General features: G+C 47.4%; 1 long non-coding RNA gene across 1 annotated transcript; it reads left to right on the forward strand.

Moving 5' to 3' along the window:
• Positions 1-15,583: 15,583 nt before the first annotated feature.
• LOC146871118 (uncharacterized) lies at positions 15,584-68,312 on the forward strand. The gene is made up of 3 exons (XR_014980456.1): positions 15,584-15,718; positions 59,533-59,595; positions 68,228-68,312. It is a non-coding gene; the product is annotated as an uncharacterized LOC146871118 (long non-coding RNA).
• Positions 68,313-144,179: the final 75,867 nt, after the last annotated feature.

Here is a 144,179-nt window from a genome sequence, read left to right on the forward strand (position 1 = left end):
CAATCAATTTACCAGCCTTATCACCCACATCATACAGTCTCCCCTGTTGCTCTCTACTGAGGCCCCTGGCCGCCTCCGTGACGAGGGCCTTATAGGCCGCTTGCTTGAGTCGGAGAACATGTAATTTGTCATCCGTCACCCCACATTCTAGATCATCCTCCAACTCGGTTATCTCAGTTTCAATACGGGTCACCTCCTCTCGCTCGCGCCACCGGGAATGGGAAATAAGGGACAGGGCCTCCCCCCGGAGTACCGTCTTGAACGCCTCCCACAGAGAGACCGCCGATGACACAGACCCCACATTATCGTCAAAGAATCGCTTAAGGGATTTAACCAACTCTGCGCGAATGGTGGGGTCACGCAGGTACCAAGGATTAATCGGGACCACCCTACCCTCTCCCCTCGGGAGAATATCAAAGTGCAACAAGAGTGGGGAGTGGTCTGAAATACCCCGCGCCAAATGGCGCACCTCCCCTATCCTCCCCGCATGCGCCGCCGGCACCAGGACATAATCTAGCCTTGAGAGACTACCATGGGCCCCAGAATGAAAGGTGTACTGTAGCTGCGTGGGATGTTTCAAACGCCAACAATCCACCAGCCCCAAGGTATCCAAGAGGCCGGACAACCACGCTTGGGCACGGGGGAGATCCCTAGGGGGGTGACGATCCTCCATTCCGGAAACCACAGCGTTAAAATCCCCCCCAACCACTAGAATCCCCTCCGGAAGGCCAAGGAGGAGGCGCCCCAAATCCGCAAAGGTGGTCGTCTGCAACCCTGGCGGGACATAGACAGACACAAAAACGACCACTCTGCCCTCCATTCTACCCACCAGAACCGTGTAACGTCCCCTGTCATCATGGAGCACCTCATCAATTTCCAACGGGAGCGAGTTCTTGGCCATGATGCCCACACCCCTTGAACCAGACGTGAAGCCCGAATGGGCCACAAGGCGGTAGCCCCGTCGATTCATAGCACAAAAGGAGTTACCAATGAGGTGTGTCTCCTGCAGAAAAACTATATCGGGTGAAATTCGTTTCAGGAACTGCAGGACCACACCTCGTTTTATCCTGTCCCCCAGTCCATTAACATTCCAGGACAAAAGACTCAGTCCCCTACCCCCCATCATAAACGAAAGCAATCACTCGTCCCCCAGAGAGCACTTTAGAAATAGCACACCGATACTTTTGCCTTGTGGTGTAAACGAACAACACCCCACCCCAACCCAACCGCCCCAACAAAACTCCCCCCTCCCTGCACCCCTGCATGAGCCCAGACAGCCCCCCCAACTTGCAGTGTGCCTGTCGCCCCTATATAATGAAACTAGCTAGACCCCCTAGAGGAGGAAAGAGTACCCCTTCTAGACCCCGCACCACCTCCAGAGGAGGGAAAAACGAATACAGAAGCACGAAAAACCCTAAGCTTGGCCGAGAGTGGCATCATATCCGTCCAGAGTGAGGCCCAGTATCAACACCTCAGTCCCGGTCCAGTGGGCCGTCTCCTCCCGCCGCCCCCCCTCCGCCATCCCGATCACGACCCCCAGACAGGGTGTCCAGCCAGTCCCCGGCCACTTCAGGACGATCAAAAAAGTGTGTGCGACCATCCACCTCTATCCGCAGCCTGGCCGGGAAGAGCATGGCGTATTTTAAGTTCATGTCCCGAAGCCGCCGCTTGACGCCCAGGAAACTCAGTCTCTGCTTCTGGACCGCTTGGGTGAAGTCAGGAAAAAAGTTCACCTCCATGTTCTCCAGCTTAAGCGGCCCTTGCAGTCTGGAGGCTTGCAGAATCGCGTCTCTGTCCCGAAAGTTAAAAATACGGGCAATGAGAGGCTGCGGAGGGGCTCCGACCTTCGGCTTTCCCCCGGGAACTCTATGAGCCCTCTCCACGGCAAAGAATTTACTCAGTCCCGGAGGCTGGAGATGGGTAGTGATCAGGTCCTCCACAAAGAGATCCGCCGCCGCCTCCTCCCGTCCCTCGGGTACTCCGATGATGCGGATGTTATTCCTCCGGGCCCGACTCTCGGAGTCCTCCAGGCGCCGATCCATGAGCGCACTCGCCTGACGAAGTCGGTGCACCTCCGTTTGGAGGGCCGCCACCTCAGTCGTGAGGCCCGACGCGGTGTGGGCCAAAGAATCGACCCGGTCGTTGGTCTTGGAGAGATCAGCCCTCACCGGGTTGACGTCAACTAGGACCGCGTCGATTTTATGGGCCAAGGTGTCAAACCGCTGGCCCACCGAGGCCTTCATCTCAGCAATGGCGCCCATGACGTCTTGCAGAGTCAGCTCTGTGGGCAAATCCGGGGCATCCGGGGGGCACTCAGAGGACTTGTGCGGTCCACCGGGAGATCCTTTCGGGAGGGTGTAGTGGTCCATGATGTTGGCCTGATGTGCGGCGCCACGCCGGGTCGACTTGGCCTTCAACCGGTCGCCATCTTGTTGCGTTGCCATCGTCGCGGGTCTCACACCCTCACCAGCCACGCAGTAAAAGGCCAGCAATCAAGGCCACGGGCTCCGGGGGGTCACCCCAGGACGGCGGAGCGGGCCACAGCAGGCAGGTAGGCTGGGTCACCCAGCGAGGCCACCCCAACACAAAGAGCGCCGCGATCCCACCTGCAAAGACGGCAAGGGGGCGCGAAAGTGAAAGTGCGGGGTACGCGACTCGCCAGGCCCAGCCCGCCGTTGTTGTTCACTTTGCCACCGGGTCGCCCCCAAACGCGAGTCCGGGGTCAGGAGCGAAGCAGGCCGCAAACTTCAATCGGTGCTCACTCCGGCACCCGAGGTCCGATTCGAAAACGGGAAACGGGTACCACCTCGGCTCAGGCTCACCGACACAGTCCCCTCAACCGATACAGGATGAAGACAGGATAAACGTAGGAGGTCGCGGAGGTCCTCGGGAGCCTCGCACCTACGCGGCCATCTTGGTTGCGCACTAGGCTCCTCCACCGATCCAGATTTAAATCCTCTATGCAGTCAAAATCTCCCCCTACTCCCCTCCACTAGAGGACTACAGGCCCGTATATTCTACGTAAGCAATTTAATATACATAGCCATGAGTGGCAGCCCAGGAAGAAAGAGAGCAGCCCAGAGAACCCACCGGTAGAAGAATCTCATGGAACCAGGCGGGCCCCACTGTACCAAACACACATCACCACAGCCCCATATGTACTACTGTCAGTAGACTAACCAACTCATAACAGAGCATGAAACACCACCTCAGCAGTAGCCCCACCCCCCCAAAGGACTGAGACACACAACCATCTTGTCCAAACAACCCCCCCACACAGGCCCCAAGTAGGAACAAACAAAAGGCCGGAAGGCCATCTAGATCCATAACAGAAGAGTATATGGAAGGAGGGAGCCGTCAGCAGTATGTGGAAAACCAACACTTAAAGAAGACAAAATGGCATTAGAGCACAACCCATAAGCCCCCCCCCCCTCAGTCCTCCCCGGCATCCTGGGTCAGAAGTAAAGAAAATGAACATTAATAAGCAGCCAGTAACCCATCCCGCCTCAAACACACTGTATATAAACAAGGCAGCACACCCATAATAAGCCCCCAATGCACCTCAAGCCAAGTAGTCCACAGACCTAGGAGTAACTATGCAAAATGTTTTCACGACCAGGAATAGTAGAGCCCTCAGAATCCGAAGCGGAGGAGTGGCTTGCTGGAGATGTGGGTCGCACAGGAACCCCTCCAGATCCCACAGAGGCTGTAGTCCTCACTGCCCTCGACTGTTCCAGCACCACCTGCGACCTGGAAGGGTCCTTCGCCCCTTGCCGTCGAGAGCGTTGGCACTTTGGGTGCAAGGAGTGGCTAGGTCCTGTCATCTCAGGTCACACCGTGCCCTTGTCATAAAGTTCAATCGAGTCCCAGGCTACAGACGGATCTGTGAAAAAATGCACACTATCCTCAGCTGGACCTGCAGTCGAGCAGGGAAGTGTAACCAGTACAGCAGCCTCAGTTTGCACAGCTTCTTCTTTACCGCCAGAAAAGATGCCCTCTGCGTTTGTAATTGAAAAATAATGTCAGAGTACAACGACACCTTAGTGTTGCCCACCACAAATGGGCTGTGTGCACAGGCCTGCTGCAGAAGATCATCCCGGTCCCGGAAATGTAGAAGTCGGACCACCACTGGACACGGTGGATCTCCAGGATGGGGGTCCCACGTTAGCACCCTGTGCGGACATCCCAGGGCAGAGAAGTTGTAGAGACCTTCGGAGGCCACAACCTCCTGGATCCAGGTCTCAAGAAAAGCCAGCTGGGAATCCCCCTAAGCATGCTCAGGCAGCTCCACAGGGCAGAGATTATTATGCCTAGCCTGACTCTCCTGGCCATTCAAGTGAGCGGGCAAGTGCTGAGTGTGCACCTCCAGAGCTGTGATGCGATGATCTACTGGTTAAACAGCTGGCATCAGTGTCTGCACTGTGGTTTCCAAGGCATAGTCCCTTTCTGAAACTTTCAGTGAATCCTCAAGGATAAGATCCAGTTCCACGTAAAACGAGTCAATTTTGCACTCCAATCGCTCCCCAGAAGCGTCAATGGCCGCCAGAAGCTTTTCAAACGTGTCGTCCAAATATGATGTGTCTCCGCCGCCAGTGCCCTGCTTGATTCCTTACAGGGAGGCACTTGCAGTCGTATCGTCCTTGGAGCGTTGAGTGTGCCCCATATTGGCACTGAGACAGAGCAGAGGACTCCAGAGGGTGCCTCAAGAAGAGCCGCAGGAAGGGTCACCAACTCCCTTGGTGACACAAAAAGGGACGGAACCACAGAAGCCCTGGACTCCGAAAGGGAGGGTATGAGATCCTAATCCAGCCAGGACACAAGGCCAATTGGTATTGGCTAAGGTGGGAACACACCAAGAGGTAACACACTGCCCCCCCTCTCCCAGTCAGACCAGATATAATAGTGAGTAGGGGTCTCCAGTCACCCAGGAGGTGTCATTTAACAGTCACAGTAGCGTATACCAACCCTGCTACAGAGTGGCAGTACAGGGCCTTGTTGTCCTCACTATAGCATGCACCATAGGTCTGGAGGGAGGAGGCAGCAAGACTACACAGGAGTTCACGTGTTCTGAAGATGGTGGAGCAAGGACACTGACCAGTCCACAACCCCCCTGTAGGAGTCTGGCTTAGTATGTGGTGCACAATTATTTAAGTGAAGCACCTTGCACTAATCCAGACAACACTTATGGTGATTTTACTTGTCTTAGACAACAATAGAATGCTCTCTAAGTGGTAGCTATGGAGAGCAGCCTTCAGGCTTAATCAAGAAGGAGTGTTAAGCAGCTTGTTTTACCAGACCTAATCATATAGTGTAGGTTAAACGAAAAAGAACCACACTGTGTAATTATCAAAATAAGTATATTTATTATACACACTCACTAACACATTGGTATATCTCCTACCCGGAGATATCAACTCAATACACACAATATTTCAAATGTAAACAGATAAGTAAGCACAAATACACAGTGGCCTCCAGGGGGAGACCAAACCTTATACTAAAGAAGTGGAATTCGAACTGCGACCGAAGTCGGAATTGGACCAGAAGACTCGGACCCATGGAACCACCTGAGGTAAGCACCCAAGAACCCCATGGAAGCTGTGTGCAGAGTGCAAACACAGCCGCATACTCAATGCAAGACATAAGGAAAGTTGCAGTTGCAAGAAGAAGGACCCTTCCCAGTGGACCCTGAAGAAACCCTGTGGAAGATAGAAGGATGGAGAGTCACCCCACCCGTAGATACCCCAGGAACCATGATACCTACACCAGGGAAGCTAGGTGCCTAGGTGCGAAGTGACGTGGGAAACCGCCATAGACCACAATGGAGGACTTCAAGAAAGATGCCGCTGGCAAAGAAGGTGAAAGAGTCCGGTGGAATTCAAGGATGGATTCTTGAAGAGAAGAACCTGCAAGCAGAGGGGATAGAGTTTATGCCACTCAGAGGTGACCAGGAGGCACGGAAACGCACTGACCACCATGACGGAAGATGCAGGAATCAAGACGGGGACATTGTCGCTGCAGCTGTGAGGACCAGGCAACGCTGTGGAAGACCAGGAGCCTTTCACGAGCTGTCCCACATCGGAAGTCAAGAACAAGGGGTTCGGTGTCCGGCGGGAGCACCAACAAGCCTTGGGATCAGCAACAGACGTGGTAAATGAAAAAGGAGCAATGTTGGGACCAGCAAGGTCCAATGGACTTACCAATTGCAGGAGAGTCAGAAAAGGCCCAAGCAAGCAGGGATGCCCACTGAAGCCAAAGAAGACCCTCAAGAGGACCCACAGGCTGAAGGCACTGAAATCGCAAGAGGACCTCGAGCAGCTCACTTAAGATGAGGGCCAACGGTGCAGAGGATGCGGTGAGGACGAAGTTCTTGGCAGGAAGAGATGCTGGATGCTGGAGCTTTTTGTAGCCTGAAGATCTCTGGAAGACAGATCCAACAAGTCTTGGCAATGGCAAGTCGATGCGATGCACAGTGGTCTCGTTCCAACGGTTCCTTTGAGGGAAACTAGCCTCAAACCTGCTGAGAGGACAGGTCAGGCCTCGAGGGAGTTGCATCTGTGTTGCTGAGCCTTTCGGAGCCCTTGGCATGTCAGGAACAGCAGACCGGTCAGCTTCGTTGTGGTGCCTGCAGATGCAGGGGAGTGACATTCCTTTGGGTGTCTCTGATGCCCACAGGCCTGGAGAGGAACCTGGATGAAGCACAGGCACAGGCGATGAAGAAGACTTACAGAACGGTGAGACCAGGAGCAGCAGGAGTCTTCCTTGGTGCAGTCTTGGTTCCAGGCAAAGTCCAAATTTTCAGTCGGTCAAAGAGTGACATGGTTTCAGGTTTGATTCTTGTCCCATGAGGAATCTGAGGACCCATCCAAAGGTAATTGCTTTTATACCCTTAGAAAGGGGTTAGGACAACTCAGCGATCCCTCCCAGAGAAGGGGCTGGACAGAAGGGAGGATACCCCCATGTCGTATGTCCAGTTTCCATCAGGAGCCAAAGGGCTCCCTGAACTGGCTCAAACCGAAGTATGCAATGAGGGCACCAAATGTGCCCTTCAAAGCAGTCTGGTGACGCTGGCAAGCCTCCACCTCACCCCAGCCTGCTACACTAAGTCCTGTCTGGGAGGGTCCCTGTGATACTTATTGTTCTACCTTCCCCTGCTTGAGCTCAGCTCAGCAGCATCAAGGCAGAATCATATTTGGGGTTGGCAGCAGCACTAGCTTGCTGGCAGACCCTCGAAGGCTGTTACTGGGAGCAATGGGTGCTTCCTGGAGGAGCCCCTGGTGCATGGAATCATACCTCCAACACCGGTAACATGCCCAGGTTTGGTACAGCCAATATATAATTAGCCATCGGGTAGTGACGCATGGCCACTATATGTATCAAAATGGCTGACCGCAATTACAAAGCCTGGAGAATTTACTCTGTGGTTTGTAGTGGGTGTCCTAAACTCACACTTATAATCTAGCACCCTGCCTTCAGGATTGAAAGTCCTACCTTAGGGGTGACTTAGGTTTTAAGTGCAGTAACCTTAGATATAAGAAATCTGTCGTAAGTGGTGCTAGCACCAGCTTGCACAGGCTGCAATACTTGAGTGGTCTCTCATGGGTGGCATAATACATGCTGCAGCCCACGGGAGACCCCTGCTGTACCTATGCCGTGTGTACCTTAGTACCATATACTAGAGACTTACACGGGTACAACATTAGCCAATTGGGATGGTACCAAAGTACTTACCACTGTCAAATTTAGGGGAGAAAGCACAGTGACTGGGGTACTGATTAGCAGGATCCCAGTCAGACTAGTCACAAAATAGACTAACACCAGTAAAAAGTGTCGGTAATCATGAAAGCAGATACTACTCCCCCCCCCCACCCCCCCCAGCAGTATTAAGAGAAGGGGACACCATCCCCTCAAAACTCACCACCATAGGTTGTCCGAGGACAGTTTCAGCGTTCGGTTCGGGCCAGAAGTCCATGCTCCGGCTGCCGCTATCTGCGTATCAGGTCGCGAGGGGGTCCCTGGTGTGCAGGCCCCCCCCAAATGTCCTCTTGAGAGGGGGGAATTTCCCTGCTGCAGCCGCAGGTACAATCAGGGAGGCCTCTGCGATCAAAGTGGGGCACTGGAGCTGGGAGAATGCGGTGGCCCTTCACCTCAGTCGCGTGCTCCCAGAGGACTCTGAGCACACCACCTGGATGTGGAATTCGTTGGCAAGCCTACCCCGTGGAAGCAGGGAGTCCGTGGCTGCCGGGCGATTTCAGGGAGATTGTGGGCGGTGAGGAGCTCCATCACCTGCGCCCTTAGAACATGGTGGCTGGCTCTGCCCCCCATGTGATGATCACATTTATTCTATATTGACTTCTACTGGTCCAAGTTTTTACTGTTCCCGTAACGGACAGTAGGCCCATCCACCTAAGCGGGGCACTGTTATTGGGAACACTGTCTGGTATGACGTTTGTCAATTCCCACATTTTGCAGAACTTAATCTCACAGAAGTGTGAGAAATATCTGTGATTTTAGTCAAAGTTTGAGATTTGCAGGGCATATTGGATAAGTAGTGGAATCCATGGAAGGCACACCACCCTGAAGCGCCCGACCCCCGAACCTGGTGTGTAGTTTCCAGAAATATTTGGGTTGGTAATTTTTCCTGGGTGCTGGAGGAACACAAATATTGCAGCTACCCACATCTCCAGAGAGATTGGAATACCAAGGAAAAATCTCAGTATCTGCATGTTGCATTTTGGGTCTTTTCCTGTCGCAGGTGATAGGCCCAACCGGTAGAGTGATACTTGTTTAGGGAGAAGTGTGAGAACGCTGGGTGGTAGGGCTTTTATCGATCCACGCATACTTCTTAGGAATGTGAAGAAAATCTGTCATTTTAAACAAAGCTGATGTTTGCAGGGCACTCATTGTAAGTAAAAATAATATAATCTAAACAAGCCACACCACCCTGGATTTCCCAGGTGTCTAGTCTTCAGAAATGTCTGGTGTTGACTAAACTACAACTCTGTAGTAGTTTAACCCCTTGTGTGCCCATGACGAGCTGGACTCGTCATGCGCCGCGGTTGCGCTGTGCCCATGACGAGTCCAGCTCGTCATAAACCCCGCCCGCTAATGTAACGGCCGGCACAGGGCGGGGAAAGGGCGTGGCACACAAGGGGTTAAGAAGGTTTGATTTCCCACCCATGGGTGACACAGTTGAACTTGGTTCAGTGCACTTGCACTGAATGGGATTGATAGGTTATAGTAACCCAACAGATCCCCACCCAATACATTGTTGAAGTAGAATTGTTGCTTCTGTGATACTAACAATCCCTAAACCAGGATCTGGGGCACCATTGTATCGGCAACACACCTATTTTGCTCTTTACTATGTCACATACACAAATGGTACCAAGAAGAATAGACACTTTTAACTAAAAGTATTTATTGCAGCAGGGTAAACCTGTTTTGTGGCATATCTAAAGTAACCACACAGAATATCATAAAAGCAGCAAATAGACATGTTGTGAACAGAGAAAATAAAATGAATATTTCTAACATGGTTAAAATGTAATTAAAAACCTACATCTATGCCCAACACTAGGAGGGCATGGAAAGTAGAACCTGCAATCTAGTCTTTCTTAGGGAGAAGCAACGCACTGCATACCTCGTTAACAGCAAAAGCAGTATCTGTGGGGCATGAAGACAGTGCTCGCTGGGAAAAGAAAATATGCCGTGGAGGCGTCCTTTTGTCCTGGACTTACCTTGTTATCTGTATCAAGTATGATGCAGCATCTTCTTGGTGTGCTGGCAGCAGTAAAGTCCGTCTCCGGCAGTATCTTGTCCGATAATCTGGGCGAAGGACCTTTCCTGACAAGTGGTCAAGGGGAAGTCCTTATATATGAAGTCTTATCAGATATTAGAATACGAAAACATAATTTAATTTAAATATGCACAATATACAATACGAGCAGTGGGTGATCTCTATTTTAGTGATGTGTCTGAGTGGTATGAAGAGGCCTGTGTCAGGATTTAGAATTTGGGAAAGCTCCTGCTCTTTCTACCTGTCCGTGCTATAACAGGTTGTAAGCGGGTCGCACAGAGGACACGAACACGGGAGGATGGGGTGAGGCGTTTTATTGAAGGTTCACAATAAAGTCCGCGATGGGTTTTCCCTCGGTGGTAGGATGTCAGGGTCGGGGCGCTGTTCTTGGTCTTCGTGGGCTAGCGTCCCTCTTCTTTCTTCTCCCGGTTTCCCGTAAGGAGGGCTCTCGCCGTGCCAATGGAAAGAAAGAAGGAGAGGTGGCTGTTAGGAACGAGTGTTCTGTTTATCACGCTGTATAAGGGAGGGGAGTGAGGGTAATAGACTCGTGATAAGGTGCTCTCCAACGAACGGTCGTGAAGGGGGTGAGTGAAAGGGAGGACGTGCAGTACTAGGTACGGCGGTAAGCGGCGGCGTTCAGTGGCGCTCTCTCCTCTCCCGCCTCCCGACCCAACCCGTGAAGCGATCCCGTACCTGGGATAGCCACGCACCTCCTCCTGGGGCGTGGCTCGGCGGAGCGTGAATGCCGCGGTCTCCTGCCTCCGGCCTCGGTTCCTCCTCGCGTCCTCTGCTCCTCTTCGGTCCTTCGCTTCGCTCTGTCCCGTCTTCTTCCTCCGGTTCACCGTCGTGCTCTGTCTCCTTCCGTCCTCCGGTGTCGTCACACGCCACTGTCTTCTTCTCGCGGGTTCTTATTGGCGACTGGCCGTCTACGGTGGAGTAGAGGGCGGGGCTATCCTGGAAGACGTCCCAATTAAAGGCACAGTGTTCCGTGCTAGTGCCGTCTGACGTCTCTGCTGGCCACGGGTCGTCCTGAGGGACACAAAACAAGTCACTGGTCAGTTCAGGAGGGGACCACCATTCTCCTCCTTCCAGTACGGAGTCCGGGTGGTCCCCGTGACACAGGTCCTTGTTGCTGCCTCCCCTTTCTGTTTCTTTCCTCCCTGATCCCGGGGTGTTGGCCGACCATGGTATTTGCTTACGCTGTTTTTCTGATACTGGTGTTCCCTTTTGACCAAGCAATGGGATGGGGGAGTCGGGATTTTTTTTTTCTTGTTACTTTGATGATTTAGCATAAACTCTTGTTTGAAGTAGTATTGCTAAAGCACGGACACTGCACAGATCTTTTTCTCACCTGCCTGGGGTGCATGATGTCATGGTACGGTAATATTATAGCTGCTCTACATGTTGCAGTGCTTCTTGTACTGTGCGAGTGGATATCTAGTATGTTGATGTATCACTATTTCTTCATTGCCAATGACAATGTCAATTGTGTGTGTCTGTTACAATGCAACAGACAGCGAGGTGTACAGAGCCAGCAACTGTAGCAGAGCAGAACATTGCAGAATAGTAGCTACAGACGTGTCACACATGCACGCACATACACACAGAACAGTTGCAGTATCAACCCAATGCCACTGCACTGTGTCCTATTAGACACTTACATGTGAGTCATCACAAATGTCACTGTAATGTAGAAAGCTGAGCTTGAAGCAGCACGGTACATATCTACTGTGTGTCGATACAAAGCTGGGCTTTTACCAACCCATTGCTCTACCATGTTCTGTCAGAGAGCTGACCTTGAATCAGTCCACTGCAACTTGCATGCCATGTTAGCAGCAGCTAGTGTTTTACATGCCGCTACACTGTGTGTCACCAGAATGCTGAGACAATGTGTCCCAGCATACATGAGTAGTAAGAGGGTATTGCTTCCATCAAACTGTCCTGGCCGCAAAAGTGACAGGTCTGGTCGCAAACGCTGGCTGCAAAAGTGACAGGTCTGGTCGCAAACGCTGGTCTTAAATTTGACAGGTCTAGTCTTAAATTTGACAGGTCTAGTCTGAAACTTCTGGCCTTAAATTTGACAGGCCTGACAGCAAAAATGGACATGGCTGGCAGCAAACTCCTGGCCTTAAATTTGACAGGGCTGGCCGCAAACGCTGGTCTTAAATTTGACAGGTCTAGTCTTAAATTTGACAGGTCTAGTCTTAAACTTCTGGCCTTAAATTTGACAGGCCTGACAGCAAAAATGGACATGGCAGGGGGTTTGCAGACAGCTGCAGGGGGAACAGCTGCGGGGCAGTCCTGAGTCTCCCCAGCCCAGGGCCTGGGAGGAAGGCTATGGCATGTAGGTGTCAAAGTGGTAAAGGGTCCTCACAATCCTTCCTCTGGCAGTTCTCCCAAAATATGCTAATACAAGCCCATTATAAAATATAAACCCCAGCCACCAAGGAGCTTTGAGATGCGAAAAAGACAGGTGTCCTGTAGAGCCAAAGCTTCCCATGAGAACCTGAAACAGGGTGTCAGCTGCTAGGATGTAATTCACACAAACCCACAGCCCCTGGTCCCAATTTTGACAGGCTAGTCCCAAGTTGACAAGGCTGGTTGGAAATTTGACAGCTCTGGCAGGAAAAAACTCTGGCCTTAAAAATAAAAGACAGGTGGTGGGTTTAGGATTGGAGCTAGACCCTGTTCCCGGGCTCCCTACTTCCCAGGAGGAGGTTTCACGCAGGTGTGAAGAGTTTTGGGGATGGCCACCCAAGCCCCCAAAGTAATAAATGCTGTACTGGTTATACTGTACAAGGATAGAAAAAAAGGTTCCCATCCAATGACCTACAGGACATTGTTCTAAACACTCCTCAAGTCATAAAGGGTGTGTGGGGGGCTTCTATTAGCCTGCTAGGACCAGTATAAAAGGGCCCCTTAAGGAACACTGTCAAACACCCATTCAAAAAACCCTTGAGGAGCGACTGGCGTGGATTGCTCTGCTGCACCTTGTGGATTTCTGCACCAACAACCCTTCAAAAACCTTTGGGAGTGACTGGCCTGGATTGCTTTGCTACACCTTGTGGATTTTTTGCCCCAGCACCTATTCAAAACCCTTGGGAGTGACTGGCCTGGATTATCTTGGAGGTACAGAGCCAACCCTTGAAACTTAAGGCAAGAATGGAGCTGAGCAACTTCTCCCAGATTGAAGCCGCCTGTCAACATGTAAATGAGGTAAATAAAGGATGACGCAAATTATGTATTAGGGTGTATATGCAGGTTTTAAAAAAAAAGGTGTACTTTAAAAAAAAATGCTAAATAGTACTATGTAGGTTGGATTGTAAACTGTTAATCTTTAAGTCTATGTGTTATGTTTAATGGTGACACTGAAGTTTTTTACAAGACGTGAAATGCAATGTAAATGTGTTTAAAGTGAATAAAGGTTTTGTTGAGGTGCTTAGTTTAAAGCTGTGTGTTTGTAGGTATTTAATGTTAATGGGGCTGGGTGTAGGGTAGAGTTTACAGGGTTTGTATTTAAGGGGCATAAGGTTGTAGGCCTTAGGAGGGTACCTGCAGAGGGGTAATGTGTATTTTACAGAGCCTAGAAACATTTAAACAAGCTGTTATACATTTAATGGCAATAAAATGTTAGAGGCTACTGCTGCTTTAAGTGTGGTTGGGCACAAACATGTAATGTACAGTTCATACAGGTCAAAATCAATAAAGCCTTTTTTTTGTACTCACCAAGCCGCTGTTTTGAGGGGTAGAAGTAGGGGTCTGTAGCCGTGCGGGAGACCCTGTAGGGGGTTGAGTTGGAGGGGTCCATGGTTCCTGGGTGGCTCAGGGTCCTTGAGTGCCTCGTTTTAAAAAAACACCCCAAAGAGACCTAACGTTGTTGGAGTTGCTGGCTCTGATCATGGGCAGGGCGCGGCGGGTCCTGGTGGGCTCAGTGCCCCAGCATGCGGTGTGTACCGCTTTTTGTTTAACCCCTTCCATGCTCATGACGGAACGATTCCGTCATGAGCATCGGTTGAGCTGTGCTCATGACGGAACCGTTCCGTCATGGCCCCGCCCGCGCTCGAACCCTTCAGCACCGCGGGGGAATCCGCGCAGCGCTGAAGGGGTTAAAAAAATTAACCCTGAGCCCGCTTCTGCAGGGCGCTGCTCGGGGATGAGGGGTCCTGGCGTGAATGCGGTCTTTGCAGCTTTTTTTTTTTTAAAAAAAAAAGTCACCCCGAGCCCGCTTCTCCAGGGCGCTGCTTGGGGTGTGTGGGCAGGGCTCGGCGGCTCCTGGTGGGCTCCGTGCCCCAGCATGCGGTGTTTGCCGCTTTTTGTTTAAAAAAAATTAACCCAGAGCCCGCTTCTCCAGGGCGCTGCTCGGGGATGAGGGGGCCTGGCGCTGGTGTCCGTGTGGGGCTCCGGGCCCCGAATGCTGTCTTTGCCGCTTTTTTAAAAAAAAAAGTCGCCCGAGCCCGCTTCTCCAGGGCGCTGCTCGGGGTGTGTGGGCAGGGCGCGGCGGGTCCTGGTGGGCTCCGTGCCCCAGCATGCGGTGTTTGCCGCTTTTTGTTTAAAAAAAATTAACCCCGAGCCCGCTTCTCCAGGGCGCTGCTCGGGTAAGAGGGGGCCTGTCGCTGGTGTCCGTGTGGGGCTCCGAGCCCCGAATGCTGTCTTTGCCGCTTTTTAAAAAAAAAAATCGCCCCGAGCCCGCTTCTCCAGGGCGCTGCTCGGGGTGTGTGGGCAGGGCTCGGCGGGTCCTGGTGGGCTCCGTGCCCCAGCATGCGGTGTTTGCCGCTTTTTGTTTAAAAAAAAATAACCCGAGCTCGCTTGAGGAAAGCGCTGCTCGGGCATGAGGGGGCCTGGCGATGGTGTCCTTGGGGGCTGGGCTGGGTCCTGGGGTATTTTCAAACAGCCCCCACGTGGATCCCCATGAGCTGCGACAGCATGGCTGCTGGCCGCTTCTCCGGGACTGCTGGGGCATGGACCGCCCCCTTCAGTGATGTCACCAATGCATCACTGAAGGGGCGGCCCTTGCCCCAGCAGCCCCTGTGTATGTTTTTTTTCTTTATTGATACCCCCAGAGCCCTCTTGAGGAAGGCGCTGCTCTGGGGTGAGGGGGCCTGGCTCTGCTGTCCGTTGGGGCTCCGGGCCCCGAATGTTGAGTTTTGTTTGTTTTTAAACGTCCTTTTAAAACTGCAAGTACTACAAAGAATATGATATGTGTGTGTGTGTGTGTGTGTGTGTGTTTGCACACCTCTTAACAGTTTTTAAAATGCCTACAAGAATTGTTTGAAATTGTAATGCTTTGTTTATGAAAGGTGTTTTAAAACCGGTGCTTTTATTTAATGTTTAATACAGATGCAAGACCCTGCAAATGCAGCAGTTACATGTGTACCCCTGGCGCTGGACACCGCTGTAATAACTAGCAACCCAGTACAGTTGACAACACCGCAGCCAGGTATATATATTAGGAGTTGTGTAGTTCTACGTAGTTTTGTAAACCAATAACGCATAAGTTCTCTTTTTTCTAATATGGTTCTCATGTATGTATGATTTTACAGCTTATGATCCCGACCTACAACAAGTTTTTGAAGAGCTATTGGTGTACATCGAGGCTCAAGGAGCTATGAACACTGCGCAAAACACTACAGTTCCTACAAGTAATTAAAAAGACCGCTGTTATTTAAACTGTCTAAGGCGCTAGGGAGCTGTCGGGGTAGGCCAGAGTTCTGACCCTGAGGGTGTATAGGAGGACTCTGCCGAAAGATGCCTAATTTGGGGTATTATGTTTTTTTACAGGGGCCCCTACGTTATGCCAGGACGGCAACACGTGCCAAGAGGCGGCGCAGCGTTCAAAAGAAAGCCCTTTGAAGAGGAAAGCTTCAACTTCTAAAGTGGGACCCTTGTCAAAGAAAGGAGCTGCAAAAAGACCTCTACCAGGTGTGTTTGTTACAAAAGGGTGTGAAAAGTACTAGCGGTGTTACAGACTCTCAAGCAGAACGGCTTGTAGCAATGCCTATATAAAAAGGTGGCTGTGTAGAACTCAGGATGGTGTTCTACTTGTGCAAGCAGTAGAAAATCGAGTGATGCCTTTGCCTGTTATACGTTCCAACTTTTATAATATTGATGGAGTGATCTATTGTAGGCATTTTATCTCTGCCTTTGTCATGTTTACATTTTGTGGTCCATGTTTCATTTATTTATTTATATGGATCCTTGGTATGGGCATTCACAAAATTATCGGTTTTCTTCATAACTGTTTATACGGCACGTAGTGTCCCAATACTTTGACCCAATGAATTTTACATATTTTATGTATTTTAATACCTCTATGGCCCATTCCTCCCTCTCTTACTTTTTTGCTGTTTCACATGATTATGTATTTTACATCCATTAGATGGCAAAGTAAGAAAATAAGAAAGAGAGTGAAACAATGTTTATAATTGTTTGCGTAATTTGAACATGTGTATTTTACATGATGATTTATTCTGTCTTCTATGTTCATTGTGATGACGTCATGATCAATTTTTGAACTTGCACTTTAAAAGCTCAGGCTTCCCAAGACAGCGTCATGTGATCAAGGCCTCTGGTAGTCCGAAACGCGTCATGGCGGCTATTTGGGTTTTGGAGTAAATAAAAACCAACAGCACTTATCTCTGGGTCCGTGTTCGTCTCTTGCGCATACAGGTTGTGCTATTGTCTATTGTCGAGGCGATTCCTTGTGGCATATATATATATATATATATATATATATATATATATATATATATAATTATATTATATCTACCTTTCACAACGAAGCGCATAATATGTCTTCCATGTGCGCACGGTGCGCGAAGCGCATCGTGCGTACATGGCCCATCCAGCGTAACGTGGGCACGCGGTGCGCGTAGCGCACCGCTTGCCCACCATGCGTGCACGGCACTAACTGCGTAAAGTGGGCGCGCGGTGCGCGAAGCGCACCGCGTGCTCACTGTGCGCGCACGCCACGAATGGCGTAAAGTAACTTAGCATTTAAAAAAACGTACAAATTCACTGAAAAAACCATAGGTTTCACACACGTTATAGTCAGGAATTAGCATTTAAAAAACCTTGCAAATTCACTGAAAAAACCATAGGTTTCACACATGTTATAGTTAGCTGGACATTTTACTGATAAAAAACCAATGAAATTCCCCCGTTATAGTTAGTGCAGGCAACTATAACCCACGCGACCGCAATCCTCTGCTGATGACATATGTGTCTTTATGAAAAAAAAATATTTGTAATATATGTATAGCTAAAATTTAATGGAAGAAGATATGGGCAAATAAGTGTCTAAATACAGTATTAGCATGAGCAGAGGATTGCGGTCGCGTGAGTTATAGTTGCCTGCACTAACTATAACGGGGGAATTTCATTGGTTTTTTATCAGTAAAATGTCCAGCTAACTATAACATGTGTGAAACCTATGGTTTTTTCAGTGAATATATATATATATATATATATATATATATATATATATATATATATATATATATATATCTGTTTATATTTTAGAAGCGTCTCAGAAACATGCGACTGATGGGGGGTCGGCGCAGCCCTTAAGGGACATAACAACAGTCGTCCAGAACAACAGAAGCGGCGCAAAAGGCGTGAGTAGGAGTGTACGCCAGGAGAAACTCTCTACGTACTACACCCCAAACAACAGGTTGAACATTCTGCACAGGGGCAGGGTCAACACTGGCGGAGTGCTTACAAGCACCGATAACAAAGGGGCGGGTCTGTGTAAAACAGCTACAAAGGGTCTGAGCCCTCTCAGGGTATTAAAAGGGAAAGGTGTCTCAATCACAGACCTCATTAAGAAGGAACATAGACACTCTGAGAACCGACCCAACCCTTTAAAACGTGTGAAGTCCATCAAGGTATTCACAGAGCCCCAATCCGAGCCCTTAAACCTCAAGAAGACAGTACAGGTGCTCCCAGAGGTCCAAGCCACGCTGTTAAGCCCTGAGAAGAAGAACCCGAGGACCCCTGAGCCCCAAGATAGCCCCTTAGACTTATCTGTAAAAAAGGATGCTAAGCCCCTGATGAGGTCTATACACCCAAGAGACCCATGGCAGCGATAGATGTACCGGCGGGTGTAGAAGAGGTGGCGCCGCCGCAACCCCCTAAAACAACGCGCCTCTCAAGAAAATATCTGAAGCTGAAACCGGGGGTCCCTAAGTTGCAGATAGCCGCGGTCCTCAGCAACCCTGAGGCTGCGTGGTGCCACCCTGCGTCCTGAAACCCCAGACATTGGCAAATCAAATAACTGTGCCTGTAGAGGTGCACGCCCCTGAGCAGACGCCAAAGCCGTTTGTAAGTGTTCAGGCTCAGCCAAGGATCTCAACAGTGGATAATACGCATCCCCTAGAAGGTCCTTCTAGCACGGATACCTACGCACTCAGGCTGATGAGGGGGTTGGTAGACAGCATAGGTAGAACCCCAGAAGAGGCGTACCAAGGGTCTTTGAGCACAGAGGGTTTACAGAACACCGGTAACCAGGCACAACACCCTAACACAGACATTTCAGCGAGGCCCCAGGATTACAACGACAACTCCTCACAATCCCCAGACCCTTTGTCCCCTGGTACCCCACCGGGAGCATACGACCCTACCAGCCCCACGGCCATCCCCTTGTACAGTCCTGTGTCCAGCCCCGTGGCCTTCCCCGTTGTACAGGCATGTGTCCAGCCCCGCTGCCATACCCGTGTACAGCCCTGTTTCCAGCCCCGCGCCCGCTATTGGCAGTATAGATGGTGCTGCGGAGTTGCCGCCATTTATAAGACCGCGCAAGCCGTGCCCCCCTAAGCAGGGACAAGATGTGTCTGTAAACGCAGAAGATGTATTCAAGGCTCATGTAAAAGAGATGCAGATGGCTGTTCGAAAATTAAGGCGTCAGGGGAGCCGCGCAATCATAAGAATGGATATGGGGTTTTCCAAGCTCTGTAACAAGAGGGAGGCCCAACATCTGATCGCGGCAAGGACTGGGCTGTGTAAAAATGGGGTCATACAGATGTGTCAGACAACTGTGGCCGACATACATGGTATACAATGGTGACTAAGACAAGACCAGCCCCTAAAGACCCCCACAACGACTGGTGCTCATAAGCGGCCTCTAAAATATAGCCGTCAGGTCCAGAGGTTAGTGACAAAGTCTGTACGCTTCTTAAAACTGCTCAAGCAGCGCCCATCTGCTGCCCCACACCCCCTCAGACAAGACCCCACTGTTTCCCCACATCCCCTCAGACAAGACCCCGCTGTTTCCCTAAACCCCTTCAAACAAGGTACCGCAGCTTCAACAGCAACGCCTGAAACACTTAAACCAACACTTCACCACCGACAATACATAGGGTCAGGGTCTAACATACCGAGGGTCGGCCATTTGAAGGGGGTAGGGGGGCTGGCTTTAAAACTCCAAACACCACAGCATTCAGAAGGACCTAGGGGTGGAACTGTAGCGGCGGCCTACATGAACAAGGCGACCAATGATACCGGCCTACCTGTTCAGATAGGCGGGGGTTTTGTATCTAGAAAAGCCTGGGCCCGTAAAAAAAACCAAAAGTGGCTTAATAGTACAAAGCAACGACAGCTTTTAATACATAAGATGAAGAAGCGCTACCCGCAGGTTTACAAGGACCCCTGAGACAGATCCCACCCCGACCCCCCAAAATGACACATCAGAGAACACCTCCACAAATCACACTCCCACTGATGAGGGACCTGAGCCCTTGTTTTTAGAGAGTGTTAGAAGTTACACTCGCGAAGTAGAGAGGTTTAGGGCCGTAGAACACTATGAGGAGTTTAGATTTGTTAACCTACACCAAATAACATCAACCACTCATGGTGTTCTAGCTATACATCAGGCTGTGCAGGCGCTCATAGAAAGGTTGTTACACGATGTGGGGCCTAATGACTCCGCTTCCAGGGGCAGGGTTTTGACACTCCTTTGTTCACCAGGCGGAAGACCCGAGATGTTTTTGACGCTGTGCAATTTTTAGAAAACCTCTCAAGGCTTTTACAGAGTAAGGCTGAACTAGTCGCCTATGGCACTTTTAGAGTCATAGCCCTTATTGTACGGGGGCGTGAGGGGGGAGGTGTTTCCAGACCCTTAAAGAGCATACTATACAGTAAACTAATTGGTAAGAAACAGAGGTGGCTGCTCAACTTTAGCAACGCCTCGGCCAATACATGTCTGGCGGCCAGCATCGTGGGGCTGCTGATGGATCGCAAGACCCCTGACGCTGTCATCATGTCTAGAGCTGCTGAAGCCCATGAGGTTCTTGAAATACCTCCTGACCGAATGGTCGGCTTTGGCGATATAGGTCTTTTTGAGAACTATTTCGCCGTGACGGTGAAAGTTCTTTATCACAACGGTTCCTGGAAGTACTTTACAACCGGGGGACCTGTGAGAAACAAGACCGTATATGTCCTCCACGTTGAAAATCATTTTTACGGCATCTTGAACCTTAAAGGTTTTCTGGGAGCCAAGTATGTGTGCACCCACTGCGACCATATATACACCAATAAAGCATGTCACAAGTGTGAAATGCATTGTAAGATGTGTCAGAGGGCCGGTTGTATAGAAGACGCCGCCCTGAAGGTGAGGTGTGGCACATGTAGGATGTTTTGTCGCTCGCAAAACTGCTTGAGCATACACGAGAAATCTTACAACTGCGTCCCTAAAAAGGACTGCACCGAGTGTGGGCGATATGTACCAGTGGATCACAAGTGCAAAGGTATGATATGTCCCCGCTGCCACGTGTCTTACAAGGCCGGCACCAACCACCAGTGTTATATGGTTAAAGGTCCACCGCAGACCAAGACCGAAGACTATATAGTATTTGATATAGAGTGCACACAAGAGACGGGGGTACACCAGCCTAACTACATTTACGCACACCATCTAACCTCCGACGACAGTTGGGAGTTTGAGGGCCGAACGTGTGTTGGTGATTTCCTAAGCACTTTCATTCAAGCCAAATTCCAAGGATATACCATGCTCGCCCACAACTCGAAAGCCTATGACTCCTTCTTTATTCTACGCGACATGATTCGTGAAAAGATACAGGTGGAACTCATAACCCAGGGTTCTAAACTGATGCTGATGACGTATGCCCTTTAAAAATACGGTTCATAGACACCCTGAATTTCCTCCCCATGAAATTGAGCATGCTGCCAAAGGCCTTTGGGTTCCCAGGCTGTAAAGGTTATTTTCCACACTTTTTTAACACCTGGGCTAACCAGAATTATGTGGGATCTATGCCTCCTCCTGACAGCTACGGGGTTGAATACATGATGCCTGATGAGAAAGTGCGCTTTCTACAGTGGTACTCTGAAAACCGTGAAAAGGAGTTTCACTTTCAAACAGAGTTGAAAGCTTATTGTCAGGCTGATGTAATGATCCTCCGGCAAGCTTGTAACCTCTTCAGAGATGTTGTGGTGTCTATGACTAAAGAAGTCACGGTCTTGAAACCTAAGACAATGCCTAAGAAAGTCAAGGCCTTGACATCCAAAACCCCTAAAATACAACAAGCGTTCGAATACATAGACCCATTTCAAAACGTCACTCTGGCATCCATGTGTATGTCCATCTACAAACACATGTTTTTAGTGCCGGAAACTATAGCTCTAGTACCGCCAGACCTCTATAACGGTAAACAGAAACGTTATTCAACCCCCTCTATCCAGTGGCTCATGCACATCTCTGAGAAGGAAGACATCCAGATTCAACATGCCTTACAGGGTGGTGAATACCGCTTGGGACCCTATTACCTGGACGGGTACTCTGTAATTAAGGGTGTGCCGACAGCCTTTGAATTCAACGGTTGTTTTTACCACGGCTGCCCCAAGTGTTAAAAACCCCACGAGTATAACAAAATGCTGGGTGCCAAATTTGAACACTTATACAGACGTACTCTGACAAAGGCCCAGTATGTTGAAAATCAGGGCTTTGCTATGAGAGTTCTTTGGGAGCACGAGTGGTTAGACATGTTAAAAACTGACACAGACCTCTGCTCGTTTCTTAAGACTCATGATTTACCCACACCTTTGGAGCCCCGAGATGCCTTATTTGGGGGGCGTACAAATGCCATACAACTGTACAAGGCCGTTGGTGAGGGTGAGAAAATACACTACTATGACTTCACCAGTCTGTACCCTTTTGTGAACAAAATGAAGTTGTACCCACTGGGTCATCCCACCATCATCTATAGAGATTTTAAGCCCCTATCCGAATACTTTGGGCTTATCAAATGTGAAATCTATCCGCCTAAGCAGCTTTACTTCCCTGTGTTACCATGTAGAGTCGATGGTAAGCTGATGTTCTCCCTCTGTCGAACATGTGCGATGTTTAAAGAGGTTGCGGGGTGCAGACACACCGATGAACAAAGGATGCTCACAGGGACCTGGTGTAGCAACGAGGTACAAGCTGCCTTAGAGAAAGGGTACAGGTTAGGTAGAGTACACAAAGTGTGGCATTTTAAGAGCACTACAACACAACTCATTGCCCCCTACATTAATTTGTTTCTCAGAGACAAACAGGAGGCCTCAGGGTATCCTGAATGGTGTTCTAGTCAGGGTGCAAAACAGAAATACATCGCAGACTACTATGCTCATGAGGGTATCCGTTTACGCCCCCACCTAATAGAGGTCAATCCTGCACGCCGACAGTTAGCCAAACTCTGTCTCAATTCCTTATGGGGAAAATTTGCACAGTGCACAAACCTTTCAAATACTGCCTTAATATCAGATCCTGATGAACTGTTCAAGTACCTGTTTGCCCCCTGCTACGATGTGTCTAGCTGCGATTTTATCGATGACGATACCGCGGCTTTGTGTTGGAAATATGCCCAAGAGTACCCCACATCGAGTAACAACATAAACATTTTCATAGCCTGCTTCACGACAGCCCACGCTCGTCTAAAGCTTTATGGGGTTATGGATAAGCTCCAGGATCGCTGCTTGTATCACGATACAGATTCAGTGATTTTTCTGAGCAAGCCTGGGGATGAAGACCCTCCTCTAGGAGATTATCTGGGTAATCTAACCAGTGAGCTAGATAAGGATGAATATATAAAAGAATATACTTCCTCAGGGCCTAAAACATACAGTTACCGTACCAACAAGAACAAGGTGTGTATGAAGGTCAAAGGGATAACATTAAATGTCAGCAACACCCTAAAAATCAATTTTGATAGTCTGAAGAATCTGGTGCATGAATACGCTACAGCAGACGATTCTGAGAATGCTAAAACCATAGTTGTGAACCAGCCCTGCATAGTCAGATCCAAAAAGAAGTGGGAAATCACAACCCAGCCTCTACATAAAACATTGCGAGTTGTTTTTGATAAAAGGGTCCTGACCAGCGACTATAAAACACTGCCTTATGGTTATTAGACCCATTAGAGAGACAACCGCCACAGCATGGACACCAGGTTACAGCATCCGTTCTCCTGCGTTTTAGCAGGCCCCTCAAACTGCGGTAAAAGCTACTTTATAAAAAAGCTCTTAGAAAATGCCGACTCTGCTTTATCACAAACCCCTAACAATATTGTATGGCTTTATTCATGCTGGCAGCCTCTTTATACAGACTTGGGCCGTCGGTCCCCCCATATCAAATTTATAGAGGGTATACCGGATAACCTAAACGATGATGAGCTACTGCCCCCAACCCTTGTAAATATGATAATTGTTGATGATCTGATGCGTGAAGGGGTGATCATCCCTAGTTAGAGAGAGCTTTTACTCAATATTCACATCATCGCAATCTAAGCATCTGCTACATTGTGCAGAACTTGTTTTACAAGGGCAAGAACAGTCGGTCTATAGCTCTCAACGCTTTATACCTTGTTTTATTTAAAAACCCCCGTGACAAACAACAAATATCCGTCATAGCTAAACAGATGTACCCCGGAAACATACACTTCTTCATGGAGGCCTTTAGCGACGCTACATCAAAACCCCACGGGTACCTGCTGGTAGACTTAAAAAATGAAACTCTAGAAGACTATAGACTAAGGGCTGATATTTTTCCCCCAGAGCTCCCTGTAGTTTACACCCCAAATCCCAAGACTAGGCCCTATAAAAAGCAACGCTGATGTCTTTTAGAGCCATTTACAGTTCAGCCATTATAACGCTCAGTGGTGACCATCTCTGCCCGCCTACGTCGCAATCTAGCGCTCCTGAAAATGCTTGCTACAGCCAGCCCCCAACACCGAAAGGCCATCCTGGGCGCCGCTTCTGACAATTTAGTGTCTGCCATTTCAGAAATATCCCTAAACACCCTAAAAGGCAACGTTCCTTTATCAAAGCGTCAGTTACAGGTGTTGAAGAAGAAGAGGGGTCTTATCAGGAAGCTCAGTAATAAAAGGGCCTCGCTCATCACAAAGAAGAAACTGGTGAAACAGTCTGGGGGTTTTATAGGTAACTTGTTGGGCATTGCTATACCTATAATTGCAAGCCTCATCACGGGCCGGTGATGGAACATGCCACAAAAATGTATCTGGTGCCTAGGCAGCAAATGGAGCATCTGGGGTCTTCCTCGGACAACGCCTGGGATATACGTAGAAATGAGACTCTACGCCTGGATACTGAAATTCAAGACATTTTGAGCAGGACCGATCTAAATCCGTACGACAAGGCTAACCTTTACACCGCCACTCTCAAAAAATTCTTAAATTCATACACCATGTGGAATACCGAGAAAAACAAGCTGACTCTATATACCCCAGACTCTGAACAACCACCAGCTCCAGCCAACGCCCCGCAACCCATGCAGCCGCCTCCCGATCTTGCAACATCCTCAGATACCTTTGTTGGCGATCTCTTAAAAAATATAAGCCAGAGGCACAGAGGGGCTGCGCAGATGATAATGAGTAAACTCGCAGCTTCTAAAGACCTAACCTCCTGGAATGAGCGAGGTGAATTTCTCTACAAGGGACACCCGGTTGCAGGGTCGCACATGTACGATCTAGTCAAAGGTCTCACGCATCCCAAAATCCTAACGCCTCAAAATGCGCCTCGTGGTTGGGAGCAGTTTCTGCAAGCCGCTGCTGAACTCAATATACCCTCCACGCTCGTTGGGAATAATGAACACCGGCGCCTGCTATAAAATTTGAAGGACCCCCTACTACCATCGCCTACAAGTTCTGAAGTTCGAAGGCTATCCCCGACATGGTCGACCCCTGCACCAGCGGTGCCACCCCGCAAAAAGACTATGCCCAAACCCCTCACGTGGATTACGCCTTGATGGTTCCACAGACTTTTTTAATAATTGTGTGTATTATATGTATAAACGTTCCTGGCTTTTTCTACTTCATTTGTTTCTTCAATAAAGTTTGTGAAACTAACGACCCAACTACCAACCTGTTTGTAATAAACACGTTATAACTTTTCAATCCGTCTCAGTCGTCTTTTAAAACATTTAAGGTGTATGTATATTGAAATACGGAGTCTGAATACATGTTTTTTTAAAATATAATGTCTTTATTTTACATGTTCAACATTAAGCATACGACTGTTATAAACCCTTACAGTTTTGACAAGCTGCATATTCGGTTTTCACAGGTCTGACCGACGACCTTGTGTTTTCTTTTACATATTTCACAACTATACTGTCATTGTTAACAAGAATCCTTGATGCCCCACACAGACGGTCGCTCCCCTCGCACTGCTGCTGCCTGTCGCCTACCTGCTGGTGCCGATCCCGCTCACGCCGCTCCCTCCTCACCAGCGCTGACCTCTGCTTCTCGCCGCTCTCCTCCTGCTGCTGCTGGCCACTCTCCTCGCCTCCTCTCCGCCGCCGCTGCCCCGGTCACTCGCCTTCCTGGTTTCCCGCCGCTGACCCCGCAGTCCCGCCTCTCCTCCCTGCCCATTGGCCACCCAGCCTCCCGCCTCCCAGCGGACCCTCCCTCCCGGCTCCTTACTTAAGGTGACCGCGGCGGGCTGGTCAGTGTGACCCCTGTGCCCCACACAGACGGTCGCTCCCCTCGCACTGCTGCTGCCTGTCGCCTACCTGCTGGTGCCGATCCCGCTCACGCCGCTCTCTCCTCACCAGCGCTGACCTCTGCTTCTCGCCGCTCTCCTCCTGCTGCTGCTGGCCACTCTCCTCGCCTCCTCTCCGCCGCCGCTGCCCCGGTCACTCGCCTTCCTGGTTTCCCGCCGCTGACCCCGCAGTCCCGCCTCTCCTCCCTGCCCATTGGCCACCCAGCCTCCCGCCTCCCAGCGGACCCTCCCTCCCGGCTCCTTACTTAAGGTGACCGCGGCGGGCTGGTCAGTGTGACCCCTGTGCCCCACACAGACGGTCGCTCCCCTCGCACTGCTGCTGCCTGTCGCCTACCTGCTGGTGCCGATCCCGCTCACGCCGCTCCCTCCTCACCAGCGCTGACCTCTGCTTCTCGCCGCTCCCCTCCTGCTGCTGCTGGCCACTCTCCTCGCCTCCTCTCCACCGCCGCTGCCCCGGTCACTTGCCTTCCTGGTTTCCCGCCGCTGACCCCGCAGTCCCGCCTCTCCTCCCTGCCCATTGGCCACCCAGCCTCCCGCCTCCCAGCGGACCCTCCCTCCCGGCTCCTTACTTATGACGCCCCCCCAGCGACCGCGCAGCAGACGCGCGCAGCGGGAGCGCCGACTGAGCGCCGAAGGTGCGCCAAAGGTAAGCCCGTCTGCGCCCGTCCGCGCCTGGACCGCGCCCAGCGCCAGACCCCCTGGCCCCCGCGCCCGCCAGCCCCCCCGCAGGACCTACGACTTCGCTACGCTCATCGCACTCAAAACCGCCTGAGCCCCCGGATGCTACCGAGCGTCCCCGCGACGCACCCATGGACCCTTCGTCTGCCGATCCTGCAACTTCTCCTGCCTCCGAACAAGCACCACGCCCACCAAGACGGACAACAACAGCCACCTCAAGTGCATCCTGATCAACACCCGCTCCATCCACAGACACGCCGTGGAACTCTGGAACCTCCTCGACACCGCATCTCCAGACGTCGCCTTCCTCACGGAAACCTGGATGAACGACTCCTCAGCCCCCGACATCGCCATAGCCATCCCGGACGGCTACAAGATCATCAGGAGGGATCGCAACAACCAGACCGGAGGGGGCATCGCCATCGCTCACAAAAGCACCATTCGCATCTCGACTGACTCCACCGACGCATTCAACACCGCCGAATACCTGCACTTCCAGATCCACACCGACCCCAAGACTACCCTCAGAGGCACCCTCATCTACAGACCCCCGGGACCACGCGCACAGTTCTGCGAAGACATCACGGACTTCATCAGCCCTCACGCCCTCCCCTCCACCGACTACATCCTCCTTGGGGACCTCAACTTCCACCTGGAGAACAACAACGACCGCAACATGACCACCCAGCTGGACAACCTCGCCAACCTCAGACTCCAGCAACTGGTCAACACCCCCACCCACTACGCCGGCCACACGCTCGACCCCCTCTTCTCATCCAGCAAGCACGTCACCTTCAGCCACTGCACCGGACTCCACTGGACTGACCACAGCTGCGTCCACTTCAGCTTCAAGAAGAACACGGACCACCACCACCCGAAGCAGGTTCCCCACAGAAACTGGAGCAAGATCACCGTCGACCAGCTCACCACCTCCCTCAGCCAGAACCCACCGGTCAGGACAACGGACCCTAACACAGCAGCCCTCGACCTCACGCAATGGCTGACCTCCTGTGCCAACGACCTTGCCCCACTGAAGAACCCACTCACCAGGCCCAGAAGCAAGAAGGCCCCCTGGTTCACCGACGAACTCAAGGACTCCAAGAAGGCCTGCCGCACCCTCGAGAAGGCCTGGCTCCTCGACAAGACCACCGACAACATGACCGCCCTCAAACTCGCCACCCGCAGACATCACCAGCTCATCCGCACCACCAAGAAGAAATCTTTGAAGGAACGACTGGACAAGAACGCCCATGACAGCAAGGAGCTCTTCAACATCGTCAAGGAGTTCTCCAACCCCAGCACCGGCAACAACGACATCACTCCCTCGCAGGACCTCTGCGACTCCCTCGCCTCGTACTTCCACCGCAAGATCGCTGACATCCACAACAGTTTCGGCGCTCCACCCCCGCACCCTTCGACCGAACCTATGCACCCCGCCGCTATCCTCCAGACATGGACCAAAGTGACCCCCGAAGACACGACACGCATGATGAACACCATCCATTCCGGATCTCCGACCGACCCATGCCCCCACCATGTCTTCAACAAGGCCGCCTCTACCATCGCACCCCACCTCCGAGACATCATCAACGCCTCCTTCGACACAGCCACCTTCCCGGAGAGCTGGAAGCATGCCGAGCTCAGCGCACTACTGAAGAAACCAACAGCGGACCCGACCGACCTCAAGAACTTCCGCCCTATCTCGCTCCTTCCATTCCCTGCCAAAGTCATCGAGAAGGTCGTCAACAAGCAGCTGGCCGCCTTCCTCGAGAAGAACGGATCCCTCGACCCATCGCAATCCGGATTCAAAGCCAACCACAGCACCGAGACCGCCCTCATCGCAGCCACCGACGACATCCGAGCCCTGCTCGACAAAAGTGAAACAGCGGCACTCATCCTCCTTGACCTCTCCGCAGCATTTGACACTGTCTGCCACCGCACCCTAGTCCAACGCCTCAACGACACTGGCATCCAGGGGATTGCTCTGGAATGGATCATCTCATACCTCTCCGGCAGAACACAGAGAGTACGCCTCCCTCCGTTCCGCTCTGAGGCCACCGAAGTCATCTGCGGCATCCCGCAAGGATCATCGCTCAGCCCCACTCTCTTCAACATCTACATGAAACCCCTCGCTGCCATCGCACGCCAAAACAAACTCAACATAATTTCCTACGCCGATGACACCCAGCTGATTCTCTCCCTCACCAGAGACCCCGACACCGCCAAAGCCGACCTACACGAAGGGATGAAAGATGTCGCCGAATGGATGAACATCAGCCGCCTGAAGTTGAACACGGACAAGACAGAAGTCCTCATCCTGGGACCGTCGCCCTCCGCATGGGACGACTCCTGGTGGCCCCCGGCCCTGGGCACCGCACCCAAGCCAACGGACCACGCACGCAACTTGGGCGTCATCCTGGACTCCTCCCTATCGATGACCAGACAAGTCAACGCCGTCTCCTCATCTTGCTTCCACAACCTCCGCATGCTCCGCAAGATCTTCAGATGGATCCCGACCGAGACCAGGAAGACTGTCACCCAGGCCCTCGTCACCAGCAGACTAGACTACGGAAACACCCTCTACGCCGGTACAACAGCCAAGCTTCAGAAAATACTTCAGCGTATCCAGAACGCCTCCGCCCGTCTCATCCTGGACGCCCCCCGACGCAGCCACATCTCGAGCCACCTGAGAGACCTGCACTGGCTCCCTGTCAACAAGAGGATCACGTTCAGACTCCTCACCCACGCACACAAATCCCTCCACGACCTGGGCCCAAGGTACCTCAACGACCGCCTGACCTTCTACACGCCCACCCGACAGCTAAGATCCGCAAACCTCGCCCTCGCCGTCGTCCCTCGCATCCAGAGAGCCACCGCCGGAGGAAGATCCTTCTCCTACCTGGCGGCTAAGACATGGAACTCCCTTCCCCTTTACCTGCGGCTGACCCAGGACCACCTCGCCTTCAGGAAACAGCTAAAGACCTGGCTGTTCGAGCAGTAGCAGACCCCCTCCCCCAAGCGCCTTGAGACCCTGCCGGGTGAGTAGTGCGCGATATAAATTCCATGATTGATTGATTGATTGATTGAATATAGATTTAAGAAATTTCTAAACGAAACACCCTCTGACATTTTACTGATAAAATAAATACAGTGTTCCCCGCATGTGATGGCCATGGAATCCTGCACCCTCAGCTTGTTATACTCCACCACCGCTGCAGCTTTTTTCACAAACTTGAATATGGGACGTGTATAGATACTGTGTTCAGGGAACTCTGCTGTACTGTCAAACACTGTAACCTTGTCCCTAGCTATAAACAAGGCGGCCCAGTGTGTCCCACCCTTGTCATGAGGGTCGGTGTTAAAGACTAGGGTGCTCGGTCTTTCTGGCCCTATTTCGGTTGGTAACCCATCGCTAGGGAAAACCCCTAAAAAGTATTTCCTAGCGTATTTATGCCTGTTTAAGAAGTCCCGTATCTGCACAGTGTCCATTTCACAAATGTTTTAAAGATAGTCGAACAAAATCTGTCTGGCGTGGTTGATCTGTATGATGCTGTCGAATACCGAGAATACGACCATGTTCACATTCGCCCTCAGCGGTTCGGCGAAACGTATTTCAGCTTTTAGATTCCCGTTTTTTACCAGGTTGTAGTGATCACCATCTTCCATGTCTGGTGTCAGGTCGAATGCGAACAGCGTGTATCCGCTCCCATAACCTTCTCGTGACATGGCCACACCACAGTCCCTTTGATGCTTCCCGGTTATCGAAACCAACTCTTGATATTCCCTGACGTAGTTGGCGGTTGTAAAACTGGTTGTGTAGGGTTTTGCAGGAATCACGTTGCCCTCGTGGACCAGCGCCGCGTAGTTGATGTTGTAGTGTTTAAAATTGAAGGGGTTTGAGGCATAGGTGCCACTAAAAGCTGTATTGTCCACAAAGCCTATGATGATGAGTTTGGGTAGCTGTCCCAGAAATAAATTCTGCTGCTGTGTTAAGCGGGTTCCTGTAGGTATACTGAATACCTTCAGAGATACTCTTTCCACAGCGTACTTGGCGTTGGATATTTGTAAAGCTTCGGCGTGCGCTAACCTGACGCTCGGTGACACTTTCACTCGCTTTACAAACAGGCTCGCGGCCAGGATGCTCAGCTTGTAGTGTTCCGCATCCCCGCTGATGAGGCAGAATGAATCCTTGTTGCGAGTGAGCTTGAGCTTAAGATCAATTTCATTGATGAGCAGTTTATCTTGGAAGAAGAGGTCTGAATGTATGCGACCTAGGAGGTCAAAGGTACGACTACTTGTCGCCTGCCCTGCTCTTTTTATAAAACCCTTATTGGCTCCATCCAGAGCTGTGATTTCAAACTGTCCGTATGTATCCCTGTGAAACAGACCTGCTGAAAGTTGCGTGTCAAGGGCATCGCTACTGTAATTTAGAATGCTCTCGATGTAGGCTCTGTAGGCGTACATGTTATCGTTCTGGGTGATGAGTCGATCACCCAAGGTGATGTCCACTTGGTTAAACAGGGTAGCTAGAGGGTAAGCGATCGTTGCCACTTTAGCATCGTCTTCAATGTGGGTCCTATCGGCTTTGACGATTTTACACATAAGATGTAGCAACGTGTTGTTGAGATCCAAATACATATCCGTGGACCCTGACACAAAAAACTCTATGGGGGCCAGTGGCGTCAACACTGCTAAAGGTGATACCTCCCTGAAGAAGCTGTTTTCGATGCTTGTTTGCGTGGGTTTTAGAGTAAACAAGTCTAACTCTGATTTGGCGCACTCTCCTGATCCACAATGTACGAAGGCCATAGTGCGGTTTACGAGGCTTTAAAAAATATTTACTTTAGAGCCGTTTCGCTTCTTGGCAGCTCTCTTCCTTCTTGGGGCTCTTCTTTTCTGAGTGCGTTTTGAAGAGCTCCTCCTTTTTTTATAGGGGGCCGGCGGGCCCCTGCGTCTGGAAACCCCACGTTTCCTTTTGACACTCGCGCGTGGCTTATACAGCAGCCCCGCTCCTTCTTGCGGCTGTTTGTTCATGCGCTCTGCAACCGCCGATGTAACAGACCCCACCATATCCTGGGCAATGCTCGTGGCGGCCGTCTTAACATGAGGTTTTGCAATTTCATAGCCTCTTCTCAGGAAAGGCATAGCTCTTCTAAACAGACTCCTAAAGAATCCCCCTAAGCCAGCCCCGTACATAACTGGTGAACCTTGAAAGTACGGGTGTCCCCCATAACCGGCTTGACTTCTGTAATAGTCCCTGTACATGGACGGGTCCCCGTATGTTTTCATAACCACCATTCCTGCTGCTTAATATCCCCTGTCGTGTCTAGGCCTTAAATGAAGTTTGACAATAACTTTCCCGTATTTAAAGGCCACCGGCTCAGACTGTTCATCGTAGATCATAATTGAAATAGTGTCAAAATGGTTTTTAGAAACTGCGACGTAGTCAGGTTTGTTAAATTGGATGTTGACCATGGTATTATTATCACCCTGTACATGAACACATCTTAACAGCGGCGAGTAACTATCCCCGATCCTCTGAGCCTCTACAATATCACCATATACATAGAGCGTGTAGAACCCCCCGTTAATATCGGGGCACGTGTGATCTTGTTCCACCGGACTTTTCACATGTTGTACTGTCCCTAAAACCCTTTTTAATTTACCGGAGCAGTTAAACAGGGTATTGCGATTTATGGATTTGAGAAACACCTTCCTTCTAACGTTATCTAGCACCAGATGAATATTTGGCAGCGGTTCTATGGCAGCTATGGATTTGTTGATGGCTTCGACAACGCTTGAAACGCTTGGGTAGTAGCCGTGAGGGAAGGATACGTTTATGACTTTGGGGTCCTGTTCACGCTTGAATTGGAACTTGGTTTCGGCCGCTGTAAAGGTATTCCATGTTCTAGGGTACTGGATTTCTGTTAGGGCAACCTCCCAGTCCCCTTTCAGGTCCACAGGCTTAGCCAATTTGACGGTGTAATTAGAAATCTGATTGTTGGGGAACATGCCCTTAGAGGCGTTGGATGGTAAGGTTATATAAAAGGGTTTTGTCTCCATCGTAACAGCTGTTTTGAGCTCACACACCCGTCAGGGAACTGGCCAACACCCAACTGTTAAATTTCTCAGGCCATCCCCGCCATTTGACATATGCCTGGCTCTTAGCCCCGATACCTTTCCTTTTCAGAACCTTTTCAACCCTGTACACCCTGTTCGGATCATCTGGCACTTTTTGTAACTCTTCCTTGTAAAAAAACCCAGACACCGTTTCCCCATCGTAGTCCTTTAACCTGTAAATATACAGCCCTTCCTTAAGCTCCACACTTTCCACTATAAATATTTAATCGATAAAAGTCTGCTGGTAACCCTTCGTGAAGACTCCTTTCAATTTTGAAATCCTTACGTGATCACCTTTTTTAAAAACAGGCTTCTTCACCTTTGTATCAAAATTACGACCATACACATTTCTCCAAACAGTTAACGAATTACTAGGTGTCACATCTTCGGGGGCCCTTTTGATGGTCCTATGATAACTGGCATTATATACAGCTAAGAAAGCCTGCAGGACATCCATGTATCTGTAGGTGTTGTGGGCCGTAAAATACCTCCACATCTTAGACTTTAAGGTTCTGTTAAACCGTTCTACAACAGCTGCTTTTACCTCCGTGTGTGTTACAAAATGTTGAACATTGTGTTGCTTTAATAATTTCTGAAATGCCTTGTTTAAGAATTCTTTTCCGGCGTCTGTTTGTAGTTTTTGAGGAATACGCCCCTTATCGAAGATGGCTTTAAAAGCGGCTGTGACGCTAGCCCCACTTTTATCACGCAGACCCAGCTAAGAAGCGCTAAGGCAAAGTTCTTAGAAGATACCTTGGAGAAGGCCACCAATAAATCGCAGACCCTATTCAAGTTGGTTAACAACGTATCTAATCCGTCCTGTACAGTCTCAGCCATTCCGGCTTCTCAAGATCTGTGTGACTCTTTGGCCCATGCGTTTGAGGAGAAAATTAGGACCATTTTGAATGGACTTTCAATGCCCGGACAGCCGGTGTTGTCTCTTCCTCTCTCCGTGGAATCCCCTTGCAGTTTGGCGCCTGTATGGGATAACGACAAGGTAGACTCCCCTCAGTTGCCTTGTTTCCCTATTTTTTCGTTAGAGGAATTCTGTGTTTTGGCCAATGGAGTATCCTCAGGTTCACCTCTGGACCCAATGCCTCATAAGATCTGGAAGGCATTTCAAGATGAGTTGTTTCCTCCACTTCACTCCATCTGCTGTCAGTCACTGATGACAGCGACAGTTCCTGATAGTTGGAAGTTGGCAGTAGTAACTCCATTACTAAAAAAGGCTTCTCTAGATCCTTTATGCTCGGCCAACTATAGACCCATCTCACTTTTACCTTTTGTGATAAAAATTCTTGAGAGATGGGTCACGAGAGCCTTGTCTAACTTCCTGGAAACAAACTCCTGTCTGGATGCAGCCCAATTTGGTTTTAGACTGGCCCACGGTACTGAGACTGCATTGGTCACCGTGCTGGATGATCTACGAACGCGTGTCGACAGGGATAGGTCAGCTTTTTTAGTGCTGCTTGACATGTCGGCCGCGTTCGACACGGTGGACCATGAGGTTCTCCTAGATCGTCTTCAAAGCGTGGGAGTAAACGGTCTGGCTCTAAGCTGGTTATCATCTTATCTCTGTAACAGACAGCAAGCTGTGGCATTACCGCCATTTCGGTCAGCCACACGACAGGTGAATTATGGTGTCCCTCAAGGGTCGGCTATTAGTCCGATCCTGTTTAATCTATATCTCCGTCCTCTGATAGACCTAATTAAGTCATTCGGCATATCAGTCATCAATTATGCCGATGACACTCAATTGATATTCTCATTTGAGGGCACTGAGGCGGTCTCGAAGGACACCTTTCACCGTTGTATGTCAGCCTCAGCAGAATGGTTACGAGCTAACTCACTTCAATTCAATGGGTCGAAAACAGAGGTTCTCCATTGTTCGCCTGATCGTCTTCCTCGCGCGCTACCTGATGACTTCTGGCCAACTTCTATCCCGGGCTCTGTGGAAGCCGCTGAATCGGCTCGCAATTTAGGAGTCTTGTTTGAACCGGGTTTACAGTTGGATGTCTCAGTAAATAAGACTGCAGCGATCTGCATGGGCCTGCTTCGTGCCCTGCGCAAAATTCTACCAATACTCCCTCGAAGTGCTAGAGCAGAGGTAGTGCGTAGTTCCATTCTCAGTAGGTTAGACTACTGCAACGCACTACTTCTGGGAGCTCCTAAAATCTTGATCCTAAAGTTGCAGAGGATCCAGAACATGGCCGCGAAACTGGCTCTGTCGCGACAACGCTCTGCCTCCTCTTCTGCAGCATTAGTTGATCTACATTGGCTCCCGGTGCAGCAGAGGATCGCTTTCAAGGCGTCATGCCTTGTTTTCAGAGCGCTGCATGGACTAGGACCAATTCCACTTCAGAATCTCTTCTCTTGGTATCAAGCTGCCCGACCTCTGAGATCTTCGTCGGCGTTCCTGGTGAGGATTCCCAGGATTACTAGAGTAAGGATAGGTGGCCGTGCTTTTAGTTACACGGCCGCCACATTATGGAATTCCCTACCTCTAGCACTAAGGAGTAGTCAAGATCTGCTCTCCTTTAAAAGGGATCTTAAGACCTACCTGTTCCCAAGAGCAATGTAATTACATCCTTCCTGATGGCTTGATAAGGTCTCAGGGCCAGGATACCTTTTCGGGTGACAGCTGCGCTTAATAAGAAATAAATACATACATACATACATCTGGCACTTTTTGTAACTCTTCCTTGTAAAAATACCCAGACACCATTTCCCCATCGTAGTCCTTTAACCTGTAAATATACAGCCCTTCCTTAAGCTCCACACTTTCCACTATAAATATTTCATCGATAAAAGTCTGCTGGTAACCCTTCGTGAAGACTCCTTTCAATTTTGAAATCCTTACGTGATCACCTTTTTTAAAAACAGGCTTCTTCACCTTTGTATCAAAATTACGACCATACACATTTCTCCAAACAGTTAACGAATTACTAGGTGTCACATCTTCGGGGGCCCTTTTGATGGTCCTATGATAACTGGCATTATATACAGCTAAGAAAGCCTGCAGGCCTGCAGCTAAGAAAGCCTGCAGGACATCCATGGATGAAACAGCGGCCCTCATCCTCCTAGACCTCTCCGCGGCATTCGACACGGTCTGCCACCGCACCCTAGTACGGCGCCTCAGCAACATCGGAATCAAGGACAAGGCGCTGGAATGGATCATCTCCTTCCTCGACGGAAGAACACAGAGAGTCCGCCTACCACCGTACAAATCAGAGGCCTCCGAAGTCATCTGCGGCGTCCCCCAAGGATCATCTCTGAGCCCCACCCTCTTCAACGTCTACATGAGCCCCCTCGCGGCCATCGTACGCAAACACAACCTCAGCATAATCTCCTACGCCGACGACACCCAGCTGATCCTCTCCCTGACCAACGACCCCGCCGCCGCCAGAGCCAACCTGCACGAAGGGATGAAAGAGGTAGCCGAGTGGATGACGACCAGCCGCCTGAAACTGAACTCGGACAAGACGGAGGTTCTCATCCTGGGCTCCTCACCCTCCGCCTGGGACGACTCCTGGTGGCCTCCCGCCCTGGGCACCGCACCCAAACCGACAGACCATGCACGCAACCTGGGCTTCATCCTGGACTCCTCCCTCTCCATGACCAGGCAGGTCAACAACGTCTCCTCGGCGTGCTTCAACATCCTACGCATACTTCGGAAGATCTTCTGGTGGATCCCCACATAGACCAGGAAGACCGTCACCCAGGCCCTCGTCACCAGCCGACTGGACTACGGTAACGCCCTCTACGCCGGTACCACCGCCAAGCTCCAGAAGAGACTCCAGCGGATCCAGAACGCCTCAGCCAGACTCATCCTCGACATCCCACGATCCAGCCACATCTCCGGACATCTGAGAGACCTTCACTGGCTCCCCGTCAACAAGAGAATCACCTTCCGCCTCCTCACCCACGCACACAAAGCCCTACACGGCCAAGGCCCGAGCTACCTCAACAGCCGAGTCAACTTCTACGCTCCCACGCGCCACCTCCGATCAGCCAACCACGCCCTCGCCGCCGTCCCCCGCATCCGAAGAGCGACTACAGGAGGAAGGTCCTTCTCCTACCTGGCCGCCAAGACCTGGAACTCCCTCCCGACCGACCTGCGCCTGACCCAAGACCACCTCTCCTTCAGGAAGAAGCTGAAGACCTGGCTATTCGAGCAGTAGCGGCACCCCCCCAGCGCCTTGAGACCCTACGGGTATGTAGCGCGCTTTATAAGTGTCACTGATTGATTGATTGATGTATCTGTAGGTGTTGTGGGCCATAAAATACCTCCACATCTTAGACTTTAAGGTTCTGTTAAACCGTTCTACAACAGCTGCTTTTACCTCCGTGTGTGTTACAAAATGTTGAACATTGTGTTGCTTTAATCATTTCTGAAATGCCTTGTTTAAGAATTCTTTTCCGGCGTCTGTTTGTAGTTTTTGAGGAATACGCCCCTTATCGAAGATGGCTTTAAAAGCGGCTGTGACGCTAGCCCCACTTTTATCACGCAGCGCCTCTGCGTAGGCGTACTTGGACAACACATCTATGACGGTTAATATATAACAAGATCCGTTGTTATGTTTTGCTATATCTTGTAGACTTATTATGTCCGCTTGCCATTGATAATCTATTTGTGCATTAACGATTGTTGGGCGTCTCTTAAAATGTCTTCTGGCCGGTTAATGGATTGAATACGCCTCCTCGCCTGATAACCAAGTCTTCACAGCTTCTCTGCTTACCGACTCCTTTTCATCCACAGCCCTTCTATATAGAGCTTCGGCGCTCCCCAAGCTACCAACTCCCCTAGTATCGTAATAAAGTTTTCTTAACACGCCCCCCTGCATGTTATCAGCCGTTACACAATGCAATGAATGACGCTTGTTTTGTGTAAGAACATTTTATTAAAAAATAAAGACTATTAGCAAAATCATAGACATTGGTTTCATATCTTTTCACATTCTGCATAGTACGACTTAACACAGCGTCACCCTTTTGGGTTTAACATTCTACTAGTTTGTTCTAAATACACGCTATCATGTAACGTTACATGAGAACCTGTTTAAAACAGTCTTCGGGGGGCCAAAGACCCGGCTTGTCTATTTGTTTTATACACATTACACATACGCCTTGCTATGAGTCTTTCTATCATCCTACTATTGAAAGCAGTGTCCATTCCCTGCATAACGGTTAGTTTTGAGCTTGGGTCTAAGGCGTATCGGATCTCATTGAGATCATCAACATATCGGGGTGGACATATTTCTTTTCATTGTACAAACCAAACACAACCCTTAGCAGTTTATATACCTTGTAAGGGTCTAGCAAAGTACAAATATAACATATTGTTCTTGTTCTGTATGATTCACACAAGCATTCGTGCGCCGCCTGTTGAGGATCTTTGATTTGATGACCTTGACAAAGGCTGTAATAGTCCCGTTTGACACAATTTAGTACCACCGACGCGGCGAAAGCCTTAACTGCCTGTCGGTCGCCATCGGTCAATCCTTGCTCTTCCTTTTCACACGCGTCAGAGCCGCATACACACTTATCGCAGCCCTCACGGTTTTGACATGTGGAACTTTCAGCTTGTTTTGAACACCACAGACAATTGAAAATTACATTGTTCACTTTTGCAGGTCGCCACCCTGACACATGCCTCCACTCTGTAGCAGACCTTTTTGGGGTTTCTCTCTAGGTTCAAAAAACGAGAGAATGACAATGCGTTAGTTGAAGAAATAAAATACATCATTTTTGTAACTATCTGCTCATAACATTTTCCTACTAACCTCTGCATTTTTACAGCCCTCTGCGGTGGCTCTGAAATCTTGCGAGTCGCTAATGTCCTGCGAGGTCCCATCATCTTCGACGCTTGTCCCAGGCTGTTGCAGACCTTCCTTCTCTGCCGCCGTATTCTCCTGAAGGTCCATGTATTCATAGACGGGTGTGTTAGGGGGTTCTACAGCCTCTTTACCATAGTGCATTATGAAGTATGTGCATCCAGCGGGTTTTGCTCTCTAGGGGTCAAAAGAAGACAGAATGACAATACGTTAGTTGAAGAAATAAAATACATCATTTTTGTAACTACCTGTTCATAACATTTTCCTACTAACATCTGCATTATCACAGCCCTCTGCTGCGGCTCTGAAATCTTGCGAGTCGCTAATGTCCTGCGAGGCCCCAACATCTTCGACGCTTGTCCCAGGCTGTTGCAGACCGTCCTTCTCAGCAGCCATATTCTCCTGAAGGTCCATGTCTTCACAGGCGGGTGTGTTAGGAGGTGCTACAACGTCTTCAACGTCCTCCATGTCCACTGAACTGAGGCCAGCAAGCACACTGTCACTACACGAGCCCTCACTTTCGCTGCTGTCGCACTTAACCGGGACCATCCGGCATTCGTAATCCTTGAGCCTAAGTTCTTCCATAGGCCTACACAGGCCAGTGCCAAAACCAGTAACGTCGCAGCCCATATCCCTAGGTGTTTCTTGTTGAGCATTCTCGTCCATTACCAGAGGTGTTAAGCTGCGGTAATATCTATTGATAAGGGTCTGGGAGCCATCCACCCTGGCGCTTTTCACGAACGGGTTGTATCTCTTCATTTTGGCTGTGGGTCCCTTTTCGTATTCAAACGTCTGCTTGCTGTACACGGCTCTTGCCACATGCTTATATGTATTCCAAGAAGTCACAACCCCTAAAAGAGGCGTACACCTCTACAACACAACACGGTCACGTGGCCTCAGGACTGCGCCGCAGCTGTTCACCCACCATCTGTCTGCAACCCCCCAGTTTTAAAACATGCCCAGACATTTCCTACATACACTCACTTTTCTGCGCAATTTTAAACATATACACAACTATCCATGTTTTGCAGCCAGACCTGCCACTTTTAGGACTACCCCTACATGTCACCCCCTTTTAAAACCAGAGTTATTAAGGACAACAGTTTGCGGCCAGCCCTGTCAAATTTAAGGCCAGGAGTTTGCTGCCAGCCATGTCCATTTTTGCTGTCAGGCCTGTCAAATTTAAGGCCAGAAGTTTAAGACTAGACCTGTCAAATTTAAGACTAGACCTGTCAAATTTAAGACCAGCGTTTGCGGCCAGCCCTGTCAAATTTAAGGCCAGGAGTTTGCTGCCAGCCATGTCCATTTTTGCTGTCAGGCCTGTCAACTTTAAGGCCAGAAGTTTCAGACTAGACCTGTCAAATTTAAGACTAGACCTGTCAAATTTAAGACCAGCGTTTGCGACCAGACCTGTCACTTTTGCGGCCAGCGTTTGCGACCAGACCTGTCACTTTTGCAGCCAGGATAGTTTGATGGAAGCAATACCCTCTTACTACTTACATGTATTGACAGTCAGAGACATTTGGACAGTGTCACCCAGAAGATGGCAATAACATCTATGTACTATCAATCATGTACTTCAGTGAGAGTATGGATGTCACATGATTACAAATATAGATCAAATTTCAAGACATTTGACATTTTCAGTGCCTGGTCTGAATTGTTGTTGGCCTGCATTGTATATTTTGCAACAGTTGCTTATCCTTTCCTATACTGAGGTATGTTGAGATACAGTATGCAGCAGCATTTTACACTATAATCAAGTCTGAGTTGGTGGGTATTGTATAATATTGCAGCATTTATATAGCGATTACTACCCCAATGTGGGGGACTGAAGCACTTGCCTACATGGGTAGCACACTACACCATGTAGGGTGTGTGGCTAGAAGGATGTTGTCTTTGTTTTGATCTTATGTGGGAAGTGTTTCCATGTAGTGGGTGATGACAACCGAGGTGCGGTTATGAATTTATGGAACGCAGTGTGGAGCAGTGTAGTGGATGATGAAGTGTGATAGACGCGCAGATGTATGGTTTTCAGAATGCTGGTAGTTTTGTACAGCTCTGCAGGTCCCTTTATGTATTTCCTATGATAAAGTCTGCTTAGCTGAATGCTATACTTGGTTGTCCAATCTGAGATTTTGTGTATAGTTGTGGTGTTGAGCTGGCATGCTTGGACGGAGAGAGAAATGGAGAGATCTGTTTGGATGGGCATTTTTGTTATCATCCCATAACTGAGTGTCTTTGTGAGATGTAAAGAAGCGTTTGCATTGTATAAATATCTCTGACCTGCAGTGGTGGACTATATTAAAGTCCTCTGAATTGTCTAGAAATGCGTTACAAATCTCTTCAGTTATTCCATGCCTATAATTTGGTGATGTCTGTTTTATTTGGCTACTCAGTGTTGGTTATGGACAACCCTCATAGCAGATATGCCTTATATGAATTTAAGAGATATAAGTTGCAATTTGTTGCTGACCACTTTGTATCATGGTCTTCATATTGTTGTGTGCCAAAACTGTTATATATGCAAGTATATAACTATATATTGCCACTGCGATCCATAGATCAGCCCTTCTTAGCTTACCTGCCAATTGAAAGCAATTTGCTGGTTAAAGTATTTCAAATTCATGGATTGTAAGCAAAGGATTGCATTTGAGGATGCAAATGTTTTCTGGTCTCTTTTGACAGGATGTGGATGGTGCAGTTATCTAGGAAATAGCCATGCTTTCAACTGTCTTTGGAAGTGTATGCAAACACATGAGGGTGCCGTGAGCTTATTAGATACTGAGATCAAAACCTTCATGTAGTGATGAGTACTATGTAAGTTCAACTATAGATATAACTGCGATGCATGTAACTTCTTAGGCTCAATTGGAATGGGACAATGTTAGTTCTTAGACATTGATAAAGTTATTGGCCCTGTGATGGGGTGTGTTTTGAAGCTAAATGACCTATTTTTGTATCTGGACAATTGTTCGTAATGCTGTATTGCCTCATGTCACATCTGCCTTTTGAAAGGTCTTAAAATATATTCAATAAACATTTATAATTAAAAAAAAATGCATTTTACACTCAGTTATATCTATTGTGTATTCACATTGCCAAGACAGTAAGAACATTTGAACCAATTTCCTATGCTATAGATTATGGTGGTGCAACTACCCAGCTTTAATATTGATACTATTTTAATCCTCCTCCGAGGCCTTGAATCCAAAGACATCTTGTATATACTTGATCGCTGAAGAATGACAGGCCTACCAGTCCTCCTCCATAGCATTTATACCTTTTCATATATATGATAAAACAATCCCAAACCTTTTTGATTTTAGACATGTGGTCGTGTATCAGAGCTGTAAGTTTTTCTCTTGAATTAACTGATCTTATCTTTGTCCAACAGAGATGTAGAGAGGGTCAGTTCATGTTTTCAAAATTGGGCCAAAGCACGATGGGCTACCAATAAGTGGGTGCGGATTTTGCCTGTGGAGTTGTGGATGGGTAATATGATGTTTTCCCCAAGGGTTCCCAGCAACAGGCCTGTAGAATCTAGCGGTGTTGGTTCTTGTTATATTTTCATGCTTGTAGTAATCTCCCTCCTATAGTCTTAGATCTTTGGGCAAGTCCACCACATGTGGAGCATGTTCCCTCTCTCTCCGCTGCCTTTGCAATATTGTTCTGAACTGCCATACATTGCTTTCCTGGTGGGATGGTGTAAAGTACCAGTGGGTTAGGATTTTGTATACATTTTCTTTATGTTGTACACAAATGGATGCTTGGGCAGCCTTGCCCATATCTTCTCCCAGATCTTCTCTGGGATAACTCGTCCCAGATCTCTATTCCAAGCAGCTATGTAAGATGGGTGTTTGCTGGTGTATTAGTGATGTATTGCTGTGTATAGGAAGGATGTCTTCTTCCTCCTTGCCCTGTTATATAAAAAGAGGTGCAAGAGGGGTCTGCTCTCTGTTGGCTTTGAATTGCATCTGTCTATGTGGAGCACAATGTAACATTTAGCATATTTAAGCTCTCGTCAGGTTAAAGGTTAAATTGGGTCATGCATGTTTCTTTAGCTAGAACTGCTCCTTACCCATGGAACTCGCCTAGCTTCATTAGGGTCACATGGTTCCAATGTTGAAAGACTGTATCTGTAACCCAAGGAGGAAAATCGGGGTTGAAGCTGATGGGGGTCTTGGAAGAGGTCTGGGACTCTGGATGATTTGGTTTCCCAAACAAAAGCAAGGAGTCTTTTTTGTATTGATTACATGTTAACTTATGGAAAGAGGAGTGTCAAGGCTTGTGGACTTATACGTCTTAGAAGGAAGCTAATTTTGATGCTGGCTACTTGACCCAGCCATGATGTCTCCAGTTTCCCCATCCATATCGGTATTTATAGAGAACGTCCAGTAGAGGTGGGATATTAGTTTGAAATATATGTTGTGTATTTCTGGTCAAGAATATTCCTAAGTAGAGTATTGAGTGCTCAGCCCAGTGACAGTGTCTTCCATTGCTGAGGGCTTAGAGTAATTGACTTTGAATCCTGAAACTGGCTAGGTAACTATTCTAATGACTATTCTAATCAAGTGGAGAGTGCCATCGATCCTCCCCTATTGGTGTCTATGATCGACCCCTCCACGACCGCACTTCCTCAAGATCAGACCTACCCCAATTTCACCCTCAATGAGGTCATTCTGGGCTGAAAGGCGAGTAAAGGAGGCAAAGCACCGGGCCCAGATGGTATCCCGACCGATCTTTATAAATCTAACATCGACCTCTGGGGCCCCCTCCTGACACTCCTCTTCAGGGCCTGTTGGAGTGCTGGATTTTTGTTTTTTTTTGTTTTTTGTTTTTTACGGAGATTGGATTTTTAAATACTTGGTCAGAATCCCTTATAGTGACTATTTATAGGAAAAACAATCGTAGCAGCCCTGCGCAATATAGACCCATCTCCCTACTGGATTCTGTAGTTGATATGACTGGCCACATTCTCATGTGCAGATTACAGGATTAGGCTGACTCTAATAATATCATCTCAGATCTACAATGCGGATTCCGACCAGGAATAGGGTCAATTGAGCAGGCTATTAATCTGAACGTATTAATAGGGAAATACGTGCACATCAAATGAGGTAATTTGTTTTTAGTATTTGTTGACTTATCTTCTGCATTTGATTGCGTTGTACACGATAAACTATGGACCATTGTGCCCACTATAGGAGTGAACACTACAGTAGTCAACTACCTTAGACGCATATATTTGTCCAGCAGGGCTAGAGTACACTATGGCCTAAAAGGAGAATGCACACAGCCGTTTTGCATAGAGAGAGGGGTTTGCCAAGTGTGTGTACTTGCCCCCTTCTTGTTTAATTCGTATATCAATAGCTTGGGCAGTGCCCTAGCAAGTAAATGTATCGATCTTCCCCAAGTCGATTACTGCAATGCACTGTACGCCGGAATTGGAGAAAGACAGCTCTCAAAACTCCAGTCGTTGCAGAATGCTGCTGTAAGAGTACTGTTAGACCTTCCGAAACACCATCCCACATCATCGGGCATAAGGCTTCTTCACTGGCTCCCTGTACGTCGGAGGGTACAGTTCAAGGTTTTATGCCTAGTGCATAAAGCTGTAAATGGAGGATGTGCATATGATATGAAATCTCTTTTCCCTCGTTATGTACCGACACGTACATTAAGATCTGGTAGTCTAGGTCTGATTTGTCTACCTAAGATCAAGAGGGCCCGATGGGGTGGTAAGGCCTTTTCATTTCAAGCTGCAAAATTATGGAATTCCTTACCTACAGAGCTACGATTAGGAACACATCAGACTCTGATCAGAAAGGCCTTAAAAACCTGTCTATTCACCAAATCCTAGACAGGCTGTGTTAATCCCTACTCTCATACAGCGCCAAGACGCCCCGGCATAAGTGCGCTTAATAAATAATTCAGTCAGTCAGTCAGTCAGTCAAGTCGGGCATCGACCCATACTGGCCCTCCTCTATGCAGACGCCGCGGTGCTCATGGCCAGCATCCCGTTGGACTAACAGCGATTACTCACTGAATTCGTTCAGTATATGCAGAACCTGGGTCTGCAAATTAACATAAGTAAAACCTTTATAATGAAATCGGGGAAAAGAGTTACAAAATGCTGTGACGTCTTTATTGGGAGTACCAAAATAATACACACATCATCTTTCTCATATCTAGGGATTTCATTTGACCAAGAGGGGAACTGGAGAAATGCGGTGAACTCCAGAAGGCTTCAATTCGTTAATACCATTATGGGTTTGCTTAACTTATGTGAGAAACTGAGTAATAAGCATCCAAGAGAGATGATGACCATATATAAGGCCAAATGCCAGCCTACCGCTATGTATGGATCAGAGTTGTGGGGTTATGTTAATGTTGATTTACTGCAGTTGGTAGAAAATGCTTATTTAAGGAACCTCCTTGCCCTTCCAAAAAAGTTGTTCCACCTTTGTTTGCCACTCTGAACTGGGTGCTCCCTATTTAGCAGATCTGATTATGATTAAGCCTGTTCTGCTGTCGCATAAAATCTGGTCATCTGAGCATATGGAGCTCAATCAAGTTATTGTAAAGGTTTGCCTCAGATCCGTTTGTGCCCCAAATTCCTTGGCTCAAGTACATCAAACATTTCTTGTCTGATATTGGTCACCCTGAATATTTTGATCATCCAGAGTCTATGATCAGTATCCCTAGGAAAGCACTAAAGTCGGAGTGCTTAACACTGCTTGAGAAAGTGAGGCTGTCTACAGAGGTAACAGAACCGTCTGTACTTAAGAATTAATTGATCCCGACCAATTACGATATGCAGCCTTATTTAGCAAATGTATATAATACCCAACACAGATTTGTATAGGCACGCTTCAGGACGGATATTTTCCATCGCTTAACCAGTTTTCCCAGCATTGTTTTCATAACCTTTTTTGACTGTAAGAAGGAGTTAAAATATGTGGTCATGGTGGATGGAGCCAGTAGGTTCATATATAAGTTTTATAAAAAGAGTATACGTATAATCCATCCGTTCCTGATGTTTGTTGTTGTGTGATCTACAAGGATATTTCATCTGTCATGATCGAATCAACTATTTGGGAATAATCTAGTTCATTATGTCTAGGGAATGTTAATCTCACGGAATGTTAATCTCTCTAAATAGCGATCTTGCCTAGGTTCATTTAGATCTTGGGATGAGTATAACGCAGAGTAACAATTCTGAAAGATATCAAGTATTTCAGATGCGTCTGTAGGTAATAGTCCTTTGATGTTTCTGATTGACTAAATTATTTCTAGTTTGTATTTTGCGTAGTTTAAAGGCTAAATGTCTGTCTGCCCCATTACCCTTCTCACAATACTGCTAGTTGGTGTAGAGTATTTTTTAATGGCCTTCTTCATCAAAGGTTATTCTGATTCTCCTCTGGGTTTACTCAGGTCTTGAGAGACCCTCGGAGAGCCATTTGATTTATCCTAGAGATCGAGTTCACGGATGTAGCTCTTGAAGATATCTTTTGCCCTACCATTGGGGTAAAGCTGGTTTTGTGTGAAATGAATACTTCTCTAATGACCACGTTAGCTGCACCCGTATGGTATCCCACTCAACTTTCTCCATTATCATTTTCATTGAAGTAATTTTCTTTAATTTCACGTATGGGAGATCGCAGGGTTGGGATTCCAAAGGTGCTCTTGTTGGTCACCCATCAATGGTAGGCGAGTCTTTGGGGTCCACCCAAGTCAATATGAAGGGTTACTGTGTTTAGCACCCGGGAACACAGCCTATTGTCAATTAGGAAGTAGTCCAGTCTAGAGAATGTTCCATGAGCATTGGAGAAAAAAGTGCAATCTCATTGCCCTTCATGTTGTTTCCATCAATGCTAAGTCTGCTATTCCTTGTGCCAAAGCAAAGGAAGCATATCTTTTTTTTACTCAAATGACAGTTTATCACTGTGTGAGTTCAGCGCTACATTAGGATCTCCCCTATCACCAACAAGCCCTTATGAAAGAGGGCAGTCCTTGGAAGCAGGTCTTTGTAGAATTGGTGTTTGCAATCCTTTGGGGAATATATTTACCAATGCCATTTATGTAGTCCTAATGGTGCAATTGAGGCCTAGAAATCGCTCCCCTTTATTTTCTGTTCTCTGATGTAATTTAAAAGTAATACCTCTTCATATTAGGATTGCTAACCCTTTGGTTTTGGTTTTAGTGGTTGCATAGAATTCTGTAGGATAGTACTAAGAGTGTAATCAAGGCATCGCTTTTCACTAAGAGGTGAATCACTTGAAGGAAGAGAACATTTACCTACTTTCGAGTAATGCTTTTTGTTTCATGGGTGTGTTAAGCTGTTGTTCATTCACGTTTGTGCATGATAATGTGGTCTTGTGAGGTCCATCCAGCCTGTCTGTGGGCCTCTAGAGAAGGTGCTTCCGAATAATACCCAAAGTTTTGTGAGCCCTGATAAATGCCTGCATGATTAGGTAGTTGTGTAGTCAACGCAGATGGTCGATAGATAGAATGTGTCTTTATGACAACTCTAACTTATTATTTCTCTATGGGTTTTTGAACGGTTTGAAAATACATGAGCTACTAAACCAAAACCATTGGTAATGTAGTAAAACAAACATCAAATAACTGATTCATATGAAGTCATTGAAAGCCTAGGTTGACAAAGGGCCCATAAAAGTTTCGTACCATTAGAAGTGAACAAGGAAGACAGGGGGATAAAATACTGGTGGGACAGCTTCCGGGAGAGCTTGCGGGTTCTTGGAAGTCATATCGTCAACATTTTAGTCTCATCCTCTGTTATCTCAAATATATGTGGAACGATACCATACAAAGTAGAGAGAACCCACACTCTGGCCTCTCAGGATCTTGGCCATACAAATTTGAACTTGCCTACAAAATGCTCAATATCTTAAGGTAAAGTCGGTGCATACTATCGCCAGCGCTGATGAGGGTGTTTCTACTTTTGTTGAGTTAATCATCTTCTGAGGAAGTCAGATGGGTGAATCTTTCGGATCGTTGGCGAAGGCTACAATTCTTATGTTTTTCTTTGGCTTTGTACTGGGCTGACCAACTATTGTTTATTGTCTTTGGTAGAGCGGAAGCAGAAAGGCTATCCCCAGCGCTAATGAATTTCAACTTAATGTAAGTGTGTGGTAACATCTTTAGAATCATGCCACAAGGAAAAAGTTGCTTCAAGGCATCGTGGAATAGGAAAATCTAGTCCCCGATGAATCAAAGTGTCTTGTGAGTACAAGTTGTGGCAATGATGTATTTGTTCAACTTGAAGATATTAGCTCTTGTTAAGACATATGTAGGTAAAGTGTGTTTTAATTGAAAGGAGGAGAAAACTCTGTGGGTACGGTCTTTGGCCCTCCCTTTGTTTGGGGAAAGAAGGTGGTGAAATAAGTTCTGTACTTGACCTTCCAGTTCTTCATTTGTCAGCCCCTGCTAATTCCCCTTAAACAAATGTTAGAAATGGGATCTCTGGTTGGCTAAGGCTTGCGCCAAAGCCAGTCAGAGACCACCGCTCTAGTCAGGGCAAGGGAGTTACACGCCAAAGATAGCCCCTGCTCACCCCCTTGGTAGCTTGGCACGAGCAGTCAGGCTTATCCCGGTGGCGATGTGTAAAGCATTTGCACAACACACACAGCAACAACATACTAGGCACACCACAAAAGGAACTCCACACAAGGTTATATATAAAAATAGCCTTTGTATTATCATAAAACACATTAGATGGTAATCACACAATATACACTGTGCTAACTGGTACTGGGCAATATTTACAGGGGATTATATACACATGACAGGGCCACATGGGCCACTGTCAGAATCACCACTCAGTAAAGATAATAAATGTAGACATATAATCAACGTAGAACACAACCATTAATTACTGGCACACTATACTCCGCATCATCCTGCAACATAAATCATATCAGGCGAGAATTACATTCTACGCCAACCTCACCAGCATAAACACATTATGTATGTCTTTTCATTTATAGACTGCACTGTAACCCTACGGGCATCCTGGCGCTGAAGACACAGTGAAGAAACTTACCAACAGCTATCAGTGGACAAAAGCCCATGAAATTATGCTCTGGGAAAGAGCCAGGTCTTAATATGCTTACGAAACAGTGGCAAGTCCTGAACCTGTCTTAACTCTAAAGGGAGACTATTCCACAGACGGGCGGCTGCAACGCTGAAAGCTCGTCCCCCCATAGTAGATCTCTTTGTCTTTGGGATCCTAACTAGCCTGGCTGCCGCGGAGCGCAGGCTGCGCGTGGGGACATACCAGCTAAATCGACGTTGCAGCGGTCCAGGTCCAAGCCCATGAAGAGCTTTAAAGACTGTGCACAAAGACTTAAACAAGATTCTTTGTTGCACGGGGAGCCAATGTAATTCCGTTAATGCCTTAGTGGTTGATGCGTTGCGCGGTCTCATTAAGGCAAGCTTTGCAGCTGCTGCCTGGATACGCTGGAGTCGCAGAATCAAGTAGCCAGGAGACTCAAGCAACAGGGCATTACAGTAGTCCAGACGAGTAAGAATAGTACATCGGAACACTTTGCCTCTGACTTTAGTGGGAAGAAGTGGTAAAACCTTGCGTAGGCCTCTGATGATCATATGGCAGTTCGAGGCCACTTTATTAACATGTGACTCCAGACTCAGCTTCTCATTGAAGCTGACCCCCAAGTTACGCACTGTCTTCACAGGGACCAGAGGTGTGTCCAGGGGAAGAGACCAAAAATTAGAAGGCAGAGCCTGCGGCACTTTGCCCACTGCACAGTGCAGAATCTCAGTTTTAGCACTATTAAATTGAAAGCATTATTTTTCAGCCAAGACACCATTTCTGTCATACATTTGTGAAAAATAGTTAAGGAGTCCGCATGATCCCCCTCCAGGGAAACAATCAGTTGCGTGTCATCAGCATAGTTGACCGCCCTGATGTTATTAGTTTTAATAATTTCAACCAGTGGTCGCATATATACATTGAACAGGACCGGGCTGATTGAGGATCCCTGAGGGACACCATGTTTGTTAGGCAGAAAGACTGATTGATACGGAGGCAGAAATACTGCCTGCCGTCTGTCCGACAGATAGGAACGAAGCCACTTCAAAGCCAGATTTGTAACTCTCACCTCCTCAAGCCTTTGCAAGAGAATATCATGATTAACCGTATCGAATGCGGCGGATAGGTCTAGCAATATCAAAGTTGCAGAATGACCCTTATCCGCACGCATCCGAAGATCGTCTAAAACGGTAACCAATGCGGTCTCCGTCCCGTGCCCGGGGCGGAAGCCAAACTGATTTTCCTCCAGCTTGTTGTTGCCCTCCAGGAAACCAGAGAGCTCCTGACTGACCAGGCGCTCCACTATCTTAACCGGGAAAGGCAACAGGGTGATGGGTCTATAATTCCCATAGCAAGAAGGGTCCAAAGAAGGTTTCTTCAGAAGGGGGGAGACCAGCGCATCCTTCCAGCAGGACGGAACCACTCCACTACTGAGTGATTGAATAGCAATCTGGTAGAGATGCGGAAAAGTCTCAAAACCCAGTTCCTTCCAAAATCTCTGAGGAATAGGATCCAGCGGAGAACCAGAACACACTTTCTTGGCCAACCTGATGAACTCCTCCTCAGTGGGGCAGGCCCAGTGATCAAGAAAAGGCCCTGCCATAGACAGTTTTTCCCCAAGATCCGTCCAACCAGGTGGGTTAACTATCACTGGTTCCACCCCAACCCTAATACTTAAGGGGTCAGGTTGCAGACCCTCAATAATTCCTTTGATTTTATCGTGGAAGAAGGCTGCCAACCCTTCACATAACTCCTGTGAGGGAGTAATCTTGTTACAGATACACTCTGGGTTGGTAATGTCTCTCAAAATGTTAAAAACACATTTCACACTGTTAGGTGCCTTTAGAATAAGGTCCGCAAAATACGTTGCCTTAGTGGTCACTATAGCTTTTTTGTATCTGGCTAAAAGATCCCTCCAAATAATGTTATCATTGTCCGAGTAGTGACTGCGCCACTTCCCTCTGCGTGTTTACACTGGATCTTAAAACTCCTTAATTCCTCTGAAAACCATGGGGCAGAGGGGGACCCCCGTTTCCTAACCCGTTTCAGGGGAGCAAGCAGATTAATGGTGTCCACCAGATGCCTGCACAGCGCCCCATAGTTCTCATCAACTGACTTCCCCTGGTCAAAGGGGGGGACCAAACCAAAAAGTGGCGCTGATTTGGCTTTCCTCATTAAGGCCTTCCAGTCCCTACCCAGGACACACCTTTCCTCCCGGGCAGAGGGCCTACTTCTTAGGACCGGTAGCATTCGGAATTTGACCAAATGATGGTCGGACCAATCCACTGGTAAAATACTATCCATGGCCACCACGTTATCCCCAGCAAATATCAGGTCAAGCACATGGCCTGCAGTATGAGTAGCCTCTAACACCAGTTGCGGCTAATTTAAATTGGCACATGATTGAATAATATTGTTGTAGGCTGTTGACAACTTTACATTGGGCCAGAGGTTAAAATCTCCCAATATTAACAGTCTGTGGTGAGTAAGTGCCAGATTACTGATCACATCAAGTAATTGCTGTTGTGACACTTATGGCCCCTGGGGGTCGATAACAGACTATACCAGTCAGCAAATGGCCGGACCTGTCCTTTAACGAAAAGCCCAAAGTTTCCATATGCATAATCTCATCTGTATCCAGTGGTGAGAAATCCCACGTATCTTTATATATGATCCCGGTTCCACCCCCCCTACCACTGGATCTCGGCTTATGAAAGGCTTTAAATCCTGAGGGGCACACTGACCCCAATTCAAGATCCAGTCCTGGCTCTAGCCAAGTTTCAGTCATGAACAAGGCATCTAAACTGTGCTCCTCAATTAGCAATTGAATTTCAGTTGCATGTTTAGAGAGTGACCTAACATTGAGGAGGCCACAGTTCAAAGATTCCTCATGTGGTGGAGAAGCACCAGTCCTCGTCGGAGGCCTTAGCCCCGGCACCCCCGAGCAATGCTACACTTACCTAACTCTTACAGCTGTTCTAAAGTGTAGCAGTGGCGAGCAGTGTCCATATCCTTCCAAACTATAGAAACTGGGGCGGCATGATCTCTGGCGCAAGGCGCGACCGAGGCACAGACGGGCGCAGACGGGCTTGCCTTTGGCGCGCCCGCTGCACGGTCGCTCCAGCGCAACGTAATATAGCCGCCACAGACAGAAACACTAGAGTGCAAACCTCCTAAAACGCGGCGCAAGCTCAGCCGAGCAAGGTCGCCCAGGTAGGGGGAGCACTAAACCTAATGCCCCAGCACCCAGCAATCGTTTCGCCACAGAAACAGCACAGTCGTTTTTAATCGTTATGCAAAAATCTCACAAGTCTAAACACATTAGACCCTAACATAATCTCCCTAGCATAAACCATGATATGCAACAACAACCTCATAATCCTAAACCACATTCAGAGGTATAACACAGGGTGCGTAATCATACTACATACATCACATTTCCTAGCACCACATCACATTAGGACCTGGTGCCCTACAAATCTAACAATCCCCCTGGCCAACTGGCCATCTCAAAAGGGGCTCAAATGCCCTATGTCCCAAGAGTCAGGGCCGCTGCCTAGGCAGCGAAAGTCAAGGGTGCGCCACTGGGCAAACCTAAACGTGACAGCTGCCCACTACTTGCTGGGCAGCTGTGAATATCAAAAAGGAGGCCTAAATGGCGCAGCTGGCACTAATTGCTGCACAGATGTCAGATCACGATGTGGGAACTGGCACTCACTGTGCCCTTCAAACCCATGTGCCCACGAACGTTGCAGCTGCCCTCTCGCAAGCAGGGCAGCTGTGAAGCGTGGTCACACAACAGGGGAACAAGCCTGGGCCCTTCTGGGCCCATTTAAAATAAATGCGCCCATCGTTGGAGCCACGTAGGCTCTGAAACGAACATGCCACAACTGGGGCAACGACGGGGTTCTGAAGATAAGTAGTGCCCAAAAGCATTGGAGCCACCTAGACTCGTAGAATAATGATGCCAAACGTTGGAGTGGCCCGCTGCCAGATGGGGCTGCTCTGACTCTGTACGGCCATCAGGGTAAGGTACGGGTACCACTGGCCCTCGGGACCCCCACTGGGGCACTTTAAACAAATATGCTCCCGTTGGAGCGGCCCGCTGTCAGGTGGGGCCACTCAGAAGATAGGCACCGATCTCACCTCCCCTTAGCCATCCCACTCACCGGGCTCTCTCTCGACTGGGGGGGGGGGGGGGGAGGTCTCCTCTTCTTCTCGCTTGCTCCTCTTCACCCAGGCCCCTTCCTGGGACCCGGGATTTCTCCTCCCTTCTGCCGGCACCGCGGGGCTCTCCCTCAGGCATGGGAGCCCCGCGTTACCACTTCTCTGGTCGGCTGCACTTCTTTACCCGGGCCCTCTCCTGGGACCCGGGACTCCTCACAAGAGGCGGGGGCAGGCACCGGCAACGTGCCTCGGGCCTCCTCCGCAGTACTCCTCAACGGTGGCAGCACGCAGGGCTCTCCTTACACAGGGGAACCCCAGTATCTTCATTCCTGCCACTTCCTTCTCTTGGCAGTCCTGTGGGCGCAGGCTTGCCTCGGAAGGCGGAAGTCCCGCCCTACAACAGGCAGGACGCTGCCTGACTTCCGGTTTCCCCGACATTCTCCTTCTCGGTGCCGCGGCGGTGATTTTCTCCAGATAGAACGCGGGGTGGGCACTCGCAGTTAGATATAACAATCCATAAGGCGCAATGAGGGGTAGGCTCCCTCCGAATTGGAACACAAAGCAGGGTGGGCTCCTGCTATTAAAAATACACAACATAGGCGGCCATGCGGGGAGGGCTCCTGCCTCTCTCCCCTCCAGCAGGGGTAATCCCTACGTCGAAACTCCCTCGGGAAAGTTTGCATCGCGCTCCCAGGGCGCAAAAGGATGCAGTAGTCCTTCTCCAGGGGAGAACAGGTCCTGGAGGAACAAAGAAAACAAGCCCAAGGTCCCAACAATCCTTTAGGCATCCAGGGGCAAGGCAGGGCCCAGGGGCCAGCGCACAGGGTCCTCCAGGAGGGAGGCAACCCCCATGGCGGTCCCTCCTGGGCCCCACCAGCAGCAACCCCCCTCTGTCAGGATCCAAGAGCAGAACATTTTCATGGGGTCACAGCCCCTTCTTTTATACGGTACAAAAGGGGGTGGTGATGGACGGAGCATCAGAACCAATCAAACACTCACACCCAGTCCACAGATCTGGGTTTGATCCATCACCGTTCTTTAGCCCACTCTGCCACCCCAGTTCAGACAGGGCCATATGCAAATCAGTCTGACCCTGTGCCTCATGGGAACAGTCCAGCCCGAACTGCCAAGCCATGCCTTCCCTGGACCGGAAACAAGCTTCCTAGGACCGGTTTCTGGCATTTCAGCCGTCTTCAGCCAGGCTTGCTTGAATCCAGTGGCAAAGTGAGCAAGGGACTCACGTCTGAGCATACCCTGCCAACTTATGGCAAACAAAGCGGTACAAAAGGGGGTGGTGATGGACGGAGCATCAGAACCAATCAAACACTCACACCCAGTCCATCACCACCCCCTTTTGTACCGCTTTGTTCGCCATAAGTTGGCAGGGTATGCTCAGACGTGAGTCCCTTGCTCACTTTGCCACTGGATTCAAGCAAGCCTGGCTGAAGACGGCTGAAATGCCAGAAACCGGTCCTAGGAAGCTTGTTTCCGGTCCAGGGAAGGCATGGCTTGGCAGTTCGGGCTGGACTGTTCCCATGAGGCACAGGGTCAGACTGATTTGCATATGGCCCTGTCTGAACTGGGGTGGCAGAGTGGGCTAAAGAACGGTGATGGATCAAACCCAGATCTGTTGACTGGGTGTGAGTGTTTGATTGGTTCTGATGCTCCGTCCATCACCACCCCCTTTTGTACCGCCTTCTTTTATACAGCATTTTCCTTTGTCTCAAAGTGTAGGGCATGGGGAACCAGATACAACTGGTTCAAGGGAGCTGTTGAGCACTTTGTTTAGCTCAGCTCCTCTCTCACTTTCACAGGACAGGCCAGGGACATCAGACGCACCACAGGAGGTGGAGCCAGCATTGTGGAGGGAAGGCACAGCCCTATTCAGGTCCCAGGTGCAACTCCTCCCTCCCATCTACATGCAGATCTCCCTATTCACCACCGGGCAGACCCATCCTGGCTCCTGGAATTCCCTAGCACTCTCAGCTCCTGTCAATCACAAGCCAGACATGCAGTTCACATCAGGCAGGCAGACACACAGCACACAGAAATGCCAACTTCTAAAAGTGGCATTTCTCATATAGTCATTACGGATCTGCGCCTACCATTGCGCAGCATTCATTCTCACGATTTCTTACATACTAAACTCGACCCTGCACTCCCCTCATACCAAGAATTACCATGGACACACATATCCCCCATGCATTCCTATGGGAGGGCAGGCCAATCTCACCACACGCACTCAGAGTGCATGCACTTTACACTGGGCCACAGTGCTAAAGTGCCCAGAGGCCTAAAACCACTACCACCATGTCATAGTTTAAGGCAAAAAGTTCAGGGGTGAACCTGCCAAAAAGGGCCAAGTCCAACAAATGTTTTTTTCTTCTTTCTCTTTTTTCATAATTTGTCAACTATTTTTCCAATCTGGCTTGCCTCGCTGTTCAATTTTTAGATCCTGTTTGTTCTTTTTTGTGGGCCTGTTTGACCATAGTACTTTTAATGTGATCGATTCTAGTTTCAGGTTCTTTAAGAGATCAGTTGAGTTCTGAGATTGCTTATTGAAACTGTTTTCTGTGTGATGATTATCTTTCTTAAATTCAGATAGGAGCAGTTAGATATCTTCTTTATGTTGATGGGGCTTGCATGCTGGGTTGATCAGAACTTAAATCTTGATCACTTTGTGGTGAAAGTGCTGGGTCCTGGTTGAGGTTTTTATCTTTTTTGTTTATTGATGCAGTTTTTTGGGCCTTGTTTTTCTTGGCAGCCTTTGTTAGTAGGCAGTATTTTGCGTGGATTAGCTTATCTTCTCCTCTAGGATCAGAACACGTCCAACCCAATATCTGCCAATGACATTATGAATGTTAGACAATGAGGGAAATTTAAATTCAATTCTTTTCATCATTCAGCGCACCATGTTTTCTAGTCGTGGCAATGACAGTTTGTCTTTTAGTATGTACGAGTCACGGTGGGTAAGATTGTGACGAGGGGGCAACCAACATTTCAAAGATTGGGGTCCAGGTAAAGCCAGCAGATATTCTTCTCGTGGTAAATCTAGCTGAGGTACTCTCAGTGTATAAAGACTAAGCGATCTCTAGTTTGAAGATGTACAAAATCAGCTGTGGTAAACTAAAGCAAGAACCAGAGGACTGGTGTGTTATTGCAGCGATCATTCTGTGGATGAGCCTCTTAATCCATGTCAGTTTTTCTACTTGTAACTCTGGGTTATTTCCGCCCATTTGATTCTCTCTTGTTCCTGGTTTGTGTGGTAATAATCAGGTCCAGGAGTCCCCATGTGCACGACCTCCATTGAGGCGCAGCCTCTAAATCACCGCATACCATGCTGAGCTGCCTCTTACCTCAGTCGCCCAATGCCCTAAGTCCATTTCGGAGAGATATGGTGAGCCTTCGTACTCTGGTCCTGACTCTGCAAGGGAGGGGCACCGATTGCCTTGCGGTATCAGCGTCAAACTCAGGACTGATAGAGAAAGTCTTTGAAAAGTTCCCAGGCTTTGGGACTGCAGAAGGAGGAAGAGGGTCTCCTGTTGGTTGAGGTGGTCAGTCGCAGTCGCTCTCTTGCTGACTGTCCTATAGGAAAGTATAGGGATTCACCACATCAGTCCCCTGCATCTCTCCCATCATCTTGGATTTTATGTGGCACCACTGGTTCTACTTATAAGGTCAATTTCCTAGAGACATTCTAAGCTCAGATGGCATTCTCCGACTTTTGGGTGTTTCGGCTCCTTTCCGCTGCTATTTGAGGCTTTTGGCGATCAACTTATAGTGGCTCCTAGACTTCAGTTCGTGGAGCTTAACACAGGCATATGTTGTGGAAACTGTGCTGTGGCCATGCCTCCTTTCCACACTGATTTGGAAATGATCCAAAAGAACATGGAACTCATGATGTACTGGTGGCTTTGGAGAACACCTTGATGGATACCAAGGAAACCTTAGTGAAAAATACAGCGATGAGCAGCATTGAATGGTCCATTGAGGATATTGAGAACATGTTTGGTGGAATGGGAAATGTTGTTGAGCACATATCCGATTCCATTAAAAACTAGAGTAGGTGACATGAGTGGAAAGGTCAGGATTCCTGCAGAAGGCATGATTATCTTAGTTACCTCTAACTTGAGCATCAGTGCACAAAGTTCCAGATCATGCGGGGACATTGCCCTAGCACTGCATCACATTACTGATGTGTTGAAACTTTTCTGCCCAGGCACCTTCCTTTAGGTCTCAAGGGAGGAGTTCTCAAGGGAGGAGTCAGGCAACATTCTCTAGCCGACCCATTAACAACCACAGGGGTAAGCAGCAGTCCAGTAATGATAGGGAACAAATACCAAGGTGTAGTGTGTGTGGGAAATTATGCTACAAGCTTCTATAATCTATAAGACGGATCACCAGTCCCCCCTTCCCCCACCACAGCGCTTTGAGACCCTCACGGGTGAGTAGCTGCGCTCTATAAACCCCTGATTGATTGATTTAGATAGGTTTTCATGGTTAGATGTTGGCATTCCACATCATATTGTTGGTTCATATTTTATTTTGCAGAAGTGAATTCAAAGTAAATGTATTATTTACAAGCCTTACATTTGCTACAGTTGCTCTTTGCCATATTGCGATATTGTGAAATTAATTCTGAATTTGACAGTTGGCACATTTCATCTTATGTATGTTTGTGCAGCTTCATGTTTCCTGCATAACTTTAAAGATGTTGACCTAATTTATGAGGTTGAAGACAGTTATAGTTTGGGCACTGACTCGCAAATGAAGAAATCTGTCTGATCTTTTCAACTGCACTCTTCCATGTGACTCTTTCATTTTTGCGTCTCCATGCTTGTCAACATTACTCCTTATAGTGCTCGATTCTGTAAAGTGCAAATCCTGATTTCAAAATGTCAAAACATCATTTGCTAATAGTGCTTTCCTTTCTTTGCACATTGCGTTATGCTTACTTAAGATCAGTCGTAGGACACTGTAAGATGTCATCATCCATGATCTCAATGTACAACCATGGTCACCACCAACCAGTGACTTAAGAACATGTTAAATATTTTGCATGTGATTGCAAATCTCCTTATGTGCCTATGTGTGTCATACATTACTATCAATAAGCTTTGACCTTGCCAACCTCTTTCAAACCTTTGACTGATCATACTACTGATGCTGTGCACATTTGCTCTGGAATGAGCCTGAGGACAGCACACGTAATGCTGCAAGTTCTTTCATATGTGCTCAGATCGGATGTTGTCTACTTGTTGTCGGCTTATTGTTTGTTAGCAGGGGATGAGGGACGTTCCTGTGTGCCTTTTATAAGTCTGTCACCGTTGCTAATTGTTTCTCATAAACCTTTCATGCTATTTGCACATGTTAGACTTCGCATCTTTTGGCGTGTTTCCCCTGAGTTTTTGCTTTCTGACCTCCCGGTTTTGACTCTGTGGTTGCTGGCGTAGAGATTCTGCGCACTTTTCTCACTGCTGATCAGTGATAAAGTGCAAGTGCTCCTGTGGTAAATTGTGTTATGGATTGGTGTTTCCATGATTGGATATTTGATTTACTTGTTAGTCCCTAGTAAAGAGCACTGAGTGTGCCAGGGCCTGTGAATCAAATGCTACGAGTGTCCTGCACCACTGATTGTGCCACCCACGTGAGTAGCCCTGAAAAGGTAACTCAGACACGCCATAGCAGAGCCTGCGCACAGTTTGTAAGTGCCATGTCGACTTGGCCAGTACACACACTTGCCAGTCTCTCACCTTCCCTTTTCTTACATGTCAGCCACCCCTAAGGTAGGTCCAAGGTACCCCTGTGGGCCGGGCGCAGTGTATGTGAAAGGTAGGACATGCCCTGGTGTGTGTGGCATGTCCTGATAGTGAATTACGGCCAATTTCGTTTTTCGCTATTGCAAGGCACCTGTTCCCCATAGGACAGAATGGGGAGTTTTGTTTATAACATCTTATAAACGTAACTGGCCCGGGGAATTAGGTGGGAAAATAAAGTTTAGTATGCCTGATGTCAGAATTTAAAGATGCATCTTTTAGTGAAGGTGATTTTTACATTCTGTATTTGAAAATACCACTTTTAGAAAGTAGGTATTTTCTTGCTCAGTCATCCTCTGTGCCTCTGCTGGAATGTGGATTGCCTGTCTGGGTTTTGGATGACAGAAGACTGGGGAGCAGGAGTGTCTCCAGATAGTCTAGGTGGGTCAGGAAAGGGCTGAATAGACCTGGGCTGCAATTGGGGAAGGGGGAGGAAATTTCCTTGCAGTTTAGATCCAGAGAGGGGTACCGACGGAGAGGTAAGCAACGTGGCTACTGCTTCCTTATGTTAATTGTTAAAATCAGAATATTTTGGTTCTTCCTCGTGTCCTGTTGACACTGTAGGGAAGTTCTGATAAGTTCGACTTTTGAGGGTGATATGTCTTTATTAAATAAATGGGCTAAGACGCTAGTGCGCTTTTAAATAGTTAAGCACATTTTTCACTTTTACCAATGACGGCCATTGCCTGACCGTTTCTGTGATTCATAGTAACCACCCTTTTTATGCATCTAGACATTTTTGCCCGTCCCCCAAACAAACAGTTGCCTCCATATATTTGTCTTAGTATAGAAGGCATCTCTGCAGACATGAGTAAATCTGATGCTCAGTTGACTCTAGTTTCAGTCATGACCAGTATACATTAGAGTGTCTTTTTTCAGAGCTATTTCAAGATTGGTACAAGGACTCCTGTAGGTTGTTTACGCAAATGGTTTTTAACTGTGTGACTCAGATATAAATATAGTAGATAGTCACCATGATCAGATGAAGTTCATCCTAATTTTGGTTGTTTATATTTTTTCTACACTTTTTATATATAGAGCGGTGCCTCACGTCCTGAGCGGATGCCAGGTGAGGTGAGCTGCTCACCCGCATAAAGTCGGGTAAGTGCATTGACTAATGTTAAACATTTATTTTGAAATACAATAGGTGGTGTTTTGGTACATTTTTAGTATCACATTTTAATTATTCAATCCAATGTTGCAATGACTACAATGAATGTTTCTAGGACTATATACTAGGTCTTATGTGAGTCTTTTTTATTTTTATTAGGTATTTTCCCAGTACCACTGTCTGTACTCTTCCATTTTGGATTCACAGAAGTGCGCAGGTTGTATTGTCACCAACCTTTATCTTGTTTTGTTTTGTCTTTTTTGCACTGAAGCACTAAACTTTTTGCAGTAGCTATGAAATCAGAGGTCCTGACGAAAGCCGGGATTCTAATATCCATAGGCTGAAACATGTAGACCTATACATCTTACAGTTATTTGTTTAAACTGTATATGCACTGTACAAGTACAAGTACAAATGACTTTATTCGATTGTAAACCTTACAATCATAAAAGCGCAATTCATAAACATACAGTTAAAATCAAACCATCCATTTCATTTGTGAGACAAAAATTTACATAAACAATATAAAACAAGAGTAACAGGCAGAATAAACATGTTAAGAATATAAATAATTATAACAAGGTAAAAAAGTTAAAAATACCTAACGGCAATAGCAGCATAATTATCCCTCCATACTTTTCCTGAAAGTAATTGCTAATTTCAGAAAACTGCATACAAATAAGGTGCAGTCACATTTCAGGAGTTGAAGGTAGTAAAGTGCTGGTTTGATCTGTGCAAATGCACTGTTTTTATATTGACACCAAGACCGCGCCAAATAAAATTGTTTTGTGTCTTGATAGTCAATTTTATATCACTTCCTTTTACACATACTGTCACCAGCACTGCAACCATCACCCTGTAAATAGCTATTTTGCTCTCTTGTTGATGAGGAGCATTTGCTGCTGTTCATCAATTTTTGTTGAACCATAACTCTCAATTCCTTATGGGAGTTAGGTTTACTAAGAGTTCCCAGATGATGAAGCAAGCCACTTTGGTGGGTGATGGGATCTCATTTCTTTTTCTATAAGACTCCTCTTCGCATCTTGTTCAGTCGTTGTTTCTGGGTTATATATAATTGTAGACCTACAGTTTTTTCTTGTATTTTATGTTGTGGGCTTGCCCGCGGCTGATACACTTCTGGACAGCAGTGCACAAAATACTATGTGAAATAGCCCCGGTGGTGGGAGTACAGTATATTAGGATTAGGCCCTAAACGCAAGAAAAGAGGAACACAGAATAGATTCGCTAATTTGGCACTGATACTGGCCAAACAATCCATCACAATGAGGTGGAAAGCTGCCAAGGCACCGACAGTACAGGGATGGCATGACGAGATAGTTAGATGGGGTAGAGCTGAAAGTATGGAGATTAAACGAAAAGAAAATAGAGGATTGGGGAAGAATCCTATCTTGCTGGCCTGGAATGCAATGCTGGAGGGGTTTAATGCCATGGAACTCCCAGCACAGCAGGATGTGTAAATCAACACACTGAATAGCATATCTAGAGGTGTAGACTGGGATCGTCCCGGCTCCCGTGCTTTGTCATTGGATGGTGCTGAACCAACAAATCTTTCACAGGAGTTATTGTGCAACATAGACTAGGCATGCTAACTAACAATCCACAGTAAAAGATGGAATGAGTCTGAGGGAAGATGGGAGGGGAGTGGGACTCAGTTGTTTTGTTAATAGTTGACGGTGGGGGGGGGGGGAGGGGGATTGTTTTTTTTGTTTTTCCAATAAGGAAACTGAAGCACATTTAATATGCAGACATACTCATTGCTATTGTTAAAAATATACTGTAATTAATGTGCGCTTGATACTATGTATAAATTGTATTGATATAAGACAACATTTAAATGTATCCCATACTGGTAATGTACATGCCTTCGACAATGGCCTTTGTCGCACTATGGAAACCAATAAAATATGTTTTGAAAACAAAAACGGTGTTGGGGTATGATTCCAACATGTATGATAGCAAACATTCCCAGGTTCGGCACGGCCACTATTTAGTTTGCCATCGTGTAATGACGGATGGCCACTATATGTATCAAAATGGCCGACCGCACTTACAAAACCTGGAGAATTGACTGGTGTTTGTAGAGGTGCCCTGCTCATGCAGGGGCACCCACACACTTATAACCCAGCACCCTGCCTTCAGGATTAAAAGGCCTGCCTTAGGGTGACTTGTAGGTTTTAAGTGTAGTGACCTCAGATATAAGAAAATGTATATCTGTCGTAAGTGGTGCTAGCACCAGCTTACACAGGCTGCAATGGCAGGCCTGTAGTCACAGTTTGAGTGGTCTCTCATGGGTGGCATGATACATGTTACAGCCCATGGGAGACCCCTGGTGTACTTATGCCCTTTGTATCTTAGTTCCATATACTAGGGACTTATAGGGGTTACCAGAAGCCAATTGTGGAGGTATAAAAATACTTACCATGACAAATATAGGGAGGATGCACAGTGACTGGGCTCCTGATTAGCAGAAGAGTCAGACTAGTCAAAAAACATACTGACACCAGCAAAACGTGTGGGTAGCCATGCTAGAATGATCCTACCTTCCTACAAAGGGGCACTCACTCTCTTACCCTCCTAAACATTTATGTACCTAACCAATCACAAGATGCATACCTTGGGACCATACTGCGTGATCGGGTGGGACAGGAAGGGAGCAGTCTGGTAGTGGGGGGAGATTTCAACCTGGTGTGGGATCCTGACATGGACAGCAGCACTGCCTTTTTCCAGGGCACGGGGGGCGATGTCAGCTGCTTTAGAGAGGGACTTTTACAGACCTGGGCCTCAGGGATGCTTGGCGCTACAGGTTTCCTGACACACATGACTACTGTTTGTTCACCACTCCTATCCTCACGTCAATTACTTTTTTCCTCTGGCATTCAGTGCTGCGGGACGTAGAGCATGTCCACATTTCCGACATACCCCTCTCTGATCACACCAACATGAAATTGACACTACAGTGTTGGGCCCCTCATTTCGATCTGGCTCTGGGTTGCTGGTTCCTCCTCATCTGTTGCGAAACCCCTTCGTTGTGGCCGTGATCTGGAAAGAGATCTCAGCGTATTTTGAGTCAAACGCCCTTCCTGAAACCTCGCCCTTTATTTTTGGGGACGGCGTTAATGCGACAATTAGTGGTGTCATAACCTCTATCACTATTGCCCATACACGATAAACCAGTCATAGTCTGGCCTGACTAGGGGCATTAAAGTTTTAGAGCGACTGGACCATTCAGCCCCTTATAGACACCACAAACGACAACTGGCCCGTCTTTGGGGCCAACTGAGAGCTCACCAAACGAACAAGGTAGAAAGATCATTGCTCCCTTTGAAACTGAGATACTAAGAGGGGGGTGATAAGGTGGGCTCCGTGCTTGCGTGTCGACTTCGCCAACAGAGAGCACAGGCCCACATATCGAAAATCAAATTCACGGATGATACATGGGCAGTCTCTGAGCAAGATAAACAATGTGCGTTTACGCTTGCTACACTGCCCTTTATGAGAGACAAAGCTTTCCCGGGGATGACATTGATTTCCTTTCTGAAATCTTGCCCTTGGACACCCCTTGACTCCCAACATATGCAGCTCTTGGAGGCCCCTATCACTTTGGCCGAATTACAGCGTGCCCTCCGTAATCTCCCGGTGGGTAAAACCACACGGCTGGATGGCCTGCCGGTTTCCTTTTATTGTATGTTCCTTCCACAATTCCAAGACCATTTGTTATAGATTTTTAACTCGTTCACTGAAGTTACTAGCCTTACACCAGCTATGTCAGTTGCTGAAATAGTGCTTATCCCTAAGCCTGGCAAGGTCCTCTCACTATGCACTTCGTACCTTCCCATTGCCTTGCTAAACATGGATGCCAAGATCTATTCCAAGATCTTGGCAAATCGCCTGGACCCCTACCTCCCCGGCCTGATTGACCCAGACCAGGTCGGCTTTGTCCGCCATCGCCAGGGCGCAGACAATGTTCCCCGAATAGCCCACTTGGTTGAGATAGTTTGTTGCCGGAACATTCCAACCTGCCTTCTTTCCCTAGACGCGGAAAAGGACTTTGACCGCGTTAGCTGGGCCTTATTACGTGCAGTATTCCAGAACATTGGTCTAGGGCCGGGCATGACCTCTCAGATAATGGCATCTTATATCTCCCCCACAGTGCAGATTCAGATTAACGGCCTGCTCTCCCAATCAATCCATCTGTCAAGGTGTTCCAGACAGAGCTGCCCTCTTTCGCCCCTGCTCTTTGCCCTGGTGGTTGAACCATTTTTGGTAGCTATACGCCAAGTGGAAGATTTTGTAGGCATTCCTTTTGACGGCCAAGACCATAAGATTACTCTCTTCGCCGACTATCTTCTGCTTACCCTGGCCAGGCCTGAATCCTCTCTCCCTGCCCAAGTAAATATCCTCCAGTCTTTTAAAAGACTTTCGGGCTTTAAAATCAATATGGCCAAATCCCAAGCATTGAATTTAACATTCCCTCAACAAGACATTGCCGGTTTGCAATCACTCACCTCTTTCCAATTGGGCCTCGCACACTCCTCTATCTGGGCTTGTACCTAACTTCGTCTTTGACAACTTGGACCCATGCCAACTGGCCGGAATATAGAAGGTCCATCTTGGAGGACCTACAGAGCTGGAAACCACTCCAGACGTCTTGGCTTGGCTGGTTCAACGCAATTAAAATGTCCATATTGCCGATAATCTTGTATTTGTTTCAGACACTACCCACCCCTATCCCTCCAGGCGCTATCCCACGCCTCCTATGCAACATGCACACCTTTATCTGGGGTGGCAACGCCCAAGGTTTTCCAATAAGATCCTTATGCTTCCTAGAGACCATGGGGCCTGGCATGCCCTAATCTTTTGTACTATTGGGTGTCACACCTCTGTTAAGTCTCTGAGCGGTTCGCTCAAGAAAGTGAAAAGCACTGCTTCCACATGGACCGAGCGGTGGTGTGCCGGCCTCTTTGGGAACTGGCCTGGCGCACAAAGCATCTTAGACCCCGCAGTGCTTATATTTCCATCCCCATTGGGACAGTTCTCGAAATTTGGGACAAAATAGCGACTTTAAGGGGTCTCACCACCTTCCCTTCCCCTAATACTCCCCTGGCCCCTAACCCAGATTTCTCTCCTGCCTTATGACCGCATTAGTTTCCCGCTTGGAGGGAGGGCGAATGCCGTAGATCTAACACCTTTTCGAGTGGGGCACGTTTTAAACCTTCGACCATTGCAAAGGGGACTTTCATCTTTTGGACCCATCCCATTTGCAATATTATCAATTAAGACACAGGCTGCTTCAACCCTCCAACACCCAGGGGATAACACAGCAACTTACACCCTTTTAAACACTGGTGAGATCCCTTGATGGCACACCGGTCTTGATCTCCCGCACATACCAGGTGCTGCAACACTCTGCCCCTGTTCATCCACACACCTATCAAGCACAGTGGCATGCAGACTCCACTGAGGGCATCACTCCGAAACAATGGGAGAAACTTTGGAGTGATTTTCCTAGGATATACAGGAGCATAGCCCAGTGTGAAACCTTCTATAAATTAATGACTAGGTGATATTACACTCTGTCACGCTTACGGAGAATGTTTCCCACTTCCTCCCCCCACTGCTGGCGCTGCCGCTCGGCGACCAACGACTTCTTTCATATTTGGTGGTCTTGCCCCCCTACCATTCCTATACTGGAAGGAAGTCCGGAGTCACATTAAGGGTACCATAGGCTTCCCTCTCCTGAACTCATATAACACTATAATCCTAGGCATCCGGCCCTTAACACTTACTGCTATGACTCAGTCTGAATGGCACCTCATAGCTCAGATGGTAGGTACAGCTAAACTGTTACTTGCCCTACATTGGACGAAATGCACCTCACTGCCAATTGCCCTGTGGTTCACACGCCTTTGGTATGTCATGGCTTTGGAACTCTTATCATACAGGATAACACACACCAAGTCCAAATTTGCCCACATCTGGCAGCCTCTAATTGACTATTTCTCAAAAAAGGAATATTCTTGGTTTATTCCGCCCCGGCTCAGGGCCCTCCAACTTTATGAATACACCTCTCTGGACTCTGGAGCCGACACCCCACGTAGGGAGGACCGGTCTTCTACTGCAGTAACACTGGCCTCCTCCCCTTAATTCCCGGTGAAGTTTATTCTATGGCTGTCTTAGGACACCCTCTTACCTTTATCTATCCTTAGACTGCACACGTCCCAGACTGTTATGCCCTAGACCGAACCTTTTTCTTTCCCCTTCTTCCCTATCTTTCTCTATTTTTGGCATGTACCTTGCTATTTTCTGGTGGTTCTAATCGTTCACGGTTGGCTGTCCCAACGGCTGGAGGCCGCTCTTGGCTACAGTCCTCTTGTTGTCGAGCATATGGCTTATTTCAACTTGTGCTTCTGTTGCACAGTTTGGCTCGATGCTATGGTCTTTTGCAAAGATGTATTTCCATCGCATGCCTCTTATTGTATTGCATTTCCATGCCTTTTTGAATTTCTTTAATAAAATGATTTGAAATAAAAAGAGAAAACTTCACCTACTGGCGAGTCTTGGGTTCTTCATTAACGAGGAGTAATATCTCCTGACTCCATCTCAGTAAGCCACATTCCTTAGATTCAAAGGGGATTCTAACAAATCTATATTGAGCCTCCCACCTAGCCAAAAATAAGGCAGGTACTTTGAAAAACACTGTCGCATAAAAAGACCCCCCTTAAATAAGATCGCTTGACTGGTGGTCTGCTTTCATCAACAATACCAGTGATATTTCCGGGACCACTCTATTAAAGGCCCGACTAAAGTCTAAAATCCTTCCTGTGCAAAGGCTTGACTTACTCCAAGATAGTTCTGCTGATGGAGGACGCAAAGGAAGCAGTGAGGTGCTGGCTCACACACGGAAATGTGGAATGGGAAAGCAATATTCAGTTTCAACCCGGATATTATCAAATCGAATGCCAGCAAAAGAGGCTGGGGTGCCAGGTGTGAAAACTTTCCACAGGAGGAAAATGGTCAATGCAAAAGCAGTAACTCGACTGTCTGGACTGGCAGGCTCACTCGTGGTGCGGTGCTAACCAAGGAGACAGTAAAATGTTGTGTCCTGATGGTGATGGACAGCATCTCAGCATTGAGTTTCATCTACTGCCCAAGACGATCAATAGCCAAGACTGTCGGACCTTGAACTTTAGACACTTCTGGTTGGACAACAACATTTCTGTGATGCAAAGTATTTCACGGGCATGGCCAACAATGTGGCAGACTGACATTCAAGGCACTTACAGGGCATGTCCAGCTCCGAACTTTCTTGGGATTCTCCAAATTTTCTCATCCTGCGCCAGAAAATTCTTCTGAAATATTAGGGCACACACACCACCTTCTGATGGACAGGAAACTACATCTCATAGCTTGGAGGATTAAAGGGAATGATGAAACGTCCCTGGACTTTCAAATCAGTGGCAAATGCTCTTCTCAAAGGACTGGACAGATGAAACGGTTATGTGATGCAGGTCAGCCTGGAAGCGATGGATGGGTTGGTGCTTGCAGAGGGACGTGTATCCTGTGGGATGTTGTGCCCATATTAAACTGGTTGTGGTACACTACCTCAGAAGGAGTGGCTCACAAGTCGGTAAGCACCTTTAGATTGACCATACCAGCTGGTCCTACTCCGAATGATGGTTCCCTTTTGGGGTACACCCATTAGTCCGGTAACTAATGCTGGAAATGCATCAATACTTTCCTCTAGAACTCAGTTATTCTTCTCTTTGGGATGTGGATAGAGTCCTCAACTTCTTTCTCTCTTGGAGGAGTAATAAGTATTTGTCCAGGAAAGAGTTAGCTGACAAACTTGCCATTGTGCTATGCCTTGTCCACTGCAGGAGTCTCTGATATCAGAGCCTTGGATATTACTGTTAGTGTTTAGCCTGGATGGGGTTCCTTTTCATATTTCCAGGAGAGCAAAGTTTAATTCCAGGGACGTTTCGTACCCAGCCTATGATGCTACCCCAAAATTGTGTGCAGTCAGATGTATTAACGTTTACGAAAGCATGAATGAGCAAGATAAGTCCGTTCAACTATGCTGGATGTATAATAGATACCTCAATTTTCAGAACACACTGCATATTGAGCGATGGCTTTGAACCCTTTCATGCTTGGAGCATGGCTGGAAGACATACTAAATCCCGTAGACTGGTCTATGGATTCCGTCTTTAAAAGGTTTTACTTTATCCCAGTCGGTTATATGGCAATACCTGTGGTGGTTAGTAAGCTTTGAACAAGCATAATCATCACCTCTGGTCCTGACATAGAATAGAAAATGTCCTGGTTTTCTTAATGGAAAGTCTCAATTAAATTAAGGCTACAGAGGCGAGGATTATCTCGCCCGACAATCAAGGCTGTCTGTACTCCCACCCTTTAAGGGAATAATACACAATTGGTGGTCAGAGGATCTTACAGCGTATTGCGCAGGTATTTACTCATTTATTTTACTTATTGTCTAAGGATTTGCATATTAATTCTGTTCAATGGAACAGTAAATAAATAGTTGCAATTTAATGTCAGGTTATGATATGTTTTGAATAGTGATTATTTTTCTCATTGCAGGAACCGAAACTTACAAACAGAAATGAGCTGGAGATTTGGAACTGAAACTTTCACACGAAGAAAGTGGGGGCAAAAGTGCTGACAAGCGATTAGAAAGGACACTCTGGCTTATGACTCGATAAAGCATTTCTTCTCTCTTTCCCAAAAGCTGTTGGGAAAGATAGTTTGTTGATGTTGTGCTTAAGGCTGCTTTATAAATAAAAGTGAAGAAAGTTAACCATAATCGTTGCCTCTGTGTCCTTAATAGAAATTAAACTTTTGATTACCAAAGCTAGGAAATGTTATGTTCCTGTTTAGGACTCTTCTCCATGTCCTTGTACAATTTTTCAAGCAGGTTTCACTCAGCTGATGCACCTCATTATATAACTAGCCTCTATATTTGCCACCATATGTAATAGGTACATTTGTTTCTTTTTACTTCAGGTGTAGTTAAATAGTCAGTCACAGTTATGGCATACGAGGATTTGTTTTTTGCAAGCAGTTACATTTTCTGCTGGGTACTTCCTCTTTTGTGTCACATGTTGTGTTAGCTTAGTGTGCTCTTTAACTACAGTTCTGGTATCTACCCCAATTTAGGCCAAAGGAATATTTGAATGACTTGTGGTATTGATTATTGAAATGATTACCAAGCCTTTGCTCCTACTGTTATGTAACTCTGTTCGACTCTTGATGGTTTGTTTCAATCAGAATGACATTGTTTTTTTTTTTATTTAAAATTTTATTAATGAAACATTTGTCATGTACATATATCGTGATACACCGTCCATTATGTAAAGGAAAATAGCTCTGAATAAACAACCTTACAACCAGATATCAAGAATTACAGGAAACTCTGTCGTGTCATTTCGAGTTCCACAGTTGGTGAAGTACATATTTCTCCCCCAGAATTACATTGTTGATCACTTAAATAAAACATTTAAACCATTTCTATGTAGTTATAATTACTCTTGTTACTGTTTCCGGTGTCCTGAAAGGGTTATTCATGTCATGATAAAAAACATCTTGTAACAGAGAAGAGATGACATTCAAGTGAGTAAGCCACCTTATTGTATATCTAAAATCTCAGACCTCATCAGCTATCACAACCTTGACCCACTTATTTGAGTGGTAAGTTCAAACGCTTCCTTCAATCCCAGTCACTCTGCCATGATCTCACCAACTTTCTGTGACCAGCCAGCTGCTGGATACGGCATTGGGGTTGAAGCCTGACTTAGACTCTCCCGGATCTAATGCAAGTCCCACAACACAGTATGAGATGATTGATCATGTGGATCCTTCCATCCTAGAAGGTTTGATACATACATTTTGGCTCTTAAGAGCATCTTATAGGGAGAGCTGGTGGACATTTCGTGTCTTGGCATACTATTTGTTGTTCTCTGTGCAGCTAGCAGGTTTTGGACCCAAGACCCACCATTGTTTAAGACCCTCACTGTCAAGACTTGTTTTAACACAGTTATCTCTGAAGGAGTGCAAGACTTGGAGACTTATCCTACCTTATGCCTGCCAATGCCAGAGAGGTAAAAATTGGCCCTTAATTAGAATTAAATAGATGAACTTCACCATTGCTATTGAGCTTAGCAAGTCTTTTATGGTTGCACAAGCCATATCCTGACATTCAGGCTATACCCACATAGATTGGGTGCACAAAACTACTGCTACTACTATTTAAATCTGTCCACCAATTGTAGTAGACTTCAAGTAGTTCTCCAATAGAGCCAGCAGAGGTCTAATGATCATAGAGTGATTTATGGTTCGGCAAATGTCACATTGTAATGCATATGGTTTAGTTTGTTTTGGCATCAGTGGCCACCAATAAAGCTCCTATTGGATGTGTAATGTTACCGACACCCCAGCATGTGCAAAACCTATTCCTTCATGAGAGGCTATTATTAAATTCAGTCTGGCAGATTCATTTTAGTTTTCTCCTATTTTAGATATATGTACAGTTCAGAGCCACTTTTGTTACAGGAAGTAGTTGTTCTTCTCCAGTAAATAAGGGTGTGGTGTTTTTTGCTACGCTATGATTAAACTGCAGAGTGTATGTCTGGGTTGTTTCTGGTTTTCAACTGGGAAATTGCTGCTACTTAACAAACATGGACTTGTATGGGTGATTTCAAAGCTTGATCTGCATCAGTGTTGCATATTGACTGAACTCCCTCACTCTGGTGTGGCATCATCTGCTAGACCTCCACGAGTGGACGCTGTCATCAGAGGGCAGCTATTCGAGCTGAAAGCTGTTTTGCTTTTAGTGTCTTTCCCTGTGAATCTTTGTGATCATTGGTCTCCCAATGTTTCAAATCACCATTGTATCCCCGCACAGAAAATATTACGGTAGGAACTGATTTGTAATTTTATTGCCGCACAAAGAGTAGGCATTTAATTCTGCCATTTGTGTAGTCGAGTCACCTAACTTCACATGTTTATTTTCAATTTTAAATTCAGAACCCTTAAATCTTCCTTGCTGAACGAGCTGTGAGTAGCGCTGTGATATGCTTGTGGAAGGCTGTGTTGATCCATCAGTATAAAAAGCACATCTGGATCCTAATGCTTTTGTTTTGCAGATGGGCCTCAGGAATCACTGCTTGATATTGCAGGAACTATTCGGTACTTACTGTAGGGTCATAGTTAAATTGTACATCTGTACTGGCCTAACTCGCAGCCCACTGCACCCAGCTGACATACAGTGTGAGTGAATTTGGAATGCTTGCCTTAGTGGCAGCTCCCAAGTATGGCCTTGAAGTTACTTTAATGTGTTTCCTTGGGCTGGTGGTTGGTCTTTGAGAACTGCAGTCTTTACTGCAGTACGTATTTTCTCGCTAGGGGAAAATCACTCCTCCTCAGAATTGTATAAACATGCATTATATGCAGTAGATGTGGTTTGCCCTTCATTGTACAAAATATATGTATAACCTGATTGACTAGGTACTTCTCTAATCAGCACATTGTCTGTTATATCTCATTTTTAGGTCTCGACCTTGCTATCGCGTAAGCGATCGCAAAGCGAGACTATAGAAAGCGGGTTTGAAAAGTGCTCCCAAAAAGCGGATTGCATGGCTAGCACGCGCACAATCACGCGCATCGTGCCGCCATGCAATCCGCCTTTTGGGAGCACTTCAAAGGGTCCGCTCCCCCGCCCCCAAGCGCGCGTGCGCCACGCTCCACCGGGCTTGTCTTGTTTGGTACAGGCTGCATTGACCTAAGGATCAGCGTTTTTAAAAGGTTGATTAATGGATGCAGCTAGCAGGAGAGGTTGTTTACTTCAACAGCGCAGCGATGCAGGGCGCTTCAGAGACCGATGTAAAACAAAGACATGCGGACACACAAACTCTTCTTCCACTCACGCGCACTCGGACACTGAAACTCGCATCTCTTTCTGTCCCCACTCCCCAATACATGCACAACATAACTCACGGCACACATACGCGAAGGCCCAAACACTTCCACGCATACACAGATAGTCTGATTCAACTCAACCACACACACACTTTCTCACATGCGTACCAACTCACATGGCGCACACACACACCCACAATTCTTGACCACGCTACAGATTCTACCTTCAAACTTTCATGTGGAATTTACACAGAATTGCAATAAAAGGTTCTGCATTCTGCAATAATAAGTTGCACGAGAGGTTCTGGGATACGTGCTCTTGATTATGACAAATGTTTTTGAGGTAAACAAAGGAATCTGCTCGTTCCCGAATCGGACACCGCTCAACTCAGCGGCGCGCCACCCAGGACTAGCGGCTGGCGCACGAGCGCACGGAGCTCAACTCAAGGCTGCATACCCCTCTCAGGCCTTAGATATATAAATACATGAATCTAAAAGTAATTTCTGTGGCTCGTGCGACTTACAACACGCGAAGTAGCCTGACAATGAAGAATGAGGCAATATACTAAATTTAAATACTCGGCATAAAAGTACTTTGTCAGGACGGACAATAAACACGCCTCAGTACATGACTACTTCAGGTTTGTCTGTAAGCATTCCCAACGCACATTTGGATTGTAGTCTGAGTCAGCCAACGTGGCTAATTATTGGCCCAGTTTTTGCTTGGGGGCTACGGTTTGCTGGGACACCCCGTGATTGATGCTACTGCGCTGGCGCTAAGGCTGCTCTATCTTTCTTTCTCCCCGTCGCTCAAGCCGCACCTGACTGTGGATTTCTGTAACAGTGTTTTTTCCTCTCCGCGGGTTAAAATAGTTTAGCAACAGGCCTTCCCTGTTCAGCAATAGGCCAAGTGGGGGTTACAACAGGGGTGCCTGCCCTTCGTAACGGGACAGCCCCAACATGCATGTTCCCCAAGCATAGACACAAGACCATCACAATGTATCATGTTACCAAGCCTCCAGGAGTGCGGGTGGGTGGAAAGAGGGCTGGGAGTTTGTGTGTCTGCTGCTTTTCCAGAAAGGCCAAGCAAAAATAGCTCTTTGCTCCACTAGTTTTAATGGATGCGGTTTGAAACGGGAATCTGCTTAATTGTTTAAAACATGTCTTAAGTTTCGGCCCTTTTCACAGTGCGCTCTTAGTACTATTTAGGAACAGACTTTATAGCGCACGAGTACAACTGACACAAACCACCTTTTGGACTTTGTTCGGGGCACAAACCCTAGAATAGCTCAGGAAGGCATTTTGAAACTTTACGGGACAAAGCTGCGCTATGAGAAATAATTAATGCTTCTGAAGATCATCGCAGAGGGGAGAAAAAATACAAATACAATGCCACGCACACTGTCTCGAATGCATTTTTTTCAATATTCGTTCTATAGCATTGCACGTATAAATATCAGTGTTGTTCTGGCTTGCAGTCAAAATATTCGATTATTTTTTTAATGCTTTTTTTTAGATAATTGTCTGACAAAATGTTTAAGCAGAGCAGATGTTCTGGTATTTGACACACTGTCTGGAGGGAGGTCCCTGCGCACCATTCGGGAGCAGAATGGCTGAAAATGTTCGGCAAATGATAGAACAAGCATTTGCAATGCAATAGGTCTCGCATTTATACGAGTTTGAGCTATTGGCATTGTAAATGACAGTGCCTTTTATTTATGTTTTAAAAAAACCAAACTTAAATAAAAAACATTGTCAATTACAATGCGAATAGCTCAAACTCGTATAAATGCGAGACCTATTGCATTGCAAATGCTTGTTGTAAATGTGCTGCAGTAATCATGCCTCTGTAAATCTCTGAGTATCAGTGCATGTTGCTGCTTGTAATCCTTTCTCGAACCTGTAGGGTTCATTTGCTGATATAGGATGTCGTAAACCCCCCAAATCGAAAGACCTTTCCAAAACGTTTTCCTTAGCACCAAAAGTTAATCTTGCTCATTGAACCCCCTTGGGAAAAGGAAAACGGATAATCATATCTCATTTTTCTCAATGACGAGTTAGGTTCATTCAGATGTCGAGTGTTATGAGTCAACCGCGCCAGAAGAGCCGTCATCTGAAGAGGTTATTTGTAGACTCGTGGATGCTGATCCCTGAAAGCAGTAGACACATGCCGCTTTTGGTGTTTCATTATATAAGGGCATTTAATAGGTACTATCAGCATTCAAACCTTATGTATTAGAATGATGGACATTCTATTTAAGGAAATCTCAACAGCTAGGATATGAAATAAGATGAATATTAGAAAAATCCAAAGTATTTCATATCGCACATCCCTACTACCTGTAATAATTGATCAAAACTCTACCCAACGTCTATATCTATGTTATTATCAACTTCATAGTTATGGTATCAGCTGAATGATTAGAATATTCCCTTACTACTTTTGGCCAAGCCATGTGTTATTTGTGCATATCTTTTTAAAGCTTCCAAGACTACAGGTGAATTACAGTTCTCCAGCATCTCCCTTAGGCAATGAGTCTTTGTGTTTATCCCACCCAAATTCTTAGTTTTTTTTAATTCCTTTCTCCCTAATTATTCTGCATGAAGAGAGGAGGGGGGCTTGTTATGCAGTCTGTTGTATAAGCATCACTGAAGAAACCATGCCTTAGTTAAAGACACTTCCTAAAGAAAGGCAAATGTATTGGAACATGCTTACTTCCACATGTGCTCTGTAGTCTGCCGAATGGCCAGGAATGGTTCTCAGTACATGTAGCTTTTTGGACAGTGGAATTAAAATGTTCTTATTTTCTGTATTTCTGTCATTTCTGTTAGTGTAACTAACGTCAACCAGCTTGTACAAAATATGGCAATCTCACATACTGTATTAGCTGGTATCATCCTTCAAAGCATCAATTTTCTAGGCCCTAAGCCTTTGAAATACACCCTTTAATGGTTTGTGCATTCATGTTCGCCATACAATTAAGCCTGATTTGTATGTAACAACTATGTGCCATCAGTAAGGCTGTGCCACATTTGTTAAAAGGTTTATTTCTGACTTTTACAGAGTGATGCTGTAGCAGAGATTCTGATGAGGCCAGGCGAACGAAGAAGAGCACGGTGAGTAGTGCATTACTGAGACCATAATGTAGATTTCCACAGTGGTTGATGAGCACAGTCAAATAAAATGCAGATTTTGAGGCTCTGATTTAAAGTTTGGTGATAATGGAAATTCCTCTGATTTATGGAGAAAGTACCAAATCTGTAGGAGGATCCATCAAACTATCTCTATAGTGGAGAAAAAAAATCCACTAGTGGATTTCTTTCTGGATTTAATGAGTGCTACAAGGAGGAGGACGGGGTATAGCAGCATCACTGCAACTGCACTGGGGGGCTTTAGAGCCAATGATGTCTGTTTCCTACCTCTGCAGAGCAGCACTTAGAGACTATCTGGAATAATGTGACGGTACACCAGTTTTCAGGACCACTGCCAATTAAAAAGAAGGTGTTTTACTGTGACGGCTCTGCCATGTTAATTACATTTTTTTTTTCTCAAATTATGTGCACATTTAGCTGAAGCTATTGTGTTGCAAGTGTCAGTGTCTAATGAAACCCACTGCTGCTTAAAGTACAAGAGTGCACACATATAGGTTCCATACTTATATAACAATTTTACTCTGACTTTTCTGCCACAGTTGGGCGCTAAAGTAAACCACAGTTGCTAATTTAATATTAAACTGCAACAGACGGTTGGCAAGAATGCTTTACCACAGCAGAGCACTGTGCAGCAGTGCATGCAGAAATTTGCTGGCTGGTCTGTTTGTGTATTTTATTAAATTAATTTTGCAGCATTAAACACGATGGGTCTTTCTGCTGCTTTTCCCATGCTTCACAACACTGAGAATAAAGGCCAAAATTAGTTTATCATGAAGGTGATAAAGTAGGTAGTAGATTTTCAGTGCTTACAATTTTGTTTAGATATGTCAAGAGCCTTTAGATAGAACATCCAAAAATCATGATTCTAAATTTGCTTTTAGGGTTAGCTATGTTTTATTGAACAAAAATGGAGAGAAAAAACATGTGCCAAGGAAATCAAAAGGGTCAAAAGGGTTGTATCACTCAACATTTAGATATCATGTATCTGTAATAATTCACTGGGAAAAAAATGCAAAAATGCACCTCTCCCCAAAAAGTAAGGTCTAGAAGAATTGGATATGAGAGAGGTAGAAAAGGAAAAGGGGAACTTACAACTTGTGTTGTTTTAAACCAGCATGTGCATGAAACTTCCCCCCACCAAAACAGCAGGCAAGGGAAGAACCACACTCGTCAGCTAAACCTATTGGAACGCTCTACTAAAGTACCAGAGCCCCCAGGATTCAGACCACAACGTTCTTTTTGCTTGGCACCCAGACCAAAATTAAATTGTGATGATCTGAACACAAATGCCTTACCCGTCTGACTAAAGATTAGAAACAACTCTGGAAGTTGCAAATAAAATCATATCCATAGCTAGTTTTTATATTTAAGATAGTTGTTTATTCTGAGAAAATAACCTCTTCTAAAAATGCCCCAAAATCGATCTTTCAGATCCTAAATTATCTAAGCAACAAATATAAGATCCAGCCACAGGTAAAGTCATCCCAGAATCTTTGCAATAGCCTTGGTGACTATTTTATTGAAACATTTTGCACATTAGGAAGAAGATTGAGTTTAGCCCTTTTGCAGGATCTTCTACAGATATTGAATCATGTTTGTCACTATTTGAAAATGGTCCTTGATGTTGGAGACTGAGCTATCCCAATTAGTGCTGTCTAGAAAATCAGGTTGATCCATTTCCTCCTTTTGTTTTTAAATAATTGCTCCTGGATTCATATTCAACTCATCCATGTTGAAAGATGAAGTTTCTACCTTTCGTGGTCTCGCATAAGACAGTGCTTGTGACAATCTGTTGTTACTTGGAAAAAAAAAGAAAATCTAAAAAGGGGCCGTTGGCTTGCCCATTACTTCCATCAGCATAAGTTGCCTTCCTTATCTCTCTTATTTTCTACCTTTTCATTGGTGAACGTGTGTTAGCATGTGTAAGCTTCACTTGTGCTTTACTCTGCTTCCATGTGTTTGTTTACTTCCATGGAGCATGGACTATTTCCTGATTGATGCTACAAAAATGCAGACAGTGCTGCTCTCCCTGCTCTGTATGGCCTTTTTGCACTGTCTTAATGTAGGTCCAACAAGTCGGACGTCAGGTCAGAGGAAAAATAATGAAACAAATGAGGTTTTTTTCTTGAATGTCTTTTATGTGTTTTTGAGTTTCAGACATAGGACTTTTGTTTCTCACTTTCAGCCATGCTGCACAACAGCCATGCTGCTGTACATCATGGCTAAAAGACATTGACAAAGTTAATAGCTCTTGAATAGGCAAGACCTATTGGTTTTGCCAGTGTTTGTTTAAAACAGCCATGTTACCTCTATTCTGAAAAAACAAACAGGAGCAGAGCCTTCAAATCTTACTACTTTCACTCTATTTGGCATCTAACCTTTGCTGCGAAAATAAAGCAGAAGCATTTTGTGTGTACATTATGTAGTTATTTGCTGGCCAGTAATTGTCTGACAACTTTGAAGGCTGTGTTCTTGCAAATTCATAGCAAAGAATCGGTTCTTCTTGCTGTTCTTGATGATTTGAGATTTAATCTTGATGCTGGTGAGGTTAGCACCTTGGTTCTTTTAGATCTGTCTGCAGCATTTGTTATGTTGATCATTCAATCCGAGTAGACCGATGTTGGGACAGAAAAGTCCTCTGCGTGGTAAAGACGTGTACCCCTGCCTTGAGTGCCCAACTGTATTGTTGCCTGGATCCTTAATGCTGACTTTTTGTCATGGGTGAACATGGATCATGTATGAGAGCTATGACACAGGCCTGTCTCATGGATTGCAGTCTTGTTGGACCAAGAGGGGCACCCAGAGCGCTACCCTCATAGTGTTGGAAGGCTACTGCCTTCACCAGGAATTAAACAGCACAAGCATGGTGGTGGCAGCATACCGTGTGCCGATCAGTAGTAGTGACCAAGTCCTTTTACCCTGAGTCATTGGAGTGAGGCCTACAGGCTCACTCATCTTTTTAAAGGTTCAGCATCTGTGTGTTTAACTCACCGTTGGCCTACATCAGGTTGATGTAGAACTGCGTGCATAGTGAAAATGTGCTGTGTGTATGTGAGCATGCAAGACATATACTACATAGAGAGTGCAGTTGTTTAAAGTGGCACACTCTGGTGCAGTACAGAGAGACTGTAGTATTAAACGGAAAACAGCCTTTACAACACAGCTGTTTCCACACAATACTCTTAGCATGCATCCATTGCAATGCTAATTTCTTCACCATGAAAATATTTACAATACATATGTTTTAACCACGCATGCCTTTACACGAGATGTAATAATTTCACAGGTACTTATAAAGCCTTTAAATTATGGAAAGGGCGTTTTTAGGGTTTAGTGGTGGGTGAGGATATTGGGTGGCTAGGAAATTTTTAGGGTTTAGTGTGAGAAAGGTTATTTGTGTGGCAAGGGCATTTTGAGGGTTTAGGGGTAAAGGTATTTGGGTAGCTAGGGTATTTTTAGTGTGGTAAGGGTATTGGGGTGGCAAAGGTGGTTCTAGGGTTTATGGTAGGTGGGTATATTTTGGTGGCAAGGGTATTTTTACGGTTTAGGGTGGGTGAGGGTATTTGGGTGGCAAGAATCATTTTAGGGGTTAGGGTGGGTAGGGTTATTTGACTGGCAAGGGTATTTATCACGTTAGGGCCGGAAGAGGTATTTGGGTGTGTGCATAAATGTGTGTGTGTGTGTATGTATGTGTGTGTGTATATATATATATATATATATATATATATATATATATATATATATATATATATATTCACTAAAATAACCATGTCATGAGTGATGTAATATGTGACGTCATCAGCAGTGCATTGCGGGGGCGCGAGTTATAGTTAGCGGAACTAACTGAGCTAACTATAACAGGGGAATTTCTAGGGTTTTGTACGAGGGAAATGTCCAGCTAACTATAACGCCCCTGAAACCTATGTTTTTTTTAGTGAATTTCTAAGGTTTTTTAAATGCCAATTCCTAACTATAACGCCTCTGAAACCTTTGGTTTTTTCAGTGAATTTCAAAGGTTTTTTAAATGTCAATTGCTAACTATAACGTGCATGAAACCTATGGTTTTTTCAGTGAATTTCAAAGGTTTTTTAAATGCTAATTCCTATCTATAACTTATCTCTAAAGATATCATGTTTAATGATTTTCATTGGATTTCTATATTTTTCAAATTCAGTGTGTCAATTTCATTAATTATGTTTTTTTTAAATTCTTTTTTATCACCATTTTTTAAATTTATTTTTTTAATTAATTCTTTTAAAAATTAAAAAATATTATTTGTTTTTATTGGGTTTTTCAAACATATTTTTTTATATTTTTAAAAATATTTCTTTAACTATATGTTCAAAACTTTATTTTATATATATTTTTTCCATGTTTATGGATCCGCACACCCTATGCACACCGTTCTCGATCTCGATCTTGTCTTTTTTCAATTTTTTTCCCCTTGGATCCGCCCACCCAACGTGAGAGAATCCGTGCACCAAACGCGATAGGATGCGCGCACCCTGCGCGCATTTCGCCGTTTAAAAAAAAAAAAAAAAAGGGGGCCCCAGGGGGTCCTTCTGGGACCCCCTAAGCACCTCTAGAGGGTCAGAGTATTTCCACTCTGCCCCCTTTATATGTTTTACACACTTATTCCCCTTGCTTCTTCAGCCTCGCTTCTACCGAGGCAGAAAATGGCCGCCAACAGTTCCTGGTTTCGAATGTAGACAGACACTCGACAGCCAATTAGCATTCAGCGCGCGATTGGGAGGGTGCGCGCTCGATTCGGGGAGGGTGCACTTACGGTGCGGGTAGGGTCCGCGGATCCTCCCCGGCCATAGATATCACTAACTTTTTTACCCTAATTTTCTCAGGAACTAATGAACAGATTCACACCATTTATGCAAAAGGCACGAGTCGGAACTGAGGACTACCTCTTTGCCAAATTTGGTGTCATTCCGTTCAGCAGTTCGGGCTGTAGCTGCGACAACAGATCCTATGGGAAATATTTTCTCGCCCCCGCTTTACGAATCACCACAAAACTTTCAGGGTAGGAGCGGAGCGGAGCTGGCCACAAGTTTGGAAAATTTTGCGAGGATTCCTCAACCGGCGCCAGACTTATTGGGAATAGAATGTTGCGGATTTCCTATGGAAAATAGGTCCTAACTATAACTATCTACTGGCGACCGCCAGTAGATTATATATATATATATATATATATATATATATATATATATATATTTTTATTTTTTTTTTTGGTTTCAAGCACGTTATAGTTAGAAATTAGCATTTATTTAAAAACCATAGAATATCACTGAAAAAAAACATAGGTTTTGGGACGTTATAGTTAGTTGGACATTTCACTCGTACAAAACCATAGAAATTCTGCCGTTATAGTTAGTTCAGCTAACTAACTTGCGCCTCCGCAACGCACTGCTGACGTCACATATTACATCATTCATGACATGGTAAGTGACATCACTGATGACATCACTGATGACATCTCAAATGACATCACTGATTTCTAAGATTTTTAAAATGTTAATTTCTAACTATAACATGCCTGAAACCTATGTTTTTTTTGTTAATTTCAAAGGTTTTTTAAATGCTAATTTCTAAGTATAACGTCCCTGAAACCTATTGTTTTTTCAGTGAATTTCAAATGTTTTTTAAATGCTAATTTCTAACTATAACATACCAGTCGCGTTTCCAGAGTGGTGGAGAAAGGTGAGCGTGGCCTCCGAAACACCTCTTAGCAATCCCACTGGAGGTAACAGGAGGAGTAGTTAGTCCCCAGCGTCAAGCTTGGGGGCCAACTACCCCTTTTATTACCTCCAGTAAGTCCCACACAGCAGGATTGCTAACTTCATTTATCAGGCCCACCCCCTTCCTGCACCACTGTGTAAACGCACCCCCTAGCATGTTGTAAGTTGGGGGATTAAGTCCCCTTGAATCCTGAGGGTCCCTGGGGGCCAACTAGCCACCAGGTACCTCCAGTAAGCGCCACAGAGCTGCTTTGCAGAGAGGTGGTCTGAGGCCACGCCCCTTTTTACACCTCTATGCAACGCAACTCTGTTGTGCTTACTTGAGGTACCTGGTAGGCTTGTTGGACCCCAGGGACCCTCAGGATTCAAGGGGACTTAATCCCCCAACTTACAATGCTCCAGAGGGCCCGTTTGCACAGTGGTGAAGAGAGGGGGTGGGGCCTGATGTGACAAGTGTGCATACGCGCCCTGTGGCGTGTTTTAAGTTGGGGGATTAAGTCCCTTTGAATCCTGAGGGTCCCTGGGGGCCAACTAGCCCACCAGGTACCTCCAGTAAGTGCCACAGAGCTGCGTTGCAGAGAGGTGTTCCGAGGCCACACCCCTTTTCACACCGCTCTGCAACGGTGGCGGTCTCTGGGGCTGCGGAAGGCCGTAGTGCCCCCGCATACATTGTAATAAGCCCCGGGGAGGTAGCGTCCCCGGGGTTGCGGGGACCCCGCGGTTGCGGGGTCCCCCGCGGGACCACGCTATTATTTTTTTGGCAATGCCCCCGGGACCTGGCCCATTTTTTAAAACTTTCAGCGGGATTCGCAACCCCAACACGAATTCCGCCGAAATTAAAAAGAAAATGCTTTTTTTGGCCCTGGGGGTCCTTGTGGGACCCCGTGAGCAGGCCTAGGGGTCAGGGTGTTTCTACCCTGCCCCCTTTTCTTCATTTTTCACTTTGTTTTACTGTTTTCTTGTGACTCGGTTCTACAGAGTCACAAGATGGCTGCCAACACTTCCTGGTTTGGAGTGTTGGCAACCAATCACAGTGAAGCTCGTGCTCGGAAGGGTTCGTGAACCCATTGCTGCCCTAGATATCAAAACTTTTTTTCTTTTTCTAATTTCTCAGGAACTACTGAACGGATTTACACCATTTAACAAAAAGGGGTGTTTCTGAACCACGACCTACCATTTTGTCTAATTTGATGTAATTCCGTTCAGCAGTTTGGGCTGTAGCTTTGTCTAAAGTTTCCCATGGAAAATAACATGGGGAATACGTGTTTTGGGACCCCCTTTTTTTCTCGGCCCCCGCTTGACGAATCACCTCGAAACTTTCAAGACTGGAGCTGACCGGAGCGGGTCACTAGTTTTGAAATACCTACTGGCGAGCGCCAGTAGGTAATAGGATATATATATATATATATATATATATATATATATGTCGAATTGTCAAGAAAAACGCACTCTCGGAGGTCAATTATTTATTAATAAACACTCGCTACGCGTTTCGACACGAAAAAGTGTCTTGCTCACACGATGTATGCATTTTAACCAAACGTGCATTTATACAGATATGTAAACATAAAAAAAGTACTTTCGCATTTCCTGGTCCACACTGTCAACATAGCAGCCATTTTGGAACGGGTCACAGACTCATGCTTTTGAATCAATAAAAACATGATACCTTGGTGCAACCAATGTAAAACAAAGTGTAAAACAAGATAATAATATTCAAGTACTTATTACTGTGATGTTGAAATGCGAAAGTACTTCTTTTATGTTTACATATCTGTATAAATGCACGTTTGGTTAAAATGCATACATCGTGTGAGCAAGACACTTTTTCGTGTCGAAACGCGTAGCGAGTGTTTATTAATAAATAGTTGACCTCCGAGAGTGCGTTTTTCTTGACAATTCGACATTGGTTTAACCGGCTTTGGGTTCGCCGGCCAACGCACCACCTGACGAGGGATTGTTCCCAGAAGGACCCGATTTTGACTGTTGAGATATATATATATATATATATATATATATATATATATATATATATATAGTTAGGATCTAGTTTCCATAGGAAAAGTGTTTTTTGACTTGCTTATAACTTTGGCGTCGTTTGACGTATCTTCATAAATATGTTCACGAGAAAAGTATCCCCCTGATTCTAGTTGTGCATGGAAAGTTTCGGGGTGATCCGTCAAGCGGGGGCCGAGAAACACATGGGGGTAAAACAAAGTGTGTTTCCTATGTTAATTACCATTAAGATTTTAGATACAACTACAGCCCGAACCGCTGAAAGAAATTATATCAAAATTGACAGAAAGCTAGCTCTTGGTCCGTATAACACCCTTTTTTTTTGGGCGTAAACCCGTTCAGCAGTTGTGAAGATATCAAAGGATAGCCCAATGTGTATATCTAGAGGCACGGATCTTGCGTGAATCTTACCAATCTTGTTCAGAAATCTGATTGGCTGCCAACACTTCAACCAGGAAGTGTTGGCAGCCTTTTTGGGACTTGGATTCAGATGAGTCCCAAACAAAAACACTAAGGGGCATATTATCAAGAAACAGCGTTAAAATTATCGCCGCTTTAACGTCAGAAAACTACCGCTAAAGCGGCGATAATGGGCTTGATAATATGCCCTTGAGAATTCCCATAGAAGCCCATGTTCTAGTGTCAACATGGGCTTCTATGGGAATTCTCTGCAACATATTATTAAGCCCATTATCGCCGCTTTAGCGGCAGTTTTCTGCCACTAAAGCGGCGATAATTTTAACGTGGTGCTTGATATATGCCCCTAAGCATGGTAGGAATACCCTGACCCCCTTGCCTGGTACTTGGGTTCCCCAATGACCCCTGGGACCCAGCCATGGCCGAAAACCCTTTTTTTAAATTTTCCCTGAGAATATTCAAAAACAAAACAAGCATGGTCTCCCACGCTTGTTTCTATTTCAGCCCAGAGGTGGTCCAGGTCCTGGCTCATTGATTTTTATTAAAAGTGGGGCTCCTAAGAGCCCCGGGGACCACCACCTCCCTGGGGCTTGATTATTACATTGGAGGGGGGCAAATCCACCTCTTAGGCAGAAAAGAGCCACCACCTCCATGGGGCATAATTATACTATTGGAGAGGGGCAGCATGGACTCCCTCATAGGCCTCTTAGGAGCCCTGAGGACCACCACCTCCCCAGTGCTTTATTACCAAATTAGAGGGGGGGCCCGGGCAGACCCCTTTTCTTAGCCCATAGGGCCCTGGGGTCCACCACCTCCCTCGGACCAGAAATACAAAATAAAGGGGGGAGGGGTGCCCTCCTGGGCCATATTCTGCCCTGGGGACCACCATCTCCTCAGGGTAGGCCCTTCAAATTGAAAGGAGGGGAGCAGCGCGGCCCCCCTCGTGGAGCTATTAATGACTCTTTGGACTGCCACCCCTCAGGGCTGGCTTCCGCTACCCCCCAGCGCTGGCTCCCTATCTCCAGAGTTGTCCGCCCTCGAGAGAGAGTAGTTTGCTTTGACTTGGCGGGAGCTTTGACAGCTCCCACAAAATGAGAGCAAACTGTAAGTCCTCATACAGCGAGCAGGAGCAGGAAAACTGCTCCCGTTTGCTGGTAGCAGGAAAACTGCTCCCGTTTGCTGGTAGCAGACTTTTCATCAGTGGAAAACAGATGAAAAATGTGCTGTCACACGCAGGGATCAGCATTTCTTGCCGCCCCTATGTGTGGGAGCAATGCCGCTGGAAGCAGGGAGCCGGCAGGGACTGCGGGGGTATTGAGCAGTGCTTAATTTGACCCAATGGTTTCCAGTGCTCTGCATCGGAACTTAATTGCCAAAAGGTACTTATGACAGTCTGCCACATGGTGACGCTGTTTTTCTAAATTAAAGATGAGCACATAACAGGGGGCGTGGCTTAGCCGAGGAATATGGCAGACACGTGAACCGAGAGCTCTGCATCAGCCCACTTTTTATCCTCTTGAAACGTGCAGCCGGGGCGGAATAGAACATTCTCGGCTCCTCGTGGGGGCCCGTACACCAAGGGGTGCACCCAGGCGAGGACTGAGGGCTGTCGGAGACGCAGGCTGGGAGCAGTGACCTGCAGTGTGGAGCGAGCAGCGGTGGCCGCAGCAATGGCGGCAACGAAAGTCGTTGAGGTGCCTGGGTACCGCCCCGGATGTGGGGCTGTGGGGCTGAGTCCTAGACGGGTGGCCGCTGCTGCTCCTGTGGACTATGGTGTGCTTCGCAGAGGGGGGGGAGAGAGAAGCAGCAAGGGCCCCTGCTGACTGCGCTGGAGGAACAGAAGAGGCGGCCGTGGGGTGAGCCCTGAGTTGCTGGAGCATGCCGGGCGGGCCCCCTCCCCTCGACGACAGGCGACTCCAGGAGAGCGGCATCTCGAGCGTGAGAGCCCTGTTTGGCTGGGCGGCCGCGCTTGGGAGCTTCCCAGAGTCTGGACGGCCCCCCTGGTCCATGCTGTTGAATGGGGAGAGGAGCGGCTGTTCCTGAGGTCCTGGCCGGGAAAGGCTTGCTGCTACTTGAGGTGCGCAGTTGGGCCTAGGAGCGCTGAGACGGACGGAGCCCTGGTGGAACGGGTCTGCGTGTGCTGGCGGGTGTAGCGGCGGCTCAGTCGGCCCTGATTTGAAGCGGCACTTTGACTGGGTGCAGGAAGTCGTGAAGGGCTTGGACAAGGCTGATCGGGACTGTGCCGCGGCGATCATAGGAGAAGCCGAAGCGGTGGGCATCACTGGCCGGGCCTGTGGTTCTGCTGCATGGACTTTGACCCCCAAAGGATCGGCCCCAAAAAGGAGTCTGGGGCTGGGGCCCCACGGTGAGTTCTTGCTGCTGGCGGGAATCGGGGAGTACCATGGTTGCTGTGTGAGCAGAGTGACTGGTCCGGAGCGGGTGGCGGCCACTGCTGCTTCGCCTCATGGCATGCCTAGTGGGCCTCCAAGACGAGGAGTGGAGGTGGCCCCTACCCGCCGAGCAGTGATCCTGAACCTGAAATCCGCCCGAATCCTTCTGGAGTGCTGCGAAGAGGCCTCCCCCGGCGGGGCTAAATAAATTGCAGAGGGCTCGGTGCGTGTCGAGTGAGGTGCCTGTGAGCCTTAAGACAGAGCCTGAGTGGAGTTGGGCTATGACTTGGCATTTTGACCTGGATACCACCAGAGCTGCACCTGGACAGACTGTGGGGCTTTCCTGGGTCTATAGCGGGGTGGCAGATGCGGCCCCAAGTGGTATCACGCCGGATTGCCTGGTGGCGTGTCCCCGTGTGTCACAGTGCCTGAAGCTCCATTACGACAGCAGTGTCTGTGGATTGGTGGACCATGCTTATCAGGGTTAACCTGGGCACAGATATCCTAGTGGGGCCTGGGAGGGGTTACTGGCTCCGGGGAGGAGCAGCACACGGGACCCGCGATGCACAACGAGATTGCTGGTGAGGCATGGGGGTCGCCCAGGTGGACCTGCCTAGGGGACCGTGGTGAAGATTGCATTGAGGTGGAAGACTCCTTTGCTGACCTTCATCTACAGGGTGCCTTGAACTCCACTCACGTTGTTAGTAGGGGACCCTGATGTGGTCTAGTGAGAACTCAGCTGCATGGGAAAACTTAGAGGCCGTCAGACCGGGGCCCTGCAGGACCCAGAATACAGTGCCCAGGAACAGTCGCTATCCACCCCGGAAGACCTGGTACAACAACAACTCAGTAAAATATTGGAGGCTATAGCGGACATGCAGGCTACCCTCCATGAGGATATTTGCACTGTTGCGGTGGGACTCGGCCTGCTGCGGGAAGAGCATAAGAAGTTGTTGGAGAGGGTCAAAGAGACTGAGTCTAACGTTGTGGAACTGGCACCGGCACAAAAGGCATTGGAGCAACTGATAGGGGCCCTCATGGACAGGGTGAGTTGGTTAGAGCGCAGAGCAGAAGATGCCGAAGGGCGCAATAGAAGGAACAACATCAGAATCCTGTGCCTTCCGGAAGGAACGGAGGGCAGTGACATGGTGTCTTTCTTGGAGCGCTGGCTCAGGAGTGTATTAGTGCCGGAAGGTCTGTCCTCCTTTTACATGCTGGAGAGGGCACATAGCGTGCCAGCCAAGCCTTTGGCCCTTGGGAGGCCTCCACTTCCGGGACAGAGACCTCCTCCTGCAAAAGGCGAGAGCGGATGGCCCATTCACTGTAGACAACAACTGGGTATCTCTCTTTCTGGACTACACGTTGGAGGTACAGAGGAAGCGGGCCTCCTACCTAGAGGTCAAGAAGGCATTGAGAGATGAGGGTCTCCAATACTCTCTGATGTTCCCGGCCCGACTGCGTATCATGTTGGAGGGGAACACCCACTACTTTGATTGCAATAAAGACGCATGGGACTGGCTAGAGACCTATAAGGGCGAGACACCAAGGGATAGGGGATCTGGAGTCATCGGGCGGAGGGCCATGGAACTTTTGAAGCGCCCGAGATGACGACCTCGTAGGGGGACATCAAAGAAACCATCCTCATCGCAGACGGAGAAGGAGAGAGCTGAAGCGCGGCAGGCTGTGGCGGAGGTAATGCGGAGTTGGAGTCCTGCTCCGGAGGTGGTGGCCGGCTCCTCAAGATAGACAGATGGCAGTGAAACAGACACTTCCCACAGTGACAGTGTAAAGCTGCCAGTGGTGACACCCAATGCTGCGGACAATATTATTTGATATATTTGGTAAGCCAAGTCGGCTGTGTCATTTCGAAGGGCGTTGACCGATAGTTGTCTGTTCTAGGCCTGTGCTGCTTCTTTACCCATGGTGCTGGTGCGCTCTAACTGGTAGGACCATCCCTTTCTAATTTTGTTTGGCTAACCCCCGTTGCGTGCCGTACCAAGTTAGGGCCTCACTTAGTACTAACTGTTTCACATGACGTTTGGGCGGCCGACCATTGTTGGACTGCCCTGGGGTCGGGGAGTTGACCACCAAAAGGGTTCATTTGTTGGTTTTTTGGTCTTTTATGCTCTCAGAGGGGTGGGATGTTACGAGATAAGGGAGGGCGTTGAGGGGGGCTCCCCTTCGCAAGATTGCCTGATGATATCCAACAGGAATGGCAGGGGCTCATAGTGTTATACTGTTCCTAACGTGGAACATCAGGGGGATGGGGTCTATCGCAAAGCGCCATGATATCTATTCGTATCTGAGGCACAGGGACATCCATATAGCGTTCCTACAGGAAATCCACTTGAGTAGTGAGGAAGCTGGGAAGCTGAAGCGGAGATGGAGGGGCCAGGTCTTTGCGACTACTTACTCGGTTCTGGGGTCAAGCCGGGGGTCCCTTTTGCTGTTGAGCAATCGTGGCTAGATGCGGGAGGCCGATATGTACTGGCTGTAGGGAGACTGGCAGGGCAGGAGGTCACGCTAGTTAACATTCATGCTCCTAACTGGGACCAGGTTGGCTTTCTGGTTTCCTTTTCTGCTGTATTGGCTGATAGCTTGAGGGGCAATCTGATTCTTGGGGGGGACTTTAACTGTGTTGCGGACGTTGTCGCAGACCGGTCACATCCTCCCTTAATGGGGTCTCAGCCACGCCACACAGCTTTGGGGTTCCATGCATGGATCACACATTGGGATCTCAAAGACACTTGGAGGCTGCAACATAACAGTCATAAGGAGTTCTCCTTCTTCTGACCGGTACATTAGGTGCATACTCGACTAGTTCTGTTCTTGTGTTTCCCTGCCTTTAATAGCACTATTAAACATACTGAATACTTAGGACGTACCCTGTCGGATCACAGTCCTTTGGTAATGACTCATCAACCTTTGGAACGGTGCCCTCCGATTCCCACCGGGAGGCTTAACCCGGCACTACTCGAGGACGACCCTTTTCGCACGTCACTGCATACACTCCTAGATACATATTTCCCCACCAACGCCAACACAGCATCCTCCATTCGGGTGGAATGGGAGGCATTCAAGGTGGTAGTGCGGGTCCATTGTATGGGACAGGCGAGGGGAGCCTATAGAGCTCCGTCAGGAACTACTAGACCTGGAAGGGAGCATCCGCACCTTAGACGACGCTCAGGGTACTGGAGACGCCGCCCGAGTGGCACTGCAGGATGCATGCGTGAAATATAATGAAGCAATTGGGCGGCTACGCTGTTATAACCACAAGGACTACTTGGACAGGGTGCAGAGAGAGGAAGGAAAGGCGGGCCATCTGTTAGCACAGTTAATTAAGCCGGAATTAGGGGGATCCCCCATCACACAGATTGGCTTGGACACCGGTGAGGTGGTGTACGGCCCGGATGTGATCAACGACTCCTTCCTAACTCTACGAACGCTTATATACGGCCCCGAATACGGCTCCCCGACCGGCAGTGAGTTAATTTCTGGAGCCTCTGCCCCTTCGTGTGTTGGAGGAAGAGGACCAGGAAGAACTGGGGGAACCTATAACCCTGCAGGAAATTAAAGCAGCCATCCATGCATTGGCGCCTGGAAAGACAACGGGGTCGGATGGTCTTCCGGACAAATTTTACCAATGTTTTGCAGATCTGCTTGCGCCGCACCTGTTACGGCTATATGCAGATGCGTATGAGGCTGGGGAGCTGCCTAGCTCCACCCAGGCGGCCCTGGTGATCCCCCTCCCGAAAACTAAGAAGGCAGGGGTTAAACATTTTAGGCCTCTCTCCATGCTTAACATGGATTTTAAGATCCTAAGTAAGGTGCTGGCCGGTAGGTTTGTTCCGCACATGAAGACATTAATACACTCTAATCAGAAAGGGTTTATCCCTTCCCGTAACACCATCTTATAATCTTTGCAGGCTCTACTCTATTCTTTATCACGCCGAGACCCCATCCAGACTCCAGGCCGCAGTGCTTTCCGTCGACCTGGAAAAAGCTTTTGACACGGTGGGGTAGGAATACTTATTCGAGGTGATGATGCGCATGGGCCTGGGAGAGGATTGGGTCTGGTGGGTGCGGCTTTTATACGCGGCACCTACTGCAAGGGTCAGAACAATCTCCAGAGAGTATAAGGTATCTCGGGGGACCAGGCAGGGGGGCCCTCTTGCTTCCCTTTTATTCGCCTTGGCAATCGAACCCCTTGCTGACAGACTTCGCCAGGGAGGAGACAGGATCGGGCTGGATATTGGAGGGCGGACGCACCATGTTTCACTAACAAAGGGCTTGCACACATCTCAGGAAAACATAGATGAGACTAATAAGGGATTCATAAATGGTAGGGTTGAGGGCCTGGGATTAATCTTTGATGCACAGGTCACTGTAGCTGACATCCAGGTGTGAACTCTGTTCACGCCCATGAATCTTGTTGTGGGTTAATCCGCTTCGGAGTCCTGCCTGCTGTGACAGCCATATTTCAGAAGGAAGGATGAAAGGGAGAGATGTCCATATCAAAGAAGCAGAACCCCAACAGAAAACTTCAAAGGTTCAGACCCTAAATCACATTTTCTATCTGGAAAAGAGCTATAAGTAGGGGAGTCTGAGTCTCCTATACTTTGTCATCTGCTGATCAGTCAGCCGGGCTGCTTGAGGAGGGGAAGCTCTGCAAGACTTCGGCCTGTGACCAGGAATGGGGGCCTAGCCTGCTAGCCTTCTTGTTGGGTAAGAGGACAGCACCCAGGGAAATCAAGATCACCTGGCCTGGAGTCTCAAGCACCAGTACCTGCCTGCTCACCAATACCGGTGGGCCCGTGAAGGAGAGGAACTTGTTGGAGGGAGAGAGATCCAGAGAGGAGCCCAGACGTGTGGGGCTCTTGAGTGAGGTAAGATGAGGTGTGCCACACTGATGCTATGTTGTGAATATTTAGAAAAAGAGAATCCTAGCTGACTGTTTATTGTACAGTTAAAAGTTAAACAGACTATGACCAAAATCCTTAGTAAGATGATCAAATCATTTAATCATCATGTTTTTTCTATATTGATTTCAATAATTAGCATTTTACACAAGAATAAGAAGGACCATACTTCACAATTTACATCAATTCACAATCAAACAAATATACGTGAAGACAAAAAAATTGAAAGACAATTCAAAGGTGATTTCATGAACAAACAATTTGATAAGTTGAAAACAACCAGACTTAAGCAAATAAATGGATTAAAACTGCTGCCAGTCAACAACAAAACATTGTTACGGTAACCCTATGGCGAAATCTCAGGGTACCAACCAACGGGGATATTTTGAGTTCAAGCAAAAGAGAAACAGAATTAATACAATTTTCTTAATTGCTGTATAATTTATCGGTCTAGCTGTTCCCCTGTGGGTGAAACTGGTGCCAACGCGTTTCAAAGCCCTTATCAAATACAGGGCGTCTCTTCAGGGCTGTGACTGGGTTCTGTAATTTAGAATAAAATAGGCTCATGGACTTTGTTGGAGGCTCAACCAATACATGTTGTAGACGTATTCTGGAGATTGTCAGCATTGTTAAGACTGCATTTAAATAAAGCAGGGGTTGAAGTTGAGAACCAGTGCTTTCAGGAGCAACACTGATGGTGCCCTATAGGGCTTTCCCTCTGTTGACAGCCGAGACGTAGCAAATATTTTGTTTTTGCAGCCGGTTCTGCCCAATATTCAGCCTGCCTCGGGAGGGGATAATTATTTGGAGCACTGGGATAAATGTTCATGAAGCGCGATGACTGTGAACAGAAGAATTACTTCAGCAGCGTGTTTTGACGACTATTTCTACTCCGTGTACAAGACCTGCCTCGAGCACTGAAAGGTGCTTTTAATTTCAGAAGCGATCTAACTGTGGCAAGAAACTGTGTTGCATCAATTGGGCTGGGTGTTGGAATTTGCCATAACCCTGTATGCCAGACGGGGCTGCAGAACAGGCAACCTTAGGCCAGCTTGACTGGAGGTTCCTTGGAGTGATCGTATATGCCAGGAAAGGCCATTCAAATCTCTGAGGCCAGAGGTCTGGGCTGTTGCCCGTGACCCAAAGTGCTGCTACTACCAAGACGAGGGAGACTTTGTATCTGAGGAGGCCTGAGGACAGAACAGACGCCGTCTGAGCCCCACAGGAGCAATCCCATCACCGAGCGAGGACGAACAGGACTTACTGCTTGTTGCTGGAGCCAGAGCAACTCCGATTGTCAGGACGCTGGCAAGTGTGGCTCAGGAGAGAGAGCCACCACCTGCCAGGAGCTGCGCTTCTGAATGAGTGCAGCCCGACTTTATCAATCTGGGTCAGGATCACACTGTACTGCTGCCAGGGCTCATAACGCCAAAGTGGATACGTTGAGAACTGGGCCTACCAGGTCCCAGCGGATATGCCGCCTTTGGTTTTTGCAACCCTACTTGACTCCAAGTGAATACACATTATTGACTGAGTCCAAGAGGGGAAACCCTGTGAACGGGGCCTAATATTTTCTGTTCCCTGGGTGTTGCTGCATGTGAGTGGGGATCAGCAACACCTGTTATATGGAAACTTAGTAGACATTGGGGGCCTACCTCAAGGGAGTGTTATTGCTTATTGAATGTTGTTTACCTTTGCATGCGTAGAAGTAACATTAACCCGTTTACCGTGACGGTAATTCCGCCGCGGTGCAGGGCGTTCCATTAAGTGGGCGGGGCCGCGTCAGCCAACGGACGTGCACAGCACTACTGAGGTAGTGCTCGCGACGGCCGTTGACCGGGCGCAACAAAGGGGTTAAAATACTTTTTTTTACAAAATCAGTATTTGACTGGACATTGATTTATTGTGTGCGTTGGGTGCACGTTGAGTTATGAATCGTGTTCATTGATCTGTATCTACACTCCACTCCAAGGGAGCCTTAACTGCCAGATCCGCCTCACAACTAGGGAATGAAGAGTCCTTTCAGCTGGGGTGAAAGGATACTGGAAAAAAGTTGGTAAGAAAACTGTCTGAATGACATAAACATTTGAAATAACCTTGGGAAGGAATTTCGGGTGAGTCCTCAGAACTACCTTGTTAGAATGAAAAAGTGTGCAAGGTTCATTAGAACATAATGCCTAGATTTCGCTAACCCTCCGAGCAGAGGTGATTGCTACAAGGAAAGCTGTTTTCCATGAGAGATGTTGCAGCGATGACTTATGAATGGGTTCGAAAGGATCCTGCATGAGTCTTAACAGGACTATGTTAAGCTCCCAGGGAGGGGAAGGACGCCTAATGAAAAACAACCTTCTTTAATCAATCTAAAAGATCCTTGATCACAGGGATTTTGAGAAAATAAATTTGTGAAAGACATTTCCTGTAGGCAGTAAGGGCTGCAAGTGAACCTTTATCGAAGAGAATTGCAAGGCACATTTTGCCAAATGGAGAAGGTAGGGAAGATTGACATCTTCCTGGCATGTTGTAGGTTCTACATTCATGGAAGAACACCGAATGCTAAATCTCTTCCACTAGAAGGTAATATGCTGAACGGGTTGATGGCCCTTTAGCCTCCTTAAGGATGTCCATGCAGTCTTGTGGCAGGTTCAAAGTCCATACTGCACTAGGTAAGAAGCCATGCTGCCAAATTCAAGGAGGAGAGATTGGGGTGAACCATCTGGCCTCCCCTAAGAGAGAACTGGGATTACAGCTAAGAAACTATACCTTCTTTATCTATTCTCTCAATGACTTTAAAGACTTTGGGTGTGAATTCTCACTCCCAGTTGTCCTTAACTACCGAAATAGCTTCTGTTTCATTCAATTTTCAAAGCAGCTAAGGCAGAAACGATCAAGAACATCTCCAATCTGTAACCCCGTTAGTGCTGGTTGCGCAACCTAAACAGCATCAGCTGTATCTGTTAAAATTAAAAAAGCATAAAAAGGAGAAACTAAATGGATAATAATGTCAACAATAAACACGAGTAGATTAACACAGACAAGCAATAAAAAAACGCCCTATAGATTATTCACTTTTCAATCTAATTCATTCTGGACACTGTGATAGCAAAATCTAAATGTACACTTTGTAGAGAGAAAAAGAAAAAGCAAAGAGAATCAGAGGAACAAAAATATAAATTACAGTCATGGAGTTATTTGGAACCCATATTAGGTCCTAATATCGAACATTTTCCTACAACTTTTTTGTCATTTTTTCAAAATTTCAAAAAGTTATCATATAAGATAAAATCATACCAAAGTTATTTTAGTGATCCCAACTTATGTGTTGCTAATATTGGTAAATCTTCAAACAAAATCTGTCTCTATTGTGTTCATGTACCTATAGGTCAAAATGTGGCAACCCAAAATAAAAGGGGAGAATGTACCACCTATCAGTGCTAGAAGTCCCAATTCTTCTACTGTTGAAATAGGTCCACTCATATTATCCCACATCTTTCACCTTGCAGTGTCCACAATTCAGAATGTTTTATCTACCATCATATATAATAAGCTCCATCCATGTAGAACACCAAATGGTGCAATAATCAAATTCATCAGTTGCTTAACCATGGCGTAACCACCATTCCCAGCAATCTCTGTACACAATATGAGAACAATATGTCTCAAAATCTTTAGAGTGCCAAAGCCACATCATAGCCAAAAAGTCAAGCGACAAAAACACGTCCATCATTGCAACGCCCAATACAGTGCTCAGTGAATTAAAAGATCTGCATGTCTAGGTGTGTATCAAATCTTAGTAACAAAACAACACCTGCATAATGGCAAAAGTTGCACACGTAATCCAAACCAAAAAGAAACTCCTTTCCCACTCCCTGTTCTCAGACTAACTCTCCAGGGTCTGTAGGCAACACAATCTGATCGGAATGGTGTCTTTCCCAAGATTGCACCAACTCTCTTAGAGCCCCATGTCCAGGGGCGGCTGGTGACATTTGAAAGTGGTGGGCGTAAAATGATTGTCATGCTGCACCGTTGCGAGTGAGCGTAGCGAGCGAGCCCGAACCACCATAAGGGGGGTTCGTTGCGATTCTCTTCCCGTGAAAATTTGACGTGGGCACAAGTGCGCATGAGTAGGGACGGTGCGCAAATTTTTCGCCCGTGCCCAGTCATGCGCACTTGTGTTTTCACTGACTTGTGCATGCCCATTAGGAGCCCATTAGGAGCCCCTCAGTCCCCTAATGGGCAGGCTGCGGGCGAAGAGTAAGCTGTGGCCTCAGCCAATCCTGGCTCTGCAGCAGCGCCAGGATTGGCTGAGGGGTTGCCACTCCAGTGCTGTTGAACTCAAGAGGTGCCATTGCTAACGCGGAGCAGAGGCGGTCAGGTAAGTTTTTGTCTTAATTTTATGCTCCCTCGGCCCCACACCCCCGCGTGACCCATCCCCCCACCCCTCCCGATATGTGCTCTGTCGTAAGTCACTGCTTGAGTCCGTTCCCCTACTTTCTTAAACATGTCTCCCCCACGGCGGAATTTGCCAAAGGGCAAGGCCGATGGTTAAGGTTCGGCCTTTGGGGACGGGCGAAATGGGCAGAGAAGGAAAAGAACTCTGTCTTTTCCTTCGTGCCCAAAGAAGACAAGGACAGTGTCCAGTTCTCCCGCTGCTGACAGCTGCCCCCCCTCCTTTGTTCCCCCTCTTCCCTCTGTCTCGCTCCTCCTCATGTAGTTAAAGACTGGGCCGAGACTTCAAAAAAAAGGTATTACCTTCTCTTTCCTCCTTTCCTTTATTTGCTTCCTTGTGAAATGGATCCAAAAAAGAAAAACACTTGCTGGAAACGTAGTCTTTTGCTGACATTTTTCAATTTCTAAGTGCAGCCTCAGGGTAGAGAGAAATAAAACATTCAAAATATGAAATATAACTAACTAACTAAAGCAAGGTGGCCATATTGATTTATTGACACCTAAACACATTAGCGCCAAATTAGTGTTTGCCAGTGAAGCCCTACTTTTGTCGCCTCCTCGCTCTTTGAACAACCATGTTTTCCCTGGGTGGAAATGCACACTATTCCTGGAGGTACTGAAATACCTGCTTGTTGGGTGCGTGCATTGGAAAACAAAATGCATACTGCGGCTCTGTATTCACAAACGTGGTCTTTTGAAACCATTCTGCTTTCGTTATGTAATGATATAAGCAATGGGCATTAGGTCAGCTCCGTTACTCTCACACGTTCCTTTCTACATCCTCGTTCCCTTATGTCACTGTTTCCTTCGCTTTCTATTCCCCGGTTAACTGACTTTTCTCTCTTGCTCTGGGGGTGAAGGCCGATGATGAGAAATACGCCCTGGACCGGACGCCGGACCTTAAAAGAGTGGCAGCGCTAAGCGCCCACCACCTGCAATCACCGGTACATATTAGGCGCTATATAGTAGAGTCTAGAGATGGTTCATCCGATTCTTGTGTGAGATGTGCTCTGTCGTAACTACTTGTCATTTGCTATGACGGGGGAATGGAGGTGCGGAGACAGAGAAAGAGACGCGGGAGGAAGGTATCCCTGTGCCCTCAGCCAATCCTGGTGCTGCTGCAGCGCCAGGATTGGCTGAGGGCACAGCTTACTCTTTGCCCGCCGCCTGCCAATTAGGAGACCGAGGGGGCTCCAAATGGGCATGCGCAAGTCAGTGAAAACACAAGTGCGCATGACTGGGCACGGGTGAAAAATTCACGCACCGTCCCCACTCATGCGCCCTTGTGCTGCAGTGCTGCCTGTCCCTGCCTGGTCTGACAATGCATGTCAGTCAACATGACACCGGACCGCCCACGGTCCGTCATACTGACTGACATACATTGTCAGTTCTTCCTCGGCGTCTCTGAATTTAAGTAAACTAAGTTCAGAGACGCCGAGGGAGCTGCGGGCGTGGGCGGGGGGGCAACGCCCCAATGGACGCACCGCGCATGCTGAGATGTAGGGAGGGATAGCAAGCAAGATGGATGTGACAGCAACAAGATAGGAAGAGATAGCAAGATAGAGAGAGGAGAGCATGGGGGGTTGCGAGACAATGGAAGGGGCAGCAAGAAACAGTCACCGTGCAGTGTCAGCAGCACTCAGCCAGTGACAGAGGAGGGGAGATGCTGAGATAGCGAAAGAGATAAGGTAGGAAGGGATACTTAGATGATGGGAAAGTGAGAGTGTCACTGGAAGAGAGTGACGCCGATAGAGCAGCTCGCAGCCACTTACAGGTGAAGGTGGTGAATTCTGGGAGAGAGATAGGTAAAGAGAAAAGTGACAGTTCAGAGAGGCACTTTCACAATTGCTTTATTAACCTTCCTGCTTTCTCAAATTTGCTTGAAAATGCACAATTTTTCTTCTCTTTTTTCAACATTTTCACAGGAAGAGAATCGCAACGAACCCCTCTTATGTTGGTTCGGGCTCACTCGCTACGCTCGCTCGCAACGGTGCAGTATGCCAATCATTTTACACCCCACCACTTTCAAATGTCACCAGCTGCCCCTGGGGGCAACGCCCCGATGGACGCACCGCACCTTCCCATATCAGTAACTGAAGTGCAGCTAGGATTCCTCAGCCAGGTATGCTGACACTGTGGGTGTCATCTTGTTTAACCCCTTCAGTGCCCATGACGAGCTGGACTCGTCATGGGTTGCAGTGGCGCTGTGCCCATGACGAGTCCAGCTCGTCATGAACTCCGCCCGCTAATGGAAGGCGCGGCACTGGGCGGGGAAAGGGGCGGGCATGCAAGGGGTTAAGCACTAATAGAACATGTGCCCGAAAGTCTGTTTTTTCCGCCCACGTCAAATAATGTTCATTTATTTTGCCCACCCCCCAGTTTCAAATCAGAACCCCCCCCCTTGGCCACTCAACACTGCCATGCATAGCCCCAGAAAGAGAGTTCCATTTCAGCACCTCACCCAGATTATTTGTTTTAAATTGATCTCGTTGTTTTGTTCCATAGATCTTTTTCGATTTTTTATGGTTTTGTTCAGGATCAAATCAAACAGTGCAATATAATAGTAAGCATAGTAAAGTGATCCAGTGACATAACCCAGTGTTATATTGCATATGCATTTGTACTTTGAGTGCTGCAGTCTGGAACATTTTTACAATATGAAAAAACACTCACTTGGGGCTCACCTCAAACCATTGACCAATAATTTTCTAGTACGATCCCCAGTAGAAGATCATGCCTTACCAATATAATTTATTGTGTTATAAAAAGTCTCGGTATGGCTACATTGGTTCTGATTAACATTCATATTCTAAAGTTAGACATGGAGTCTTTAAGGTGCAATTAATTACTCTTGTTCTCATGACAGTACCAAATATATTTTAAATTACATCTGCCCATTGTCATCTCAAGGTGGATATTTATCCTGTAGGCCTTCTACTCTGATCATAAATGAATCCCATGCCTTACATAATGTGCATGTGCCCATCTGTTTGTGTATTTTCAATCATGTTGCAAATTCTGCTTGTTCCCATGTATGAACATCTCTCAACCATATTCTGATGATGGGCACTAGTAAGGCTGTCCAGGACATGGCTATCCTCCTCTCTGCAAAATCAAAACTAGATCCAGAAACCCTGTTTACTGTTTATGCCTTTTGTGCATTGGATATTGCCCCAAAAGGTAGGGCAGCGTTTTTAAATTGATCTTGAGGTAGTTTGCTAAGTAGTGCCTACCCACACAGTTCCAGAATCACCGTAACAGGAGTGCCACCAAGGTACCAAGTAGATGATGACCATAACAAACCGTTTTCTTGACTGCATCAGTGTAATATAAAATCTGTGTTTTATGATCCATGACTCGGTGCAATGGCCGGGAAAGGAGTAGTTGATCAACACAAACATGTGTAAGGTACTGGGGAAGATCAATTTCAATTGCAATTCCTATCTAACTTAATATTATTTAAAATGAGGGCATTTTGGTCTCTGTCTCTACAAGCTGCCTACCCAACTGCTGTTTGGTTAGCATGGTCAGAAAGCAGCATGCATATCGACCTTCAAAAAGAGCAGTAGTCCTCTTTTCATTTCCCTTATGGTTTATAGAAATAGAAGAATGACTACCAATATAGTGAAATAGCACAGTATTGGCCGTCCTGCATCCTTGTTCGTTGGAAAGAACGGAAGGGCTTGTCAGCTGTCTCCTACTGCTCAGGTGGGTTCCGGAACAGTGCAGAAGATGGCAAAGAGTTGTGGTCCCCTGAAATAAGTGCCGGTGGAGGGCTGTAATGTCGCGATACTGACGTGACACGCACAGGCGTGCGCGTCAGGTCACGTGTTTATGAGCCGATAATAAATATGACGTCATGCGTGCACGTACGCAGAACGGCCACGGCAGCATAGACGGAGTAACCAAGACACCGGTGTCCCGAGTCTTCATTGCCAGATACAGGGACTGGGGTGCCACAGGTCCAACAGCGGTAGCACCCCCAAGAACACCACAAAGTGGCGACGAGGGTGGGCGTGCCCTCGCTCGTGCTCTTGCGTCCCGTAGGTGTGGCGGCCGGTGAGCGTGTCTCGCTCTCGGTGCTCGTGCCCCTGCAGCAACGTGTGACGCATCTATTTGCCCCCTCCGGCAGCGTGGTGAAGCGGTGGTGAGCGCGGGCGCAGTAGCGCACTCCCGACTTAAGGCGGAGAAGCGTGGGGACGACAGCTGCCTCGGCGCCCCCAGCGCGCTGCTCACCACGTGCGTGCTGCCTCTCCGGAATGCCCGTAGCGCGCTGAGCGCTTTGAATCTCCTGCTCCCCGGCTGCGGCCGGTCTCGTGGAGTGGTGCTGCCTCATGGTTGCCTGGAACGCTGCTGGACCCACCACCGCTGTGCCTGTGAGTACGGTGAATGGCCCCGTGTGTGTGCTGCCTGAAGGGGAGTCACGAGGGACTGAGGAGCTCTGAAGGTCCCCGCATACCTGCTACACCCGGGGAGCACTGGAGGGAAGGTCAAACCCAGCCTGTGAGGAAGGCCCCACCTACCACGTGGGAGAGGGGAAAGGATATTGAACGCCATCGAGGTCAAGGGCAGGAAGAGGTCTCGCCTAGCGCTAGCAGCGCACGTGCAACATAGCAAATATTCCACCAATTGAGCCGTTCTCCGTAGAGGGGTCCCCATCAGCAGTGGCAGCCCGATGGAGAGACTGGGAAGATAGAGTGCGCATTTTCTTTGAGGCCACGAAGGTTCAGAGAGATCAAAAACGCGCGATGATAATCCACCTCGGAGGGAAGGAGATCCACAACATAGTTAAGATGCTCGCGGAAAACACTCCCAAAACGCACACGACGTTGATAGCGGCGCTCAACGAGTACTTTGAACCGATGGCGAACCGCGATTATGAACGATTCATACTCCGCCAAGCACGCCAACTGCCCGAGGAGTCGCTTGACAAGTTCCACGCTCGTCTCAAAAACCTGGCGGCCACCTGCGGGTTTCGGGATGAGACGGAGGAAATAAGAGGCCAGATAATACAAGGGTGCGCGTCATTCAAGCTGAGGGAAAGGATCTTGGAGGAATCCGGCAAGCCCCTAACAGACATATTGACAATGGGTCGGACGAAAGAATTGTCAAAAGCGCGTGCTGCGCACATGGAAGCAGCCCTACAGGTGCCTGTGAAGACAGAGCCAGTTAACACTGTGGCAGTCAAACCAAAACAGAGATGGCCCAGAAAAGGAACAGGTCCGGCCGTTCAAGACCAACCCAAATCCTGCGGGTACTGTGGTGGTCCGCCACACGCTGCGGCAGAGTGTCCAGCACGAGGGCGGAAATGCATGGGATGTGGGCGTTTCAACCACTTTGAGAAAGTGTGCCGGTCGAGAAAGTTCCGAAAGCCCCGCCAAGCAGTGAACACGGTAGAAGAAGGAGGCCCGGAGGCCAGCGACATGGATGATGATGAGGAGGAAGAGAAAGTGATACACCGAGTACACATGATAGGCACGGCGGTACGCAGGACTAGACGATTGCCGCAATGCAGCGTCCGGGTAGGGTCGCAAGAAGTCACCACGGTAGTAGATACCGGGGCTAGCATTAATATCATGGCCGCTGCGATGCACAGTTCCATGCACCCAAAACCAATACTACACCTGTCAACGATAACGGTGTTCGCATATGGACAGGAGGAACCGCTAAAAGTGCGGGGAAAGTTCAGGACTACGATATCCCATGGAACGCGGTCAATCACGTCAAATATCTATGTTACAGAAGATGGACAAGGCATGCTCCTAGGCTGCAGAGCTGCAGAAGATCTGGGAGTGGTAACATTCGCATTTGGAGTACACCAAGAGTCGATACACCACACCCTGGAGGAGTTTGAGGAGATATTTCATGGAATAGGCAAGTTCCGCGGCAAAGAAGTTCACTTACACATTGACCCCACTGTTCAGCCGATAGCCTTACGACATCGCCGAATAGCGTTTCATCTCAGGCCGCTGGTGGAAGCCGAGCTGAAGAAGCTAGAGGCGGCGGGAATCATCGAGAAGGTGTCCGGGCCAACCCCATGGGTGTCGCCTATTGTCGTGGCAAGGAAGCCCAAACAGCCAGGCGCTGTCCGAATATGTGTGGATATGCGGCTCCCCAACGCTGCCATCAAAGGGAGCGCCATATCACTCCTACCATCGATGACATCATCGGAGAAATGGCGGGCGCCAAGTGGTTCTCCAAGTTGGACTTACCCTCTGGGTATCACCAACTAGTACTGGACGAAGCGTCCCGGAACATCACCACGTTCTCAACGCATGTAGGTCTAAGGCGGTACACGCGTTTGAGTTTTGGAGTGTCGAGCGCTGCTGAGGTGTTCCAGAACGTGATACAAGAGCTCATCGCTGGAATCCCCAGAGCGATTAATGTCAGTGATGACATCATGGTGCATGCCACGACCGTTGCGGAACACAATGAGAGGCTGGTGCAAGTGCTACGACGCATACGAGACGCAGGCCTTACCCTGCATCGTGAGAAGTGCGAATTTCTGTGCAAGAAGCTCCAGTTTTTCGGATACACTTTCTCGGCTGACGGCGTCAACCCGGATCCGGACAAGGTGAAGGATATCAAGGAAGCGGCTGCTCCCACGAACATTACGGAGGTGCGAAGCTTCTTAGGGATGGTGAACTACTGCGGCCGGTTCATCAAGGACCTGGCGAACCTCACGGCACAACTGAGAGAGCTCACTAAAGAATCCACCACCTGGACATGGAGCAGTGAACAAGATCGAGCATTCGAGGAAATCAAACAAGCACTTTCAGAAGCCACGACATTGGCATTCTTCGATCCCGCCAAATTGACACTAATTGCCGTCGACGCAGGTCCGGTCGGATTAGGCGCAGTTCTGCTACAAAGGAAAACCAGCGCAGAGGAATGGGCCCCGGTGGCATTCGCCAGCAGATCACTCACAGAGACTGAGCAAAGATATTCACAAATAGAAAACGAAGCAATCGCCATTCACTGGGGTTGTCACCATTTCCACCTGTACGTGTACGGCAAGCCATTCGTTGTAGCCACGGACCACAAGCCGCTGGTATCCCTGTTAGCGGGCACATCCACGAAGCCGCCACCGAGAATCGAAAAGTGGATGTTGCAACTGCAAAATTATAACTGCAAGATCGAGTACCAACTGGGCGCACGGAACCCGGCGGACTACTTATCTTGCCACCCTCGCAAGGCAACCCCACAAGAGATGAATGAGGCGGCGGAAACAGAAGAGTACGTAAGATGTATCACTGCGCGATCGTGTCCCAGGCCAGTGTCCATGGCCAGCTTGTCGCGGGCTACCAGTGAAGATGAATGCCTGCAAAGGGCTAGAGTGGCGGTCCAAAACAACAGCTGGAACAGAGCCAGAGAGGAGTGGAAGAGTTTGACACCTCGGGCGAAGCAGATCATGGAGAGTCTGTACAACGTAAGAGAAGAACTGACTGAAGATGACACTGGATGCTTGTTGAGGGGCCACAGACTGGTCATTCCAACGTCCCTAACCCAGAGAGTGGTGGACCTGGCCCACATTGGTCACCAAGGTATGGTCAAGACCAAGTCACGGCTCCGCACTAAAGTGTGGTTCCCTCTCATGGACGAGTTAGTAGAAGTCACCGTTCGAGCATGCCATGCCTGTCAGGTAACGGGAGAAGCACCCCGGCCAGCCCCTGTCGTTATGGAACCTCGACCCAGAAGACCCTGGTCCAAGATAAGCGTAGACTTTGGCAGCCTGCCGGACGGAAGGCACACCCTTGTCGCCATAGATGATCACTCGAAGTATCCCGAAGTAGAGATACTAGCCGTTTTGAGTGCCCAGGAAGTGATCCCGAAGCTAGAGAAAATCATGGCGACACATGGCCTAGTAAAGGAAATTAGAACCGACAATGGGTCACCATTCCAGAGTCAAGAATTTGCAGCGTACCTGCAGGCCTTAGGCATTCATCACCGGCGAATCACCCCCGGTGGCCTCAAGCAAACGGAGAAGCTGAACGCTTCATGAGGACACTCAACAAAGTGATAAGAATTGCTCACGAGAAAAGACAGTCTGTGGAGCTCGCAATCATTACATTTCTCCGAAGCTATCGCCAGACGCCCCACTCTACCACGGGAGTGGCACCTGCGCATCTGCTAATGGGACGGGTCGTCGCCGACACGATACCACATCACCCAGAGTGGAGGCCCGAAACTCCTGATGACAGTGCCATTGACGAGCACCGACGTGGAGCTTTTGCTCAGGTGGATGCCCGACGGCGGGCTGTGACCCCAAACCTGGCCCCAGGTGACAGGGTGCTGATCCGAAATCGGATGGCAGGTAGCAAGTTTCGGTTGAATTTTGAACCGCAACCGTGGACTGTAGAAAAGGTCACGGGCACGTGCGTGACAGCAAGGAAAGGCGTAGAGAGGATAACGAGGAACATTTCATACTTCAAGAAGATTCCAGTGCCCCGTGGAACGGAAGACAGACATCAAGACATTCCCCAGAGGCGCACGCCACGAGAGGAGAGGTTCTTAGAACATGCTGAGAATATGGACTATGCGAGTGGAGGAGCTGACTCCCCGGATCATGGAGTTGTCGCACCGCAGCAAGGCCACCAGCCAGAGGTGGTGCCACCCGAGGAAGCTGGCGCGCCAGAAGTTGGAGACGGTGGTGCGACTAGTGAATCTGTGAGTAGGGGCATGGGTGTTGTGCCGGACCGTGGGGAATCGCGATATGATCTGAGGCCGCACCCTGAGCCCTCCCGTCGCTTAAAGGACTACGTCAAGTAAGACTGTTTTTGTTTTATTTGAGTTGATTAGTATTGCAAAGGTATAGAGTGGAGCCGACGACTACAAAGGTATCTGTGGTTCATGATTGTAATGCATTACTGTGTTTGGTTGTTTTGTTTTAGTTTTCGCGTGTTGGGGAGGAATGTAATGTCGCGATACTGACGTGACACGCACAGGCGTGCGCGTCAGGTCACGTGTTTATGAGCCGATAATAAATATGACGTCATGCGTGCACGTAGGCAGAACGGCCACGGCAGCATAGACGGAGTAACCAAGACACCGGTGTCCCGAGTCTTCATTGCCAGATACAGGGACTGGGGTGCCACAGGTCCAACAGCGGTAGCACCCCCAAGAACACCACAGAGGGCTAAGAATTTCAAATGTTACCAAGACAGGGCAAAAGCCTTCAAGCTCCAATACTGAAGCAGCAAATGTCACTTTTAGGAATTTCCAAATGGTATAATATTTAATGAATTCTGGCTCTTCAGAGCCTTCATGCTCATTCCACCAGTCCAAATGTGCATCCGTGGATTTACAAAGACACGTTCCAGCCGTAGGCATTTGTAGGGTGGCAAGGTAGTGGGGTGGGCCAGTCTTAATTTACTCTACTTTCTAGATGCATCCTCAAAGTAATTGATCGTTCATTCAGAGGTTTTTTAAAACCTGTCTGATTAAAGCCTGGCTGGGCATATGCTGCTACTCTTCTTCCCAAATCAGATTCTCACGAAGTTGGAACGGAAGGAAAGTAGTAGGAGGTTGGGGGAAAACTGACTGTGCTGATTCAATCCTCTTAGTTTATACTAAGAACTCCTTCCCACCTCACCATCCCCTTAATTGGCGTAAACTGTGCTGAAACATTACAAGTTGGTAAGAAAGTGCAAACGGGTGTAAAAATGTACGAACTGGGGCTCTGATTCACAAAGAGTTTCTGCAATCAGGCGGAGGCTTTGCAGTCATAGTGAGATCTCCACACTCGTGGTAGAATCTCCGCATTGCAGTTTCCCATTACGGAGATCCTGCCACGAATGTAGAAATCCTGCGGAGGCTCATTGTGAAACAGGGCCTAAGTGTGGTGGTTTGTGATGTGAGGGTAAGAGCTGGAGCTCAGAGGCGCAGACGAATGCTTGCTCACGGAGTATTCCAAATTATTTTAAATTGATAGCATTTGTTTTGTTAAGCTTTTTCCAGTCAAGCCTTGCACATGGATGGAAAGCAAGCACAAGGCTGCTAGAATCACAATGTAAGTGCTCTGATGGATACTTCTAACCCACAGATACTACCTGCTATTCAAGGTGGACCTGACGCACTTTCAGTTTGTCATGTTCACTGTCAGGCTCACCAGTGCCCCTTGAGTGTTCACAAAGGTGATGGCACTGGCCAGTGCCCATCTCTAGAGGTCAGGGTACCAGTCTTTCTCTACCTCAATGACTGTCTCTTGAAAGCAGGCTTGCCATAGTTCGTCACGGACCGCCTCTGGATGACGGGGAACCTCTTGACATCACTGGGATTCTCAACCAACCGGCGGAATTCACACCTAAATCCTTTAAAGAGAGCCGTCCTTGATATTGTGTACTTTCAAACCTTTCCCCTGAACCAAGAAGTCCAGGACATTGAGGCTAGGCCTCTGACCTGGGTGTCACTGGGTCTCACTGAGGGTGGCTTTGAGGCTTCTTGATGTAGTAGCCTCCTGCATGCTGACAATGCCAACTGGCATATTCAAGCTTTGCAGTGGGACCTAAAATCTCAGTTGTCCGACACCAAGGGAACCTGTCATATTCCATCCCAGTGTCCGAGGAGACTGGAATACACTTGCACTAGTGGCTGCTTAACTGCAGTTGGACCAGCGGCAGACACCTCTCCATGCCCCACCTAGAGTTGGCAGTGGTGAGCAAAGCTAAAGTGTTAGAGAGGTCATCTGAAGAGCTGGAGATCAGACGACTCCAGATAAAATGTGTTGGAGTTTGCCATTGAAGGCCCTCCTGCCCTCCCATCAAGGGACGACTGGTGAGGATCCTCGGAGCAACACCACTGCAATTTGTTACAGTTACGAGCAGGGCCAGGTGGGGCTCCTCTGTCCTCTGCCAAGAGGCTCTTCGCCACTGGAGCTTGCTGAAATGTCATAGGAATTCTCTGCACCAACTAGCGAGTTCTTTAAATACTTGGGCAGAGGAGCTCACCCGATGATGCCTAGCTGATCACTAGCATGTCAGGAGGTGATGCAGGGCATGCTCCTTCAGTGGGGAGAACCCTGGCATCAATCCCTTCACCACATCCGAGAATCCGCAATCTTGGCACTTTTGTATGTTGGTGTTCCCAACAATGCTCTCTCTTGGACTTTACGAGGGATTGCCACCTTAAAGTGTTCAAGGGGCTTGCATGCATCAGTGACTTAGAGAGCTATGCCCGCTGGATCACCCAAGCTGGACAGGTCAAAGGGTAGAGACCAGATGAAGCATAATCCATTGGTCCTCAAGGTTGGGGATTGGGCAAGGCTAACAATCTTGTCTCATATTTGTTATGGAAACAGCAGCAAGAACCACTAAATCGTCTGAGCACAAGGATTTCCAGATTCTCTGAATCTTTGTCTTCCAGAATCTCTGAATGAGATGTGTGTGGCAGAAGTTTTGAGTGCAAGAATTGATTCTAAGATGTACGGACTCTTTCTCGGAGATGCATTCCATGTAGAGTGGAGCACGGGACTCCAGTACACTTTCTGCCATTAATTCTCCTGCCCTGAGTTTTCAAGAAGATCCAGAACGACTGAGCGCAAGACTATCTAGCGGCTCTGGGATAGAGCAGGAGAGTGTATTGCCCAGAGATTCTGGGACTGAGCATCTCCCCTCTGATCAAGCTGCCTGTCACAGCTACAGGGCAGAGTGCTGCAACCAAGCCTGGGCAACCTGCATCTCCATACTCGGAGATTGAGCAGCCACAGTTGATGATCCCTTGTGATCTTCCTCCTGAGTTTGTTGATGTCAGTTGGCAGTCAGCCATCCATCAATGAAATCTGTTGCATGTGTGTTAGACCTGCCAGCCCTTTGGCTGTTCCCTCCTCATTTTTTTCCTTTTTTTTCCCTTTACCCTCCAATTTTTCTGTCCACTAGTTTTGTTTTTGGTGTTGACGTAGAGGCTCTGGGTGCCCCATTTTCACTGATTGAGGGTGAGGCGCAAGGTGCTTCTCTAAAATGGAGGGAGGGAGAGAGCTCTTACACAAAATGGTGGCCTAAACTATCACCTCAGAGCCTGGGCCATAGACTGTCATGAGGGGTTCCAGAACCTTCTGGCCCACTCTGGCCAGTCAGGGCCCAGGCTATATATAGAGGTGAGGGGCGGCGGCCATTTTGTAGGAGAAGAGGTAGTCAGGAGTAAGGCATCTGAGTGGGGGAGGTGGGTGCACTAGAGAAGGAAACTGACAGATCCTAGGGCCTGCTTTTCTTCCTCCTCGGCTGACACTACCCCCTACCTCTTGACCTGACCCTGCCCTCAGCCACTCACCCTGGGATTACCTCAAGCTCTGGAGCTCCCCACCTTGCCAGGACTCCTGAGGAGAACGGGGAAATAGAGTGATTATCTCTGGCTCTCCTGACTTTGCCTGGGACTCTTCTATCCTTTGACGCCACTGGCATGTGGCCTGCCACTTCCTAGCCTGCCTGTCCTGAGCTGGGGCAACACTGAGGGAGAAAGGGGGTGCTTGGCGCGTAAGAAAATCACCACCCCATAGCCTGCAGATCACCCCCTTAACTTTGGCCACCCCCGCTGAAAGACCCCATAAGGAATCACTCACCGCTGCGGCCCAAGGCCCGTAAGGTCAACCCTCCTGTCACCTGGGGCTTGTGAGGAAGACTGAGACCCCTCCGCTGCCGTCGCAGCTTTTGAAACGTGGCCCTTCATGAGGAGAGAGAGCCGCTGGAGTTCCCCGTAGGCCGCATTAGGCCTGAGGCCCAGAAACTCGGATCACGTGACGGGGGTGGACTGCGAGACGCCGCCCCCGCTGATGCACGATTTGCTGACATGGCCGCGCCCCCGCAGGTCGCGCTGCCAAGGGCGACTGCAGGCGCGAACCCTGGACGAGTGAAAGGAGCCAAGAGCCCTCTTGCCAGAAAGAGACCATTGCAAGAGCCTAACTGAGGCCGAAGAACAAGGTAACCCCCCCCCCCGGGGTAGAGGGCGGGAGGCCTATGTAAGGTCCAGGGCACGCCCCTCCCCCGGGGTGATTCCCCGTCAGTTCGTTGGCCCCAAATCACCCGAGTGAGCCCTCCACCGGCCGAGTCTACTTGCAAGTGCCCACAAGTGAGGAAACCCCTGGGGGAGGAGGGCGGAAGGCCGGAGTGGCCCTGGATTCGCCCCTCCCCTGGGAAAAGCCTCTCCCCGAGCCCGGCAGCCTTCCATGATTACAGCGCAAGAAGTAACTCGGCTCCTGGCCCCTGCTCTCTCGAGTGAGGGAAGTAACAACTGCAGAGTAAACAGAGCATTTTGGGGGCAAAGGCAGAACCAGCCATGTGTAATAAGCCTATGTAAGGCTAGATTTCATGCATCCCGGTATGACCAAATCTGAAGTGTTAATGAGCTAATATGAACAGTTCTACAATTAGTAACTCAATTTCAAGAGCATAGTGATCGCTGTGAACTGTCCTATAATTACTGACCTGATAATCAGAGCATTGTGGTTGTGATGTGCGGCGCTGTATTAATTGACTCTATTTAAAGTGCTATGTCAATGCTATGTGCGGCGCTATATTTATTGACTCGATTTACAGTGCTAAGTAATTGCTAAGTGCAACACGATGAATGATGACTTTATTTAAAATGCTAGTGAATTTGCTGTACTGTCAATCTAGTAACGATGAAATGTTTGGACCCTAATGTGTTCTAGACAGACACTGATTGATTTGATTTGAAGGAAAAGAGAAGCAAGATAAAAGAAAGATAAAGCTTTTCTACCTTTTCTAATTACCTGGTGTAGCGTCCTTTTTAAGTGGTGGTACGCTGGAGTGTGTTTCTCGGGCACAGGCCTTTCCACTTGAGCCAAGCTACCCTAGGACGATAGGTCCAACAAATTGGTGTTCAGTTGTGGGATCCTGAGCTTGTGTTTGCATCCACTCATTAGCAGTTTAGCGTGCGCTACGCACCCTACACCTAATTTTTGTTTTTATTGGAGTTTTCTCCAGGTTGTCTCCCTGATTGGAAATTTTTGAAATTATCTCTGACCTGTGGTGGGTTCTTGTTAAGGTTCATCTTATCCTCTGAGTCCTGTTCCGCATTGTTTAGGGCCCCACCTGGCGGGATGGAGTTTGAGTTGGGTAGGCTAGAAGAGTATACTGTAACCCAGTTAAAGGAATTCTACCAGGAGAGGGGGGTATTTTTCAAGCAGGGAGCAAAGAAAGTGGAGCTCTAGACTAGCTTGAGAGCCTGGGTGATGGCCCACCCTAGCGGGGAACGGGGGGAGCAGGGACCGGAACCGGGCACCACGGAAGGGACAGAAGCACTTTTCCCCCCTGAGAGCGGCAATATGGATATAGGACCCAGGGCACCTTCAAGGGCCGGTAGTAGCGCTTCAGGGGGAAGCCTGTCTTCAGCTGATTTAGCCGACAGGAGGGAGGAGAGGCAATTCAGGATGGAATTAGCCCGCTTGGAGAAAGAGAGGGAAGAGCGGAGGTTCCTTCATGAGCTCCATTTGAAGGAATTGGATCTCAAGGCCCTTCAGTTCGGAGCCCCCAGTAGTCCTGTTGGTGGCAGCGTACAGAAAGAGGTCACCAGGGAGCCCAGACCCTATTTACCTAAGGACGTAGTTGCCAGCTACGGGGTTGGGGACGACATCGCCAAGTGGTTGGCTGCCTATGAGGTCTCCTTACGAGCCCATGGGATCCCGGAAGCTCAGTGGGGGGGTGGTCTGTACAGGTACATGCCTCCGGTGGGGAGGGATGCCCTTTTAGCCCTAGAACAACGGGAGCAGACCAATTACCCCACCATGAGGGTCGCCTTGATTAGGAAATTTGGACTGACCCCTGAAAAGTACAGGCAGAGATTCCGGGGCAGCCAAAAACTGGCCACCCAGAATTGGGTGGACTTCCTGGACTACGCAAAAAAAGCTTTGGAGGGCTGGGTGCAGGGCAGTGAGGTAAAAGATTACGAGGGGTTGTATAACCTGTTTTTGAGGGAGCACCTCCTCGAGAAAAGTTTTCCGGAGCTGCGTCAACACCTGGTGGACAGCAAGCTAACCAATCCTAGAAAGCTTGCAGAGGAGGCGCACATCTGGGCTAGTACCCGGGTGTCCTCAAAAGGGACTGGGGGGAGTTTCCAAGAGACTGGTCAGGGCGCCCCCCAGAAGAAAGGGGGGGAAGACAAAAAGAAGGCGTTCCCTAAAGGCCCCCAAAAGAGTTCGCAGGGAAAGGGATCAGGATTCCCTCCTAAGGTTGGCCCCCACAAACCTCCATATCCTGACCGTGGTCAGCAGCCTAGGGTTGTCCGTTGTTATGAGTGTGGCGAGATTGGGCACTACAAGGGGGATCCTAAGTGTCCCAAGAGACCACACCCTCCCACTGGAGGAAAGACCCCTGGGGTGGCGAGTGTAGTGCTCGGGGAGGAGTTGCCCCTAGATAAGGAAGGTGAGTGGGCAGGGCTAACACTAGTGTCCCTGGGAGATTGCGAGATGGTTCCTAAGACCCATGTGCCCTCGAATACTGAAAAGTACAGGCAGTGGGTCACCATCAATGCCCATAGGGTGGAGGCTCTGAGGGACACAGGAGCCAGCATGACTATGGTAAGGAGTCAGCTGGTGTCCCCAGAGCAGGTTATTCCCAACGTAGTCCACCCGGTTGTGATGGCTGACAACCGAGAGGGTCACTATCCGGTGGCTCAGATTCCCTTTGAGTGGAGAGGGGTTGCGGGTCTTCTACGGGTTGCGGTAAGCCCTGCCATGCCGGTCGACTGTCTGTTGGGAAATGACCTTGAACATACTGCATGGAAGGAGGTCGAGATCAAGGCTCATGTGGAGATGTTGGGGTCACCCGAGTGGACTTGTGCCAACACGCGGTCCGTGACTGCCCGGAGAGAGAGTTCACAGAGGTTGGAGCCTGAGACAAAGGCCCAACCAGCTGCCAAAAAGGGTAAACGGGGACAGGGGAAGCCTGCCCCGGCTTCTGCACCTCGTAAGATGGATGGGGCAACTGAGGTGGTCCCGGAGTCCACAGAGGGGGATGTGACTCCCCTGGAGGGCTTACTTACCCCTGCAGAATGGCAGGTGGAGGGAGGACCTACCAGGGAGGAGTTTTGTCGGGCCCAGAAGGAGTGCCCCACCCTTGAGGGCTTACGGCGACAGGCTGAAGCCCAGGCAGCGGGTAACGATTCGGGGAACTTCCACATATATTGGGAAGATGGTCTCCTCTATAGCGAACCCAAGGCTCCGGTGCATGGATCATCCCGGGCCTTGGTGGTTCCCCAGCGTTACTGAGCCATCCTTTTGGAATTGGCTCACGAGATACCCTTGGCAGGACACTTGGGACAGGACAAGACCTTTGCTCGGCTTGTCCCTCACTTCTACTGGCCTCAGATGAGGATTACGTCCGACACTTTTTGTAGGATGTGTGCTACCTGCCAAGCTAGTGGGAAAACAGGGGTGAAGCTGAAGGCTCCCCTGGAACCACTACCTGTCGTTGGCACCCCCTTTGAAAGGGTGGGCATCGACATTGTTGGGCCATTGGATCCACCAACGTCTGCCGGTCACAGGTTTATCTTGGTTCTGGTGGATCATGCCACCCGGTACCCAGAGGCAATCCCTCTGAGGACCATTACTGCACCTGCAGTGGCACGGGCCCTGATGGGGATTTTCACCCGGATGGGGTTCCCCAAGGAAGTTGTGTCGGACAGAGGTACCAACTTCATGTCGGCATACATGCGGGCTATGTGGAAGGAGTGTGGAGTCACTTACCGGTTCTCCACCCCTTATCACCCCCAGACCAATGGTCTGGTGGAAAGGTTTAACAAAACCTTGAAGGGCATGATCAGGAGTCTGCCCGAGAGCCTGCGGAGGAAATGGGACGTCCTCCTACCTTGTTTACTGTTTTCCTACCGGGAAGTACCACATAAGGGAGTGGGCTTCAGCCCCTTCGAGCTGTTGTATGGACACCCTGTTCGTGGACCCCTCAGCCTGGTGAAGGATGGATGGGAAAAGACACCCAGAAAACTTCCCCCGGATGTAGTGAGCTACATGCTGGCCTTTCGTAGCCAAATGGCTAGGTTGTGGAAGCAAGCTTCCGAAAACCTAGAAGCCAGCCAGACGGTCATGAAGGAGTGGTATGACCGCAATGCTCACCCGGTGGAGCTGGAGCCTGGCCAGAAGGTGTGGGTTATGGAACCTGGAGAGCTTAGCGCCCTCCAGGATCGCTGGTCAGGCCCCTTTGAGGTGGTTGAGAAGAAGGGGAAGGTCACCTATGTGGTGGATCTCAAAAACCCCAGGCAGCCCCATCGGGTGCTCCATGTCTACCGCCTCAAGCCCCACCAAGAGAGATCAGAGGTCACTTTGATGATGGTGACTGATGGGTCAGAGGAAGAGGAAAGTGAACCTCTCCCTGATCTTTTTGCGTCCCAAGAAAAGGATGGTTTGGTAGAGGGAGTAATCCTCTCACCATCTCTAACTCCCGAACAGCGGAGAGACTGCCGCCAGGTTTTGGAGCAGTACGCTTCACTGTTCTCGCTTATCCCGGGAAGGACTCACCTGTGTACCCATGATGTGGACATAGGGGACAGCCCACCTGTGAGGTCCAAGTCCTACCGCTTGTCGGATAAGGTGAAGGCTAGCATCCATGGTGAAGTCACCAAGATGCTGGAGCTGGGAGTGATTGAACCTTTAAGCAGTCCCTGGTCCAGTCCGGTGGTACTGGTACCCAAAGCTGCCCCGCCGGGCACTACCCCAGAACTCAGGTTCTGTGTGGATTACAGGGGACTGAACTCTGTGACAAAGACCGATGCTCATCCTATCCCGAGGGCGGATGAGCTCATTGACCGGTTGGGAGCTGCCCAATATCTGAGTACCTTTGACCTTACATCTGGGTACTGGCAGATCTCCCTGACAGATGGAGCAAAGGAAAGGTCAGCTTTCTCCACACCTGAGGGTCACTACCAGTTCTGCGTGATGCCCTTTGGGCTCAAGAACGCCCCTGCCACTTTTCAGCGGCTGGTGAACCAGGTCCTCGCAGGGATGGAGGCTTTCTCGGCTGCTTACCTGGATGACATTGCCGTCTTCAGCAGCAGCTGGGAGGACCATTTGTGTCACCTTCAGGCTGTCTTTCAGGCCCTGCAGCAGGCGGGTCTGACGATTAAGGCCAGCAAGTGCCAGATCGGGCAGGGGTCGGTAGTGTACCTCGGTCACTTGGTGGGGCGGGGCAAGGTGCAACCCCTCCAGGCCAAGATCGAAACCATCATGGCCTGGGAACCCCCCAAGACTCAGACGGAGGTCCGAGACTTTCTGGGCCTCACCGGTTACTACCGACGCTTCTTCAAGGGGTATGGAACCATCGTGGCTCCCTTGACTGAGCTTACATCTAAGAAGCACCCTCGACGGGTAATCTGGACCGAGGTGTGTCAACGAGCCTTTGACACCTTGAAACAAGCAATGTGTGCGGCACCTGTCCTTAGGGCCCCTGACTTTTCCAAACAGTTCATCGTCCAGACGGATGCGTCGGAGCATGGCATCGGGGCAGTGCTGTCGCAACTCAATGAAGAGGGTCTGGACCAACCCGTGGTTTTCCTATCTAGGAGACTACTCCCCCGGGAACAGAGGTGGAGTGCGATTGAGAGGGAGGCTTTTGCGGTGGTGTGGGCCCTGAAGAAGTTGCGGCCATACCTGTTTGGCTCGCACTTCCTGGTTCAGACCGACCACCGGCCCCTCAAATGGCTGATGCAAATGAGGGGCGAGAATCCTAAGTTGTTGAGATGGTCCATCTCCCTACAGGGAATGGACTTTAGGTTGGAACATCGCCCAGGAGTGGACCACGCCAATGCTGACGGTCTCTCTAGGTATTTCCGCCTTAGTGAGGAGAACTCCCAAGGGATTGGGTAACTCACCCCACTTTCAGCTGGGGGGGACGCGTGTTAGACCTGCCAGCCCTTTGGCTGTTCCCTCCTTTTTTTTCCTTTTTTTTCCCTTTACCCTCCAATTTTTCTGTCCACTAGCTTTGTTTTTGGTGATGATGTAGAGGCTCTGGGTGCCCCATTTTCACTGATTGAGGGTGAGGCGCAAGGTGCTTCTCTAAAATGGAGGGAGGGAGAGAGCTCTTACACAAAATGGTGGCCTAAACTGTCACCTCAGAGCCTGGGCCATAGACTGTCATGAGGGGTTCCAGAACCTTCTGGCCCACTCTGGCCAGTCAGGGCCCAGGCTATATATAGAGGTGAGGGGCGGTGGCCATTTTGTAGGAGAAGAGGTAGTCAGGAGTAAGGCATCTGAGTGGGGGAGGTGGGTGCGCTAGAGAAGGAAACTGACAGATCCTAGGGCCTGCTTTTCTTCCTCCTCGGCTGACACTACCCCCTACCTCTTGACCTGACCCTGCCCTCAGTCACTCACCCTGGGATCACCTCAAGCTCTGGAGCTCCCCACCTTGCCAGGACTCCTGAGGAGAACGGGGAAATAGGGTGATTATCTCTGGCTCTCCTGACTTTGCCTGGGACTCTTCTATCCTTTGACGCCACTGGCGTGTGGCCTGCCACTTCCTAGCCTGCCTGTCCTGACCTGGGGCAACACTGAGGGAGAAAGGAGGTGCTTGGCGCGTAAGAAATCGCCACCCCCTAGCCTGCAGATCACCCCCTTAACTTTGGCCACCCCCGCTGAAAGACCCCATAAGGAATCACTCACCGCTGCGGCCCAAGGCCCGTAAGGTCAACCCTCCTGTCACCTGGGGCTTGTGAGGAAGACTAGGACCCCTCCGCTGCCATCGCAGCTTTTGAAACGCGGCCCTTCATGTGGAGAGAGAGCCGCTGGAGTTCCCCGTAGGCCGCATTAGGCCTGAGGCCCAGAAACTCGGATCACGTGACGGGGGCGGACTGCGAGACGCCGCCCACGCCGATGCACGATTTGCTGACAGGGCCGTGCCCCCGCAGGTCACCGGCCGAGTCTACTTGCAAGTGCCCACAAGTGAGGAAACCCCTGGGGGAGGAGGGCGGAAGGCCCGGAGTGGCCCTGGATTCGCCCCTCCTCTGGGAAAAGTCTCTCCCCGAGCCCGGCGGCCTTCCATGATTACAGCGGAAGAAGTAACTCGGCTCCTGGCCCCTGCTCTCTCGAGTGAGGGAAGTAACAACTGCAGAGTTTTGGGGCATTTTGGGGGCAAAGGCAGAACCAGCCATGTGTAATAAGCCTATGTAAGGCTAGATTTCATGCATCCCGGTATGACCAAATCTGAAGTGTTAATGAGCTAATATGAACAGTTCTACAATAAGTAACTCAATTTCAAGAGCATAGTGATCGCTGTGAACTGTCCTACAATTACTGACCTGATAATCAGAGCATTGTGGTTGTGATGTGCGGCGCTGTATTAATTGACTCTATTTAAAGTGCTATGTCAATGCTATGTGCGGCGCTATATTTATTGACTCGATTTACAGTGCTAAGTAATTGCTAAGTGCAGCACAATGACTGATGACTTTATTTAAAACGGTAGTGAATTTGCTGTACTGTCAATCTAGTAACGATGAAATGTTTGGACCCTAATGTGTTCTAGACAGACACTGATTAATTTGATTTGAAAGAAAAGAGAAGCAAGATAAAAGAAAGATAAAGCTTTTCTACCTTTTCTAATTACCTGGTGTAGCGTCCTTTTTAAGTGGTGGTACGCTGGAAAGTGAAGTGAGTGTGATGCAAGCACAACATGTTTCTCGGGCATAGGCCTTTCCACTTGAGCCAAGCTACCCTAGGACGATAGGTCCAACAATGTGAAACTGTCAAATGTGTTGTTTGCTTTGTTTTGGGGCCCGCAATGCCTTGCCCTGGACACAGCTTAAGGTTACCTGTTGTCCCTTCTGGACTTTTTATGTTTACTGGACCAACATTATTATTGAAATCACCTGTTGTGATACATTGTTTAAAAGGTTTATACCGCATTTCCATATAAGCACTTCATGGTGCCAAAGTGCAACTTGACCCCTTCGCTACTTGGCCTTCCCCCGTGTTGAGCCTTATTTGGTTATTTGGGGTAGTTTGCGCTGAGGCCTCCATAACATTTTGTCCGCATAAGGTACCACGCCAAATATGTGTCCTTTTTTTCCAACATCCTGGGAATTCTAAAGGTATCCAGGGTTTATGAGTGCCCCTTGAGGGGACCGAGAAATTAGCCAAAATGCAGCTACATTTTGTTTGTTTTTTGGAAAAATGAGGAAAAACTACTGCAGAAGAAAGCATCAGTTTTTTTCCCTGCATATTGTGAGAAGTTGGCCTGGCATATGCTGGTCACTAGTTATAGTGGCCACCTTGCACCAGTCCAATTCGACTCTTATGGTAGATAGGTTTAAGACAACCTTTTAAATAAAAGCTATCCTAGTGGTAGCTGTGGAGAGCAGCCTTCAGGCTAAGTCTCAGAGGAATGTAAAGCAGCTTGTTTTACCTTATAATCTCTTGAATTACCAAATGAAAGGACACCACACAGGTATATATATCAAATATATATGTATTTATTACTAGACACACTCTACTAATCTCTTTATGAGATTAGAAGTCAGGAACATATGCAAATATCAACGTTTCACAATAAGTTAAGCACAAATATGGCTGGGGCCCTAGGGGCGTACCAGACCATATACTAAAAAAGAGGTTTAGGAATGTCGACTTGCAAGGGGACAAGGCCTAGGGCCTGTAGAATCGCAGGGGCCTCACTAATCCACCCAAGGCAGGTAAGTAAAGGACCCACGGGAGACGCGTGCAGTGTGAGAACACAGCCGTGGGTTCCCTATTGATTTCAGTGGAGCAAGTCGCGGTTGGAACTTTAAAGTTTTAGGGTACTTCTAGAGAGTCTACAAGCAACCCACTTACAAGGTAAGTAGTTCGAGGGCCAACACCCACAGGAGCACCAGAGTGAACGAGTTACCTCACCCAGGGAAGCCGGGTGCATAGGTGTCTTTTGGTGTCGGGTCGCGTCGTCGTTTTCAATGGAAGCCGAAGAAGTTTTGCTGCTTGTGAAGACTGGAGAAGTCCCACTTTTTGATATCCCCATTTTTAATCGCTTTGCCATCTTTTCTAGCCTGGATGGAGTGGACTGACTCCTCAATCCGGTGCTTAGGGCCAGGAATCCCCTACACACTCTAAATTATATAGCAACGCAAGCGACCCCTAATCGAGAATTGGAAGATACACAGCTTGATTGTATGAATTCGAGCAAGGCATCACGTTTGGCAACGGTATCTTGTGCTGCCAACACAAAGTTAATAAACATCGGTCCGGATAGCTTTCCATCAATCTCTGAGCCAGACAAATCAAACTGCCTGCCAATAGTTAATGCTCCATCAATGCAACTATTAAATAGTGATAAGACTCACGGTTTGCTTTCTACTTTTTTACCTGCCCAGGGTTCTAGGCAGGGATTAACAGCTCGTACTGATTGCACTGCCCCTACTAATAAGGATGTCCAGATGCATAACCTACTATCGTGGAATGTGGCAGATTTATCTAACAAGCTCACTATTCCTCTATGGGCAGATACCGTGACCCGATTTAGCATCATTTGCTTACAAGAAACCTGGAACATCGAAGAGATTCATCTTCTGGGCTATAAGACTTTACACACACCAGCAATATCTAGTTTGCATGGCAGAAACAAGGGGGGATTATGTACATATATCTCAACTGAGTGTGGCTTGATACCAGTAAAGTTTACCGGGATGGAATTTTATCAAATTCTTGTCCTCTCATGGGGGCACTTAAAAGATCTCATTTTGGTAAATTTTTATAACAATGTTCCAACTCCCTCTGTTGAATCAGTTCTTACTAACTTAAAGACGGACTTAATAAAGATAGAAGAACAGGCGAGAGCTGACGTGGTCCTCCTTTGGACAGGGGACTTCAATTGTCCTCTGTGCCCTTGGAGTAATCTGGGCGTCTGTGGCTTGGGAAAGTGTAGGGAAGACACACCTACACATTTTTCACACAGTAAATTGGGGGATTTTCTTATCAGTCTGATCTTTCACTTTGATCTCTCTTATGTTAACGAACTGTGCACCCCACCGAAGCCTTTTCAACCAACCTATAATGGGAGAGGTTGTCATTCTATAATTGATTTTACACTCTTATCATCTAGGCACTGGGGGATATTGCATGACTGGGCCACAGTAGATATCGCTCTCAGCGACCATTATCCCATCTCTGTGTTCTTAACACTAAGCACATATGCCACCGTAAATAAAAAGAACAGCCCTTTTTATACTCCACCGGTTACATTGGCTAGTACCAACGGGTATTATCTTAAATGGGACAAAGAAGTCCCTTCCGACTTCCTCAAAGCCCTGCTTAAAAATACTTATTACTACATCCAATCTTGTCTTTCAATCGCTGAAGACCCCCAGATAGTTAGCAACTCTTGTTCTAAAATCTCCCTAGAGATTAAAAGATTACTGGTCAGTGTACCTGGAATAGCATCTCCGCATAGCCAAGGCTGGTATAATGTGAGTTGTACCAAGGCTTTGAAAGCCCTAAAAACAGCCGTACACACTATCCCTAGACAACAGGCGCAAATCCGGTTAGCTAGGCAAGCGTATCATGCTGCCCTATCAAGCAGGAAAAAGCAACTGAAGAGAGACGCTTGGATGGCCTTGCAGGAGGCGTCTGATAGGAGGGATAATATAGCCTTTTGGAAGGCAGTAAAAGCCCCTTTCTTGCAGAGTACGATGTCCCCAAATATAGACCCAGTAATACCTGGTGATACCTGGGTTAGACACTTTGGTAGCCTATATGACAGCCGGGAAGTTGCAGGATATCTGGGCATACAGCATTCTGACCCTGGTATACCCCTAGGGCAAAATATTCCTAGTCCTTTTCCAATAGGCATTACATTTGACTATGAGGAGGTCCTCATGGCCTTGAAACAAAGTCCTTTGGGCAAAGCTCCGGGCCCGGATTGCATACCACTTGACATCTTTAAATCTCAGTTGGATCTCTGGGCCCCTCTGCTCACAAACGTGCTAAATTCGCTAAACACCACCGGATTCATCTGTACCTGGCAAAAAGCTATCGTAGTGCCAATTTTCAAAAAAGGTGACAGGAACGATCCCTCCTGCTACCGTCCAATATCACTACTTGATGCCCTAATGAAAGTTGCTGGAAGAATTATCCTAAATAGAATCCAGGAGTGGACAAATGAGCACGATGTAATTTCCAATTTACAATACGGCTTTAGACCAGGAAAAGGGACTATCGAACAAGGTTTAAATTTAGCTCTTATTATCGCTAAATACACTCAGGCAAAAAAAGGTAACCTCTTCCTGACATTTGTTGACCTAAGTTCCGCTTTTGACTGTGTTGACCATGAGTTGCTCTGGGCCACACTCGCAGAGATTGGACTAGAGAAATGCATTCTCTTTTTTATTAAAGAACTTTACAGGGGAGCAGGAGCACGTGTAAGATTCGGGAGAGGGGGCGAATGTTCCGATACATTCCAGATCCGCAGAGGCGTTAGACAGGGATGTATACTAGCACCCTTATTGTTTACCCTATGTATAAACTCAGTTGGTAACCACCTCAATAAAACTTACTACGATTATCCCACTATAAACGGTACACCAATACCGATATTATTGTATGCAGACAACGCTGCAATTCTGTCTCAAACGTCCATGGGATTACAAAGGGCAGTAGTGAAGTTTAACGACTTCATGAAACATAGAGGCTTAAATGTCAATGTGTCTAAAACTTTTACCATGTCTTGCGGACCTGGGCACTTTAAGAAACAACGCCCAATCCTATTGAACGGAAGAAGGATAGAGCACATAGATAGGTTTTCGTATCTGGGTATTAATTTTGATAAGAGGGGCACTTGGCTGGCCGCTGCACAGGCAAGGGGAATTGCGTTTTCTAGGGCTACGGGCGCTCTCATCAATTTTTCAAAAAAACTGGGAGGGAGACCGGTCAAGCCCTTATTACAGATCTACAGGGCCAAATGTACATCTACTGGCACCTATGGATCTGGGATATGGGGGATTGAGCACCTACACAGCCTCCAATGCTCCGAGAATTCCTTCCTCCGCTATCTCCTTGCCGTCCCACGTGGAACTTCAACATACGCAGTACATAAGGAATTAGGCCTCACATATATCACGGACATCATTAACTCATCACCAATTTTACTGTGGCACAGTGTATGGACCAATCAGGAAACTAGCTTGAATAGGGAAGTTATAAAAGATTGTCTTAGCTTGGCGGGGGCTGATAACATCAAATGGCTAAAGTATGTGAGAAACATGTTAAACGATCTTGGACACCCTGAATTCTTTTCCAATCCACCATCCATGAATAAACTGCCTAGGGCTACCTTTAAAAAAATGATCTTACAACACCTGGACAGTCATCGATGGCTCGTGGAACAGGGCAAGAGCATGGTGGTTGAGTATCAACTGTCAACCTCTTTGGAAGGGATCCAACACTACTTAACACAAGAACCATCACCTTTTACGCGTATGCTCCTCACCCGTTTTCGAACTGAAACTTTTTTCAGACTAATAACATTCCCACGTCAAAACAGTTGGACCAGAAACTTGGGGAAATGCCCATGTGACTGTATCTCACCGCAGACTAACATTCATTGCATCCTTTTTTGTAGGTTTTATCAGCTTCCGAGGGTAAGCTTTTTGAAACCCCTATTAAAATGTTGGGGTATACGCACTTGTAGAGCAGCCTATTGCAAGTTAAAAACCTTAGACAACCCCCTCGTCATCGCAACTGTTTCCGCTTATTTAAAAGCGATTGTCAGAGTCAGGGTTTCGATGCAACCTGTGCTTTTTTAAATGTATTTTTAAAGTATTTATTTTTCATGTGGAATTTTATTATTGTGTTTTGTACTATCATGAAAACTGTTTGCTTTTCTGATTTTGTTTTTACATATCGAATAAAGTCTAGCACAGGATTGTCCCCCACCACGCCCCCTCCCCCCCCCCCCCCCCCCACACACACACACACACACAACCATGGGCGTTTCCACAAGTCAATAGGAGAATCCGTAATGGAGGATGGTGTGTCTAAAGATAATCACTTTTCAGCCAGTGCGATTGAATTAGATTACACCCACTACCTGTTCTAGAAAAGTGTATAACGTGAAACCCTAAGTGTTAGATTGACAATGCTCCCATTTTTTGATATATTGAATGTGTATTATGGAGAATTTTAGATTCTTAAATTGGTTTTTAAATCTGCTGCATTTTATCTGTACTTTTATGGTATTTTTTTTTTTATACCGAATAAAGTTATGAGATTGAGATTGACTGGAGAAGTGTCCGGTGGAATCCAAGGCTGGATTCAGGATGAAGAAGACCTGAAAGCAGAAGGGACAGTGTTCACAGTCACTTGACAGTGACCCAGGGTCAGGAAGATGGATGCCCACGGAAGTCGGGTGATTTCAGGTGATCAAGGATGTTTTGACTCTTCAGCCACGAGGTCCAGGAGGCGTCGACGACAACCAGGAGCTGGATTCGGAGTGTCCCACGAAGTCTGCAGCTTACTGAGGGGTCGGCAACCGGATTGGAGCCAACAAGCCTTGGCAACAGCAAGTCTCGTGGAAAGTGAAGAAAGTCAGCAGTGCAGACCAGCAAGGTCTGAGGGACTCACCCTGCGAGTGTAAGTAAGGCCAGGCCTGGAGCAACCAGGGGAGCCCTTTGGTTCGATGAGAGTCTTCAGGGGACCCACAAGCCAGCCGGCAAGGGATTGCGAAGACACCTCGGGAGGATTCGCTTCACAGGAGCCCACGGTCACTCGGGACGAGGTAGGCCTCTGATTTTCGAGGGAAATCCTGCTGGAGGCTTGGACCACTCGTGGTCCAATGCACAAGTTCGTAGAACATCGTGAAGGGGTTGCACTCGACAATAGTGCATGGTGCCCGGGCATTGCTGTTCCTCGTCACTCGTGGGGTCCACTCGCCTCAGCTTTGCTGGGGCTCACAATGGCCGTCGAAGTCAGGAAATCCACTTCCGGGGCTGCAGGGACTTCGGACTCCAGCGGGAGCGGGAAAGTTTGCGACCGTTGGTTCAAGTTTTTGGTGCCTGCCAAGCGGGGGAGTCACTCCTTGACTCCAAGGGAGATTCTTCAGTCTTCCAAAGGTAGTGGAACGTCGAAGGGCCAGGATTCTTCTTGTAGAGCGTCGTCCAGGGATATCTAGTTTGCAATGGCAAGGGTTCCCTATCTCATACTAAAGGAAAGGGAGGGACTAGCTCTATGACCACTCTTCTGGGAGGGTCAGGAGAGTGGGTGGTTACACCCACTTCCCTTTGTCCAGTTTCGCGCCAGAGCAGTGGCAGGTAGCCCCTGAACCAGTTTGAGCTGGCATATGCATAGAGGAGCCTACTGCTCCCCCAGTGCCAGACTTCAAAGCACTCTAGGAGTGCACCCACCCAGCCCCAATACACTAAATCCTGTCTGGAAGGTGGTTACACCTCCCTGTGACAGGATGCCAATTGTTGGGCCTCCTCCACTGCGAGTTTCAGTCAGCAGCAGGAGGGCAGCCCAGTGTCTATGGTGGTGGCATCCATTTTGTGATGCCAGGGCTCTTTCAGATTTCTACAGTGTTTCCACAGTAGGTACATGTCTTCCCCTCTAGAAGGGTGGGATCATACTCCCACACCAGTTACTGGTGTGGGGGTATGATTCCAAGTTGTTTGACACCAAACACGACATGTTTTGATGCAGTCATTCCAAAGTTAGCATTTACCGGTAGGTTATAATGCACTTAAGAGTATATGGTTTAACCGCATCCACAAACAGCCACAGAGAATAGACTCTGCCAGCTGCAGAGGGGCCCTGCTCAGGCAGAGGCACCCCCTCACATAGTAAACCAAGCACCCTGCCCTCAGGATTGATAGGGCCTGCCTTAGGGGTGACTGATAGGTTTATATGTGTGTGTATGGTGAGATATAGGGAAACTATACCTCAGTGAGGAGTGCTAACACTACCTCACCCAGGCTGCAGTAGCAGGCCTGTGGTGTCAGATTTAGTCTGCTTCCCAGGAGTGGTATAATGCATGCTTCAGCCCCTGGTAGGCCTGTGAAGTACCTATGCCCTTGGTACCTAAGGTACCATATACTAGGGGCGCATAAGGTGCCACAGTATCCAATCACTAGTGCATCTAATATGCACTCCAAGTTGTTTAGTGAGAACAGAGAGACAGTGGCCCTGATTAGAAGGGACCCAGCCAGACTATAGCCAGAAACCAGTGTTAACATTAGAAAAAAGTGGGGGCAACATAAGTGCAGATCCTGAGTTTAGCCACAAGGGTAGTAGTGTTCCCTAATAGGGAAAAACCTTCACATCAATATAGGAAATTAATATAAAGATACAGTTAATGGCATGAAACTGTAGATAGTACTTTTCTATGTACAGCGGGGTGCTTTTCTAGCTTAAAGCACACACTACCCAAGAGTGCTAAATATAGACGTTAAACAACCTGCATATATGAATATCAGACAAACAAAAGCTAATACAGCACACCCTAAAATAAGTAGAAACAGTTCCCACACAACTACCAGTAAAGAGGACCGAATTTTAGTCAATATCAAAATTGGCTTATTGTTGAGCGTTATCACGCATGAGTACTTCATTTTTACTTCATACACTTCTTATAAGGACTCGAGACGTCATGATCGTGATGTTTTCTTGGTGATCACTATTCTTTGTCCACATTTCACTGGCCTTATAGGATGTGGATTTGCAACATAACACTTATTGACGTTCCAGTTTCATGTATATGCTGGAGCCTATATAACTTTCTACTAGCCTTGAGAAAGTCTATGTACTGATAAGTACTGACGAAACACGTGTTGGCTGTGTTCAAGAAAAATTAACATAAAGAACATTGTCTATCAAATTAAGGCTGTGTTCAGGAAGAAATAATAATAAAAAGAATATCGTCTATCAAAAACGACGTGGACTGCTCTTCTTGTCTGACTGGATTCTGGACTGCCATACATAAGTTTATTATTTGTTGGATTGTCTTCTTCATATTGATTAAAATTCGGTCCTCTTTACTGGTAGTTGTGTGGGACCTGTTTCTACTTATTTTAGGGTGTGCTGTATTAGCTTTTGTTTGTCTAAGTGCAGATCCTACTCTCCTACACAAATGGTATCAACTAAGGGTTTGTGGTGCTAAAATCACTATTTTCCCAGCTTTCAGGGACTGGCAGACTTGAATAGAAAAACACATTTTTCAACACAGTTTTTGCATTTTACTGGGAGGCAGACCATTTTTCCTATTTTTTGTACTTTCAACCTCCTCCTAGTTAGTGTTGGAAACGAGTATGAAACCCATGGTGGATCCCAAGAAGCTATATATTTCTGAAAAGTTGATGAAATTCTGCATTTAGCAAGGGGTCATTAGTATAAATCCATAAAGGTGTTCCTATAAAACCTAACAGTTGAAATAAATCAATACTGAAATTGAGTTGGAAAAAAACTGCCATTTGTATCTACGTTTTTATTTGTAACATCTCCTAACTATGGCAGATTTTCTAAAGCAATACACTGTTATGTCTGGTGGTCCCTTCTGGTTGTGGCGATATATAGCGTTTGTAGGTTCACCAAGAACCAAGGTACCAAAGCCAATAACTAAGCTGCACCTTGCAATGGTTTTTCATTGTGTACTGGGTATATATCAATTAATTTGGTAAAATATAAAGAGTGGAAAAGAGATATCAAGAGAACCTATGAATTTATTAAATGGGTACAGGATATGGTGCTTAGAAGCAGTGGTTATGTGCACATCTCTGAATTTCTGGCCATCCATACTAGCATGTGTATTAGAAGGCATGTCTCAAAACGACTTCTTTCTTACACACTGTCTTACATTTGGAAGGCGCAAATGCAGAAAAAGACAATTTGTAATAACACTTGTTCTACTATTATATGTTGCCCTAAGTCTCCCTATAAAAATGGAAGCTCACTTGTGTAGGTAGGCCGAGTGCCCGCGACAGAAAACAGCCCAAAACACAACAAGGACACATCAAAGTTTTCAAAAGAGACAAGAAGGTAGTGGTGGCAATTAGAGTGGCACCTCAAGATTTACTAAAAGTATCGGCCTTTTACAATAGAAAAACAATCGTTACATAAAGAAAATTAAATTGGTGCCACTCAGGATGAAACACCCTACTACCTAAGGTGCAATAGCACAAGAAACAACAGTAACTTGTCAGATGTTTTCGGAATACGTCCTGGCACTCACAATATCACAAATTTAATTAATGACAGTAATCTATCAGTTTAACCCAAAGAAAAACAGATGACTTATATGTCTTAGTCCTTGCCCTTTTGTAGCAAATTTAACACATTGTTAAGAAATAAGTTACTAATGGAATATATGATTACATCTGCTCTGTTTCCTGTGTTATGAGGAATCTCTTCTCATCTGTTTTTCTTTGGGTTAAACTGACAGATTACTGTCTTTAATGAAATTTGTGATATTGTGAGTGCCAGGGTGTTTCACATCACATTTTTCCACTGAAAACTGACCCTTTTTTTGCAATGTGCCTAGCTGTGGATTTTGGGCCCTAGCTCAGCCAGCACCTACGGAAACCTAGCAAACCTGTAATTGTTTTAAAACTAGTCACCCAAGGTAATCCAGGATGGGGTGACTTATGTGGCTCTCAGCAGGATCTGTTACCCAGAATCCATTGCAAACCTCAAAATTTGACTTACAAAAACACATTTTCCTTAAATTTCTGTGATGGAAAGTTCTGGCATCTGAGGGGAGCCACAGACTTTCTTCCAACCAGCACTCCCCAACGTATTTTGATGAAAATGGTACCTCACTTGTGTGGGTAGGCCTACTGCCAGTGACAGGAAATAGCCCAAAATACAACGTGGACCCAGCAAATTTTTCCACTGAAAACTGACCCTTTGTTTGCAATGTGCCTAGTTGTGGATTTTAGGCCCTAGCTCAGCCAGCACCTAGGGAAACCTAACAAACCTGTACATTTTTGAAGACTAGACACCTAGGAAAATCCAGGAAGGGGTGACTTGTGTGGCTCTTACCAGGTTCTGTTACCTAGAATCCTCTGCAAACCTCAAACTTTGACTAAAAAAACTAATATTCTTCACATTTCTTTGATGGAAGGTTCTGGAATCTGGGGGGAGCTCCCCAAGCCTCACATTTCTTTGATGGAAGGTTCTGAAATCTGAGGGGAGCCCCCAAGTCTTCTGATAAAAATGGTACCTCACGTGTGTGGGTAGGCCTAGTGCCTGCGACAGGAAACTGCCCAAAATGCAACATGGACCCATCCCATTTTCCACTGATCCCCTAAAGTTTACTTAACCAGAACCCCTGCAAACCTCAATTTTAGCTCACAAAATCATGTTATCCTCACATAACTTTGTGGGATCACCGGGCCAGCACAAATTTCCTACCATCCAGCGTTCCCTCAGATCTCCCGATAAAAATGACACCTCATTTGTGTGGGAGGGGCCCAAAACGTATTGTGGAGGCATCAAAATTATCGGTGACAAAACAACCCTGGTTTTGCAAGGAGGTCACCTGCATTTTTGGTCCTGGCCCTGGCAGCCATCTAGGAAAACCTACCAAACTCAGACATTTCTGAAAACTAGACATCCAGAGGAGTCCAGAGAGGTGCGGCTTGCCTCAACATTTTCTTACCTAGAATCTCCTGCAAATGTCAAATTTAGCAGAGAAAATCACATTTTCCTTACATTTCTGAAAGGGAAAGTTGTGCGATCACTGGACTGGCACAGTTTTCCCACCACCCAGCCTTCCCTTAGGTCTCCCATTAAAAATACTACCTCACTTGTGTGGGTGAGCAAAGTACCCGCGACAGGGAAGGACCCAAAATGTATTGTGGGGACATCACAATTATCTACACAAAATGACCTGGTTTTGCAAGGGGAACACCTGCGTTTTTGGTCCCGGGCTCGGTGGCCATCTGAGGAAACCTGCTAAACCCAGACACATTTTTGTAAACTAGACACCCAGAGGAGTCCAGTGAGGTGTGGCTAGCATGGGTACCCCAATGTTTTCTTACCTAGAATCCCCCGCAAATTTCAAATTTAGCTGAAGAATCACAATTTCCTCACATTTCTGTGTGGGATCACCTGACTAGCTCAAATTTCCTCCCACATATTACTCCCCCAGGGCTCCCGATAAAAATGCAACCTCACTTGTGTGGGTGGGGAAGGGCCCGTGGCAGGGAAGAGCCCAAAACTAATTGTGGAGACATAAAAATTATCACAAAGCAACCTTAGACAGCCTTAGAAAGCTCTCCAAGTGTTAGCGGTGGCGAGCAGCCTTCAGGCTTAGTCCAGAAGGAGTGTAAAGCAGCTTGTTTTACCAGAATGCAATCTTATAGTATAGGTTAAGTGGAAAAGAACCACACCAAAGGGCAGATTTACATCCCCTTGTGACACTTTTGCTCCATGATGCATCTACCTAGAAAAGCCCTGCGCCACATTATACCTGCGTTAGGTATAATGTGTGCAGGGACAGCGTTCCGACACAAGAAAGCCTCGAAATAGTGACGCAGTGAAATCTACAAGATTTCACTGCGTCACTCCTACGATGCCACTGCGTCAAAACCTTACGCCTGCTTTGAGCAGACGTAAGGAGTGATGCAGCATAATAGGTATAGGCCTTCCTGAACTTTGCTGGAGTTGCGTCGTGCTTGCGCACGACTCCACCAATGAGTGACCTTTGCGCCAACAGATGTGTGATGCATATGTCAATCCTTGCGCCATGGTGCGCCGCATTGTAATTGCGACGCATCCACGGTGGCCCAAGAGGTTTTTTCGTGACACAAGTAAACTGACGCATCTCTGCTATAACGCAGAGATGCGTCAGATTCTTGTAAATCTGCCCCCAAGTATTTAGAAAAATATGCATTTATTATGGGAAAAATCCTCAACAATGACTCTGGAACAACAAATTCCGGAGTCACGCAAGCCGAACAACGACTTAGCCTTACCCATGCATGTGCGTGGTTAAGGCTAAGTCGGTCTAGTGTTCGTGCATGGTGGAGGTCAGAGGAGAGTTGGACAGGAACAGGTAAGAGGTGTTCGGGGTGGTGGGGGGTATTGTGTTAGTTTTTGGGGGTGGGAGGGGTTCTTGTGGGTGGGGGAGTTTGTGTTAGTTTTTAGGGGTTGGGATGGGTTCGGGTTCGTTTTTAGGGGTGGGGTTCTGGTTAGTTTTTAGGGGGTGGGGGTTTGGGTTAGTTTTTAGGGGGAGGGGGGGTTAGTGATAGTTTTTAGGGAGTGGAAGGGGTTTGGTTTAGTTCTTAGGGGGTGGGTTTATCATGCATCCCTTTCCCACGAAAATTCGTATTAAAGGAATGCGTGGTAAAAAAAATCGTGGTTGAGACGTGGTCGTACTACAGACCGCGTTGTTTAGGGAGTCGTTGTTGAGGAACTCGTTGTTCCAACATTCAACCAATTATTATATAATACTCTCTAGAATGTTCAAGTATCTCCAATTCAAAGAAAAACACCATGCACACAATAATTTAGCAAGAAACACAGTAAATAGCACATAATACACAGTGGACCCCAGGGGGGGACCAAACCAAGAAAGTGGTATAAGAACCACTACTCGTATCAAGACCGTGTCGAGCGGACGTTGTATTGCTGGGGACCCACAGAACCACACAAGGTAAATAGATAGGGACCCCAGGGAGAACATGTGCAGTGTGGGAACACAACCGCGCACTCCGTACAAGTCTATGTGCAAGCCGCAGTTGGATTTTTAAAGATTAAGGACCCTTTCCAGTGGACCCTGAAGAAACCCAGTGGAAGTCAGAAGGTTGGAGAGCCACTCCACCCGTGGAAACCCTAGTACCCACGTTACCTACACCATGGAAGCCGAGTGCATATGTGTGATATGGTGTCGGAAACTGCCGTAGTTTCCAATAGAGGACTTCAGGAAAGTGCAGCTGCTGGAAGAGGTTAAAGTGTCCAGGTGGAATCCGAGGATGGATTCTTGATGAGAGGACCTGCAAGCAGAGGGGACAGAGTCTGTGTCACTCAGGAGTGACCATGAGACTTGGAAGACGAATGCCCTCCGATGTCGGGTGATGCAGGATGGATGACAAGGACCTTGACTCTGCAGCTGTGAGGACCAGGCAATGCTGAGGAGGACCAGGAGCCATGCACGAGCTGTCCCACGAAGGATGTGTAGTGCTGAGGGGTCGGTGTTTTGTGGGAGCACCAACAAGCCTTGACAAATGCAAGCAACGCACGAATCAAAGAAGGAGCAACGTCAGGACCAGCAAGGTCCAGGGGACTCACCAAAAGCAGGGGAGTCAGGGCATAGTAAACCTATTTCTTTAGTAAGTGGTGTAAGCACCAACTTACACAGGCTGCAATGGTAGGCCTGTAGTTCCATTTTGAATGGTCTCTCATGGGTGGCATAATACCTGCTTCAACCCATGGGAGACCTCTGGAGTACCTTTGCCCTGGGTACATTGGTACCATATACTAGGGACTTATAAGGGTACCCCAATATCCAATCTGGGATGTACCTAAGTACTGGACACAACACTTTAGGGAGAAAGCAGATAGACTGGGGTCCTGATTAGCAGGATCCCAGTCAGACTAGTCAAAAACCGCATCACATCAAGCAAAAAGGGGGGTAATCATGCAGAAGGATCCTACCCTCCTACAGGGGGCACCTGCATTTTTGGTCCCGGGATCGGCGGCCATCTGAGGAAACCTACCAAACCCAGGCATTTCTTGAAAACTAGACACCTGGAGGAGTCCAGGGAGGTGTGGCTTGCTTGTTTTCCCCAATGTTTTCTTACCCAGAATCCCATGTATCGTACAGATTTAGCCAAAAAAAATCACATTTTCTTTGCATTTCTGTGTGGGATCACCATACCGGCACACATTTCCTGCCACCCAGTGTTCCCCTCAGTCACTGGATAAAATATGATACCTCACTTGTGTGGGTGCCCAAAGCAGAGTCAGCCCATACACGTATGTTGGGAAGTGGGTATGGGTTAAGTATCCACTTACCACCAGTAAGACCCACTAACAAGGTATAGGGTCCAGTGAAGGTCTCAATAAATTAGTCCCCCCTAGATGACTACTGAGCCCAGGACCAAAAACACTGCAAAACCAGGTTGTTTAGTGATAGATAATTTTGATGTCTCCACAATATGTTTTGGACCCTTCCCTGTTGCAGGCACTTGGCCCACTCACACAAATGAGGTAGCATTGTTATGAGGAGACCTGGGGGAACGTTGGGTGTCGGAAATTTGTGATGGCCCAGTGATCCCACAAATTTCTTACAGAGAAATGTGAGGAAAATGTGATTTTGTGCAGCTAAATTTGAGGTTTGCCGGGTATTCTGGGTATGAAAACTTTGGGGGAGCAATACAAGCTACACCTCCTCGGACTTCCCCAGTGTCTAGTTCTCAGAAATGTCTGTGTTTGGTAGGTTTCCCTAGATGGCCGCCTGGCCCGGTACCAAAATTGCAGGTGACACCTTTGCAAAACCAGGTTGTATTATGATAGATAATTTTGATGTCTCCACAAAACGTTTTGGGCCCTTTCCTGTCGTGGGCACTTGACCCACCCACACATGTGAGGTCGCATTTTTATCGGGAGACTTGGGGGAACGCTGTGTGGTAGGAAATTAGTGCCGGCTCGGTGATCCCACAACTTTCCCACAGAGAAATGTGAGGAAACAATAGGTTTTTGTCAATAAATCAAATTTGCAAGGGCTTCTGGGTAAGTAAACCTTGTTGGTTCAACACAAAACATACCACATATTATTACCTTTCCAGTTTCCAAAACGGAGGGCAGAAGGTGTTCATTACAGAGAGAGTATGCACTGATGGTAAAATCAAACACAAATGCCAAATAGTGCCCAAATTATTGGGGAGTGACTGGCCCAAAGGGCCTCTCCCCTACCACAAACATGGAAAAAGAATCCCTGGTGGCCTAGTGGGTGCATTCCTGCTGCACGATCGTAGTGGCCCAACCCACGATCGCACAGCAGGCATGCACAGCAAGAGGCACCGGGTGAAATGAAAAAATCCTTCCTTTGCCCCCCATGCCTCTTTGCCATCCCTGATCCCTCCCAGGAGGACTAAAGTACCTTTTCCTGCTACACGCTGGAAGCAGTGTTTTCCAGTGCGTCCCCGGCCTGCTCTGATGACGTTGGCACAGCGATGTCATTGTATCGTCGAGGTGAATGGGGTTGGGGTGGCCCGTAGATGGGCGGCCCATGGGGGGACCTCCAGTGCTTCCCCCGTGGGTGGGTGTGAGGACTCGGCACACGCCTACTACGGCTTAGACGTTCCATCCTTAGCAAGCAAGGGATTCAATCTGGTTCTTACATCTGCACCATTCCCCTGCCCAGTTTTGCACCTACTCTAAAAACAGTATTCCTGGTTGTGATAATTTCTGCATGCTGGGTCACTGAACTTCAAGCCTTTACAGTCCAGCCTCCTTATACCACCTTTTTTTTTGGACAAACTAATGTTAAGGACTCAAGCTGTGTTCCTGCCAAAGGTGGTAATACTTTTTCATGTTGGGCAAACCATCACACTTCCAACTTTCTTACCACCGCCACTTCCCTCGAATGAGGAAGAGAGCCTCCATCATTTGGATCCCAAGAGGGCACTCAGTTTTTACTTCGATTGTACCATAGAACATCGGGCGAACGATCAGCTCTTTGTGAGGTTTTCTGGAGCGAAGAATGGCCAGGTGGTGCATTAAGATCTGCCATGCATAGGCTTAGAAGCAGCCTCTAGAAGGCTTAGGGGCTTTGGCACACGAAGTGCCTGTCCTGGATATTTGTCATACCGCTATGTGAGCATCTGTGCCCACTTTCAGAAAGCACTGGTGCCTCGACCGTCAGGTCCATCGAGATGGGCATTTTGCCCGCTGGGTACTGCAGGACATTTGGTCTAAGCCAGTGTTTCCTAAACTGTGGGTCTGAGCCAGTTTTTAGTGGGTCACCAAAGTCCAAGCAATAAATAAAGATGCCTTCAGATTCTAGATTTATCTTGTCACATTTGCTGCACATCAAAGACAGAGGTCAAATGTCAGGCTGTCTTGTGACAAATTGCTGCTTATTTTTTTTTATATGGAGACTGGTGTTTACAAATTCCTCTCACTTTAGAACTGCAAAGTGTGTTATGTGACAATATTACTGGAGTACAGGGAGTGTGACAGGAAAGGCTGTAGGATGTCTTTTTTTGTAACACACAACAATATGTAAATACCTGTAAATGAACTGTACACATTCAGCAGTTAGGAAATCAAAATTAAGCACGTTTTGTGATTCTAAAGTGTGATGGAAGCAAAGAATGTAATGGTATCAAAATAAATCAAGATACTTGGTGATGCACAATTGATAAATATTCACTGAAACCCAATTTCCACACATTATCGTTTGGGTTCAATATAGTTTTATCATTGAAACCCTATATCTGTGAAAATGTAGTGGCCATTTTAATGTGCGTCTGTAAATGACAGAGCACTATCACACAATGCATTAGTTACATAAAAAAATTACCCACCTCATGTCCATTAAAGCTTGCTTGGTCACATATGTTTGTTGTTCTGAAAATTGGGCCATGGTTCAGAAATGTTTAGGAGGCACTGGTCTAGCCCATTCCACAGACCCACCACCTTGGAAGGCACTGATTTGGTATCTGCTCTCAAGGTGAGGAGTCTGCGGTTATAAGTACGCATCAGAATGTATGTATGTATGTATGTGCAGTCTTATATAGCGCTTAAATTACCCTTGGGCATCTCGGCGCTTGCATTGGGAACCCGTCCTGGTTTTTCCCTGTGAGATAACCCGTACTGGGCATCCCCAAGGTGAAAGCCAGGCATCCCACCGCGGGGGGCCGTTGTGGAGATTAAGCAAGCTTGTTGCCCAGAGCTGCATAGTGTGAACTCATGCTTAGAGTAGGCACTGAAGCGAGAATTATCGAGTCCGTGGACAATTGGGCTCCAGACCCTGCCGCGTCGGGAATCGAACCCTGGTCCCGGGTCTGACCTCTGCTTCAGGGTATGCCTCCTCTAACCAGTGAGCTACTCTTCTCAGTAAAGAACAATTTACTTACCTTTTATAATGCTCTTTCTCGTGGACACTCTAACTGTATATTCTATAGTGCCCTCCCACCTCCCTATTTTGTGGTATGGTCTTTTTCTTCTGAAAATATCCCAATCTAGTAATCTGTGCAGTGGTTTGTTCAATTTGCTTACAGACTACACATCTGAGAGTGTTGATGTGTTCATAAAAGAAACATGTGACCTGAGCGGACTGGCTTCGACATAGAGTAACATGGTACCAACTGTGGTGCGCAGGAGCATCGCTTTTAAGGTTACCGAATCCAGTCTGGCGCCCTGGGAAATTCACAAAGGGAGGAATCTGCCGTTATCCACCTGAAAGAGATTTATCGAAGGTAAGTAACTTGTTCATTACTCCTGCATCGTACACCTGAACTTAACTACCTGGTCATTATCCAAGTTATCAAAAAGGCTCCAGAGTATTGAATGGAGAGGAAAGAATATCAATTGTGCAAAGTAAATAATTCTAATATGGAAAATAAGACATTTCTTCCTTTCAAGAATGTTTACAGTACTATATCGAAAAAACTGCATAAATTGTTACTGTGGCAGAACCATCACAGCCACAAAAAATAGCCAAGCCAAAACCACTCACAAACTGGAAAACCCAAATGAATAATGTAACATCTTTAAAAGACTTTCGTCCTAACTTTAATATTTTTCCCCCAATTGTAAATCTATCCTCAAGCATGTCGCATGTAAGATACTAATCAAAACCCACAAACAAAAGAGCTCTACTGTCCTACGTGAAAGACGCTACATTAAACCCTTCTCGTCATCATCTACAATCTACTAAAATGAATCAATGCTTCGCCATAAAACGCGACAGCATCTGACAGAACATACACACCTCCTATGGTAAAAAAGTCCATCAGCACACCACAATCGAAACTGGCACTCTTTTACGACTTTGATCATCAAATCACTAGTCTACATAATAAACTCCATAAAAGATAATGACATTCTACTGACCTCAGTTGTCAAACTCATCTGTCCCAATGCTTGCCCACTGTTTCTTGATATTTTAGTTAATCAGTGCCTCATTTCACACAGACACTGCCCCAACCTCCTTGATAATTGCCAAATGTTACACCTTCTGGGAAGAATCCTTTTGGTTAGATTTAAAGGCTGCCAGTCTGGCAAAAGACGGGAATGCCTTTTGGAAACTGTTCAGGAAGTCCGAAGGCCAGGACTCCGATACAATTCCCAATCATATTACGAACCAGGAGTGGTTCGACCATTTTAAAAAACTCTATTCCGGGGATGTCGCTCATAGCCCATGAGATTTTTCTGTTTTTTTTATGTCATCCTCTATTATAGAGGCATATGATCATTTGTGGAACCTGAAGTTTTGGCTGCTATTAATAAAATAGCTCCAGCCAAGGCTTCGGGACCAGATTGTCTCCCTGGTGATCTGTTCCGAGCTGATCCCCAAGAGTGGGCCAGGTATTTCACCATCTTGCTTAACGCCCTTCTTAAAGGATCTCCCGTCCCAGAATCATGGAAGGGGGCGGAGGTGATCCCAATATTTAAGAAGGGACTTAGGGGAGACCCTGCCAACTACCGACCCATCAGCCTTATTGATGCTGGTCAGCAGATAGTGGGCAGGGTCTTGCTAGAGAGAATTTTGACATGGGTCAGCGATAATAACATTCTGTCAGACTACCAAGCGGGTTTCAGAGCAAACACGGTGTAGGAAGGTGGAATCTGACTAATGGTTGCCCCCAACTTTTGCCTGGTATTTGAGTGGTTTTTGACTAGTCTGGCTGGGATCCTGCTATCCAGGACCCCAGCCTATCTGCTTCCTCTGTTAAAAGATGTGAGTACCCTAGGTACTAACCAATTGGATGCTGAGGATGCCCTGACAGTCCCTTGTAGATGGTACCCTAGGTACCCAGGGCATGGGTCCCTCAGTAGGCCTACCAGGGCTGCAGCACTTATTGTGCCACCCTGGGACAGCCATACAAACTGACACCACCAGACCACTACTGTAGTCTGGGTAAGGTGGTGCTAGCACCCCTTACAGGGATATAGGTAGCCTATATCCCACCCCATTACAACACATGTACTCTCATGGGTCACCCCTATGGCAGGCCTTGCTAATCCTACAAGGCAGGGTGCTGAGGTATGTGTGAGGGGGGACCCCTACATGAGTAGGACCTCCTTGCAACCTTCGTAAAATCATTGCTGGGTTGTTTGTAGTGTAGCCATACCATATACTCTTAACCGCATTATAAGTCTATCGCGATAACGCGATAACTTGAGAATGGCTACACAGAACCATATCGTGTTTGGTGTCAAACATGTAGGAATCATATCCCCAGTCCAGCCATGGGCATGAGGGTACGATTCCCCCCTGCTAGAGGGGCGATATGGGAAAAGCGGCAGAATTGAGACACCAATTTAAAAGTTCACATGTAGTACAAAATGGCTACTACCCGCCACCCACACAACTCTGGCTGGCTGTTGCTGGGGAAAACCCCAGCCTCGCCAGCTGGACAATAGGGCTCCTGTGGCAGGGAGGTGCTAGCATCTCCCCAGACAGGATAATGTGGATTGGAACAGGGTGGGTGCACCAAATGTCCTTTCAGAGTTGCAAGTAGGCAGCTGCAGAGCCCTCATTCTGCATACACCGCTTGGAAGCGGTTCAGGGGCATCCTGCCCCTCGCCCAGGCGGGAAACACACAAAGGGGAGAGGGTGTAGCCACCCTTTCCCGCCTCACCACTCATTGGTGGACACTACTCTGGACACTCCCCTAATCTTGGGGATAAAAGTGAATAACGTGGCCCCAGAGCCTCAGATTAATCTTGAACTTTACAGTCTTCACCTTTGACTTGCTGCTGCCCAGCTGACGGAAGAAATCTCCCTTGGGATAAATGAGTTATCCCCCTGCTTGGCAGGCACCTGAAACACTGCAAGTGACCCGGTTGGAACCTCGCTGCTCCTACGGACTTCGACGACTTCCAGCACCCTTGAGGTGGGTTTCCAGCGCATCCCAGAGGCCAGTGAGTGTGCTCAACGAGTTTGGGCACCGTGGACCGCGTGGGTGTCCCGAGATCCCCAATACCCCAGGACACCGGCCACCTCTTGCGTAGCACACGACCCTGACCAGTGGGGAAGTTGTGCTTTGGCCCGTTTTTGAGCCAACCACTCTACAGCAATTGTGCCAAAGACCAGCGCCCTAGCCCCCTCCGGTGGCCCGTGGGTTCCCTTTTACGCACTCCAAATTGCCACCTCCCGCGGTCCCTTGTCTCTCGACTTGTGGGCCCCAGCGGAGGTCTATTTCAACAATCAAGAGTTCCCCTGGTTGCTCTAGGCCTGCTCTACAGTCTCCCCAAAGGAGACTTCTCCCAGACCTCGTGGGTCTGTACTGTAGCAGATTTGTTTATCTTTCATGGGTTGCGGTTGCCAAGGCTTAGTGGATCCAATCCGGACACTAACACTGCAGAGACCCTCATCCGACGTGGGACAGTCGCCCTCCAGAAGTTGGCCTTCCTTGAAGCCTCTCGGAGCCCGTGGCTGCAGATCCAAGCTACACCACTTCCCACCTGAAGCACCCGACATTGAAGGGCTCTTTGCTTTGAGCCTCCTGGTCACTTTGCCGTGACCCAGACTCTGTCCCCTCTGCTTTCAGGTTCTTCTCTACAATCTTCACATCTTTGATCTTCACGGCATCATCGACGCTTTTGGCTAGCAGCACTTTTGAACTTTTCCTATAGAAAATCAGCCCGCGACCCGACATCGAAAACGACCTATGCACCCGGCTTCCCTGGGGCAGGTAACAGTGGTACCTTGGTACTCTCGCGGTAGTGGGCTCCTCAAAAGCTTAAGTCTAAAGTTTTAACTTTGTACTCCTGCTAGAAGTGACTTTAATCTGTGTAATTTCAACCGCGACATTCTCCATAGACTATAATAGAGATCCCGATAGCAGCTATTTCCACTGCACGTGCCTCCCGTGGGTCCACTTCCTCATAACCTGGGGTGGATTCTTAAGGGGCCAGTGATCCTAAATGCCCTAGGCATTGTCTGTAGAATTGTCGTGGTTCTTATACCACTTTTTTGATATATGGTTTGGTCCCCCCCCGGGGCCCTGTGATTCCTGTGCTATTTATTGTGTTTATAAATGCTTGTTTGAATTGTAACTTTGCCACTAGCCTCATAAAGAGACTGTGGGATTCTGTCTAGAATAAATACATATATTTTATATATATACCTGTGTGGGCTACTCTTTCATTTGGTTATTCAAGAGGTTATTATGGTAAAACAATAAGCTTAACACTCCTTCAAGACTTAGTCTGAAGGCTGCTCTCCACAGCTACCACTAGGATAGCTTTCTTTAAAGGTTGTCTTAAACCTATCATCAATAAGAGTCGAATTGGACTGGTGCAAGGTGTCCCTATAAGTAGGAGACAGCATATGCCAGGCCAACTTCTCACATTGGTGTGCAGCGGTTGGATTCAAACTTGCCATTGTTTTACCAGATAACAAATTGAATTTCTAAAGTGAAAGCCACTTGGTACCAAAGGTACATATAAATTCAAGCTTAGAATACAATAAGTTCTACTGAACTTAGGAGTTGTGTGTAGAGGGTTTAGCACACCTTGACTACAACTCAAGAAAGGGTTCAGTAGGCCACACCTAGAGTAGGTAGATACACCACTATCACTACACTAGAAATGTCTTTAGGTTCAGGTGCCCATAAGGCTCTGGAAGGACCCCAAAGGGTTCCAGTCGACAAATATGATCATTTCTCCTTTGCTGATCTTAGGGAGATGTGCACCTCTAGGAAACTTAAGACAAACAAAGGTGCCAAAACTCAACGCCTCAGGGAAATCCTGCTCATAGCGGACTTTAAGCAGACTTTAGGGTCTGATGGGGTAGACAGGTTGGGTGGGCACCCCTCAGAAGAGGACCCTCCTAGAGAGGACTCTGATGAGGACCAGGAAGAGGATGATGATCCTGACCTGGAAGAACCAGACCACTCACAACATGGAGGTGATGGCCGAAAAGGCACTCTCTCCATCCCTAAAGGGAGAGTAGTGGATCCAAGTAGAAGGAACAGATCCCCCTCAGTGGGGTCTAACCATTCTAGGAGATCCAAAAGGACCTCTGCCTCTCCTCAGAGGAGAGAATCCTCCCAAGAGAAGAAATGCAGACTGATCCAGTTTGAGCAGGCAAAGCTACAGCTCAGGAGAGAACAGTTAGCATTAGACAGGGAGTCCCTGGAGCTTCAGAAAGCTTCAAGAAAGTGGGGTCTAGAGACCCCTGGTGGCAGTAATGAAACCCCTAGAGTTAGAGAGAAAATCTCTGACAATAGGAACCTCCACAAGATTGTGGCCCCCTATCAGACAGGGGATGACATCCACAAATGGATCTCTGCTCTTGAGAGGGCCTGTAAAGTATAAAGGGTCCCAGTAGAGCAGTGGGCAGCAATCCTGTGGCTCTCCTTTGCAGACAAAGGTAGAGACAAGCTCCACTCTGTAAGAGAAGAGGATGCAGATGATTATTATATCTTGAAAGATGCTTTAATAGATGGGTTTGGCTTAACCACTGATCAGTACAGACTTAAGTTCAGAGACACCCAAAAAGCACAGAATCAAGATTGGGTAGACTTTGTTGATTGTGCTACCAAGGCATTGGAAGGTTGGTTAAATGGCAGTAAAGTAAATGATTACCAAGGATTGTATAATCTCATTATGAAGGAGCAGATTCTTAATAATTGTCAGAACCAACTCTTACACCAGCACCTGGTGGACTCTGATCTGACCTCTCCCCAAGAATTGGGAAAGAAGGCAGACAAATGGGTCAGAACCAGGATCAGGCCCAAGAACCAAGGTGGTGGCCAGAAGAAAGATTCTACCAAGCCCAAAGAGAAAGGTGGGGATAATAAAACAGAAAAGTCCCCCGAAGGGCCCCAAAAACCCAGTGCTGGGGGTGGGTCCCAAAATCCTTCCTCTTCTAACAAGAAACCATATTGCCATGTGTGTAAGTAACCTGGCCACTGGAAAACTGACTCCAGCTGTCCAAAGAATGGCAATAAAGAAAATGTTCCTCCCATTGCAGCTCCAACACCTCCTGTTACTACTAATAGTAATCCCCCAGGTGGTGGGAGTGCACCCAAAAATTTAGTTGGGCTTTCTTGGGGAACTCAGGTGGACTCTGGCCTAACCAGGTCCCCTACACAAGCAACTCTAGTCTGTGATGGTGGCATGGGGTTTGCCAACTTTACCATGGATCCCAATATCTTGGGCAGGTACAGACAAGAGCCCATGATCAATGGTCAGAAGGCTGTGGCCTACAAGGACACAGGGGCCAGTGTCACCATGGTGACCAAGAGGCTAGTGCCCCTAGAACAGCTTTTACCTGGGTTTAGCTACCAGGTGACCAACATAGATGGAATTAGGACAGACCATCCCATGGCAGTGGTAAATCTCAGCTGGGGAGGGGTCGCTGGCCCAAAGAGAGTGGCAGTGTCCCCAACCTTCCCTGTAGATTGTCTACTGGGGAATGATCTGGAAATCTCAGCCTGGGCTGAGGTAGACAACAAGGCCCACTTGAAAACGGTAGGCATCCCTGAGAAAGTGGATGAGACCTTAAAGGCCTCACCTCCACCCCAGGAGAAAGTAAAAAGGGTGAAGCCTGAAACTATGGATCACTCCACCCAAACAGAGAGCATAGGTGGAGAGGAACAGTCCTCCCCCACCAGACTAAAGGTAAGGGTCAAGTTTCTCAGGGAACTGATACTGCCCCTTGTGAAGTAACTGCCCCAGAAGTGGACAGGCCTGGCCTGGCCACCTCTCTGATGGCAGGGGTGGTGCAGATCAGAGCCTCCGAATCCCCTCTACTTCCACGGACGGAATGATTTCACAGTCACACACGCATACACACATCACACGCTGGTGGGGCCCATTACACCAACATTCACCCTAAACCAAACTATCCGTGCCCTGTAAAGGAGAAAACACCTTTCACATATGCTCTGTCTAATCTGCCTGTACTTTGAGGTCAATGCGACCAGCTGATTGCTGTGGATCTAGCAAAATACATTTCATAGAATTCACAGTAAAATCAATAAACATGACCAGAAATAATCACCCGAGACAGTAATTCAAACAGATTATTCATTTATCTAAAATTGCAAGAAAAGCCAATTAAATGCAAATTCATTTTTCTCTCATATTTACCTATTCTGTCTAAATGTCAGATCCTAAGTCTGAATCGGTCCTCTGTAGAAAATTCAGAGTCTTCTGTCGTCATGTAGAGTCATCGTCCTCTCCGTCAGCATAGGGACCTCGCATCATCAGCTCGGGAAGAAGTGGCGCTAGACCTCTCTAGTCTACTATTATTTATACTGAAATTTACATTCTAAAAAGTAACATTTCTTTATTCAGAACGGATGAATGGCGGAAATAATGTCATCTTGGTACTTTTTCGATATTGTACGGGAGGTTCTCACACATAGATTTTCCCAAGTAATGAATAGCAGAATTGAACGTCCATGACTAATTCGCTACATCTACGGATGTCTCTACTAGGTGAATTTGTATCGAAATGGGTTCACACTAAGTTCGTATCAACTTTTCCGTCTTTCAGGGGCTTTTGGCAGATATCCCAGACTTGTCATCATGCTTATGGATTTTCAGTTCATCGGAGGTGCAAGGTCACAGGCAGAGCGAACCCTTTCTGTAAATTTCCAGCAACTCCAATGCAGGCTGCGGGTGGTGGCCATTTTGTGGCAGGCCACAATGGACAACTTTAGGCAAAAATAGACATAAAACAGAATTACCGCATAGAAATGATTATACAGTGTTATTCCCCTGCTAATACCCTTATGTGTGTGTATTTATCTAGCCATTTGCGACATCAGAAGCCATTAATGCATATTAATTATAAGCGCAAAACACCATAACATCACATAAGCAACATCGTTTTCTGTCAGTTTGCTCACCAACTTAGTTCACTTGTTATTTAGCCATGCAATAGCATTCCCACGTGTAATTCTCTTGTTAATAAGGTTGATAAGTCAACATTCGACAAACTTTTAATACTTAATAATTAATCAGTAGTACTTTTAATTATAACATGCGAAAATGAAACGGGTATTCGATTTTAAAGTAAAAACCCTGCCCCATCAATCCCCCCTTTGGTGATATATAATCACCACAAAAATCAAAACCCAAAAATCAATTTAGTTTCCCCTTTTAGAAGAATTTGAAATATCTTCTTGTTCTTGCTTTTAGACCCTAGTTTCCATCTCATCTTCCTTTTTAGTTTCTACATACATGCTTTCTCTTAGCTCTTCTAGTTCTATTTCTTGTGGATCTCTTTCTGATTTCTTTTGTCTCTTTTTAACATTTTCTTTTATAATTTTCTTTTTATTTCTTCTATATCTACAACACATACATCCTAATCTAAGGATCAATAATGCAACTATTACACAAGTTAATGGAAATAATATCTTACCAAAAATGGTACTACCTATTTTAGCTACAAAGTTCTTAATAGCAATCATCTTGTTAGCCATTTTAGTCCAGATACTTTCAGCTTCCAGTGGTACTAATTCTTCATGCAGATCAGTAATATTTTTGATGTAAACTTTTAGATCTTTGCTTTCGTCAGGAATGTAAGTGCAACAATGTTGGACTTTCAGCATTCCACAGACTCCACCCTCTTTTGCCAAAAGAATGTCAAGGGCAAGTCGATTTTGCATCGCCATAGCACGTAAAGCAACCATTTCTGTATTAACCAAAAGAAAGCCTCCAGCGGTGCTTGTTGACAAGCGATCTACCACTGTTGACAGCTTCCGAATGCCATATGCATTTAAAGAAATTCCCACTGCTGGAATTAAAGCTCCAAAAATATCTCCTACAATTTCTGTCCATGTTTCTCTTTTATAGCGTGTTAATGTGTTAGAATGTTCAGCATCATCTACTCTATCCATGTGAAAAATATTTGGAAAGACCAGGCCAACATAACATGTACCAAACCAATGGTCAGGCAAACGGTAATAAGCCTTGTTCCCACAAATATAATACACTCCCGGAAAAACTGGATCTTCTCCTCCTCTAAATCCCCATCCGGTTGCAATAAAGTATGTATCATGGCACTCACTAGTCCCTATGAAATAATAATCATATTGGGATCTCTTCCTGGTAATGCACAGTTTCCCTTTTTGTGGGGCATCTATAGCCATGGTTGGACTGGCTCCATTTTTCAACTCCTGTTCTTTCTCAATATCCCACATTGTGTCACTAATTTTATGCCATTCTGCTTTCTTGTGCATGTTCAACCTTCTTTTCTCAACCATGTCTAGAAAATTCTTCTCCTCTCCTTTCAATTTGCAAGTTAAATTGTTTCTAAAAACGTAGTGTAAGGTTAATTCTTTGGTTTCTAAAAAAATCTCACCTAAAGTGTTAGCATCTTTTGCAGGATTCAGTGCTTTATTCATAGGCAACTGCCCAAGAATATTATCTACATTAGACATATTGTAATCTAATTTCCCTAATTGATAAAAAATACTAATCAACACACTACAGGAAATTCCATACGTAGCCGGAAGATGATGATAAGTCACTCCTTCCGAAACAGAGGCAGGTAATTGCATGCAGACGTAGCAATCCCTTACTTCCATTGTCTTTACGTACTCATACAACAATTTAGAAAAAACATTGCTAGAAAAATCGTTAATTGACCTATCTTTATGAATATGTACATTACTAGTTCTAGTCGGAACTACTTTTAATGGACTCTTCCCTATATTAGTCTTGTTCTCAGTATGACCTTCTAAAGTGTCTATAGTGACTCTAAATGAAATCAGTGGAGCAAGCACGCTCCAAAGCAGCATTAATAAACCTGTACAGCAGCAGCACATTTTGCACCATCTTTTCAGAAAGGTACATCTACTTTTATTCTCAGTGTTAGCCATTTTGTTAATTTGACCGTGTCTTTTGACTTAGCCTCTTCTACTCCTTTACTGAACTTTTAAGGGCAGCAAGTACCCACCAGATTATTAAACTCTACTAATTTTAGTACTACTTCTTCTTCTCTTCTCCAAGTGATCTTTTTTTTTTTCTCCTTGGATTCACTCAATTTGGGTTTTCATCACTTTTCACTGTCTCTTCATCATCATCAAACTGTATCAGGTCCTGAACATCCGTCTCTTCTCCAATGTCGGACAAGATAACTCTCAGGATTCCCACAGCTTCTTCTTCAGCAACCTCCTTCAGTAAAGCCTCCTCTGGACTTCCTTGGCTATCCGCCTCTTCTCCTTCTTCAGGCAGTGCCACATACGTCCATTCCGGTGACTTGTACTTCTGGTTTGGTTTTCTTACTCTTTTAGTTCTCTCAGGTATCTTTGCTTCTTCTTCTTTGGTTGGATTTTGACTTGACACTTCGTTCACCTGTTCAGCCCTCGAAGAGTTAACTCGTGTCAGTCTGTACCTCAGTCTCTTTATCTTATTTGGCCAAAGATCTCCTTTAGCATTTCTCTTTTGCTTTCCTTCTTTATTGTTTCTTTCTCCAAACCAAGTTCTCTTTCTCAGAACTCGTCCTCCGTGTATCTCATTGTCACTTTCATCAGACTCTGTTTCTGTTGCTAATGGTTCGCTAACAGCTTTCTTTTCTTCAACAGTCTCTTTTTCTCCAACAGTTTCTTTTTCCACCACTTGAGATTTCCCTACTTCTGTCCCTCCTCGGGTCTCTGACACGCAATCTTCTTGCTGTCTACTTGTCCCTTCACCTAGCTTGTTGTTGATGTTCCCTACACCTCCTCGGGGTTTTTCCGCAATCTGTCCCTCTCTGTCTTTGTCTGTCCCTTTTTCTTCAATATTTATCTCAGGTGGAACTTGTCCAATTCCTTCATGTGACTCAGCTGTCTCTTCTGTTAGAATGTTCTTTTCTTTTCTTTCTTTCTTTCTGTGTTGGTCACTGTCAATTGGGACCTCAGGCAATTCTTCTGAGTCTGAACTTGTTTCTGCAGTTTGCACTGTTCTTTTCAGAACCTCTTCTGGTGGGATGAAAATTTCTCTTGACTCACTTTCCCCACTTTCAGGATTCTTTTTCCTTCTTACTGCCTCACTGTCTGCATCATCACTGGAATCTGATTCTTCAAAGTATTCTTTTCCAGTACCATCTCTTGGATTTGGAACTCTCAGTGTGTGGCTTGCATGTATCCAATTCTTCACACCAGCGCACTTCACAGCAGTCGTTGTGGTCAAGATGACTTGTCTTGGCCTTCCCCACCTTGGAACCAGGCAATTCCTTCTTCTGTGGACTTTTATCCTTACCCAGTCCCCTGGGCTCAGATCATGGGCTGGTTTCTTTTCAAGTGTGCTGGCGTCTTCTCCAACCTGGTGAAACACAGAATGAACTGCGTCAGCCAGGCCTTTGCAGTAATCCAAAATCATGTCATCAGTTATAGTCATCAGCTTGTTCACTGGTACATATGCATGCCTCATAGCACGTCCCATGATAATTTCATGTGGACTCAAACCTGTTGTTCTGTCTGGAGT

This window comes from Triturus cristatus, chromosome 1_1, assembly GCF_964204655.1.
Source record: "Triturus cristatus chromosome 1_1, aTriCri1.1, whole genome shotgun sequence".
Classification (NCBI taxonomy): Eukaryota; Metazoa; Chordata; class Amphibia; order Caudata; family Salamandridae; genus Triturus; species Triturus cristatus.